The sequence below is a fragment of the Schistocerca nitens genome, chromosome 1, assembly GCF_023898315.1.
Source record: "Schistocerca nitens isolate TAMUIC-IGC-003100 chromosome 1, iqSchNite1.1, whole genome shotgun sequence".
Lineage (NCBI taxonomy): Eukaryota > Metazoa > Arthropoda > Insecta > Orthoptera > Acrididae > Schistocerca > Schistocerca nitens.
In genome coordinates this window covers 930942517-931085758 of record NC_064614.1, presented here as the reverse complement: position 1 = coordinate 931085758, position 143242 = coordinate 930942517, and the positions used below count along the sequence as shown (strand labels likewise).

At 40.6% G+C, this 143242-nt stretch overlaps 2 protein-coding genes across 5 annotated transcripts; one reads left to right on the top strand and one right to left on the bottom strand.

Moving 5' to 3' along the window:
- Positions 1-32480: 32480 nt before the first annotated feature.
- LOC126193523 (protein PTCD3 homolog, mitochondrial) lies at positions 32481-73301 on the bottom strand. The gene is made up of 12 exons (XM_049932694.1): positions 73096-73301; positions 72899-73019; positions 56925-57122; positions 50158-50287; positions 36372-36513; positions 36039-36270; positions 35001-35202; positions 34691-34910; positions 34425-34533; positions 33017-33249; positions 32743-32929; positions 32481-32660 (listed from the first exon to the last, which is right to left on the bottom strand). Exons 1-12 carry the CDS (start codon positions 73128-73130, stop codon positions 32496-32498), a joined length of 1974 nt encoding a protein of 657 aa, XP_049788651.1. The 5' UTR covers positions 73131-73301; the 3' UTR covers positions 32481-32495.
- A 344-nt stretch (positions 73302-73645) lies between these two features.
- LOC126193477 (uncharacterized) lies at positions 73646-124216 on the top strand. 4 transcript variants are annotated; one of them, XM_049932689.1, is made up of 6 exons: positions 73646-73715; positions 80813-81006; positions 95935-96158; positions 114719-114924; positions 115937-117349; positions 123827-124216. In XM_049932689.1, the coding sequence occupies exons 2-6, from the start codon at positions 80885-80887 to the stop codon at positions 123878-123880; spliced, it is 2019 nt and encodes a 672-aa protein (XP_049788646.1). In that variant the 5' UTR covers positions 73646-73715; positions 80813-80884; the 3' UTR covers positions 123881-124216. The 4 variants fall into 4 exon arrangements, with proteins under 4 accessions (XP_049788646.1, XP_049788649.1, XP_049788647.1 ...); XM_049932692.1 differs by lacking the exon at positions 73646-73715 and adding an exon at positions 73745-73812; XM_049932690.1 differs by lacking the exon at positions 73646-73715 and adding an exon at positions 74858-74994.
- Positions 124217-143242: the final 19026 nt, after the last annotated feature.

The window sequence follows — 143242 nt, the reverse complement described above, 5'->3', positions numbered from 1 at the left end:
GACAGTTTATTGCTGGTCATTCCCACATAGAAAGCTTCACAGTGTAGGCAGGTCAGTTGGTAAATCACGTGGGCGCTTTCACACGTGGCTCTGCCTTTGATCGTGTACACCTTCCGAGTTACAGGACTGGAGTAGGTGGTGGTGGGAGGGTGCATGGGACAGGTTTTACGCCGGGGGCGGTTACAAGGGTAGGAGCCAGAGGGTAGGGAAGGAGGTTTGGGGATTTCATAGGGATGAACCAAGAGGTTACGAAGGTTAGGTGGACGGCAGAAAGACACTCTTGGTGGAGTGGGGAGGATTTCATGAAGGATGGATCTCATTTCAGGGCAGGATTTGAGGTAGTCGTATCCCTGCTGGAGAGCCACATTCAGAGTCTGATCCAGTCCCGGAAAGTATCCTGTCACAAGTGGGGCACTTTTGTGGTTCTTCTGTGGGAGGTTCTGGGTTTGAGGGGATGAGGAAGTGGCTCTGGTTATTTGCTTCTGTACCATGTCGGGAGGGTAGTTGCGGGATGCGAAAGCTGTTTTCAGGTTGTTGGTGTAATGGTTCAGGGATTCCGGACTGGAGCAGATTCGTTTACCACGAAGACCTAGGCTGTAGGGAAGGGACCATTTGATGTGGAATGGGTGGCAGCTGTCATAATGGAGGTACTGTTGCTTGTTGGTGGGTTTGATGTGGACGGACGTGTGAAGCTGGCCAATGGACAGGTGGAGGTCAACATCAAGGAAAGTGGCATGGGATTTGGAGTAGGACCAGGTGAATCTGATGGAACCAAAGGAGTTGAGGTTGGAGAGGAAATTCTGGAGTTCTTCTTCACTGTGAGTCCAGATCATGAAGATGTCATCAATAAATCTGTACCAAACTTTGGGTTTGCAGGCCTGGATAACCAAGAAGGGTTCCTCTAAGCGACCCATGAATAGGTTGGCGTACGAGGGGGCCATCCTGGTACCCATGGCTGTTCCCTTTAATTGTTGGTATGTCTGGCCTTCAAAAGTGAAGAAGTTGTGGGTCAGGATGAAGCTGGCTAAGGTAATGAGGAAAGAGGTTTTAGGTAGGGTGGCAGGTGATCGGCGTGAAAGGAAGTGCTCCATTGCAGCGAGGCCCTGGACGTGCGGAATATTTGTGTGTAAGGAAGTGGCATCAATGGTTACAAGGATGGTTTCCAGGGGTAACAGATTGGGTAAGGATTCCAGGCGTTTGAGAAAGTGGTTGGTGTCTTTGATGAAGGAGATGGGAGACTGCATGTAATGGGTTGAAGGTGTTGATCTACGTAGGCAGAGATACGTTCTGTGGGGGCTTGGTAACCAGCTACAATGGGGCGGCCGGGATGATTGGGTTTGTGAATTTTAGGAAGAAGGTAGGGGTGCGGGGTATCGGTGGGGTCAGGAGGTTGATGGATTCAGGTGAAAGGTTTTGTAGGGGGCCTAAGGTTCTGAGGATTCCATGAAGCTCCGCCTGGACATCAGTAATGGGATTACCACAACACCAGTCCTTTTAATACATTTACACGTAGTTTTTTCGAAATTTTCCCGAATATCTCCACCCTTTAAAGTGTTTTGGCGGCAACACAACCACCTAACCTTTATGCACATCGTTGTCTACCAACCCAAGTTCACCACAGGATCAACATAGCCCAGCTTTAACCAACACTTTTTCGTCTTTTTTCACACCAGATCTCCATTTGCTTTCTAGTTCACATTTATCTCTCCCCATATATTTTTATTTTCATTTTCATTTCAGCCTCATGTTACACTTACCACCTTCTAATACCATGTCGCCCTCACAACACCCTCACAACGACCCCATTAAGTTTTATTTACATTCCCTCCGCAAACATGCCTTCGCCCTAGCCAGATTATGCTCCGATATTTTATTTTCCCAGGCTTGTCTGACATTTGGCATTACCCCCAAAGGCCTCACACTTAAAGTTCCCATCTCTGGCTGCAACCCTTCTTTCCATCAGTCCCTATACCAGTTCCAAACTGAATAATCCATTGCCCTCACCCACCTAATCCTTCACCTACACATCAACTCAGCCAACGAACACACCCGTCAAATCCTATCCTTAACAAAAGTCCTCAATCTTTCCTCTCCCACATCCACACCGGCTGTTCAGAGCATCCTCCTACAGGCCAACCGCAAATTAGAAAAGCATGCCACCCTCCACGTCAAAAAACTATCCAATCTCCTGGTTTCCCACCTCCGGAAAGGCAACTCACTCACCCTTCACAACCTTTCCAGCAAACCTCAACATCCTCTCATTGCACACAAACCCAGTCTCTCCCATCTACTCAACTTCCCACTTCCAGCTCCACTCCCTCCAAAACCTCAAAATTCCAATCAACACAATCTGGAACCACAACACCCTAATTCAGTAGTTAACCTTTCCTCCAAACCTCTCTCCCAATCCAAATCCTCTGTCCTATCCAAAGGCCTCACCTTCAGCCCCACTCCCAGATTCAACCAAACAGCCCTCGTCAAAGATTTACTGTCCTACACTCGTACTCCCTGCTGGAAATATCACTTTGCCACGAAGAAAAATGATCCTAATCCTACTCCTAATGATCCAACTCCCCAAGACACTATTCAAATTGAACCCTGCCTGGAACAGTTCCGTCCTCCTTCACAGTGGGACCCACCTCCTCTTCCTCAAAATCACCCTCTCCAAACCTTCCAGGAATTTCTGACTTCCAGCCTTGCCTCTCAATCCTTCTTAAAGAACCTTAATCCTACTCCCAACATCTCCACTGCTGAAGCCCAAGCTATCTGTGATCTGAAGGCTGACCGATCCATTGTCATTCTTCTGGCGGACAAGGGTTCCACGACTGTGGTACTTTATCGTCGGGAGTATGTGGCTGAGGGACTGCGTCAGCTTTCAAACAACACCACATACAAAGTTTGCCAAGGTAATCCCATTCCTGATGTCCAGGCGGAGCTTCAAGGAATCCTCAGAACCTTAGGCCCCCTACAAAACCTTTCACCTGATTCCATCAACCTCCTGACCCTACCGACACCCCGCACCCCTACCTTCCACCTTCTTCCTAAAATTCACAAACCCAATCATCCCGGCCGCCCCATTGTAGCTGGTTACCAAGCCCCCACAGAACGTATCTCTGCCTATGTACATCAACACCTTCAACCCATTACATGCAGTCTCCCATCCTTCATCAAAGACACCAACCACTTTCTCGAACACCTGGAATCCTTACCCAATCTGTTACCCCTGGAAACCATCCTTGTAACCATTGATGCCACTTCCTTACACACAAATATTCCGCACGTCCAGGGCCTCGCTGCAATGGAGCACTTCCTTTCACGCCGATCACCTGCCACCCTACCTAAAACCTCTTTCCTCATTACCTTAGCCAGCTTCATCCTGACCCACAACTTCTTCACTTTTGAAGGCCAGACATACCAACAATTAAAGGGAACAGCCATGGGTACCAGGATGGCCCCCTCGTACGCCAACCTATTCATGGGTCGCTTAGAGGAACCCTTCTTGGTTATCCAGGCCTGCAAACCCAAAGTTTGGTACAGATTTATTGATGACATCTTCATGATCTGGACTCACAGTGAAGAACAACTCCAGAATTTCCTCTCCAACCTCAACTCCTTTGGTTCCATCAGATTCACCTGGTTGTACTCCAAATCCTATGCCACTTTCCTTGACGTTGACCTCCATCTGTCCAATGGCCAGCTTCACACGTCCATCCACATCAAACCCACCAACAAGCAACAGTACCTCCATTATGACAGCTGCCACCCATTCCACATCAAACAGTCCCTTCCCTACAGCCTAGGTCTTCGTGGCAAACGAATCTGCTCCAGTCCGGAATCCCTGAACCATTACACCAACAACCTGAAAACAGCCTTCACAACCCGCAACTACCCTCCCGACCTGGTACAGAAGCAAATAACCAGAGCCACTTCCTCATCCCCTCAAACCCAGAACCTCCCACAGAAGAACCACAAAAGTGCCCCACTTGTGACAGGATACTTTCCGGGACTGGATCAGACTCTGAATGTGGCTCTCCAGCAGGGATACGACTTCCTCAAATGCTGCCCTGAAATGACATCCATCCTTCATGAAATCCTCCCCACTCCACCAAGAGTGTCTTTCTGCCGTCTACCTAACCTTCGTAACCTCTTGGTTCATCCCTATGAAATCCCCAAACCTCCTTCCCTACCCTCTGGCTCCTACCCTTGTAACCGCCCCCGGCGTAAAACCTGTCCCATGCACCCTCCCACCACCACCTACTCCAGTCCTGTAACTCGGAAGGTGTACACGATCAAAGGCAGAGCCACGTGTGAAAGCACCCACGTGATTTACCAACTGACCTGCCTACACTGTGAAGCTTTCTATGTGGGAATGACCAACAATAAACTGTCCATTCGCATGAATGGACACAGGCAGACAGTGTTTGTTGGTAATGAGGATCACCCTGTGGCTAAACATGCCTTGGTGCACGGCCAGCACATCTTTGGCACAGTGTTACACCGTCCAGGTTATCTGGATACTTCCCACTAACACCAACCCGTCAGAACTCCGGAGATGGGAACTTGCCCTTCAGTATATCCTCTCCTCTCGTTATCCGCCAGGCCTCAACCTCCGCTAATTTCAAGTTGCCGCCGCTCATACCTCACCTGCCTTTCAATAAAATCTTTGCCTCTGTACTTCCGCCTCGACTGACATCTCTGCCCAAACTCTTTGCCTTTACAAATGTCTGCTTGTGTCTGTGTATGTGCAGATGGATATGTGTGTGTGTGTGTGTGCGCGCGCGCGCGCGCGCGCGAGTGTATACCTGTCCTTTTTTCCCCCTAAGGTAAGTCTTTCCGCTCCCGGGATTGGAATGACTCCTTACCCTCTCCCTTAAAACCCACATCCTTTCGTCTTTCCCTCTCCTTCCTTCTTTCCTGATAAAGCAACCGTTGGTTGCGAAAGCTTGAATTTTGTGTGTATGTTTGTGTTTCTTTGTGTGTCTATCGACCTGCCAGCACTTTCGTTTGGTAAGTCACATCATCTTTGTTTTTAGATATAAAATGATTGAAACCTACAAATAACATGCCCATTAGTAAAGAAACAACATATTTTAAATGAAGACTTAAAAGTATGGTTGCAAATCTGGCATTTTTAAGTCTGTGTTTACTTGTGCAACTGTTCAAAAAAGTTGAAAGCAGCAGCCAAGTTGCTGAAAGACTACCACCCTGTCCAAGTACTAAATGTGGAATGGTATGAAAAAAGATGTCGAATATCAAATTAAGGAAGGACGAAGTTACTCAGAACAAAATGAAGATTCTGCTTAAAATTAGGGCAACCCAGAACACATTTGAGTGACAACATTGATATGAGGCACTGAGAGCACAAGCGGACTAACCCACACTTTTTGTGAATTTGAGGTATTGACATGTTGTGATAACAGTATACGAGTATTATGCAATGCATGTTGATCTGTTTGTTTATCTGAAGGTTTGTCTAATGTAGCAACGTAAACATTGCTGTTGCACTCAACCGCCGATAGATACCGTTGAGAGCAGGAGTGGACTATGCGTCATAGTCCATTTGTGCTCTATGCTCTCCGTCCACTGCCATTGCGCGTGACGCTGGCGAACGAAAGACTTGTGTATTTAGTGTGGAACAACGTATTGGACCAGTGACCACGTGGACGTGTATTTCAGTTGATCAGCATGGCAGCCCCTGCGAAAAGCGTGGAGGAGCAATTGGAAGGTTAGTTTTTATTGTGTTCCATTCCTTTTTTGCGGATAACATTGTCGATTGTACACTAACGCGTTCATATGCAAACACGTCTAGATGTACCGTATCTCGAATGGTGACTTTGTTCAGAAAATGCAGGTTGTTTTCCATACGAAAACAGAATGACATACAAACAATACTTTATGTATTGCTATTTTGTGTAATCAAGTAACGATCACTTGTAATGTTATGTGTACAACAATGTTTTACCGCCCGCCGAGTTGTGTTGAGCAATTGCTTCGCCTGTGGATACCAATGCACACGTTGACCATTACTGTAGTGTAGTTAATATTACATTGAGGGATGGATATTGTTATTACAGAGATGTTTGCGTCCGATGGGGAAGTGCCGGGAGACGCGAGAGCGAGCACGGCTGCAGCAACAACTGTTCCAGAGGACGTGCCAGAGACGAACGACGATGCCGTGGTACGGAGCCGAGGAAAGAAGCGCCTTAGAAACGAAGATAAATGGCTTCGTAACGTTAGGAAAGAACGGAGAGCTCTAGGTCAAGAGTATGTAAACCGTAAGGGTAACCTTGTACCTCGAAAGGAATTGCGGAAAATCAGCGAGTGTACGTGCCGGTATGAGTGCCACAAACACATCAACGAAGAACAGCAGGAACAAGTGTTCAATGAGTTTTATAATTTAGGCAGCCACGATCTGCAGTCGGCTTTCCTGTTTACCATGATTAAAGTCGTTGATAAAGCACGGTCTTACGTAGGTCAGCAACATTCACGTAGGGAGAAGACGAGATTGTATTACTTGCTCAATTCAAATGGGTCTGAAACGAGGGTGTGCAAAAGATTCTTTCAGAATACTTTAGCCGTATCTGCTGGAAGAATCGATAGGGTACTCAAGAATAAAGGGGAAAAAGCCACCCCTCCTCGTGATGGTAGAGGTAAAGGTGAACCTGGTAATAAAACGCCTCGCCACAAAGTTGATGTAGTAAAACGTTTCATAGAAAAATTCCCGGCGTACGAAAGCCATTATGCGTATCATAAAAATAACGGTAGAAAGTATTTAGGACCAGATTTAAATTTATCAGTCATGTATTCACTGTACTGTGCAGAGGAGCAAATGCCCGTTTCTCATTTTATTTTCCGCAAAATTTTTTACGAAAACTTCAATTTGTCATTTCATCCACCAGTGTCCGACTCTTGTCGAACATGTGATGCTTTGCAGGTAAAAATAACAGCTGCCGATAATGATAAGGAGAGGACGGAGTTAATTGCAGAACGTGAATTCCATCAACAAAAAGCTGCGTATGCACGGGCAGGTTTACATAGTGATACATTGCTTAGCAAATCAGATGGTAACGTTACAGTGATAACATTTGATTTGATGAAAACTTTGCCTACACCGATCATCTCAACTGGAGTTTGCTATTACAAACGTCAGTTGTGGACATATTGCTTTGGCATCCACAATATGCACAATGATGATGTATACATGTTTCTGTGGCATGAATCCATTGCGTCGAGAGGGCCACAAGAAATTGGTTCTTGTTTGCTGTACTTCATACGCAATTTTGTCAGGACTGAAAAACTAATTATGTACTCTGATCAGTGCGGAGGCCAGAATAGAAACATAAAGGTTGCTGTACTGTGCCAATACATTGTCAACAGCTCAGAGTTCTCTGTGAAGGAAATAGACCATAAATTTTTAGTTAGCGGACACTCGTACCTGCCCTGTGATCAGGATTTTGGCTTAGTTCAGAAACGAAAAAAGTATTTTCCTAATATTTACCGTCCTAAACACTGTAATGATGTGGTAGTGAGTGCCAGAAAAAGGAATCCATTCAAGGTAATTAATATGAATGCGGAATGTTTCTTTTCAACAAAACAACTCGAAAGAAACATCACGAATCGAAAAATGTCTTCTGGCAATTGTAAAGTACAATGGTTGAACATACAGTGGCTGCGGTATGAAGCAACCAACAGATTCAAAATATTGTATAAATACTCGAACCAAAACCAAGAGCCATTTCAGGAAATTGATGTGGCCAAACGAACATCCACATGCATCAGCAATCTCGAACTGCTTTATCCTAATGGAAATGTAATTACAGAGGCAAAAAAGAAGGATCTGCTAAGTTTGCTTCCGTATGTACCTCCACTTCATCATGATTTCTACAAAACTTTACAAACGTCATCAAATGCTGTAGAAACATTGCCTGTGGATGATTTTGAAATGTAACACAATGCGTAACATTACAGAAACCAATGTAAAATGTTACATGTAATGTGTACAATGTATACTAGTAATGAATACTATTGTCACATGCATCAGCGTACTAACGGACCTGTCATTGAGAATGTTCAACTACTTGGAGCGAAAATGGACTAAGCCACAACAAAACTGCTAATATTCTACTATATAGTACTTTTGTAATTTATCTATGTCAAAATATTGTTCAATAAAACCACAGTTACATCATATGCATGTTACAAGGCTGCAATGTATCACAAACATACATTATTTTGTGGGCCCGTATTATGAGACCTGTTTCCTCCATATTGACTTCTCCGGGGTTAGTCCGCTTGTGCTCTCAGTGCCTCATATAGCGGGTACTTTGAACTAGATGGGTTGAGACAGTAAATATGCAAAGACAAAAAAAATAATAGAACCTCACTGTGAAGGAATTTTCCAAATGGAACAGAAATCAGAAGATATGATGTACATGTAGAGATAAACAAATGATTAAAATTTCAGAAAAATTGAATAATTTATTCAAGAGAAAGATTTTCACAAATGGAGCAAGTCAATAATGCATTGGTTCACCTCTGGCCTTTATGGAAGCAGTTATTTGACTTGGCACTGAATGCTAAATTCTATCCAATATGAGTGTTAAATCATCAAAATCCCGAGCTGGTTTAAGAGTCATGCCCATAACGATCCAAACGTAACTCAGTTGGGGAAAGATCTGGTGACCTCGCTGGGTTAGGCAGGCAGTAGAAACTCTCACCAGAGGAGGAGGAGAGGGGGGGGGGGGCGCAGGTATCTTGCTGAAATGTAAGCCCCAGATGGTCTGCCACAATGGGCAACAAAACAGAGTGCAAAATGTCGTCGGCATACTGCTGTGCTGTTATGGTGCCGTGCATGATAACCAAAGGGGCCCTGCTGTGAAATGAAATGGCACCCCATGCCATCACACGTGGCTGCTGGGCCATACGGCCATCAGACACCCCACCGTTGTCTGGGATGTCTCCAGACACATGTTTGCTGATCATCAGGGCTCAGTTTGAAGCAGGACTCATTACTGAAGATAGTTCAACTCCAGTCAGTGGGATTCCAGATCAAATGTGCCTGACACCACTGCAAATGGGCTTGGTGGGCAGAGGTCAATGATAATTAGTGCAGGGTGTGCTTGAGCTCAGCCCCCCCCCCCCCCCCCCACACTTCTGTAAGATTCCTATTAATGGTCCTTGTGGTCACTTAAGCACCAGTTGCATGTCAAATCTATGATAAAGATGAATCTGGGTCTCCGAGTGCCTCTCTGATGATCGCTCAGTCCTTACGTTCTGTGGTCTCTCTAGGTAAACTGCTTCAATCTTGACACTAAGTTCAGCCATGGTTCACCCATTCCTGCCAGCATCATCGAATATAGCATCACTCCTAGTCAAATGTTGAGCGATATGCTGATTACTCCAAACAGCTTCTTTGAGCCCAACTACACGTCCTCTCTCAAATGCTGACATCTGCGTAAACTGTCCATGCAGCTGTCTGCAATATATAGTTACTGTCCAACTGAGTATACGGAATTAAGACACTTGCATAAAGTTTTGGCCACAGCATTTATCAGTGAAAGACACACAAGCAAGCATGCCTCATGCACACGTGACTGCTAACTCCAGCATCTCGGGCCGGCCTGAAATGCCCAAGATGCTGGCCTTGATGGTCATGTGTGCATGAGGTATGTGTGAATGGTCTGGGTTTCTCTTTTCCTGATGACAGCCGTGGCCAGAAGCTTTATGCAAGTTTCTTTTAATTGTTCCTGTCTGCAACGTAATGTTGTCTTCTTTATGGTAAGTAGCAACTTGTCTTTTCCTACACTGTTGATATTCCTACCTGGAGTTTCCATTGTATGAGTACACTGAATGAAATTCACAAAGAATTTATGCCTTGGTATCGACATGTCCCCTATTTACTACCCTTTCCAGCAGCATGGTGAAATTGCACTGCAGCATCACACATTCATCCACTGTCTGCCAATGGTTATAATTTAAACAATGGAAACTCCAGGTAGGAATATCCTGGCCTTAAGCTACGATAACTACTGTTGCCACACCCTTCACCCAGCAGTTTTCACACCCCTCTGTCCTATTATCTCCTACCCATTCTCATCTTCCACCCTGTTTATTTGCCACCCTCTGCTAACAGATCCGCTACACTTATGCCCCATTTCATCATAACTGTGCAATATTTAAGCTGTGTATTTCTCGAGTGACCTTGGAAGAATGTTACAAACTCATCTGAAGAACAATTCCTGTACATCCAGTCACATTAGGTAGTCTAGTATCGTAGACAAAACTGTATACACTCTAAGACATTCTCCCCCCCCCCCCCCCACCAGTTCATGTCTATCCCTTCCCCTTCCCTGCCTCCTCCAGACTGTTGCATTTTGGCCAGAGCTGCTGGAGTTGACGGTCATGTGTTCGTGAGGTGTATGTATGAATGGTGTCTCTCTCGCTTTTACTGATGAAGACTGTGGCCGAAAGCTTTATGTAAGTGTCTTTTAATTATACCTGTCTGCAACTCATTGTCTTCTTTACATTAAAGTTTATAATTTTGCATTATCTGTCAATACCTGTATGAATATCAATTTGTGACTAATTTGCATAACTCCTATATGGTGCACTTTTTTTTTAGGGGGGGGGGGGAGAATGTCTTAGAGTGTGTACAGTTTTGTCTACGATACTAGACTACCTAATGTGACTGGATGTACAGGAATTGTTCTTCAGAAGAGTTTGTAACATTCTTCCAAGGTCACTCGAGAAATACACAGCTTAAATATTGCACAGTTATGATGAAATGGGGCATAAGTGTAGCTGGGTGACAGAGAGTGAATGTTGGACTACAGATTGAAAAACCTGGGATTCAGTCCTCTGTCAGACCTAGCATTTCTTCTGTCACTTGCTGCTTCTTTCAACTCTGGTAATGGTTTATTAATATGAAAAATGCCTCCGTGGTTTGTAGTCTACCTTTAACTAATTAAGTCAATGCAAAGGTCAAGCAAGCACATACCACCTCCAATAGGTCCAGTGCTTCGTAAAGCATTGTGGTGTTCAAACCAACCTTCCAATTCATGACAGTTACATCTTTTTTCTATGCGTCAGATGCACCAGTATGTGTGAGAATGGAACACACGTAAGACAGAATGATACAGAAAGGCAAAAAACCTAAGGAGTTATGTTTTTTCATTTTTTGTAAAAATTATTGACAAGGTAGGTCTTCAGAGTTGGATAGCCAATGGTGCAGTCATTATACAGTAGTATGAATTAAATGACCAGTGATAGTAATTTGTGTAAAGAAACATAAGTACATCACCCGTCCATTCTAAAAAGAACAAAATAGTTCTTTTAATTTCAGATGCCACTGTTATACATCATCAGTGGTATTGTCCCAATATTCAGAGTAGAGTAGCTAGAAAGGTTTCATTTTTCACTTGGATTGTGTAACAGTATGAGCAAACTCGGAATCTACTATATAAACTGAAGTATTGCCAGCTGTTCCAGAGATTCTGCATAAATTTGAACATTCCAAGGTTCTTGCAAGATGAGTAGTTGACTTAAAGGAAGACTGCATAAAATGAAGATGTGTGTAAACTGAAGGCAAAGATAGAGGGAGCACAAAGTCAGTTTCTTAGGCATTGGAAGGACCAAATACTATTGTTAAATGAAATGAGTCGGCAAGTAGCAGACTATGAAGACAGAACAAATAGATAGATACTAGCACAAGTAAAGCTGTGAAGTTGAGTCATACCTAGGTAGCTCAGTCAGTAATAGAGTTGTTAGTAAATGTTAAACATTCAGGTTTGAATCCTTGCCAAGAAAACATTTTTAATTTATCTAGAAATTCGGGAAATTCCAGTCAGGATGAGAGGTAACTAAGAACAGAAACTCTGATTGCCATAAATTAGGTGACTAATGCAGCTAGCCAGTGTAATTTAGCATGTTGATTGCTTTGCCAACAGCCTGACACTGTCTGTCCGCCGCAAAGTGCCGGGTGTGGTCTGGCGGTGAAACATCCATCACTTTGCGTGTGGCAGTCAGTATTTTAACATGCTGCACCATTAATACGATCTATTAATTTTGGCAAATGTAAAAAAAAAGGGGGTTGTCACCAGCACCAGAAAACATGAGGCATAACATGATGATGTATTTTGGTGAACGTAAATGCTCAAAGGAGTTCTGAAACTATTCTTGATCAATCCAGATCACAGAGTGAAATATTTAGAGATGCTTAAGAATGTTATCAAAGACAGAAGATTGCTGTTAGCCCTTACAGCAGACAGTGGATATTACTTACTCTGAAACGTAAGTTAGTTTGTTTGTGTTCCCAGAAATTTGTTAGGTTGTGTGTTCATAAAATCTAACTGGAGTATTACTATTGGACATATACTTGAAAAGGAGTTATTGCTGATAAAAAAAATCGATCCATCTATCCATCCATCGTATTCCATAGATTTCAAAACTTGTGAAATAGATTGCTAGACAAGCAAGTCTACATGATAACTATTCTGGTGTACATCACAGTTCAATTGAAACTGATTTTTGTTATCAGTAACAAAAAGCTTTAAGGAATAAATATATAGGGAAGTGAGTACAAGAATTGAAAGATCCTTAAAAAGCTTTTGCAAGATGTACAGCTGTCAACTTCACCCAATATTCTTACTGCCTGCTTCTGCTGAATAAGCACATTATTTACTTTACATGCACTGCCCCTGAAGATAAAGATAATTCTCTGAGACAAAACACAGTGAAAATATGCAAAATAAGCCAAGACTCTTTTTCTTCAGGTCAACACAATACAAAAAATGGTTCTAAAACAAGCTGAACTGAACAACTTTAGTATATTTGTGTATTGAATCCCTTTAATCTGTTATCCAACTGTAACCCTAGGAATTTAACACACACTATGTTTCATTCAGTGTGTGACCATTAACATCTACTTCTGGTGCCAACACATCATTATTGCTTGTTTTATTTGCATCATACAATTCTTTATGAGATTAAGATTAATAACAAAAGAGCTGGCTGTGAATTACTTGTAGAGTGTCTTGGCTATCATCTGTTCTGTGTCTACTAAGTAAAGTTTGGATTCTGATCAGTATGCTTGTGTCAGCAAATGTTACAGGTTTTGAATCATCTTTTAAAGTCAGTGGAAAATCATTTGTATAGGTTAAGCAGTGTTGTGAGACCTTGAACGTGACATTTCCCCATTTTGATGTTACTTCCATGCCTGTGACACCGTCTGTTAGTGAGATGCTCGATTGAGTTTCAATCCAGGGAGTTAGGTTGCCAGGAGCGTTCAGTAAATTCAAGCCACGTCTGTACACATTTGCATTGTCGTGGTGGAAGATGCCATTGTTGGAAAGAAAAACAAATTGCATGTGGGCTTGAACATGGTCCCCGAGGCTATACACATGGTTGTATTTATCCGTTGAGCCTTCTAGATTGATGAGATCACCTACAGAATGCCACAGAAACATTCCCCAGACCATAATGCTCTTTCCTCCAGCCTGGACCCTTCCAATAATTGTTACAGTTTTTGCTTTCAGTAGTTTCATGCCATACATGCTAATGGTCATCTGTCATCTGAAAAGGCCACCTGTCACCAGTCTGTGGATGTCCAGTTGCACTTTTAGTGGGCAAATTCCAGCCTTTGTCACCAGCTAACAGCAGTCAGAATGGGTGCATGAATCAGGTGTCTGCTGTGGAGGCCCGTATGTAGCAACATGTGGGCAGGCAGTTGCTCAACAGTTGCACATCTATTCACCCGTACACATCTCTGCAGCTGTCATTCGCCCCATCATCTATGGCCCATGGGGCACCACTTTTGCTGTAGCACCAATTTTGTATAGTGCCATTTTGCCATGCATGGTATACTTTAACCACGGTGGCACCCAAACAGTTTACAAACATAGCCATTTAGGAAATACTTCCAGCCTTGGCCTGAAAGTAAATGATCATGCCCTTTTGGACATCAGATAAATTGTTCTGTTTCTGCATTATGACGACGACAACACTGTTTTTGGCGTGCCCTCGACGAGCTTTATATGCCCTCCACTGCTAGTGCTGACATCTTTGAGTGGTTATTGCATCTTGACATCGAACAAAGGTGGTGGTCAAATTAATATGACTAGACAATGTACAATAACTGCTTAAAACAGAACAATATTCCAAAAATATAAACAAGAAAAGAGTCTTCAGTCCTCACAGCTGTTGACCTATCTCATTATCATGCCATCTCCATAAGACATTTGAAAAGACATTTGAACGGATGCTGTTCAACAGTCTGTCACCAAAGATTGACAGCTTACATATACCTGAACAGCCCAGTTTCAGCCCCAAAGAAACTGCACAGCTGAGGTAACTCATCTAATGCGGCATACAGAGGACAGGTCTGAAAGTGGGAAGATCTGTGGAGAAGCATTTATTGGTCTTTCATCTGTTTTCACCATATAATGCTGCACAGGATCTATGCTCTGACCCAGAACAATGGTCTGATTAGAATAATTACCACCGTCCTGCACAAGCAAACATTCTGCATTGAGTTGCAAGCAAGACACAGCCAATAGAGGAACCAAACAAATGATCTACCCCCAAGGAAGTGTATTGTTACTGGTGCTCTTCAGCATTTACATAAATGATCAGCCAAGACATGATCCATCTAAAACTTTCATATACACTGATGACCTCGCTTTGACCATATAGACAGGTGATTTTGAAGAAGCAGAACAGGTCTTGACATGACCTGTAGGAATGTTTTCTGATTACTATAACAAGAACAAACTGAACTCAAGTCTGCACTTTCCCCCTCTGAAACATAAAGGCAGGAAGAAAACTGAAAGTGATTTGGGGAGGCATCAAGCTGGGCATTGTTTTACAACCAGATACCTTGGATTTACCTTAGAGTCTTAGACAGTTCACTCAGTTACAGGCAGCACTGCCTTAACACCAACCAAAGTGTCCACTCAACTCTTACTCATCTGGAAATTTGTCGGTAGTAATTGTGGTGCCTGACCCCTGGTGGTCTGTACATGTGTTTGGCACTCTGTTTCTCGGACGTTGAATATGCCTGCCTAGTGCGGTACAAATCTGCCCACACAAAATAAGTAGGCACAGCTGTTAATAAAACTGCAAGGCTGATTACTGAATGTCTGAAACCAGCTCTTGGTGATAATATGCACTGCATGGCAGGCATTTCTCATCCAGAACTACACCAGGAAGTAGCTGCAAATGCTGAAACAAAGAAAGTCAAAGAAAATGAGTTATACCCACTGAATGGAAGTACTCCATCAAGATCTAGGTTAAAGTCTAGGAAGAGCTTTTTACAGTCAATGTCTGCACTAAATTATCAGCTGAGAAAGCCAGATCAAACATGTGGGCAGCCAAAATAAGTCACCTCCAAGCAGGGGTAAAGCCAGCAGAATGTTTACCAGCCAAGCATCTCAGACTGGACTACATGGAGGTCACAAATGGGTGTTGGCAAATCTAAGGACAACTTAATGAAACAGGGATAATTGCAAGGGCCAACACTGTGTGAATGTGGAGAAGTACAGGCAACAGAACATCTGTGCCAGTGGGTATATTGCCCTGATTCTTGCAACAAAGAGTTGTTCAGGGCACAAGAAAATGCTGTTTCATTTCCATTTTATATATGCATAAATTCCTTTGATTTCCTTACCTAAATCGTAAGTTTATAGAATCCAGTTGTATGCTCCTGACTCAAGTAAGTACATAAATTCCAAGTCTGCCACTCTCCACCAGATGGCAGTGGTATATTTGGCTGGTTTTTATTCTTACATTGTTGTATAGCTTTTTTTTATATTGAGATATCTCTTGTTTCTAGGTGTTCTTGCATCAAACATTAGGCCCTTTGCCCAATTTGTCTGTTTTACCATATTTAAGAAGCAACTATAATGATCGTAAATTTTCATTCAGAATGTCCTTTCCAAGACAATTTTTGGACTTTATATCTGTACATCTAGAAAGGAATATTTGTACCTTAAGAACAACATCTTGGAATCATCCATAAGTATTATAAATTAAGGCCCCCACCCAGTTTTTCTGTCTATGTGAAGGCTAATCTCAGTAATTACTGCAGGGATTTTGATGCAGTTTCAGTAATAGATTGCTTCATAGTAACTTTTCTGGGCCAGGAGATAAGAGTAAGGCCAGATGACTGCACTGTGAGGCCAGTGCAAACTACTGCTACTGGGAGGCCTGCATGAGCTATCACTGGCTTCCTAAGTGACCTGCAATGCAGGTTATATCAGATATTAAGCTGATAAGACTAGACTTTTTAGTACAGAATTAATGTTTAAGGGGTGTGAAGGGAAATGTAGGAAAAAAGTCACAGAAAATGTAGTTTGCCAGGTGGCAAGGGGCTGTAGCTCTCTCCAAACTAAAACTGCAGTCGGACAGACCAGGTAGCTTGTAGCTCCCATTATTCCCATGAGATATCATACAAACATTAATTAAATATGAGATGGTTAACTTACATGCCTCTTGAGAACTTTGTCGGCATTCACTGCTTAGATTGTTTAAGTTACATGAAAGTAGTGATTTTCAGTTACCTATGTAGGTCTCTGAATTTCAGTCTCTATGCAGAAGCCTGTAAAAAAAACATCTGCTATGCCAAACAAGTTCTCCAGCAATTTAACTGATTAAAGGATGCTCATCATGACAAGGTGGTGTACATGTTGTGATCTGGGTGCGGGTGTGGAGGTGCAGTTGTGCTTACTTTCAAAAAACTGACTAAATATGGTGGACTGTTGAGATTGGTGAATATATTATAAGTTGGTTGTGAACAGGAAGGCATCCGAGTGCAAAGGTAGCAGTATCTAGTCAAGATCATGGGAAAAATGTCTGAAAGTCTTGACTTCACATATTGTGCTGAAAGCAGATTCTGAGTTCATACATCATATGGAATGTCCACAGGACGAATAGTGTTTACCCATTTGCTACAAAATACTGTGAACTAATGCTTGTCAATAGTATATGGCCTATCATACATGAAATAACTCTGTACAAACCACACACGGTTGGCTTCACCACCTTCTTCAGTCTACATTTTTGTGTATCCATGGTAAACTGTCCAAATAAGATAATACAACCATTGATTAGACACTGAATGCATTTTGGACTGTTACAAACAGAATAACTGATCCACCTGCGACCATCACAACTGGTGATCTGCCTCCACACTAATTATTTCAAGCACACAAAATAAATTGACATTAAAATGTAAGGAGTCTGTGAAATGAAACATGAAGTAGTCATCTTCGTTAAGGGGGCACTATCATTGAGAGCACCAAGGAGTGAATAATATCCATCAGTTTGGGAAGAAACAGGCTAATGCCCAGTGAATCAATGCATAGTGCATCAGTTTATTCAGCTAATACACAACAGTTTACTTCAAATCTGAGGAATTCCACTTGTATAAAAAAGTTCCATCTAAATGAAACTCACTGTATTGCTTTGGAGGGCTCAATAACTCAAAGAAAGATTTTAACTGCTACTGGTTTCAAACGTGGCCACTGTATATTGGTCAGAGAGAGAGAGAGAGAGAGAGAGAGAGAGAGAGAGACAGACAATGTGCAGTAATTATCAGTAAGCCACACCAAAAATTATCTGCCCATAAATGTGCGCAGGCATAGTTGCGTTCTAAAACATTAGATAAAAGTTAATCTCGTAGTTTTGGTGTGTGGCTTGGTAATTTACCTTTTTTCCCCAATGATGTACAACAATGCCAGTGTGGCTGCAGCGGCTATTCTCTCTTCGTAAATAACTTCGTCTCCAAATGTGTCCATTTAAAAATGCAAGTTTTCATCACATCGGAAGAAGGAAATTAGGACGTAACTTGGTAGTAGAATGAAAACTTGTAACTTACATTAGAACTTTTACTTAACAAAATACTGAGACCCAATTAGATGCATCATTCTTACACCAACTCAGAAGAACAACTGACACCAAGATCGGTGAAGAGAGACAAATATGTTTCATAAAATAATTGCTATTTTTGTTTTTCAATTTTCTGTCAGTGTAGATATAATCACGCATACCTACGATATCTTTGCCGTATGGAGATGGTGCGAATATATATTTATATGTATAGGCCACTTAAAGACCTACGCAACTGGTGTACTTCCTACATCTTCTTTCGTTTAGTAGTTAGATTCTTATCTGTTCTTATAAATGTGTGTGGTCCCAGACTTTTCCAAATGTGTGGGTTGTCTTTCAGCATCGCTGCTTCTCCAGTACTAAACAGTAATTATTTTTGATGGTCAAACAATTATTTGGTTAGCCATTCCCACCGAAAGTGCAAGGGGTCATGTTTACACAGGAAATTTGGCTTGAATGCATAGCCTGTCACCCCTTTAGAATGCTAGTATGCTGGACGTGAAGCCAAGGAGGAGACATAGAACACTGACCAGCTCAGCAGCAGGTAGTCGTCAGACACAATGGGAACAATCAAAAGATTGGCGGACTTATGGTGGCTAATATTGCACGTACATACCAGAATAGTAGTGTTCATACTATTTGCCATTCAGATCTCCCCGTAGCCTATAGCTACATATGTAGTCTATGTGGAAAGTGCGATGGGATCTTAGCTGATGAACAGTAAAATTAATCATCACTGAAGTCCAGTTTTCTGGGAAAAAAAGAAGAAAAGCAACTGGGAACAAATGTAAAACCTACTTTAATTGACAAGGCAAGTCATCTCAATGGTCACAAGGAAGGCCACACTACTACTAATAGGATAATGACATGTAGAGTTTATTATAGACAGAAAAGATATAGTTGGTGACTCCATTGTGGCTGAATTAGAAGAAATGGTGCAGGGCAGTGGATCACAATTAGGATTAAGTCAGACGTAGATCACTTTGTGGAGGAGGAGGATATTAGTGTTTAACGTCCCGTCGACAACGAGGTCATTAGAGACGGAGCGCAAGCTCGGGTGAGGGAAGGACGGGGAAGGAAATCGGCCGTGCCCTTTCAGAGGAACCATCCCGGCATTTGCCTGAAGCGATTTAGGGAAATCACGGAAAACCTAAATCAGGGTGGCCGGAGACGGGATTGAACCGTCGTCCTCCCGAATGCGAGTCCAGTGTGCTAACCACTGCGCCACCTCGCTCGGTGATCACTTTGTGAAATGACTCAGTACAATGGTGTGAAAAAAGTCATAGGATACCTCCTAACATTATGTTGAACTTCATTTTGCACAGAATAGTGCAGTAACTCGACGTGGCAGAGACTTAACAAGTCACTGGAAGACCCCTGCAGAAGTACTGAGTCATGCTGCCTCTACAGCCGTCCACGATTGCGAAAGTGTGCAAGATTTTGTGCGTGAACTTACATCCCATAAATGTTTTATGAGATTCATCTCAGGCAAACTGTGTGACCAAATCATTTGCTCATACTGTTCAGAATGTTCTATAAACCAATCGCGAACAACTGTGGCCAGATGACTTGGCACACTGTCATCCATAAAATTTCTGTCATTGTTTGGGAAAATGAAGTCCATGAATGGCTGCACATGGACTCCAAGTAGCCCAACATAACCATTTCTGATCAATGATCAGTTCAGTTGAACCAGAGGACCCAGCCCATTTCATGTAAACAGAGCCCACAACATTATTGAGCCACCACTAGCTTGTACACTGCCTCGTTAACAACTTGGGTCCATGCCTTCATGGGGTCCGTGCCACAGAGTCCTCCCATCAGTTCTTATGAACTGAGATTGGGACTTGTCTGACCAGGTCATGGTTTTCGAGTCATCTAGGGTCCAACTGATATGGTAATGAGCACAGGAGAGGTGCTGCCATAGCCAGTTAACCCCAAATTTTGCTACACTGTCTTAACAGCTATGTTTGTCGTACATCCCGCATTGATTTCTTTGGTTATTTCACGCAGTGTTGTTTGTGTGTTAACACTGACAGCTCTACACAAACGCTGCTGCTCTTGATCATCGAGTGAAGGCCATCGGCCTGTCTGTGGTGAGAGCAATACTTGAAATTTGGTATTCTTGACAACACTCGTAACATTGTGGATCTCTGGATACTGAATTCATAATTATTTCCAAAATGGAATGTTCCATGCATCTAGCTCCAACTACCATTCCCTGTTCAAAGTCTGTTAATTCCGGTCATGCAGCCATAATCATGTCGGAAATCTTTTCACAGGAATCACCTGAGTGCAAATGACAGCTCCACCAATGCACTGCCCTTTTATACCTTGTGTGTGTGTTACTGCCGCCACGTGTAGATCACTATCCCACAATGTCGAGAGGTGGAAAGGTAAAGAATGGGATTTAAAAAAAAAAAATAAAATAAAAAAATCTATAAACAAGATTAATTCAAATTTCTGGGAATAGCTCCTGTTTGTAACTGCTTATAGTATGACTAATAGATCCTACATTTAAATTGGGTGGGGTGGGGGTTCTTTATTATGCAATTTAAAGATCTGCTTCCTCAATCTGGGAGTAATTAGGAAAAAGGTAAATTCTTTAGTCATTCAACTTGAAAGTGATGCTGCCCAGAGTAGAAGCTGCGCTTAGAGGATTTAAAGAATTATGGTGGTCTTGGTCACAATTTACATCAAAATGTTGATCTGAAGTGGGGTAGTAGAAATTATGATTGGAGTTACTGAACTCTTCTTGTTATAGAAGAAAGGGGGGTTGTTAGTCAATTCTGCTTAATTAAAGTAGGTTACCTCTCAATAATTATTAGATTCAAGGCAAGTTACAGACAATCCAGTAACTCTTAATTATAATAGAACTAGAGGAAGAAATCCGATGTATGGTGTTTGGAATAATAAAAATGTCTGATGCCTAGAGGAACTTACAGAAAAATGGGAAATGGTTTATGACAATGCCCATGTCATATGCTGAGTAACAATTGGTCTAATGGGTTCAGGAACTTGTTAACTTGGATATTTACGCTTTAAGTACGTACCTGATTATTTGTTACATAAAAAAAAGAGCAAAATGAAAAAAAGGTGCCTTCTGGTTACATGTGGAGTCTTCTGAGGAGAAAAATCAACAGTTTTGGATTTTGAATGGCTGTTGCTGTGGTGACCTTTTGTAGTTCACAGACGGCTTGTGATTTGCTGACGTCATCATTACATCATGCTCCCACAGGTTGTCACAATGTTACATTGGTGGCACCACTGCTCCCATAGGGGCAAAAACAATCCAACAAATTTCTCTGTATCTTCTCATTATCGAGAGCTTGCTTGCCCACACCACTAATGTAATATCCACTATTCCTTGTTCTCAGAGATCTAGGGTCCTGGGAAGATGAGAATCTTCCCAGTACCCTAGCTGTTTTCCTATATGTAGCACTGCAAAACGAAGAGCATCATGAGATTCTTCAGTATTTTTGGTTGTCATTTCTTGACATGCTACATTTGTTTCTGACAAGAACCATTTGCATTCCAAGATTAAACATGGAATGGTTGTGGGGCACAAGATATAAAGCTATAAGGAAAATTGATGAATCAGCTAACCTGGTGCTTAGAATTCATATACTAAACAAAATAATTGATACGGAAAGAGACTAACTCTTAATGATGAAAAAACTATTAGTAAAAGTCTTAGGGGCACCACACTTCAGCTTCATAGTTCTAATGGCAGAATTATGCCACCTTCCTTTAGCTAAGGAATCTAGGTCTTACACACAGTTTTTATTCAAAGGGTTAAGTTAATAGCACTAAGCTTTACATTTTCAGTTAGTTACATCTATTGTTTTTAATAGCTCTTCATCAAATCCTCTGGGAAGAATCATTGGATAAGCTCACAAGAAAGGGATGGAGTGGAGTGGGAAAGTTATTCACATGGCTCAACAAAAATGAATATAATTAGGAAATTAGATTATCTGGATTGTACATGAATCTTCATGCAAAGTAAGCTAGTATATAGTCTGTTCACAAGGTAGACTTGTTTGATTTTGAGATAAAATGAATCTGCAAAAATCAAAATTCATATCCTCTCTACAGAGACTGCAGCTTGGGTGAGAAGAATGCAGAAGGTCAAATATGTTTTTTGAAAGAGGATGTGTAAGAAAAGACCTACAGACTTATTAAGCAAAAATTACATACAAAACTCAGCTAATTTATATTATTAAATGATGTGGCCTCTCCAAGTATTGAGCTTCTTCCACGAGTAACGGACATGGGCAACATTCAGCTAGCTGACTCCAGTGATGTTTTGCAGGTCTTCATCCCATTAGTCTAGTGATCTTCTTATGGTCTGTCTCTATCTCTTGGACTCCATTCCAGCACTGCCCTTACCCATTAGCCATAATTTCTTCTGGCAACATGGCCATCCCATTGCCATTTCATAGGGGCTGTTTTTCCATATGTCCTTGGCATACATAATTGACCTGATGTCTTGTTCTTTTACTGTTGTTGTTGTAAATTCCAACATAGACCTTTCCACAACTCTGTGCAGTTTTTAAGTTTCTATCTTGTATATTCATGAAGTGTCTAAGTCTCACAGCCACGAGTCAAAAAGAGGGAACAGACGTTGGGCTAGAACTATTTTTTTAAGTTTCCCCTGAAGATGGTTGAATATCTTCCAAATGATTGTTGGTCTAGCTTAATGAGTTGAAAGATTTGCTATCTTATGTTACATAACCTGTTTACAAGCTGGCCAGAGTGACAGTGTCCATTAGTGTGTATTTGAGTTGTTTGTTTCCTACCATATTACATTTGTTTGACATAACTTTTGTTTTGGAAGGGTTTATGTCCAGCCCCACTGTCTGACATTCAGAGGTAAGACCCAGTACCAACAACTATAGTTCTTGAAAATCATTTGCCATTAGTATGAGGTTATTTCAACTCTCAGGTTGTTAAATCTCTTTCCATTGATCCTAAATCCTTTTAATTTACAGTTTTGACACTGCCATTTCCACGATGGCAGAAAACGGTTTGGGAGATGTGGGACCACCTCGTTTCACTGCTGTGTGAACTGGAAACTCTGAAGTTGTTTCCCTGACACTAATAAAACCTGTAGATGATTCCTGTATATGTTACAGGATTTTAATATAGGCCTCCTCCACCCCTTGTTCAGCTAAGGCATTCACAACAACAGGATAGTTAATTGAATAAAAGAGCTTTTCAAACTATAAAAAGGCTATACACAGAGGCATCCAGTATTCATTTGCTCTGCCTATTACTTCTCAGAGAACACACATGTGCTCTAGCATATTGAAGCTGCTGCAGAATCGAGCCTGCTCAGTAAATTGAGCTGCATCAAGGATGGGAGTGATATAATTTAACAATATTCTTGTTAACATGTTGTGCACAATGCAACTTAAGCTTATGGGGTGACAGTTTTTCATGTTGTGAATGCTTCATTTCTTGTGGAGCAGAATTATCATTGCTTTGTTCTAAGAGGGAGGGTTCAATGCACAATACACAGATGAAGTAAGTGCTCATAAGTTTACTCACAAGCAAACTTCATAATATCAGCAGACAACTCCACATAACGAGGAGCGTACCCTCTTTCAAGGTATCAATAGCATATTTGATTTTCAAAGGAAGTAAGCCAGGAACTTGGATACATTATGGACTTTGATACATTGGAGACATGAGGTAATGTCATAATTAGCTTTTGTTTTGCATGTAGGTGAATGTAAAAACTACTGATGAAATTTAAACTTTCCTCTTTGTCAATAACTTCACGATTGTCTCCACCTACTGCAATAATCTGTTTCTGGCCAATCACGAGCATAAATTAAGCTTGTTTTGTTTTCTAAACTGGATCTGAGAATGATCTCATTATTTTCCTTCCTCAAGGTTTTGCGTGGTTCAGAACACTATCATGTCATCATAACACTATTTAACTTAATTTATAGTTTTATCACCAAATTTTTAAAGTTATCTTCATTCTTACTTGAACTACCAATTTCCTGTGCGGTTAAAACAACTGCTTTTGCAATATCTTCTGCCAATAAATCTTTAAATTTAGGCCTGAGAATTTGCCGGAAGCTTCCTTTGTTTTCCTTAACTTCTACAAGATTAATAATACTTCTCTTCAGTTTCATAAATTTGTACATTCATTCCCTTGCATTTATCTCAACACACTACTAGTCAATGGTCAGAGCCAGTGCCGAAGTTGTTTAAAACAGAGGCATATTTAAGAATGTAAGGATTTGACGGTATAAAGTCTATCACACTTTTAATATTGAAGTTGGGCTTCTCTTTGTCCAACACACACACACACACACACACACACACACACACACACACACACACACACGTTTCTCTCATCAGCTGCATAATTACCAACTACCGTTTCAAATATGTAATGCACCATGGCTAATTGATAAGATATTGCATTCTAAAGAAGTGGTTTTTGTAGACCAAGTTACTGGGAAGTATATGTAATATGCAAAACTCGACAGAAATATTCTCTCTTCCACTGAAGAAACAGCTTATGATGAGAGCCACAAGCATAAGTGAGACCATTCTTTTTATTACACAGATTAAAAGACACTTTGTTCTGTTTAATAATACAATTTACTTTTTCTTGGGATTATTATCTACTGAGGAAAACTATGCACATCACAAGAGGAGAATTTATAACCAATAGAACTGCACACTGTAGAATCGTCTGCCGTCTCTCTCATAATAAATCTGTTTCATAAATATCATGTAAACACTGCTGTTCTTATAAAGAAATGTACTGTGACACTGACAGTCTTGACGGGATGAATACCAGTTGTAGATTGTTATATGGAAGAATGAGAGTTGTTTTAGTTAACAGTTTGTAATTTGTGTTTGTACTTTGTAAACAGATACCCAATAAATACAGTGAAAAATTGACGCACTGCCTGTTATCAGATATAATTAGCAAAACAAATTGGAAAGGAAAATTTGGACAACTGTCAGTTTCTCAAAGACAGTGCTACGACAAAAAATTGGAATAAAGGGCCTACGACCACACAATATTTTTGTGTTGGGGCAGTAGCACTTTGTTTCATACACAGTAATGGAATTTCATTTAATTTGTTTCCATATACTTCGTCAAAGAAGTGAATTGCTCCTGTGTATTTTACTTTGTAGGCTAGTGTTTAATAACTTCTTCTAAGTTTCTTGTGTAAATTTTATCTTCCTAGTGTAGTACAAAGTAGAGGCAGCTTAGCAGCAGAACTTAAGGCAACATCCAGCAACTTCTTGGGTTAGTGTCAGATTACTTACAATATAGACAAAAACTGATTAAATATGTCTAAGGACTGTGCATGTTGTGTACAGATGCAGGGGGAATTGGCCACTGTCGGCTGCTGCCTTGGGCTGTGGTGGAGTTGAGGCGCCTGAGAGCCTACAGCTCTACTAGAGTTCCTGATGCTGCTGCACTTTCAGATTCACACGTTCTGGCCGGTCAACATTTAGCTGACAGTGATTGGTGAACAGTGGCGAGGGTCACGAATCTCTGGGTGGAAGACAAAAGTGCTACTGGCTAACGTTGATGATATTTACTGTGTACTACGAGGTGCGGCTAGAAAAAAACCGGACTGATGCTGGAAAAAACAATTATTTACAATTTCATGTTATCTCCTTCAATGTACTCTCCTCCTCGGTCTCTACACCGCTCCATACGAATTTTCCACTGTTCATAGCAATGCTGCAGATCATTTTCGGTAAGTCCATACATTACTTCCGTCGCTTTTTCTTTTACTGCTTCAACAGTCTCAAATCTAGTTCCTTTCAAAGCTGACTTGACTTTAGGGAAAAGAAAAAAGTCACAGGGGGCCAAATCAGGTGAGTAGGGTGGATGATCTAAGATGGGAATGTTGTTTTGCCAAAAACGTCTTCACTGACAACGCACTGTGAGCTGGGGCATTGTCTTGGTGAAGGATCCATGACTTTTTTCTCCACAAATCGTTCCGTTTTCTCCGTACTCGCTCACATAGGGTAGCCAGGACGCTAATGTAGTAATGCTGATTCACTGTTTGTCCCTCTGGTACCCAATCAATGTGCACAATCCCTTTGATGTCAAAAAAAAAAACAATCATCATTACCTTGAATTTCGATTTTGACATTCGTGCTTTTTTTTGTCGTGGAGAACCAGGAGTTTTCCAATGCATCGATTGGCGTTTAGTTTCAGGATCGTAAGTAAAAAACCACGATTCATCGCAAGTAATAACATTTTGTAAGAAGGTGGGATCACTTTCAATGTTTTCCAGGATGTCAGAACAAATCATTCTTCGGCGTTCCTTCTGTTCAATTGTGAGACACTTTGGAACCATTTTTGAACACACTTTGTTCATGTTGAAACTTTCATGAAGAATCTGCCTAACACTTTCCTTGTCAACTCCTGTTAACTCAGACACTGCTCTGATTGTTAAACGGCGATCTTGTCGAACAAGTTTACCGATTTTTTCAATGTTTGCATCAGTTTTTGCTGACAATGGTCTGCCAGTGCGAGTGTCATCACTGGTGTCTTTGCGGCCATCTTTAAATCGTTTAAACCACTCAAACACTTGTGTTCACGATAAACAATCATCGCCGTACACTTGTTGTAACATTACAAACGTTTCACTTGCAGATTTTCCTAGTTTGAAACAAAATTTGATGTTAACATACTGTTCTTTCTGTACACTCAACATTTTCCGACGCACAGACAAAACGTCAACTACTTAAAACAGACGCCACGGGCAGACTGAGTGCAGGAGGCAGATGAAACTCGAGCAGTAGGCGGAGCGAGAGTCACGTGACAGGCCACGCGACTTTCAGCCTTATTGCATTCGTTTTATTGTTTCACCAGTACTAGTCCGGTTTTTTTCTAACCACACCTCGTATTTTATTTAATATTTGTTGTATTAAGAAAGAGGATTTTATTTTAATTTGTATTGTATAATGTGTCATATGAACTAAGGTAGGATGCCTGAACACTGCTTTCATCCACAATCTCTGAAATATTTGTGAAGCATGTATGGTTTAAAGCTGCAATCAAGATATTGATAAAAAATATTGAATATTATTCCAGTTGAGCGAAAGCAAATTTTCACTAAACGCATTGTGACATGATACAGAACACAATTTTATTTCACAATCAAAGCTTGAAAAACAAATCATTTCCCTTTCAGAAAAAGGATTATGAAGCCATGATGGATAATTTCCGATTACTCTAAAATAAATGATCCTCTTCTATATGAGACATTTTTAATGATGTTAAGAAAAAGTAATGAAAATTCTCAAGAAGAATATTTGTCTAAAAAATGCTGAGACTGATTTAATTCCCAGCTTATAAGCAATGTCTGCAGTGGCAGCTCGAACTAACAACTGTAAATAACACATGTGCATTCGACCAGTTGTGCAATTGTGAGCAGGCAATGTTAAGTAGCTAACATGCAGCAGCTGTGCATCAAAGTTGTTGAGTTACAAATCACAGCAGAACACCATATCTAAATCAAGACATTCTCCACATTATTTTGAAGAAAAGAAAAGTGTGTGCAAAGTCTGTCCCACACACTGTGACTCCTGAGCAAAAACAATGACGGACATTCATCTGCAGTGACTTGATAGAAATGCAAAATGGGGACAAATCTTTTCTGGAAAAATCATGGGTGACAAGACTTGATGTTATCGATATGAACCAATTACAAAACAACAAAGTGCAGAAATTCACACAAAGGGTCAATGCTTTCATGGCATAACCAACATACAGACTTGTAGAGCACCTGAAGCATTAGAATCACAATCTCCAACTTCCCTCTATTTTTTTTTAATCCAGTCTCAAATTTTTTTGGACTGATGGCTTAAGTGGTTATATGTCACCTAAATGACTTTTAATCATGGTAGTAAACTTATAATTCTTTCATACAAAAGGACAGATTGCTAATCACAATATAGCAGAGACGTCGAGTCACAGAGAGGCACGAGAAAAAAGACTGCTTGACAAGTGAGCTTTTCGGCCAAAAGGCCTTTGTCTAAAGCAGACAAAACACACACACACACACACACACACACACACACACACACACACACACACACACTTGCACATAAGAGGAACGGGAGGGATAGCAGGGGAGAACTGTGCAGTTGCTCACAGTCTGACCTCAGAGACCAGAGACAGTGGTCTCGCGCATGTGTGTGTGTGTGTGTGTGTGTGTGTGTGTGTGTGTGTGTGTGTAACAGGGGGGGGGGGGGGCCAGGGCACGTTTTGTCTACTTTAGGCAAAGGCCTTTTGGGCAAAAGCTAACTCGTTTAGCAGTCTTTTTTATTGTGCCTGTCTGCAACTCAACATCTCTCTCATATGGTTACTAGCAATCTATCCTTTTCATTATACTGTCATTATTCCAGCCTGGATTTTCTGTTGAAACTAATATAAAATATATGATGTACTGTGTGTAAAAATTTGTCACCATTAAGGGCCATGTCCACTGCTTTTCTCCAGAGGAAGGAGGTGTCACAACATGCAGGCAATGCAGTGTATGGAAACAACAGTGGTAGCCAGAATTTCTAAATGCGTGGATGGCAAGTCAGGTGAGGAGCCATGATAGTCTGGGCGGAACAGCTAGTAAATCACTGACACAGTGCACCAGAGCAAGCCATGGTCAGGACAAGCAGCCACACACAGTGGATACATTCAGACAGAAATCTAGTTTCTGCAAATGTCGTGGAAGAAATTACCTATAAGAAAGGAAGGAAGAATAGTGTTTTACACCCCATCGATGATGGAGTACTTAAAGACAGAGCACAGGCTCAGATAGAACAGGGATGATGAAGGAAACTGGCTGAGTCCTGTGCAAAGGAATCATCCTCACAGCTGCCATAACCATATAAAACTCAAATTGGCCTGCCCCTGTAACGATCTGAGCCCCATTCCTCCCAAATTCAAATTCATTGTAATAAGGATACAAACCTTTGCTGTCAACTTTATAAAACAGACAGGTTAGCTGTTGTCTTGGATCCTATACGTCATCAGCTTTAAAAGTTGGTACTGGTCAATTTGTAACTTCCAGTCTCCACAGCGGTGGCAGCGTACTGTGTGTGACTAACGCCTGATTATAACAGACAGCAAGTGGTAGAGGGTGTCTGTGAACCAGGAAGGAGCCTCTGAAAATGACCATGGAATGTGCAACACCTTAAGCATCCTCTAGTGATGTCATAAACTATTATTAATTTTCAATCTTACATGTTCTTTTAATAAAAGTTCCAGTCATTAATGAAAGTTCCAGGTGAGCTCTTCAACAACATGTCATTTGTGATCAAATGACTCAGTTGAAGTCTCCAGTGGTGATGAATATTATCTGAAGAGTAAATATATAGGAATGCTGATGTCACTTATTAGTGTGTAATAAAGGCAGATGGAGGACTGAAAAGAAGTGTAGCATTCAAAGAAAATAATCATCACATAAGAAAAAAGTAGTAAGTGGATAGTATTATGTTAAGTGGAAAAAATATTGGGAAGCATTGATCCCTTGCACTGTCTTAATCACTGTACTCAGTGGGTACATGCAGTGAGAGCATATTACCTGTGAAGCTTTCGATGGTTATTCGTCAGTCAAGATACAATCTGCAGCAAGGCGCGCACTTCATTTTTGCACTAAATTTGCTGTTCAGTGCTTACCTATGTGCAGGTCCTCCTCATAAATTTGACCTACTACCGCCTTGCAGCATTCACACAGTCAAACATTGAATCTCTACAGCTGTCCCTAGTTTACCTGAATTAAATTTGTTGTAGTGAGTTAACTAATTCTAAAAATATCTGGCTTGCCATTAATATCATGTATGCCTACGCAGATGCAACACCCTTTCCTACTTTCTTGCTTTCACCCCTTTCTCTCCTATTATTTACTATCCAGCCCATTGCTTTCTGCCGACATAGAATACATTTCCTCTGTTTCTCTCTCTCTCTCCCCCTCCCTCCTGAGCTATTACACATGTCTATCCATACACAGTAATGAATTACGAGTGAACAATTGCATTTTGTAACTTTTTAAAATAATGATTTTGTTTTTTACATGGGAGATCTAAACGAAAATTATCATATCTACCCAATTATAAGATGAAAAAATATATCTAAAAACAAAGATGATGTGACTTACCAAATGAAAGTGCTGGCAGGTCGACAGACACACAAACAAACACAAACATACACACAAAATTCAAGCTTTCGCAACAAACTGTTGCCTCACCAGGAAAGAGGGAAGGAGAGGGAAAGACGAAAGGATGTGGGTTTTAAGGGAGAGGGTAAGGAGTCATTCCAGTCCCGGGAGCGGAAAGACTTACCTTAGGGGGAAAAAAGGACGGGTATACACTCGCACACACACAAGCTAGCTTGTGTCTGTATATGTGTGGATGGATATGTGTGTGTGTGTGCGAGTGTATACCCGTCCTTTTTTCCCCCTAAGGTAAGTCTTTCCGCTCCCGGGATTGGAATGACTCCTTACCCTCTCCCTTAAAACCCACATCCTTTCGTCTTTCCCTCTTTCCTGATGAGGCAACAGTTTGTTGCGAAAGCTTGAATTTTGTGTGTATGTTTGTGTTTGTTTGTGTGTCTGTCGACCTGCCAGCACTTTCATTTGGTAAGTCACATCATCTTTGTTTTTAGATATATTTTTCCTACGTGGAATGTTTCCCTCTATTATAACCAATTATAAGATGATATATCTAAAAACAAAGATGATGTGACTTACTAAACGAAAGCGCTGGCATGTCGATAGACACACAAACATACACACAAAATTCAAGCTTTCACAACCAACGGTTGCTTCGTCAGGAAAGAGGGAAGGAGAGGGAAAGACGAAAGGATGTGAGTTTTAAGGGAGAGGGTAAGGAGTCATTCCAATCCTGGGAGCGGAAAGAACCTGATATGAGACAACTCCCCCCCCCCCCCCCCTTTTTTAAGACTCCTCGAGAAACCCTCATTTTCAACATATTGTGACTAATCAAAATTACAAACTGTTTATTGATAAATTAAAAGAGTTAACAATATACCTATTTGAAACGTATGTCTTATATCAACTGTCAATAGTCTGATACCACAAGGAAGAACAAAATAAAACATCCTTTTGTTGCTTACTATTAAGCCAGTCATCACTACTTTTAATCATCATCACTAGTATCACTATCATCATCATCTGTAAATTGCATGTTGCCAATAGGATGAGTTTCACCAAGCCAATGGGAAGTGGGAAAAAAGGCAGTGTATTTCTATATAAGAGCAGCATTGAAATTTGCAGTCTTGGCTGACACATATATTTGGCTGTTTCTTCAAAATATGTAATGATCTCTGAGGTTGTGGTTAGGACAGGAACTAATAGTACAGGTTAAACTGCTGCAAGTGAAATGGGCATTAATAAAATTTATAATTGTGGTTGTCACAGATATCTGACTGTTTCTTCTGAATATGTTGCAATGTCTGTGGTTGTGTTGATGGTGGGACCTGAGGACACAGCTGTTTTCTCCAAATGCATGGGGATTTCACTTCTATATTGACGTGAAAATGTGGCAATATTCCTTCACCTCCTGCATCCAAACAAGTCATCTGCCCACTGCTCTCTCACTGGCTGTGTAGAATCAGCATTGACGCATCCCCTTTCATTCCCATCATACATCACAGCGAGCGTTGACAACATTGCTGCACAAAAGACATAAGTATGCCACTGGCCATGATCTAGAGTTACAGTATTCTGCTGAAATGTGTACTATTGTCGAGTATTTGTTCCATTTTGAAGTAAATTCAGTTCTGACTATGAATGGATTCAAGCAAATAGCCATTTAACTGTGGCAGACATTTGTAAAAAGCCAAAGTACAGAGTACACTTTACCATGATTGGCAAAACGATGACACGTGTTGTCCACTCACCGCTCAACTCCTCAGATTAGTTCTAGTCCTTGGCAAAGCTGGAGTCACTATTCCCTCTCCCACACTTCCAAATTCTTCAAAGTAAATCTGCACATGACCTCAACTGCCAAAGCTTCATCTGCAAATGTATGATGCCGCCCCCCCCCCCCTCGTATTGCATTGTTAGACAGACAGACACTGACCTCAGCAACAATAGTTTAAGCTGCTAATGTAACAAGGTGCTGTATTTTTGGTTAATGAATTTGGGGAAAAACTTCGTCTTTTAATCTGGTAAATAGTATTCATTGTAAAGAACTCACTGGTTTCTACATTATTATGAGTGTGTGAGTGTGTGTGTGTGTGTGTGTGTGTGTGTGTGTGTGTGTGTGTGTGAGAGAGAGAGAGAGAGAGAGAGAGAGAGAGAGAGAGAGCAAATTCTCTTGGTAATGTTAAAAGAGACAACAGTAATTGAATGTTTCTGTTTGCAAGTGAAGAAGCAACAAATATAGGGCAAGAGGTATTTCATATTTATACTTTTCTGTCATTTCCCATTTGGCAGACCAGCATTAAAAAAACTGAAAACAAGTATTGATGACAAATGTATCAGCATCAAATCAGTCTGCAGTCTCTGAGTCTGGCACTACATGTGAGGAACATTCAACATGTTTAAAATCACAGTAATATTCTATATCAGCATATACAATTATTTTAAAAATTATCATTTATTTTCTGATAAATCAGGTAGGATTTTTGCCATTCCCCTGTTTAAGACAGTGGCTAATCTTTCAAGTGTTGTTCTATCCAACTGCAGTTTTTCTTTCAATTTAGCACCCATATTTTCAGCTTCTGAATAACCAGCATCAGCACAGTAGCGGATGCAGACCTGAAAAACCATAACATATAAGTCGACTTTTATGAACTTACAAAGCATCAGAAATGGGATAATGTTTAAAGAAGTTACTCACAACTGCTTTTTCACTATTGTTGACTGCAATGCAAGTATCCAGAAGTTGGTTTAAAACTGTAACCCCTGGCAAGCCAACAATTTTGTGATGTTCCTTGTCAAGCTTGTCCAATACTGCAAATGCCTTTTCAATCTCTTGGCCATTCAGCAACAGAATAATGATGTTTCCAAGATTTTGCCCAGTCCAACTGTTTAGAAGTACACAACATACATGCCTTTAGACAAGTACATTAAAATACTTTCAACCTAAGTATTTCATAAAATCTGTATGTTACCTGAGTGCAGATTTAACATCAACTTTTTCTTGAAATTTGTTAAAAATTTCCCAAGCTACATCAGCAAACTGTAGAGCAGTTGGTGAATCCACTGGTGGTAAATTTCTGGCCATTGACTCTAAAAGATTGGATATCAATTTTTCCCTATCAGTGTGATCAAAAGTGACCATATCTGACCACACTCTTGGAAGATGATCAACCTGGCCACTTAAGTCAATGGCTTTAATCACCTCCTGTACATACATAAAAAAGGAAAACACATTTAGATAATATTTAAAAAACTTACAAAATACAAGAAGGATAACTTCTTTTAAATTAACTTATTTAAAGAACGATAACTTGGTGCCCCTGCTTCCAGTTTACCAAAGTGCATAATGCAACTACCTAGCAATCAGTTACTTGCAATTTTGGAAAGAACCTTCATCTTATACATTCAGATCTTCATTACCTAAAATACAGCTCAGGTTGCCAGCTCATATGGGTAGAATTACTACATGTTATCTTAATGGCCCAAAAGAGTTGTGATCAACCAGTTAGTGTCACTAATTGCAGCTTCATGCCCTCATCTTCGCACAAAAACAGAAACTGTGTCACAATAGTGAAATTGTACAATGCAATAGAATGACACTTTATTTCATATCTGCCAATCTCTTGAATCTTCAAGCTCAGTCATGAATGCCCTCCTAACCACTAGATTCACTGCCCCATTCATTTGCTTTTTTGGCTGAGAAGAGGCTCCTAGTTATTGCTTGGAGATTGAAATTTTATACAGTGCAAGTTTTATTTCACTTCTGAAAATATTATTTTTGTACCAGAAAATTATTCCTTAGAACTAAAGACAAGCAACAACTACCCACTATTGCAGTATGAATAAGCTTATTGTTAGTCACAATGTGCCAGTCAGATCCAAATATGGCACAACTATGAGACAGAAAATGTATAGTAAAACAACCTTTAAAAAATTTACAAGACACAGAAACAATATAAAATACATGTAGTGACTGTGATACCATACTAATTATTTTTTGTTGCCAAGATTTTTACAACTGAGATTCAAGATACCTGGGAATAATTAAAAGCACGTGTCTACTCAATCAGACCCAGCATTTTTTTAAAATTCTGGACACTATGATCTCAGTGTGTTTACAACCATAAAATACCAAATGGGTTATTATTATTATTATTATTATCATCATATTTCGTACTTCACGCTTTTCAATAACTGTTATTCAGAAGAAACCACCTGTTCAATAGCAGTAGTTGTGGATAGCTATAGATATAAATATTTGCCTAAATATGCTCTATTAATCATTTTCAAAATAGTAGATTAAAGAACCAGATCTAACACTGTTATTTAGCAAAATACACTGGCTTGAATCTTGACATAAAACAACAAAGATTAATTTACCTCCATAACACTTGGTTCTGGAATGTATATATGTGGAATTAGTTTATTGTAATATTCCATAAGGACATCTAGAGGCTCACTTACGCACAGGAGAGCAAAAAAATGCCGACTGGAAGAAAATAAGAACACACTGTAAGACAATACAGCATAAAATCTGAAGACTTACAAAAGACTTATTTCTTAACATATTATAAGGTAGATGAATTATTATATTAGTTATTCATTGTACACCTGACCATTGGTAATATTTTAATAATGGTACTTACTAGTAGATTGACTCTTTATATGAGTCTCCAATCAGATCATAATTATTTCCTTTGTGCAGAAATTTATCCAACCTGTATGCCAGTTCTTTATCCTGAAGATGATTTCTGCAAACATCCATTGCAGTAACAAAGAAAAATGTGTCTTTGGGATGTGTAACTTTATATTCTTTATTTTCTATGTAGTTCATTATGTCTAAAAGAATGGAGCTCACAGGACCTCCTGAAAAGTTTGAAAAGAGACAATTCAATGAGTTACATAACACTTCAGAGTGAAATCAATGTACATATATATAAATATATGTACACTTACTTTCCTTGCAGAATATCATAAGTAAATAATAATAAGATGCTAAACTTGGTTCAATGTTTATCCTTCTGAACTCTGATAGTATTTGCAGAGCATATGTCTTACTGAGTTTCTGGGAACTCATACTACTAATAACCTCCAGAACGGCATTTAATGTACCAACATTTGGCACAACTTCCTGCTTTGACATTGCCGTCAGCAACTCCTGAAAATTAATGGTGAATTAATGTCTGAATGAAATAAACGTTTTTGTCTTTACTATGAAACTATGTATTCTAGACAAAATTTAGAAACCTACACAAACCTAGCAGAAAATTCCTACTTATTAAATAATAACAAACAAGTACTAAATTTTCCTGCTTAATTTTCAATATTGTGAAGCTAAATTCGTTTACTTTTTGAAACGCATTTCTTACAAAACACGAAGAAAATGATTACAACTATGCACGTACATTTACTTGCTTCTGTCTGCAATAGTTCAATAGTTACAATAACTACATAGCTACAGCAGCCAATGCTACATTTGATTAAATCTTGGGGGGGGGGGGGGGGGGGGAAGAAACATTAGAAAGACGCAATAATGTCATAACCCATAACTTAAAAATACTATTAAAGATTTTACACATTATTTTGATGTAAAGTCACTGAAAGCCATTTTTATTCCATTTACTGCAATCATCCTAACAGAAGCACAGGTCAGGTGTATTATTACGTATGCTAAGTGCAGATTATGCAAACATATTTGGTGCACTACAAACTCACTGCCATTGGTTTCTTTATTTAACTTGACAAAAGACACTATTGTTTTTCATGTACATAATTAATTGAACAGTGCAGATTAATTCAACTACCTGTTGCTGCCACTAGTGACAATTATGATTCTTGAGCACTAGCATACATGCACCATAAACATGTACTTAAGCCTATGGAGCAAAATCTATCAAAAGATGAACCTATTAAAAAGCTGGTACAGCGCTCAGCAGCCCACATACACTATCACTAAACAAATATGAGATGTTAACATGGATTTCAGAAACTTACTTCAATCAGCTTCCATCGCAATTCATTACTTTCTCGAAGAAAATTAGATACGCGGATGAGAGAATTATATGCTTCAACTGTAAGTGGCATGCCTTTCTGAAGCATTTCTTGATACAATTGCCAAGCCCTCTCTACCTGATAAAATCGGGTCATTCCCTGGATAAGAGCACAGTATGCAGAGGCATCTGGCGATTTCAAAGAGGTGAAGATTTTTTCAGCAAGACCATTATCTCTGAAATGAAAAAATATTGTGATACAATGATTATGTTTATTTATACAATGTATGAACAATTTTGTTATCTTTTAACTTGAATTGTGCTTCAGTATTCTTACTTCCAAGTTTTTCTTAATCTTGCGTAACCTCGGGGACCTTGTCGAAACCAGTGTTCCTCAATCAGATCTTCTGCGTGAGCTTCTTCACAATTAAAAAAGCAGATTAACTCCAGAAAAGCTTGTTTTATATTGGCAGGAACATCTAGAACAAAAAATAATAAAACAGTCAAATGAAATATTACCTTGAAGGTGGCTGTGAAGTCAGAGCCAGATAAAATCTGCTCGAGATATACTCAGCTGTTTTAGATTTCTCATTATTTTCTGAACAGGTTTGTAGCTATCTTTCTGTGTTACACTTGGTGCAGTACATAATTGATTGTTTACCTGGAGCTGCACTATACTTAACTGTGACATTTTGAACGAGCTTCAAATGGCTGATATAGAACTTGTGTTTGCATTACGAGGAATTTCTTTATAGACTATTCATAATATTAACAAGAAGTAGAAACTAGTCTCCATTCAGTACTTTAAGAGTGTAACGAGACATCCTCCTCTAGCATTAATATCCTCAACAGTAGTTGTCGATACAAGTATTATTTTTCAAATTTTGAACACATCAATATTATCTCAGTTGCTTTTCTGAAAACTTTCATATAATTTTATACACAGTGCGTTATACTTCTGGCTAAACTTTATTAAAAGAAATTATTTTATACAATATTTTAGTTTCAATGTTGTAATCGTTAAGTACTAGTTCTGAATGTACAGATATAATTATTTTTTTAAGGCAGACTTAAAACTTCTATTATTAATTACACAATCCTGTACTGTTTACTGTGTTTATTTCTGGATTCATTTATGAAGTAATAATTGAAATTAATAATGTAACAGAAACAAGTAGGAATTCGTTTGTTAAGAAAAATTGTAAACCCTTTGGAATATTGTTATTTCCACAGAGTGTGGGAGTTGTAAGCATGCCTCTGATGTGACTGGACGTATTTTTGTGTGACCAATGTAATTTCAACTTTGTTAATGTGAGAAATCAAAAGGCTGTATGATATACTAAAATGTGAGAAAATATATTTGTGTAAAAACAAAAATTCTGCAACAACAATCTTCAAATTTATTAGTTCAATCCAACCATGAGACCCTAAAATGTGAGATTTTTGTATAATAGCTTCAAAACTCAGACCCCTACCCAAGAAGAACTGGAGCCATCTCAACATGAAAAGCTCAGTAAACTAGAAAGTTTATTGTAAACTTTGCTCCTCTCAAATCTTCATAAAAGACACTGTGTAATGTGGACTGTAGATGGAAGTAGGAAAGAGGGGGTAGATTACAAAAGTAAACACTACAAATGGCTGCAGGGTTCTCTTGAATGGTAACAGTGAGATGGTGTGGATGGAATATCTCTCAGCTTGCATGGGAAGACTAAATATGAGTTTAATAACTACTCGTATGCCTATGCACGAGGCAGGAATAAAGTTAACAAAACAGCAATGTGGGAAGTGTCTAACATTTCTGATTCAGCGGGATGAAATACAAAAACTTTTTGATAAGGCATAGCTGAAAGATGTGAGATCATGCTCTAGGGATGAAAAGTCACTTTCCATATGCCTGACCTGAAGATGAGCTCAAAAAGGTTAAAAAACTAGTACATAAAAATATAGTAGTATTTCACTAGCAATTGGTCACAGCTATCTGTACTTGTATTTAATGATAATCAATGTACAAAATTTGATTGGAATTATAGTGAGACAAGCAACAGATCAGATAACAAGGAGGAGGTAAGACAAAGTTTTCATGGGGCCAAGCTTAGTACCTTTCCCTCATACACCGAAGTAATTATTATGTTTTGCATGGAATAACATGAAGTTCATGGACTCCTCAAAATCAGTGATACATGGTCCCCAAAGGACATTGTCTCTGAAAATGGAAATAGGTCGGACAGGAAATGTGACATTCAGCAGGTGTATCCACCAGATGTTTTTGACACTGCAGAATTACATGCAATTTTTTTATACGAAACAAACCATTTAACAGACGCAAGAATATACTGAATGTTGCAAAGTTAATATGTAAATAGCTAAATAAACACACCCATTAATTCCTTTTGTTAAATTTTATTTAAATACAGACATGAGATTTGCACTAATGATCAATCAGTGAGAGAAGCATTTTAGAGAAGTGGCCTGCAAAGCTCGACTCATAATGACATGTAATGACTAATGAAGTAATTGTACATGTGGATGAAATTTTAATAGCTAGCTAAAAGTGTTACACACAGTGAGTTAGTACACATGGTTCTAAATGCTCTGGAAAAGGATGGTATGAATTATCTAAGCTTGAGTTTTTAGAAAGAGCACTACAATTTTTGATTCATATAGTCAGTGAAAGGTGGATACTACCTAACATGGGGAAATTAAAAACAAGAAAGATTTTACTCTTCCTACTAATGGGAAACAGACAAAAGCAATGCTGGTGTAGTTTGTACATGGTAAAAAAAATTTATTTTAGTTATTTAGTGCTACATGTTTTGGAAAATTATTGAAAATAAATGAATTGTGGGCATGGTCTAAGGAGTGTGAAGATGCTTTCAAAAGATTAAAGAAGGAAGTGTCCAACAGTAAGGTTTGATGTTGCCCAAATTTTGACTTACCACTTTGTATGCCAGCTAGTGCCTGTAAGTATGGCTCAGCAACTGAAATTGTAATTAATGTGGAAGTTGATCACACGTCTATAGCTTTGGCAAGTAGGTCCTTATCCACACATTAAAACAATTACAGTCTTTCAGAATTAGAAGCTTTAACCATGGTATGACAGTTTCAGAAGTTTGAGTATTACTTGTTGGGCTACAAAACCATAGTTTAAACAAGTAATAAAGCCTTTTTAAAGGATGGCACGACAAGTATAAATGAGGAAGTAAAAACTATTAATATGTGCCCGTGTAACATCTGTTTCTAATTGCAATAGAAGTATGGGTACAGGATGATTTAATTTTTTAGTAATGAGTTTTGACCTGAAGTAAGGAATGATCTACATATTCATAAAATTTTACTCTATCATAAAATATGTAGGTTGGAACTTAGTGGCAACACTGCTATGGAGGCATTATGCAATGGAATCTACTATTGTCACTGATAGCACACGTTGTTGACATACCTACCTTACCTCCGAGCAAATGGACTCACCCGTCCCATGTCACCAGCATGCGCACAATCAAGGGAAACACAGTCACTTGTGAGCGAACGGTCTAACGTAACGGCGTCACTATGTTCTCGAAACAGGAACAACGGAGTTGGATGAAGATTGAATGTGCCAGAGGTCGTACAGAATGACAGTGTCATCAAGGTCTTCAAGAGGCATGTGGGGAATCAGCATTGTTGTACAGAACAGTGGCATGTTGGGTAAAAGCCTTCAATGAAGGTCACCAAACTATGGCAGACATGCATCGGGCAGGTCATCCTAGTGTCTCTGAAGAAGAAGTGCATGCTGTTGCCGCGTTAGTGGACAGTGATCGATGCCATACGATTCGTGAGCTTGTCCACGAAACTGGATTAGTGCATACGACTGTGCTTCACATCCTGAAGGAACGCCTGGGCATGCGAAAAATTGAATCACGAAGGGTTCCACATTACTTGAAGGAAATGCAGAAATGGATGCATTATGACGCTGCTCAGACACACTTGGAGCGCTATGAGCATGAAGGAGAGGCTTTCTTACGCCATATCGTAACACTGGATGAGACATGGGCCACATTGTACAAGCCAAAACCGAAACACCAATCCAACGAATGGCGTCATTATGGGTTGCTGCGAAAGTCGAAAGTATGTCAGAGCCCCAGTATAGTGAAAGTTACGGTGATTCTCGTGTATGACTGAGATGATGTTATCCTAACGCATTACATTCCTCCACAGCAGACAGTCAATGCACAGTATTACTGTTCGTTTTTGGAGCATCACCTGCGACCAGCTTTGCGAAAGAAGTGGCGACACTTTCTGTGCAACCCACTCATCATTTTGCATGACAATGCTCGGGCGCATACAGCGCAAGTTGTGGCTAATCTGTTCAGTCGATTGGACTGGGAAGTACTGTACCATCCACCATACTCCCCGGACTTAAGCCCTTGTGACTTTGATTTGATTCTGAAGATGAAGAAACCACTTCCTGGCATTCGCTTCAGAACTGTTCCACAGGGGGAATACATGGGGCGCATTTCAGTGAACAGAGATGGAGATTCTGACAGAGGGAAGTGAGATGCATTCCAATCAGCAATCCCACCAATGGGTGGTGATCAGGAGGGAGATGTCCCGCACTTGCAAAGAAGACAGAGTACACGGGATGGTAAGGGAATCTGCCAATTGCGATTGTGTAAGAAACCAGGAGTTGGCTTTGTAGAGCGGGAATCTCCGTTTCTGTGAGGGGACTGGCAACAGGACTAGTATGAAAGGCACCAATAGCCAGACGCACCCTGCAATGGTGAACAGGATCAAGTATTTTCAGAATGGAAGGAGCTGCTTAGCCATAAACCTGACTTCCATAATCTAGTCTGGACAAAACAAGAGCACAGTAAAGATGGAGAAGAGTAGCATGGTCTGCACCCCCAGATGTATGGGCCAGGAGGAGGAGCGCACTAGATTTCCGCAAGCATGTAGTCCTCAGGGTGGGCGAATATAGGGCAGCCACGTCAGCTTTTCATTTTAAAAAAAGCCAAAGAAATGGGACTGTGCTGCAACATCTAGGAGCTGGTCACCTAAATAAAGTTCTGGATCAGGGTGTTCTATGAATTGATGACAAAAATGCAAAACTTGCGTTTTGGAGGGAGAAAATTGGAAGCCACAGGAGATAGCCCATGCAGAGGTCCGTCAGATGGTGCCTTGGAGCCGGCACTCAGCAGACGCTACCGACTGGGAGCTGCACCAGATGCAAAAATCGTAACCTGAGGGCCAACAGAGGTTATAAGCCCATTGATGGCTATGAGGAAGAGTGTGACACTTAATACAAAACCCTGTGAGATACCGTTCTCCTGAATCTGTGGTGTGAAGTGCCAACTGAACCTGGAAAAGCTGGTCGGATAAAAATTCGGAAATAAAAATCTGAAGGTGACCACGAACTCCCCAGTCATGGAAGGTAACTAAAATGCGACGACACCAAGCCATGTCAAAAGCCTTATGTAGGTCAAAGAAGACTGACAATGTGCCGAAAGTTAGTAAAAGCATGACAGATTGCAGTTTCCAATCTGAGTAAATGGTGAGTCGGAGATCGTCCTACCCAGAAGCCACACTGATAAAGACCTGAGATTCGAGTACCCAACATAATAGGAAACTGACCATTCTCTAAGCAGTTTACAAGGTACATTCATCAGGCTAATTTGGCGGTAGCTGTTGAGAGACGTTGGGTTCTTCCCAGGCTTAAGGACGGGGATAACTACACTGTCTCAGCATTGTGAGGGGAAGGGACCCGTGAGCCAAATGTGGAAGGGAAGAGTTGTGTAAACCAACACAGTAGGTGACTGCCAATAAAATGTTGGGTCTATTACATTTATTACTGTCAGTTGCTACTCACTGTGTTATGCCTATAGTGCTACAGGTATTGTACGGTTCTTCTTTCATGAAATACATGAGTACATAGCGTACAAACTGCCAGTGACTGCCATAATTTTCTTCCTCTTATCATCCATACTTTCTAATATGTAAACTACTTTCCAAGAGCCAAAATGTACTGCAATAAATAAAATGTCTATAAAATGCTGCACTGTACAATTTTTTTGCTGTGAGACAGTTGCAATTCCTGAAATCCATTGTCAGTGGTCTCTGGCCTGCCAAGGAGCACCGCTGTCCTGAGTCCATGGATAAACCACAAAAATCTGCTGCATTACGCCACACACAAACAGACCTGGCATGCAGGCAGATCGGTGAGACTAGATCCAATGGGCAGGGCCTACACAGTAGTGGGAAATGATGGGTTTTAGATTGGCAGGCTTGATCCTTTAGAGATACCCATAGAAATGGCCTGTGGTTTTTGCCCATCATGGAAGCCCACTTAGGCCACGGTGATCAATCCATGCAACAGATGACTTGCGTGAATACTCTACAAAACAGTACTAATGAGGATAGGTAGCAACTCACCTTAAAGATGATCACTGACCTGCAGACAGGCACATAGAAAAGACAATTACATTCTCACAACTAAATTATTGGCCACAGCCTCTGTCAGAAAATGAGAGCGCACGCACATTCACACAATCATTCAGACACAACTCTTGCACACGACAGCTGTCTCCGACCACTGCGTCAACAGTCTCTAAGAATCAGATCCAAACAAACAATTTCTCACACCTCCCTGCTTATCATCGACAGCTACCAGGCTAGCAGCAAGAAGTGGAGGCAGCACTGACTGCAAGCTGAGGGGAATTGTAGAAAGAGAAGAAGCAGTAAGAATGAGGGAGTAGATAAGTGGCTCACGTACTCAGCTGCACCCAGCCAGTGACGATGCACGACTTCTCAGTAAACAAATCATTCCCTCTAATGAGACAAAAACGAGATTTTTCCAGTGTTTTTTGTTTTTTCAAATTTCCCTGATACTCCCCTGACACATTTGAAATTGCCCGATTTCCTGAACTTGCGGCAATCCTGGCATCAATTGTGGAAGAGAGTATTTCGAAGGAGACCACGCATAATAAGCAAAAGATAAACATAGAAAAATTTTGCGGACAAAGTCCCGGAAGTTTCTGAACAGACCTTGTAAATATGGTGGCCCTCAAAGTTTAGCACCTGCCTCATACCTGTTATTTGACCTACATAACTGTTTTACTATATGCTGGAAGACTATTTAAAAATGGCGATTTTTATTGATGATACTAGTATAATGACAAAGGGACCAAACACATTCAGACAGACATAGCCAGGAGAATAGTGCAACATGCTTATAACTGATTCAACGCAAACACCTTAACCCCTGTCTAACTCACATTACGCAACTACAAACAAATGAAAATGACTTGCAGCTATAAGTAGCAGAGAGAAATTAACACACACTACATGTGTGAAATTACAAGACACTCAGATGGATAAAAAAAACTGAGATAGCACCACCATATGACAAACTTAATCAAAATTCTTAGCTCTGTCAGTTTTTACTTACATATCCCTCTCATTCTGTACACCTGCAAACAGAATTGCAGGCATTCTTTTACTCAATATTGTTCTGTGACCTAAACTTTAAAGCAATGCAGAACGTAAGAAAGTACTTATTCAACAGAAGTGTGCTGTAAGAATACTATTTGCAGAACCCTCTTCAGAGACCTAGTGATTATTACACTCAAATGCTAACACATATACTGCCTAACAGTATTTGCGGTAAATAGTAACAGAGAATTCAGGATGTACGCTGAAATTCACAACAACAATCTTAGAAGTAAAAACTATCTCCATGTTGTCTATGCGTCAGTGTATTGAGATCAGAAAGGAATCTTGTGTTCTGGGGCAACTGTCTGTAACTGGTTGCCATCAAAATATATGTTAGCAGATAGTGTAGGCCAGAGGTTCCCAAACTGGGGGGCGCGTGATGATGCTGCAAGGGGGGCGCGGGTGGAGTTAGTGGTATACACCTAATATTTCTTTTTAATATCGATATTTTAATAAAAATGAATGTGCAGGTATTAATGATAGATTATGGTGCTAAATGCAATCGTTTGGTGTCCCACTTCCCGCAATCCTATCTCAATAACCTATCCTAGAACACACAGCATTTGAAGATCACGTTTAGAATGTCACATTTAGAATGTCACACACAGAAACTCTCAAAATTACGAAGGCGATATGCGTTAAATCTAATATATCAGATTTGTAAACAACTTACTTCTGACAGTTGGAAAACAGAAAAGTCAGGTATTAACTATTCCGTACATTTGTACACATGAACTGAACGTAATCATGTTATAACTTTTAGCCGTAGTAGGCTATGTTCATCAGAGTAATAATCACTTATACCGCGTAACCGCAAAAATGCCGTTTTATTACCCTGTCAACCCGCGGATCCCCGTGTGATATGCGAGCTCATCCTTCACATTGATTTATTTGTTTGTTTCTGGCCATATGTGTGTGGAAATAATATTTTTATAATAAATACGTCACATTATAAGAGAACTTGTTATTTTCCTCGTAACTATCCTTACATGTAGGTAATACTGTAAAATTATAAAAAACTATTACAAAGAAACAATATAAAATAAACATAGTGAATCTGATTTAAATATAAATACTGCGTGTGATCCTTATGGATTCTGATGTTACGTGTGGTATGTTATTTCAAATAATAATAGTATTTCTTCTGGATGAAGACACAGCGAAAGTTTATCCTAGATATGGCAAGCGAAGAGTAGTCCTAAAATCGTATACGGGTGAAGAAATGGTGTGCAGCAAGGGAATGTAATCAAGGTAAGGAAGTTGTTTTATTCATATTTTTTAAAGTTCTGCGTAGTCTGTACGATTATTGCGTAAAACTAATTTTTTATTTTTTGTCTGGTTCTGGGAACTGGGCCTTTGTCGCCGTTCGGTAACTGTCGTCGTTAACATAAATGCCAACCTATGCGCACTGACAATGGGGAGCGCTATAGGCGTACAAATCAGTGATGTTCGTTAACAGCATGACTGAGTGACTATTTTTGATAATGAGTGAAAGTAATAAGCTGCACTCAACTTAAAATAATAGCCCGCATCCACTAATCTGCAAAGGTCGCAAATATTTTTCCTTGTTTACCAAGGACCTTCTTTACTTTCGGAGTGGCTTATAATCACAAGACTAGACTGATGACGTAATAACTGCGACTCGATACATTAAAAGCCCACCATGTTACATGACGTCACTATCACAAATTTTTCAACAGTTTCTTGATAATTAATAAAAATCTCTATATATATTTTTTTTTGGGGGGGGGGGGGGCACGGAAGTTTTCTTTTCGGCAGAAGGGGGGCGTGACAAACAAAAGTTTGGGAACCTCTGGTGTAGGCTAATCCATTCAGTTGATTTCTACCTCCTGGAGGAAAGTGTTCATGTGGTGGCCACAGTGTCCTCGCGCATTATTGTCTTGAGAGATGAACCCATCAATGAAACTTTGACTGTAGGGCAATACCACACAGCTCTTAAAATACTCTCAACAGTGATAAGAAGTGTCCTACATCTGTATATGATGCTAGCCCAAAACACTGACTCATCTCCGTGTATACTTGAGACATGTACTGGCACCTGGCCTCTGCACATTCTTAAAAGACAATTATCGGGCATCAGACAAATCCTCCACTCATTGGTGAAAGGAATCCAATGTCATTGATACAGGTTCCACTTTTTTTGCTCAACAGTTTTTTCCCTGCTGTTTGTAATGTGTGCTTAGAGACCACACTGATCATGTGGAGATGACATACTGTCTGGATTGATACAGAACTCCGGGTTGCCTCTCGAAAGCAGCAGTGTGGCACTTGTTGCATTTTTCTCAGATCCCAACAAGCCGTTAGCTGGTACTATACTGCGACAAGATCGGACTTCAGTGTTCTGCCTTTCACTATAGCTGCTGGTAATCCTTCCTGTCATAAACTGCCACTGTGTGCACAATCTACACTTGAAATGGCCCTTCAAAGCAGGTTTGGGGATTGAACAGTGTGCTCAAGCTGCGTAATCATCCTCAAACTTGGAGACTAAGTATGTCTTATCGAATTGCACACAGAATGGATGTTTACTTCTACCTCCATTAGACAGTTTGCTGTGTGTCGTGATTTTCTGTGATCAAAATAGTATTGAGAAATAGGTTTCTGAACAAAAAATAAAACTATGCATATCATGAATGTGGTGTGAAATTATTTTTTGAGCAGTTTATATTTAGAAGCAATATATTTAGAGTACATCTACATGGGTACCCTGCGCATCACACTTAAGTGCATGGCACAGGATTCATCATATCACCTTTACAATAATTCTCTATTATTCTACTCTAGAACAGTGCACAGAAAAAATGAACATCTATACCCTTATGTATAAGCTCTGATTTCCCTTATTTTATCATTATGATTGTTTCTCTGTATGTAGGTTGGCACTAATAAAATATTTTCGCATTCGGAGGAGAAAGTTGGTCACTGAAATTTTGCGAGAAGATTCCACCACAACGAAAAACACATTTGTTTTAATGGTGTCCATCCCAAATCCTGTATCATGTCCATGACACTCTCTCCCCTATTTTGCGATAATACAAAATGTGCTGCTCTTCTTTGAACTTTCTCAATGTAATACATTAATCCCATCTGGTAAGGATCCCAGATCGTGGAGCAGTACTCCAAAAGAGGACGGACAAGCGTAGGGAAGGCAGTCTCTTTAGTAGATCAATTATATTTTCTAAGTATTCTGCCAATAAAATGCAGTCTTTGGTTTGTCTTCCCCACAACATTTTCGGTGTGTTCTTTCCACTTTCAATTATTCGTAATTGTAATTACTAGGCATTTCGTTGAATTTACGACCTTTAAATTAGACTGATTTATCATGTAACTGAAGTTTAGCATATTCCTTTTAGCACTCATGTGAATGACCTCACACTTTTCATTATTTTGGGTCAATTGCTAATTTTCACACCATACAGATATTTTTTCTAAATCTGTTTTGCAATTTGTTTTGACCTTCTGATGACTTTACTATACGATGAACGACAGCATTACCAGCAAACAACAATGGCTGCTCCGATTGTCTCCTAAATCATTTATATAGATAAGGAACAGCAGAGAGCCTATAACACTACCTTGGAAAACACCAGAAATAACTTGTTTCACACTATAACTTTCCATCAATTACCACAAACTCTGACATCTGTGACAGGAAATCACAAATATAGTCACATAACTAAGATGATATTCCATAAGCACGCAATCTGACTACAAGGCACTTGTGTGGTACTGAGTCAAAAAGCTTTCTGGAAACCCAGAAATACGGAATCAATTTGAAATTCCTTGTCAATAGCACTCAACACTTCGTGTGATTAAAGAGCTAGATGTGTTCCACAAGAAAGATGTTTTCTAAATTTGTGTTGACAGTGTGTCAATAGACCATTTGCTTCAAGATAATTCATAATGTTCAAATACAATATATGTTCCAAAATCCTGCTTCATATCAATGTTAATAATATGGGCCTGTAATTTAGTGGGTTACTCCTACTGCCTTTCTTGAGTATTGGTGTGACCTGTACAACTTTCCAGTCTTTGGGTAAGGATCTTTCGTCAAGTGGGCAGCAGTGGGTGTTAAGTACGGAGCTACTGCATCAGCATACTCTGAAAGGAAACTAATTAGTATACAGTCTGGACCAGAAGACTTGCTTTTATTAGGTGATTTAAGATGCTTCAAAACTCCGAGGATATCTACTTCTAAGTTACTCAGGTTGGCAGCTGCTCTTGGTTCGAGTTCTGGAAATATTTACTTCATCTTCTTCAGTGAAGGAATTTTGAAAGGCTGTGTTTAGTGGCTCTGATTTCACAGCACTGTCATCCATAGTATTTCCATTGCTATCACACAGAGAAGGCATTGACTGTCTTGCCGCTACCATACTTTAAATACGATCGGAATCTCTTTGGATTTTCTGCCAGGTTTCGAGATAAAGTTCATTGTTGAAACTATTATAAGCATCTCACATTAATGTTTGCACTAAATTTTGGGCTTCCGTAAAAGATTGTAAATCTTGGAAATTTTGCATTCATTTGAATTTGGCATGCTTTTTCCATTGTTTCTGCAACAGCGTTCTGACCCATTTTGTGTACCAAGGGGGATCAGCACCATCGTTCATTAATTTATTTCGTATAAATCTCTCAATTGCTGCCGATACTATTTCTTTTAATTCAGTATACATCTGGGCTACACTTACATTGTTAATTTGGAAGGAGTGGAGATTGTCTCTCAGGAAGGCTTCAAGAGAATTTTTATCTGCTTTTTTGAATAGGTATTTTTGGAGGATTTGGGGGTTACAATACTTAATCTTGCAATGACAACCCTGTGTTCACTAATGCCTGTATCTGTTTTGATGCTTGTTATTAGCTCAGGATTATTTATTGCTAATAGATCATGTGTGTTTTCAAAAACGTTTACTATTCACATGGACTCATGAGCTAACTGCTCAAAATAATTTTCAGAGAATGTGTTTAGCACAATTCTGGATGATGTTTTATGCATACCTCCAGGTTTAAACATGTATTTTTGATACCTAACACTTCTTGAGTCACAATGTAGATTCCTAAACAACCTTGAACATTTCAACTGCCATTTCACTGTAACATTTTCTTCTACCCAGCTTTTCCCCCATCTATGATCATTCACATTGCAAATCATTTTGCAGAAATTTAAAATTTGTGGCTTTGACAGTAGGCTACTATGAAAGACTCATTCACATTGTTTTTAAGTAATAAAAAGCACAGGCTCATGTTAGATAGCCCAAGCTGTTCCCATAATGGATCATCTAGTGGGGGATAGTACACTGCTAATTTTCAACAGGGTTTGTTAAGGTATTCACTCCTGTGACTATTGGTAAATAATTCTTTTTGCAGGTGGTGTAAGCATCACAATTAACCCCAGAAGAGACACCCAAACAGATGAAATAATAAATAAAATTTTCACAAAAATTATAGGTCGTTTTTCTGAAAATGGTTGATCACTTAACCTCGAAAAAATAATTCATTCATTTCTGTGCAGCACAGGATATAACATCACCAATAACAACAAAGCAAAGTGTAAAGGAAATATGCAAAATGGAATGTTCAGAATACCCGGTTGTACACACTGATAAGAGCTTCAATTGGAAATCATGTATTACAGGGGTACTTAAAGCATAAGTTCAGCAACATTTCCTCTGAGAGTGACTGCTGGCTTCAATTACCAAACAGTATTTTGCATATGTTTATTCATTAAAGTCAAATGGAATAAAATTGTAAGGTAGTTCCACTCTCAGGCACAAAGTACTTATCACACAGAAATATGATGTAAAGACACTGTCAGATGTATATAATCAAGAATCATGCAAGCTGAACAATTAGTTATACTAAAGCAACACATTATGTTTATTGTATTAGAAGGAACATTCACTGTAGCAAACTATAAAATAACAAGAAGACAATAATGGCTGGTCAGTTTTATCTTTGGGAGATGAATGAGAAGAAGAACCTTTAAGGATGTTCACTGAATTAAGATATCCATTACCGAAGTAAAGAAGCTACTACAGACTGGATTAATAATTGACTACAATTAAAGAACAGAAGGAGAAAAGTATGCACTCGCAAAAATATTTGACCATGTGCCTTGTGAATTACACACACCAACAGACAATGATGAAAACAAAAAGTTTTTTTGCTTTATAACTCCCCCTTATCTAATGAATTTTTGGAGAGAATTTAAAAGTAGATTAAGGAGAACACAGAAGTCAATTATGTGATCAAATTTTTATCCAAATATGTATAATATTTTGAAACCAACTGATTTGTCCTATATCAGAGCAAGTTACCACATGGAACTTGCATACAGCTAAACAAAACTACACATAACACAATCCAGAAAAGTGGATATTGTGACTTTTGAAACATTTACTTCTATGGCATAACAATGCACTGCTCTACAACATTTTTAAACTTTCTCTCATCATATGTCAAAGAGCACAGTCACGTACACAGAGAAACAATCTCTTTACTTACCAATATCACATAAATTCAAAACTAAATCCATTTCTTCCTTAAAATATGCACAAAACAATATTATCCTTGTAGCTGGACCATAAAACTGGGTAAAATATTATTTCCCTATCTATGACACATCTTATGCTCTGCTGCCTCACCTTTCCCTGCATTCTCAAGAAGTTGATAAACTGTTATCGCATCCGAGACACGACAGTCTTCAATAAGTGTCTTTAAGGTATCTGTGTCCACATTACTCTCCTCTGTATACACTTCCAGTGGAAAATAATCCTGAAACAATAGGTGAGAAAATTAAACATGAGGATACACAATTTAAATATTTTTTTCTTCACATAATCAAGAGGAAATATCTTTCCACAGACAACAACACTGCAATTCAGATATATCATCTCAAAATTTACATCACATAAAATGAAAGTAAGTTCCACAACTGAATTAAAAACAATGTGTTTTCAATACAAAAGCATCAGCAATGTAATGCTTGCAGATTTTTTAGAGGGTAAAAATATGAAATAAGGGATTTGAGCCCAAGCCATTAAACTTATTGCAAGGCTGCATCTTAATAATTATATGCTGTAAATTACTTAATAGTGCATACAAACTGTATTCATCGGGGTTATGGGAGTGACATCAGCCTGTAACCATTGACATTCAAATACGCAACCTAATAGTAACTATTAATGTTATTAGTCATTTTCCTTTACATCTCTTTCGTAAGCTGACCTGAGGAACATCTACGATTATAAAATTGTACGAGCACTGATTTGGGTACATTACTACACCCTGATTAAAATTACTTGATAGTTGACACTTCAAGGGCTGGAGCAGGTTTGCTCAAACCAGAGCACTCAACGTCATGCCCGAACTGTTCACCATTGCCAAACTTTCACCACACACACACACACACACACACACACACACACACACACACACACACACACACACACAAAAAGATGCTAATGATATACACGCGTTTCATACACAGCACTAACCAGACGCTACTGGAGCCTTCCGCACTAGACATGATTCAGTGTAACATGTACAGTTATTACAATCACAGAGATTGATTTACATTGGAAACGTTTCACATGACATTACGTGAAGCCAAATTTATGAAGGTTGTAATTCATTATTGACACTGGAATATCTGATTAATAAAAGTAACAGCATTACATATCGTAGTGTTATGGGGTAGTGATTAGCACATTAACTGGTCTTGTTGAAGATTGTAGGTTCGAAACTTGTGGAACACAGTGATTTTTTTATTTTTAAATCTAATGAAAAACTTTCATTACTATTTTTATTCATATGAACTGACTCAAATGTAATTTTTTTCCCCTAATACTTTGATGTGCCATTTTCATTGGCATATTAGCTTCTTTATTTTCCCCTATTTTTTTCCCTAGCATCCTTTTTTATTTGGAACCTGCCAGTATCGTCTATAATCCACAAGTACCAGCCAAGACTGCTCATCAGTTGGTAAAGAGGTAGTTTGTGTAGGTATTGTGAGGATAGTTTCAGGTAACCAATGAATGAAAGCGAGAAATTACAGTTTGCTTTTTAGCAACAAAACTGAAATTTTTCTGTTTTGAATTTGCTTGTAGAGATTAAGTTCAATCATTGTGAACAAAGCAATTGTGATTTTTAGCTCTGCTACAGATTGTTGACTGCCGTTTCCTCAGATACGTTGCATATCACGAGGTTGTGGTTAAATCAGGAGGTGGGTTACAATTAAGGGCTACAAAAAACAAGTTGCCTGCCACAGTTCAGTCATACGGCACTTAAAATCAGCTGTCGACAGAGCATCTCGCATTTCTGTCATATCTCATGGGGGGGTCGCCTCCAATGTTGCTCCGCATTACACATTAAGCATTTGTGAAGTCACCCGCCAAGTTGGTGTGTCAACTATAATTGAGCAGTAGCTGGCAGCCAATGCGGCTGTTGTGACTCGCCGATCATTCAAAGCGCCGCCGCGCAATTACGCGCGTCCTCTATATGCGGCGCTGTCTGCCAGCCATGCAGCAGCTGCGCCACCAAAGCGGCCAGCCGAGCAGCGGCCGCTAGACTGGGACTCAGTGCTCATTCGAATGCTAACGTGTACACATGTCTTGCTTGTCAACTTCCTCTGTGACTTATATGTGTTGTGTCGTTCTGAAATATATTTGTTAAACTTGTGTTATAACAATTGGCGACGAGGATGAAATTTTTCCTTTTCACCGTTGACCCACAGGGTTCCATGGCTACTGTCGAGCAACTAATGCAAAATCTCCTTGAACAGCAAACGCTTCTAACAGCGGCAATTCACGATTTCGTCGCGGCATCAAATGCGGGGCGTTTCTCGTCGTTGGCTGTACCTCCTTTTCCTCCTGACCCGACGAGACGGCGGAAGACTGGTCTGATTATGAAAAACGTCTTCGACAGCACTTCTTGGCATTTCATGTCACGGACGAACAACCATGTAAGTCTCTGTTCCTTTCCTGGATTTCACCTCAAATGTATCGGTTGTTGTCGCAATTGGCTCCTTTGAAAGATCCTGCATCTTTGTCCTTTGCTGGAATGTGCTCACTTCTGTCTGTCTATTTTCGAAAGCAAACGCATGTGGTAGCCTCTCGTGTTGCCTTTTATCGTTGTCAAAAACAGCCACATCAATCCTATCGCGCTTGGGCTGCTGAACTTCAAGGCCTCAGTTGAAAATGTCAATTTGTTACTGACATTCACAAAGAATCCTATGCCGATTCCATGGTACGGGATGCTATTATCCGGCCGGCGCCCGACAAAGAAGTTCGGCAATGTGCCCTTCAGTTGGCGAATCCGACTCTAGATGAAGTTCTCTCCATTGCGCAGTCTTTTGAAATTTCTCGCGCCGCTGGGGCGCAAATAGAGGCGTGGGGTGATGTCGGGGAAATACAACCTCTGTGCACTGTTGATGACGCGTGCGGCGCGTCCCCGCCGGCCGACGTGGCCGCAGTGCGCTCCCACGCGCAGCCTCGGCCTAGCTGTAAACAACCCGCTAAGAAACTGCAGCAAAACCCCCGGTAACTTCCTTCATGTCCGCTGTGTTACGAAACATTCACGCGAGGATTGTCCCCAACGTTGTGCTGTGTGTCACACTTGCAAAAAGAAAGGTCATGTGTCTTCCGTTTGCAAATCCGACCGCATACATGATGTTCATGAACATGACGCTGATTCTGATTCTGTGTTGTCTGTCAATTGCACTTCTTCCCTTTCAGGGAAGTTATTCCTCACTGTCCAAATCCTTGGTCGAGATGTTCGCATGCAAGTGGATACCGGTTCTGCTGCCACTATAATTAATTCTCAGACGTATCTTCAGTTGGGTTCTCCACTCCTGTCACCTGTCACTCGGCAATTACGGACGTACAATAAACAGAAGATTTCTCTCTTGGGACAGTTTAATGCTGAGGTATATTACAAACCCATCGTTCGCACTGTTCCCATATTTGTGGTCGACCAGAGCAACGCAGAAAATCTTTTTGGTTTCGATGCCTCTCGCATTTTTGGGTTCTCCATAGATGACTCTGTCAATATTGTCTCTGATGCTATTCCTTATGCTCAACTGGATTCCTTGTTGACAACATTTTTGTCCCTTTTTTCTCCTGGGTTAGGCCGTGCAAGCGACTTTGAAGCTCATATCACACTCAAACCCACTGTTCGGCCTAAGTTTTTCGGGCTCGGCCCATTCCTGTGGCCCTTCGTGATCGGGTAAAATGGGAGTTGGATTGTCTCACTACTTCAGGGGTCTTGCTTCCTGTCACTTCCAGTGAGTTGTCCTCTCCTGCCGTTGTCGTTGCTAAGCCAAATGGTGATATTCGTCTCTGTGGCGATTTCAAAGCCACTGCAAATGCTCAATGCCTCATCGACACTTACCCGATGCCCCGACCTGAAGAACTGTTCACTAAACTTGCTGGAGGACAGTATTTTTCTAAAATTGACCTGTCAGAAGCTTATCATCAACTTCCTCTCGACACTGCTTCCCGGCAGTTTCTGGTCCTTAACACGCCTTTCGGCCTATATCAATTCCAACGCTTGCCATTCGGGGTTGCTAGTGCCCCTGCTCTCTTTCAGCGATTCTTGGAACAATTATTGCTCCCTGTCCCTGGGTGTATCAATCACATGGACAACATTGTTGTCACTGGCTCCTCCACTGAAGAACATCTTCAAAATCTCCGCACACTTTTTCATGTCTTACAGACTGCCGGTCTTAAGTGTAATCTTCAGAAATCACAATTTTTTCAGGCATCTATCACGTACTTGGGGTTTCAACTCTATCGGGATCGTATTCGTCCGCTCCAGCAAACTGTCGCTGCGATCGATGCCCTTCCTTTCCCTACATCTGTTAAGGAACTGCAGGCCTTCTTGGGGAAAATAGCATACTATCACAAGTTTTTACCGTCTGCGGCTTCAGTGACTCAGCCGTTGCATCGCCTGTTGCATAAAAATGTGCCTTTTCACTGGTCCACGTCATGCGATGCGGCTTTCCAGAAACTGAAGACTATGCTGAAACAGGCCCCGTGCCTGGCTACTTATCGACCTGGCCAACATCTTGTTCTTGCCACAGACGCCTGTCAATACGGGGTCGGTGCAGTCCTTGCGCACCGTTTTTCTGACGGTTTGGAACAACCCATTGCTTATGCCTGCAAAACGCTCACGGATGCCCAACAAAAGTATTCTCAAATTGAAAAAGAAGCTTCAGCCATCATTTATGCTCTTCATAAGCTTGGTGTTTTTCTCTATGGCTCAAAATTTCATGTTGTTACGGATCACAAACCACTTGTTTCCTTGTTTCATCCATCAACGTCACTTCCCGACAAGGCTGCACACCGCCTCCAGCATTGGGCTCTTTACTTGTCTCGTTTCAATTATGAGATCCATTTCCGGCCAACGGCTCAACATGCAAATGCTGATGCTCTGTCTCGCCTTCCCATGGGTCCTGATCAGGCATTCGATAGGGACGAACTTTTGTGTTGCCACCTGGATGTTGCCGAGCAGCGGGTTGTGGACAGGTTCCCCGTAACTGGGAACAGGCTGGCGGCTGCTACAGGTTCTGACCCTACCCTCTCCCGGGTTTTACGCTGTATTCAGAAGGGTTGGCCAGATCGCCCGTCCGCTAAGACTTCTGATCCGTTGCGGAACTACTACGCTTTGCGCTACCGCCTCACGACTAGGGATGGTGTTATCCTCCTCTCCACTGACAATGCTTCGCCGCGTGTTGTGGTACCTGCGTCTTTGCGTGCTTCGGTCTTGCACCTCCTTCACCAAGGGCACTGGCGCGCCGTCATGTGTACTGGCCTGGCATCGACTCTGAAATAGCACACATGGTCGCTGCCTGCGGCCCTTGTGCGTCACAGGCCGCTGGCCCGAAGTCATCTTTGTCACCGTGGCCTTCGCCTGAGAAGCCCTGGGAGCACATCCATGCAGACTTTGCGGGACCCTTTTTAGGTACTTATTGGCTCCTCGTAATTGACGCCTACTCTAACTTTCCTTTCATTGTCCGTTGCACGTCGCCTACCACCGCGGCAACCACAAGTGCTCTCGCCCGCATTTTTTCTTTGCAAGGCCTCCCCTCTACTCTTGTTACTGATAATGGTCCGCAATGTGCCTCTTCCGAATTTGCGGATTTTTGTGCTCGTTACGGCGTTATGCATGTCACGGCCCAGCCGTTCCATCCACAATCAAACGGTGAGGCTGAACGACTGGTCCGCACATTTAAGGCTCAGATGCGGAAACTTCTGACTTCTTATGCTGCTGATGATGCGCTTCTCCAGTTTCTGGCGTCTTACCGTTTCACCTCCATGGGCGACCACAGCCCGGCTGAGCTCTTACATGGCCAACAGCCCCGCACGCTACTTCATCTTCTGCGGCCTCCCACCTCACGGCCGCGGGTGCCTTCCCTTGGCCGGTTCACCGCCGATGACCTCGTCTGGGTACAGGGATATGGCAGGCGGCCAAAATGGAGCCCGGGACGCATCTTAAGACACCGTGGCAGATGCCTGTATGAAATCCAGACGGACACGGGTGTTGCAGTGCGTCATTCGGACCAGCTTCGGCCTCGTGTGGCGGCAACGCCTGTTCCGAATGCTGCTACACCACTTTTGGCCCTACCTGACGCTCGGGATCTTGGCTTCTCTCAATACTCACAACGCAGCCCTCTCACCGTCATCGTGATGCCAACACAAGAAAGGACGCCACCAGGAGATGTGCCCATGCAGGAACTAGATGACCATCCTCTGTCAGAGCAAATCTACTTGCTTCCTCCTCCAACAGACTCCGACACATCGCCCATGTCTCCTGTCATATCAACTGGACTTGCCGCAACGGGCAGATTGGTGCAGGGGGCCCCAGCAGATTCGACCCCTACGTCTCCTGTCATCTCGACCCGTTATCATCGGGGACACTTCTGTCCGTACGGGAAGCCTCCTCCTCGAGACTTTACGGCGAGTCAAACAACGCCTATGGACGTTAGCCATCTCCAGGACACCTCCATCAAGACCAGTGCAAAAATTTCAAAGGGGGGAAAAGTGTTGTGACTCGCCGATCATTCAAAGCGCCGCCGCGCAATTACGTGCGTCCTCTACGTGCGGCGCTGTCTGCCAGCCATGCAGCAGCTGCGCCACCTAAGCGGCCAGCCGAGCAGCGGCCGCTAGACTGGGACTCAGTGCTCATTCGAATGCTAACGTGTACACATGTCTTGCTTGTCAACTTACTCTGTGACTTATATGTGTTGTGTCGTTCTGAAATATTTTTGTTAAACTTGATGTTATAACAGCGGCAACACACTATAGCAGCAAGTGACAGATGTCAACTATCACATAATTTTAATCACACTATAACCACCACATGTTGTGTCACTTGCAGAGAAACAATGATTTACTTAAAACATTGTTGATACCTTTATTGGTGGATCAGCCACTCGATGCTGAAAGAATTCTGGATGTTGAGCCCTAACCCATTTTGCTGCTTTGCGACCAGATTCCTTAGCCAATGCAAATGTTCTTTTCCCAACATTAGACATTGGTATAAAATATGGATCATCGTGATATTTATAATGTGGTGCTGTCACATCTTGCTGTACAGTATTTGCTAAAGCCTGAAAAAAATAGTAATAATTTATATCTGAAAGTCTAACACTCTTGAAATTATTAAATCAAGTACCCATACATAATAAACAGCACACTGGATGATTTAATGCTTTTTACTGTTTTATAATATTTATACAAAAATACCTCTTCATAGAGATGTGTAAATGATTCACAATAGAAGTTTTCATTTTTTATTAAAACAAACATTTTAACTGCAAATTAAATTATATGGAGCTAATGACTTGGTAGGAAAAAGGAACACAATATTATCCTATGTTTGTAAATAATGTCTTTCAATGACTCATATATAGTTCTCTACTGATTCCTATACAAAGAAGAATGTTTAGAGACATGGAAGAAATCAAAAAACACCAACACAGCGAAGCAAAGATATGTAGCAATTATAAAAGTGCTAATTCATTAAGGTTAATGCTGATCTTCAGAAGCTATTAATAATTTGTACGTATGATGAAAAGGCCAGAAACTGTAGTACGAGGGATCTCCAAATGAAACATAAACGCAGTAACATAACAAAAAAGTGTTCTAATTTAACGGTTTTGTTACTTCATTCTGTGACTGCATTCAAATGGTGTGGTATTATTTACTTTGTACCTATTTATTTCTTCATCCAGGCATCATCTAACAACAACACAGGATTTATCACCACAATACAATGAAAATACATAACTCAAAATATATGTACACATAGATTATATAAATATATATAGAACAGATGGTTGGTCATGGGCACGCTGAAGGAACCATGCTGGTATTGGCGTGAAACAATTTATGGAAACTACAGAAAAACTAAATCAAGATGGCGAGCCATCCATCCTCTCGAATTTTAGGTCATTGTCTTAACAACTGCACTGTCTCATTCAGTTGGTCCCTACTGTATAATGTTCTTTGGTCATACCCTATTTGCACCCGATAACTTATTTTATAAAACATAGTTTATCACTACTCACATTGTGAACACTCGCAAATGACTCCTGGATGATGAACATGCAACTATGCCCCTCGCACTCCTTTCATTTGTTCAGAAAATTGACTCTAGGCCTGGAAGCATTGCTTGTACGGAACTCAGCCCTTTTCTTGCACAATATCCTGTAAACCATGGATGAAGGGCAACAGGCAGGTTCCATATTCCTCAATTTCCAGGAATTGTATGACACGGTGCCCCAGTACAGACTGTCAAAGAAGGTAAGAGCATACGGAATAGGTTCCCAGTTACGTGAGTGGTACAGACTTCTTCTTAAGTAATAGAACCTGGTATATAGTCTTCAGCAGTGATTCTTCATCAGACAAGGATATTGTCAGGTGTGCCCCAGGAAGTGTGATAGGACCGTTCTTATTTTCCTTTACACATAAATGATCTAACACACAGGGTGAGCAGCAATCTGTGACTGTTTGCTAATAATGCTGTGGTGTGCAAGAAGCTGTCATCACTGAATAACTGTAGGAGGATACGAGATGACTTAGAGAAAATTTCCAGTTGGTGCAATGAATGGCAGCTTGCTCTAAATAGAGAAAAATGTAAGTTAATGCAGATGAGTGGGAAAAAACAATAGTATGCTGCTTGACACAGTCGCATTGATTAAATATCTAGGTGTAGTATTGCAAATCAATATAAAATCGAACAAGCACATATGGATGGTAACAGGGAAAGTGAATATTCAACTTCAGTTTATTGGGAGAATTTTAAGACAGGAGACTGCATACAGAACACTAGTGCAACCTGTTCTTGAATACTGCTGAAGTGTCTGGGATCACTATCAGGTTGGATTGAAGAAAGACATCAAAACTATTCTCAGGCGGGCTGCCAATTTGTTACCGGTGGTTTCGATCAACATGTGAGTATTGCAGAGATACTTTGGAAACTCAAATGAGAATCCCTGGAGGCGCAATGCCATTCTTTTCGCAAAACACTATTGCGAAAATTTAGTGAACTGAAATTTGAGTTGACTGCATAATGATTCTACTGCCACTAATTTAAACTTCACATAATGACTGTGAAAATACGAGTCGATAAATTAGGACTCATACAGAGGTATACAGACAGTCATTTTTTCTCTCATTCTATTTGTGATTGGAAGATGAAAGAAAATGACTAGTACGAGGAGAGAGAAGATTAGTGTTTTAAGATCCTGTTGACATCAAAGTCATTATAGATGGAGCACAAGGTCAGATTAAGGGAGGATAGGAAAGGAAATCGGCTGTGCTCTTTCAAAGGAACCATCCCAGCATTTGCCTGAAGCAATTTAGGGAAACCTAAATCAGGCTGGCTGGACACAGGTTTGAACCATCATCCTCCCAAATTCAAGTGCAGTGTGCTAAATGGTAAATGACTAGTAGTGGTACAAGGTACCATCTTGCCATGCACCATACAGAGGTTTGCAGAATATATACATAGATGTAGGTACAGAACATGCAACTATCCGCCACCTATATCTTCATATCCTTGCTTCAGTCGATCTGAAAAACTGAGTCAGCAGTTCTCCATGATGAGTAAGATGTTGAGCTCCGGAGAGTGACAAGATATTACTCTTGTGCACTATACATCTTGCCACATGATTTTCTTGTAAATGTAGTACACTGTCGTCATGTATTGTAGTGTGACAGGTGTTGTAGCCATCCACTTTTATTATCTACCATTACTCTTGAGTTTTGTAAGTAATCTTTAATTGTGTAGTATGAATTCCTTATAAAGTATGTTCTATCTGTTTTTTAAATAGGTGCATTTTGGTAATCTTTTTCAAATCTTTGGGTAATTTATTATTTGATTTTATTTCTTGATAGAAAATGCTGTGTTGGGATATTTTTGTTTTTGCTTGGTAAATGTTAAGTCCAAAGTGCCTCTGTTCCACAATTATGTACAGAACTATTAGTGAAATATTTAGTAATGTTTCCCCTGATATGGACAATACATTGCTAGATGTGCTAAACTGGTAACTAATGATACCCAGTTTCTTAAATAGTTCTTTACAATGAGCCTGACTACTACTACTACTACTACTACTACCACCACCACCACCACCACCACAACAACAACAACAACAACAACAACAACAGCAGCAGCAACTACTACTACTACTACCCATACTACTACTACTACTACTACTACTACTACTACTAGTAGTAGTAGTAGTAGTAGTAGTAGTAGTAGTACTATAACAATAACTACTAAAAATAGTAGTAGTAGTAGTAGTAGTAGTAGTAGTAGTAGTAGTAATTACTCTCAAAGCTCTGTAGTTTGAATACTGTATCCAGTTTTTATGCCTTTGACTCCCAACATGCTGATGATATTCTTTTTGCCAGTACCTTATGTGATCATTCATGTTAATTGACAATCAATTGTCACCCCTAAAAACTTTGTTTTTACCACACAATCTATACATTTATCACTTTTGTTTAAAGCAATACAATTGTTTTTTCCTTTTAATGTGGGATTGCATGTTTTTATAGGTTCAGTGTTAATCTATTACATACTGCCCAACTATAAACATCCTTGAGGGTTCTATTTGCTTCCTCTAATAGGAGTTCTGGCGTTTTATCAGTGACTGTGATGTTGCTGTCATTAACTGTAACCAGAATCTGACAAAGATCGGGGTGGGGGTGGGTGGGTGGGTGGGTGGGTGGGTGGGTGGGTGGGTGGGTGGGCGGGTGGGTGGTGGTGGTGGTGGTGGTAGTGGGGGGGGGGAAAGACCCACAGAGGCAGTTGTCACCAGTGGACTGCCAAGTGCAGATGGAAAAAAACAACGAAGAACAGACAATTGGAGACAGCAGAGGCAACAAACAAGTGCAGTAAGTAATCCAAGCAGAGTAATCAAGATAAAGTGAGGTGGAATGACAAGAACAATAATGCAATACGGTTGGTAATATGGGTGTGAGGTGAATATATCACTAAAGGCAGAGCTGTCTATTGGCCAAGATCAAGTTCCATGCCTTGTGGCGGGCTTTCAAAGTCACTGGGCCAGGATTTCAGATCCCCCCCTCCCGAAATGGGTGCGCAGGGACAAAGGTGTTCTGGACAATGGTTTGGCAGGTCAAGTGGAGATACATTTGGTACTCCAGTGCTTAAGCCCACTGGCTAGTGTGACGAATCAGGAATGTCTGGCATCATTCTGGAATGGCTGTGTCCACAGAAACAGCTGCTGGTTTTCTGGAGCACAATTTAGATCTGTGTTCTTGTGGGGCCAGCAATGGTGCAGTTGGGAGGTGTGGATGGAGTTGGTTGGTATGATGGCACTCCAAGCCCTTTGGAGTGTCAACTGTCATAAGGCACCACCCACAAATGGTAAACACTGTAGCCAGCACCCACAAGTCTTTTGCTCCTTAAAAGTGTGCTCACACTGGTGACCCTGTGGAATATAGCCTGGCATGCTAGGTCTGACGTTCCCAGGGCTGTCAGTTCAGGAGATGGAGGAGAGATGGTGGTTGTCTCAAATGGAGTAGCTCTGCTAGGCCACACTCATGGAGGAACATAACTTTCAACATCTGCTACTTAAACAGCCACACCGTATGCTCAGCTTCACCATTGGAAGATGGGTGAAATGGCAGACTACAGAGGGATTTTATGCTGTTGAAGGGACAGAACCGTTCAAAAGTTGTCACCTTGAGTTGAGGCCAATTGTCCAATGCGATATCTAAAGTCTGAATGAGCTGAGTAATAGTGGTGTCTGCTGCGGCGGACACCACGCTGACCACATATGGGTAGTTAGAATAACTGTCATAGCTATGAGCCACACAGAATCTAGGAAGGGGTCTGCAGTGTTCACATGAATGTAGACCCAGGGGCGATGGAAGTGAGCCAGGGAATGAAAGATTGGGGTGATGCAGGCTAATGCTTGGCACCAGCAGAGCAGCTGCACACTATGGCTTCCATATCTTGTTTAGCCCTGGCCAGTAAGCATGTCACCATGCCAAAGCTTTCATCCAGGACATTCCCCAGTGCCTGCGATGGAGGACTTGTAAAACCTGAGGCTACAGGGCAGCCAGGATGACAATATGGTGAGTATCTGCCATAGCATCTGTCAGAAGGATATAATTGACAACTAACAAATGGTGGTAGAGGCAAGCCCAGACACTGAGTTCTGCACTGGCATCATGTGGAAACTATGCAGGCTACCCACGGAGCAAGTTTGCAAGATTAACAATAAGATTGGGTCACAGAGCATGTCTGGGGTGATTTGTGTAGCTGAAATGGAAAATCCATCCAAGCTGTGTGTTTCATGCTAGCGGATACTAGGTCTGCTCCCTGGTTTTCACAGGTTCTATCAGCCCAGTCTCATGGAGGCAATCGAGTCCCTGCTTATTGGCTGTCTGTAATGAGAGTGGAATGGATTGTGCCCAGCAAAACTAGGACACTGTGTTAGGAGTTCACATTTGTTTGTCACTTTTTTGGGCCTGTATTTGAGGGTACAAAATTGTAGGTGCTGAGAAAAAGTGCCCAACACTGTAGCTGCTCTGCTGTCCATACTTGGGAGATTTGAGTGCAGCCTGAACAGCACTATCAGTTGTTTTTGTTCCGTAATTTATGCGAACTTAGCCCTGAAAGGTAAACATAGGACTTTTTAATGGAAAAGTGATTCCTTTTATATCTGTAAGTATTATTTGAAGCGAGTGTCAGTGTCTTTGATGTAGACACAATTGGTTGCTCAGTAGAGTCGTTGCTCCTATGCGCCAGGATTGTTTGAAGGCCATATGAAGAGCATCAGCAGGCAGAACCAGTGGATGCGATGGAGAAAAGGGCACAAAACAGGGTGCCAACTGCAGCACATGCTTCAACTGCATGAAAAGTGCACACACATAGCCATCCACCTGTACTGAATGCCTTTCTTCTGTGACAGGTTGAGAGGACACATGATATGGGCTACTTGTGGGGAAACTTAGAATAATAATTCGCCTTTTCCAAAAAAGCTTGGGGTTGGCAAAGAAGGTCAATAACTGTGACATTGTGGTCAGGGATGAGATCTCCATCTTTGTTGAGCAAGTGCCCAAGGTATTCCACTTGCCCCTGGAAAAGTGGAATTTGTCTAATAAACACTTCAGCCCCCCCCCCCCCCCCTTTCGTGTAATGTGGTAAAAGGGGGTAAGGGTTTCACAAATGGTTCTGACACATAGTGCCCGTGACAATTAAGTCAGTGAGATAGTCAGTGCACACAGATATGAACATGATTAACTATTCCAGGTATCTCTGAAAGATTGCCAGGGCAGAAGACACCACAAGGCAACTGCTTGAATCTGTATATTTCAAAGCGAATGATGATAATTACAATGCTTTGAACTCCTCCAGTGGTATCTGCAAACATACTTCGGCAAGATCTATCTAAGAAAAATATTTTGCTCTGACATGCTTTGTGAGGGTGCCTTCTGGGTATGGTGTATGGTAAGTTTCCACATGTGCCTGGGCAATAATTGTCTATTTAAAGTCACTGCATAGCTGAAGGGAGCCACCAGGTTCCTTGCAAGGGAGCCACCAGGCTCCTTGCCACTACCTCGGACATGACTCAAGCCTCGTTTTCACAGGTTCTATCAGCCCAGTCCCATGGAGACAATCGAGTCCCTGCTTATTGGCTGTCTGTAATGAGAGTGGAATGGATTGTGCCCAGCAAAACTAGGACACTGTGTTAGGAAATAAGCAGATGTGTGTCCGGAAATCTGTGGCACACCCCAGGTTTGAATACAGATGTGAAAGAAGCATGAATGTCATCAAGTTCCTGGAAATGAACTGTGTCACAGATGACATGGAGAAGCCAAACAACGAGAAGGCATCCAGACTGAAAATATTACCAGGCAAGTGACTATTGACAACAAACAGCATTGTTAGATGTGTGATCCTTTTGAAAGCAGTAATGAATGTTTATTGACTGCAGAGGGGAATTGTGCTGTCACTATAAGGACAGCAACACACAGAAAGGCAAGACTAATTCTGGGGAGCCTACACTAACATACATTTGGAGTTCAATAAAGAAATGGCAGCTCCTGTACCCATCTGAAAATGGACGTGTGTTCACAACGGTAAGGTTGATAAACAACAAGGAAGTGAAAGATTCACCCTGGGGGACAACTGCCGCACTTCATACACCATTCCATGACAAAGGTGGGGAACTGGGTCCAGTTGTCCTGACAGATTATAGCAGACATCACAGGGATGCCCCTCTTTTCCACAATGGGTGCAGTGTACCCAGCGATCTGAATAAGAATTTGCAACTGTCAACATATCATCCCACAATGAGTTGTCCAGCTCAAGGGCCAATAGGTGCACTTCTGAATCACAAACCAACTGGATCATTACATCTCAAATTAAAGAGCCTGCATACAAGCTTTTGCTTGCTGGGTTCACACAAGTGAAATCACAACAGCAATTCAGCTGTTTCAAATCAGTCACCCAAGAGTGATGCAGCTGACCAGGTTGCACACAGTATTGATGAAACTCAATTCATAATGCGGCAACATCGAATCATTGAAAATAATAAATCTAAAGCAATGTGCATATCTCCTCAAATGTGAGTGCACGTATTTGATAGGTGGACCAACTTTTTCAGTGAGACAAACAGCTCAAGGAAAGCCCAAGAAAGAAAGAGTGGCCATTGGAGAGCATCATCAGAGATCTAAAAGGCAGTGAAGTACTGCTTCAGCCACTGCAAATAAGTGTCCCACTCCTCTTTGGCATCACTGAAGGGTGGACATGTAGAAGGGTGGCCCTCCACCTGGGAAGTGACTACTACCTGTACTGGGTGAGTACCCTGAATCTTCAGAAGCTGTATTTCTTGATGGACCAACTCAGTTAGCTGCTGGAACTACTGTTTTAACTGCTGTTACAGAAGCAGCTGTTCCTGTTGCATGAGCATTGTGTCCAGGACAAGCTGCTAACCTGTTACCTTGTCGCGAATTATTGTGACTGGAATCTGGCAAAACTAAAGAAAGACTCAAAAAAAAAAACCTGCGGAGGCTGCCCAACCAGCCTGGAGATGTCACCAGCCAATCACCGAGTTTAGACAGAAGACAACAATGAAGAACAGACAATTAAGAGATAGCATGCAAAAAACAAATTCCAATGATTAATCCAAACAGAGTAACCAAGACATAGCGAGGCGAAATAACAAGAATAAAGGTCCGTCACAACCAGCAATACGAGTGTGAGGCAAATACAACAGTGAAGGCAAGTACGCATAAGGCCCACTTCGTAGTGCCACTATGAGCATTAATTGGCCAGTGAGATAGAATGTGGCCTTGCGGCACATTGAGGCAAGCACTGCGGACGGTGATACCAGTGCTCATAGCTTTAATAGTGCTGCCGTTCAGCTAAGCTCAAGCTCCATGCTTTTTGGTGGGCTTTCAAAGTTGCCAGGCCGGGGTACCAGAGTCATCAGCAAAGAGAACGCTTTCTCCAAGTCTTATACTGTTTGAAAACTCATTGATATACATTAAGAACAGAGTTCAACCTAATACACTACCCTGAGGCACACATATGTTTATATGTTTCTTGTCTGACAATTGTTTTACTGAAATTTAACATCAACAGACATGTGAAATATCTATATCTTTTGCACTCCATTTTTCAGGTAAGACTGGAACCACGTTTGCTCTTCCTCTTACACTAAGTGCTTCCAGCTTGTTTAGTATTTTATGGTCAAAAGCCTTGCACAAGTCTAAGATAGTGATTGTACACAATTATCCTTGTGAAGAGTTTCAAGTAACACTTTTGTGAACTCTGTAATGGCTAATATTGTACATACTTCTCCCACTTTGGCAAACAAACTATGTTTTCTCAAGAAACTTGTTCTTCATGTAACTCAATAGCATAACTTCCATGATTGATTCAATTATTTCTGAGAATGCTGACATTAGTGAAACTGGCCTGTGGTTTTCTATGCTCTCTGCATTACCTATCTTTAGTAAGTACACAACTCAGTGTGCTTTAAGTGCTCTAGAAAAAGAACTGCACTACAGACTCATTTATTATGTGTGTCAGTTGGGTTTGTATGTTGTTTATGCATTCCTTCAGGACAATAAACTGGAACCTCACCTATGCCTGCTAACTTCTTATTTCTTAATTTATTTTACTGTGCCCTACGCCAGAAGAGATGAGTAAGTTTTGTGCGATCATAAAGGTAAATCCTATTTAGATTGTAATGAGAGTTAGGTTACTATTGATTACTTACTAAATATGTGTATTATTGCGTGTTTTAAGTCCACTATTTATGTACTATTCCAAAAAATAGAAAAAGCTCACAGAATTGGGTTGTAATCATATTTTTGTTTATGTTTTTGGACAGTAAATGTAGAGAATACTATTTAATTGTTCTTTTTTCTTCCCACCAATTTAAATAGGGTGTATCCCTACATTATTTAATTCATATTTCTACAACAGAGTGTACATTGTAAGTTGTTTGATTACGAAACTCTGCACAAGTGGTTTGTTTACATACAGCTGAATATAGGTTACATTTATGTAAATACGTTTTGTTGTTTATTGGTAATTATACTGACTTATTTATAATAGAGCACTACTTCATCATCAGTGAAATGTGCCTGTCTTGCCACAGAATTGTTAGTTTCAAGGTATGGTGTGATGGATGTAGTTTTTTTTCCAGTGGAGTGACTGTAATGGTGTGGGAAATGCATAGGTAAATGAGGCTCTTCAGCAGTTTTGTATGAGAAATAGTAGAGATAGGAAGATAGTGGAACAGGAGAGGTAAATTGCTGCTCTTCCGAGAAGATGCTTTTGTAGGCTTGCAGTTTTGGGGATTTTAGCAAGCCTGTCTTCAGCTTTATTATTAGCTGACAGTAATGATCAGAGAGGCCAAGCTATTTCACAAATACTTCTCAATACTCACTGTTGATATCTGAAAGTACATGACCTAAAAGCAATGCTGAACTTTTTGATAATCTATTAGAAGTGTATACTACTTGTGCCACAGCAAAAGTGTTCAAAATGTTTATGAAGTTATTACTAATTTCAGCCTAAACAACTGTGTTGATTATTATTATGTTAATTTCGGAAATGAGACCCTTTCTAAACATTAGTTAACCTGTTGAAGAAAGTGCCTGTTACCGCCTAGAGAGCAGTACACACATAGGATGATTAACTTCTTACGGATATCTAGCTTTGTTAGTTCAATAGCTGCCAATTCAAAATGTGTAAGCTCACTAATTGAGGTCAGATCTCTACCTTTAAAATATGTGTGATCTCCGATATAAATGCGTGATCCCTCATCCTTTAAGATGGTTCTACAGTAGCAACTGGCACATCCATATGATGAAAGCACTATATGCTGTATTTCAGAGTCTCTACAGCAGTGCTCTATAATGTAAACCACTTTGCTGTTCAAAGATTGTAATTCAACTTCAATCTGGTGTACTATATTTTTAACAGACTGTTCATTTTAATGAGGAATAGGCAATTATAAGCAAATTTCTGTAGTGTCTATACACTATGGTCTGGTACATACTGTATTAAGTCCTCCTACCCATGACAACAGGTACTTGGCTGTGTGTGGCCTTACACCCAATTGCTATACTCTCACCAATTAATGCCATCAATCTCCCCTTCCTAGTCCTGCTGAGGTGCAGACCATGTCGATTATAGCACCATCTCCCGATATCTCAAATGGCACCAGTGCAGGGTGCATCCAGTCAACAGTCACCCACGCCATCTCCAGCTTTGCACTGACTCATCGTACAGCGCAGCCAGAACAACTCAATGATGGTCACACTGGTGCTAACAGTTAGGGAATCTATCTTGCTTGGGTCAGCACCTACAATGCATGTCCTGTCCCCATTTGAGTCACTCCCTGTCCTGCCGACTATCAATATCTAATCATCTTTCATGGAATACTGACACAAAGATCTTGAACCCACCATCACCTGAATCAGTCCAGCCTCAGCTTGAAAAATGCTGGTGACCTGAAATTCTTCCCCTAACTTCTCCTGTAACTGACAGCTTACACCTCTGCCTCCTAGCAACACTTCCTAGCATTAGTATTATTCCTTCTCATAGGTAGAGTATGCTGTGCATTTGCTATTCCTACAACATCCCCCTCCCTCCTCAACTCTGGTAGTTTGTAACTGTTACTTGTAGACACAAAAGAACTGTCAGACCGCATCCTCCTCCTGCTCGTCTTCCTACCAACTGCCAGTTCCAATCATCCCCTTTATCACTGCCATTCTTTCTCCTCACTAGTTCTCTCCTAGCCTCTTTCTTTCCTGCCCCTCTATTAACTTTTCCCTGTTGCATATTTTCCAGTTCAAAGATAGGGCCACAGTAACTTCTCCAGAGTACTCTCAACAGCATCCCCGTCCAGTGACACCAACTGTAACAGCTCCCACATTGTTTCCCACTACCGACTTTTCTTTGGCAATCCTCACAGTTTCCACTCTTTGGTTAAATAAAATATCTATAGCACAGAACAAAAACCTAAGCATGTGAAACTAAAAGAATATTCTGAGATACTATTGTTGCTGTTGTGGTCACCAGTTCGAAAACTGGTTGATGCAGTTCTTCACACTACTCAGTCCTGCACAAGCCTTTTCATCTCATGATAACTATTGCATCCTACATTTGAAGCTTATTACTATATTTATTCCTTAGCCATGTTTTACAATCCCCTTTTCCACTTCTATGTATTACGAAAGTGAAGATTCCTTCATACCTCAGTATATGTTCTGTCAACCAATACCTTCTTTTAGTCAATCACAAATTTTCTTTTCTCCTCAATTCTGATCGGTATCTCCTCATTAGTTATGTGATCTACCTACCTAATCTTCAACATTCTTCTACAGTATCATACTTCAAAAGCTTATAATCTCTCCTTATCTGAACTGCTTATCATCCATGTTTCACTTCCATACAAGGTTGTACTCCATACAGATACCTACAGAAGACTTCTTAATGTCAAAATTCTTGTTAGATGGTAACAAATTCCCCACTTTCAGAGAAAGTCTGCATTTTATATCCTCTCTACTTTAGCCATCATCAGTTATTTTGCTCCCAAAACACAAAATTCATCTGCTATTTTTAATGTCAAACAATGGAAAATCCAGGATGGAATATAACAATATTGGTTGCCCACTGTATGAACTAAATGACAATAAGAATTGGCTACAGTCCTTCTAAACTATTGTTTGTTTTCATGTCTTCCAAATCTTGTAACTGCAGTGTAGTTTCTGTAAAAGTAGTTGTGAATCTTTCACTCATTGCATTTTATCCATGCTATCTTCAAGAATTTCGAAGTGTATTTCTGTCAACATTTTGAAAAGATTCCTCTAAATCTACAAATGTTTTAAATATATCTTTGCCTATCTCTTACCTACCTTCTAGGGTAAGTCATTGGCTCAGTATTGCCTCATGGATTCCTACAGTTTTCCTGAAACAAAAAAGATCTTCCCCAAGGTCAACCCCTACCTCTTCTATAAATAAGTCATGTCAGTATTTTGCATTCATCATTTGTTAAACAGATTCCATACTTCGGTATAAGTCACACTTGTCAACACCTGCCCACTTTGGAATTGAAATTATTACAGTTTTCTTGAAGTCTGACTGTATTTCACCTGTTTCAAGTATCTTTCACACCAGGTGGACTAATTTTGTCATGGTGGCTCTCTCACGGATCTGAATAATTCTGAGGGAATGTAATACTGATCTTGTTTTGACTTACATGTTTCAATACCCTGCCAGATTCACTATCATACATCTCACCTCATCTTCTTCTTTTTCCTTTTCACTTTCTACAGTATTACATTCAGGTTCATTTCCTTTACATAGCCCTTCTAGATATTCCTTTCACATTTCAGCTATCCCTTCTTCTGCCATCTGAGCTGTCAATATTCATAAAGATGTTTCTCCTTTATCTATAGGTCTCTCCAATTTTCCTACAGGCCGCATCTGACTTACTCAGATCCATGCACGCTTCTATAGCTTTGCATTTCTCCATGAGCCATTACCAATTTGCAATTCTGCACTTTCTGCCAGTCTCATTTTTAGACATCTGTATTTCCTTTTGTCTGCTCCTGCTGCCTGTAACCAATAAATTATGGTCAGGGGCAACATCTGCCCCTGGAAATGTTTAGCAGTTTAAAATCTGGTTTTGTAATCTCTGTTTTACCATTGTGTAATCTATTTGAAACATCCTGGCATCTCCAGGTCTTTCACGTATATAACCTTTCTGATTCTGAAACCAAGTAGTAGTGACAATTAAATTATGCTCTGTGTAAAACTGTACCAGGCAAAATTCATTTTTCCTGGTGAGAACATTCTCGTTAGTGGCTCCTGCCTGAAGATCCACGTGAGGTACTGTTAGTCCTCCAGTATATTTTATCCAAGAAGAAGCCATCATCATTTAACCATTCAGTAGACCACCTTGAGCTCAGGAAAAACAACGGTTGTAGTTTTGCCCTGGTTTCAACCATGTACAGTACCGCCATACCAAGGCCATGTTGGCTAATGTTACAAGACCAGATCAGTCAGTTATCCACACTGTTACCCCTGCTACTACTGGAAAGACTGCTGCATCTTCAAAAATACTCCTACTTTATGATTGCATCTACAGTATGATTATCTACATTGTTGAGGCACACCAGCCACACCATCTCAGAAAAGCCTATGGTTCATGAGGACATATTACGTTTATTCCAATATAAAAAAATGTAACCTCACAACAACATGGTGAGTCTTCTATAAGTGAGAGTCCAGTAATGGGGGAGACAGGTATTCAAATGAAACATTAGACCAAGACACACCTAACAGAAACTCAAAACAACATGAGATATTTCCTAAACACAACACAGAGATGTCAAATCTTCACTTGTGTGACAAGATAAAGATACTAGTGCAGACATTAAAAACGAAAGGTACATGTAAAATATACATGGATGGAACAGTTCATTATGGTGTTGAGATCAGGATGGAACAAAAGTCAAACCTAAATAATGGCTACACGAAATTCAGTTGTACAGGTAAACATTCAACACAACAACGGCTTAAAAATAATAAATATGCATTCAAAACTTGCAACAGATAAAAATGGAACAAAAATATGATCAAAACTTGATGTTCTAATGAGCACTAAAATCACACTTGTCACTTGGTGGCTTCTTTCAATAAAACAGAAGAGAGAAAATATTTTACAGATTTAAAATGAAATATGTCACAATTCATGAATAAACATGTAAATGAAATCTGGAGCTACACTTAACTGTAAGCCATCAAAAGAAAGATTACCTTTTGAAAAGCCTGAGCATCCAGACCAGAACCCCCAACAATACAAATATCAGATCACTTAGAAAACAGCATTATTTTTAAGGTGTGAAAGTTAGAAGAACTTTTAGAGATAATTCACCCATGTTCAACAAATATTTGAGAAACTGAAACAATTCCAAAGGACTAGAAATATGGACTGAAACATTCACTGCATCAGGAAGCTGCAATAATGCAGTCCCACATCCCACTACTACTACTTTTTCTGGTCCCATACAAAATTATTTCTGAAGTTGTTCTACATGGTTTGTAGCAACAGACTGATCACTTGATTGGTGACCACCTATAACAATTCAAGAAGAGTGAATTGTGTACCATATACATATGGATCCTGAAGATGATATTAACAACCTGCTGACGTATCAGTGCAGCTGTCACCTTGGTGGACATTAAAAAGGCTTAACACACTGTCATTGGGCAGCTGGGTTTGACACACTAGAAGAGTTCATAGGCTAATGGACAGACTCTTAATGATATAAAATCAAAATTCCGTGATGAAATCTCGGAGCCTTTTGAGATAAATACATGTATGTATCTGTCAGCAGTACACATACATCACATTTAACCAGCTACCATACCTATTACAAGGATGACTTGTATATGAAACATTCGGTACAGGTCATCTGCTTTCATCACTGACATAGGAAACATGTGACAAACGCCATAAACAACATGGTGACTATGATGTGATGTTACTGATGGTTTTTTTTTCAACCATGGCAAGCTATAGATCAGTCTTTCACCACAACCAGGATCTTTTTGGTATCGCATTTGTTAGCTTTCCAACTCATGACCAAATGTCACCTTCCAACTTATCCTAGACCTCGGGCAAAACTACAGATCAGTCTATCACCGCAACCAGTTTCTTTTAGTATTACATTCGTTGGTATCGCCAATTTGCAACCAGACTGTCCAACCTAATGTATACCTCGGGCTAGGCAGTCACACACCCCGTCTTTTTTACCCGCATTCACTGGCTTCACAGCTAACAACAAAAATGTGAATATGTGCATCAGTAAGTGATGCAACAGCAGCCATTATCATTACATCATTAGTAGCACGTATCGAACATTCCTCTTGACCCTAAGGGCCATTCAAAATTTGAAAGACGCTGGGAAGGAACGTAGTAGAGCACAAGAAGGGTCAAAAGGAAACAGAGACAAATCCCAACAGTTACGAAACAATGATACACACACAGCACTACCACACATGATGAACATTTTCGAGGTCAAAAGGAAAGATGTGTCTGTATTAAGTAATTTTTGGATTGAGAGGAGTACGAAGACAACAAAGAAAATCTATCTGGTACACTGATGTGAAAAGACTTGCACAAAACAAGAGGTATAGGTTGAAATCATGTCCACTGTGACTGCGAAATAAACAACTACATGCTGCCGTGAATGTAGAAATTGCATGGGTACATACTAAAAACTAGCTCCGACGAGTTATGAACTTAAAGGTGTAGGGCGTAAAATATAAAATTAGAAATATAAACAATGCCACTGACTTAAGTACGGATTTTACCCTTAAGATGTCTGTTGAGCTACGTGGTACACGTTTGGGGATAGTGAACTCCACAACTTCCTTATTGTAGCATGCGGATGTTGAAAGCTTTGTTTCAAGGGCGCTTCTGTTGGGTATATTCCTGCAAGGAAAAACGGATGAATTCAAGTCTATTTGTAGCGTATACGCATTAGTACATCAGAACTACGGGTTCCAACCTCAAAAATGTATGTGCCTTTCGAAAATTATTCATATTGGAATTTGCTATTGACAGTGTAAATCAGTTCTGGTTCTGTAACATCTCCGGCTGTTACAATCAGAAGATACGAATTGTACTTTGTTACCGGTTTGTCTTTTCCACCTCTTCGCGCGACTTCGCACAACAATTACCCAAAACATAACAGATCGCCAACCTTACAGCACGGAATGCAGATGACGATACCTTACAATACACAGATACATGGGGCACGAGTATTAAACTGGATACGAGTTTAGCCAGCTATGGTAGGAGGCCATCTCATTCTTCGTCTACTTTCACAAAATTAAAATATTAAAACTTAGAACGATCATGTAATAACTATAATATGAGCAGTTTCCCTTCTCTTCAAATGTCGTAATGTAAATAGTTTTCATGCAATAACTGAAAACTTTTTTAAATAAGTGGCATGTTAATTTTATATTTACGCATATAGAGATGTCGCATTTTGTCGTGAGGTAAAATATGTTTACAGTTGAACGGTTTGCTTTCTGACAGGCTTTACTGATGTATTATCTTTCATAGAGCTCTTTGCTTGAATCCAAAGGCTTGTGAGTTGCGATTCTGTGTTTGCCTTTGCCGGTAAGTTACGTTTTGATTGATGTTTGTTTTGAATGTGTTGTAAATTTGGTTCGATGCCGTGGGAGACGCGTATGTGTATGCTTTATAGAGATTAATGGTAAAAATAGAAGTTAATAAGTACGTTGTTTGGAGCGATGATTACATATTTAATTTTCGAAGCTCACTTTAGTAACTGTTGTGTGTTGATGCAAGACAAGTACTTTTATAGAATTCTTATTTTTGTAAGCAGTTGCTGGACCAGATATTGTGCGACTTATAGTTATGATCCTATTGAACTTGTAATGAATATGCTACTTAACATGGATATAAACCGAAACATGCTTGGGAATTGTAGCCTGGGAAAAAGAAATATTTGACTTCCTAGTGAAAGGCAACACTTCATGATAGAGAACAAAGTAGAAGAACAAATTCGCCGCGTTATAAAGATTGCCCAGTTTCGAGGATTGGTTCAAGCTGTAGAATTGTTTCATTATGCATTGCATACGTGGGATGAAAATGATCGGGTTTATGTCGCCGTAAGTAAAAATTATATTTATGATTGATCATGGTTCGAAGCTGTAATGAAATTGAAAATCGTGCCGTTTCTTCCCCTTGGTTTATTTGATATTATGGGATCTATCATTTGTACTAGGCCTATTTGAAGGTGTTTTTGTCGAAGTTAAATGTATAATTTAGCTAATTCTTTGTGATTGGTAGAATATGTTACTTTATTTTCATGTTATTTCATCTGATTAAATGTAAATTCTGCCTGGCTCTTGTTAGTGAGATGATATATTGGGTACACATGCTTCAGATAACATCCAGCTGTCCAGTTTAGATATTCACCAGTTTCCTGTAGCAGACTAAGGTGTGTACTGAGATTGCCCCTTTGAAAACGACGCTGTTGAATTCCTTACCCATGTGGTTCACAGTACAATAATGACAAAACTTAATGTACATCACTAAAGGCCCTTCAGTTAGCCATACATGTGATTTACATTTCCATATATAGCTGTTCCTGTTGGCAGATTGAAGTAGTAGCATTTGTTGAAATGGATGCCTTCCTTTTAGTTTTGTTATTTCACAATTTTATTTTGCCCTGTATGTTTCTGTTGTTTTTGTTTTGTTTTCTGTGTTGCATATGGTTTTCTTTTTCTTTCAATATTTTATTTGTTCATAATGCTGTCTGCACCCTCATTCAGGGCCCTCGGTAAGAGAAGATATGCCTAGTCATGCAAGGAAATTTATTTTGAGCCACCTTGGACCTCTTTTTCAGACACCACTTCCAACCTAATTTTTGGTATGTTCTCCCTCTTTCATATTACTTTTCCACTCGACCACTATTTTCTTTTTCAATTATGTTTGCATACTGTTGATTTGTGGTTCATGGTGTGGGTTCCTGTAGTCATGTCCTAGTTCATGAACCACGGGCAACATATGAGTGGCCAAGTAAGTGGTTCCGACAGTCGGGGTACCAGTTACTTTGGAATAAGGCTGGGCATCTCGGACATATTCTGAGTCGTGGCCACCTTTGTGCTCATACGGCAAAGACTACCAAATCCACCGGTTATCCCTCAACCATTAGGGGTAAAACCCAATGGGACTCGGGGCAAGTAAGGCTAGCAACCTGCTTCCCTGGTACTTTAAATATGATGCTGGCAACAATCAGAGCAAAATGCCTCGGACCTTTGGAGGTGAAGGAGTCCCACCTCTAACTGACAAACCAGGGACTCCTAAGATACGACTTGGCAAACAAATGGTAATGAGATGGGGAGCTATTAATATCAATGGGGGCTACTCTGGGAAGAAGGTAGAGCTGGCAGAGGCTGCAAGTAAGATGGGGCTGGACGTTTTAGCTGTTAGTGACATTCGGGTAAGGGGTGAGAAAGAAGAGGAAGTGGGAGAATACAAGGTCTACCTGTCAGGAGTCAAAGCAGGATTAGCACAATGGGGTGTAGGGCTTTACATCAGGAAAGAAATGGAACCCAGCGTAGTTGCAATAAGGTATGTAAACGAACGACTGATGTGGATAGATTTGACAGTGTCTGGAAAGAAAATTAGGATTGTGTCAGTATATTCGCATTGTGAAGGGACAGATCAAGATAAGATGGATAGTTTTTATGAGGCAGTCAGTGATGTAGTTGTTAGAGTACAGGACAAGGACAGTGTTCTGCTCATGGGTGATTTTAATGCCAGGATTGGAAATCGAACAGAAGGGTATGAAAAGGTTATGGGTAAATTTGGAGAGGATATGGAGGCCAACAGGAACGGGAAACTACTCTTGGATTTCTGTGCCAGTATGGGCTTAGTAATCACAAACTCCTTTTTTAAACATAAGAACATTCACTGGTATACTTGGGAAGGCAGGGGAACCAGATCTGTCATTGACTATACAGGGTGATTCAAAAAGAATACCACAACTTTAGGAATTTAAAACTCTGCAACGACAAAAGGCAGAGCTAAGCACTATCTGTCGGCGAATTAAGGGAGCTATAAAGTTTCATTTAGTTGTACATTTGTTTGCTTGAGGCGCTGTTGACTAGGCGTCAGCGTCAGTTGATGCTAAGATGGCGACCGCTCAACAGAAAGCTTTTTGTATTATTGAGTACGGCAGAAGTGAATCGACGACAGTTGTTCAGCGTGCATTTCGAACGAAGTATGGTGTTAAACCTCCTGATAGGTGGTGTATTAAACGTTGGTATAAACAGTTTACAGAGAATGGGTGTTTGTGCAAAGGGAAAAGTTCTGGACGGCCGAGAACGAGTGATGAAAATGTAGCATGCATCCAGCAAGCATTTGTTCGCAGCCCAGGAAAATCGACTCGCAGAGAGCTGCAAATTCCACAATCAACTGTATGGAGAGTCCTACGAAAAAGGTTAGTTATGAAACCTTATCGTCTGAAATTGGTTCAAGCACTGTCTGCAGCTGATAAGATTAAAAGAATTGATTTCTGTGATTTTATCCTTGCTCAAATGGAAACAGATGAATCTTTCGTTTCAAAGATTGTGTTTAGTGATGAAGCAACTTTCCACACTAACGGGGAAGTCAACCGTCACAATGTCTGTATATGGGGCACTGAGAATCCGCGGGAAACAGCTCAGTATGAACGTGACTCGCCTAAGGTGAACGTTTTCTGTGCCATTTCAGCCAATAACGTTTTTGGTACCTTTTTCTTCAAAGGTGCTACTGTAACTGGACTACAGTATCTGGAGATGTTAGAGAATTGGCTGTTCCCTCAGCTCGAACAAGAAGCACAACAATTCATATTTCAGCAGGATGGAGCGCCACCACATTGGCACTTATCTGTCCGTAACAACCTGAACGTCAACTACCCGAGGCGATGGATCGGCCGCCAGGCAGCTCGTGACAGAGCACTTCATCACTGGCCTCCAAGAAGCCCTGATCTTACCCCCTGCGATTTTTTCTTATGGGGGTATGTTAAGGATATGGTGTTTCGGCCACCTCTCCCAGCCACCATTGATGATTTGAAACGAGAAATAACAGCAGCTATCCAAACTGTTACGCCTGATACGCTACAGAGAGTGTGGAACGAGTTGGAGTATCGGGTTGATATTGCTCATGTGTCTGGAGGGGGCCATATTGAACATCTCTGAACTTGTTTTTGAGTGAAAAAAAAACTTTTTAAATACTCTTTGTAATGATGTATAACAGAAGGTTATATTATGTTTCTTTCATTAAATACACATTTTTAAAGTTGTGGCATTCTTTTTGAATCACCCTGTATAATAACAGATCAGGAATTCAGGAAGGCTGTGAGGGACACTTGTGTATTCAGGGGATTCTTCGATGACACTGATCATTATTTAATCTGCAGTGAAATTGGGATTGTGAGGCCGAAAGTGCAGGAGGTCAGGTCCATATGTAGGAGGATAAGAGTGGAGAAACTTCAGGATAAGGAAATCAGGCACAAGTACATAACAGCGATCTCAGAAAGGTACCAGTTAGTTGAATGTAGTCAATTACAGTCATTGGAAAAGGAATGGACAAGGTGCAGGGACACAGTACTAGAAGTGGCTAAAGAATGTCTTGGAACAGTAGTGTGTAAAAGTAGGATGAAGCAAACAGCTTGGTGGAATGACACAGTTAAGGCAGCCTGTAAAAGGAAAAAGAAGGCGTATCAAAAATGGCTACACACTAGAACTCAGGTAGACAGAGAGAGTTATGTTGAAGAAAGAAACAAAGCCAAACAGATAATTGGAGCATCCAAGAAGAAATCTTGGGAAGACTTTGGAAACAGGTTGGAGACTATGGGTCAAGCTGCTAGAAAACCATTCTGGAGTGTAATAGCAGTCTTTGAAAGGGAGGTAAGAAGGAAATGACAAGTATTTTGGACAGGTCAGGAAAACTGCTGGTGAATCCTGTGGATGCCTTGGGCAGATGGAGGGATTATTTTGAAGAGTTGCTCAATGTAGGTGAAAATGCGATCAGTAATGTTTCAGATTTCAAGGTAGAATGGGATAGGAATGATGATGGAAATAGGATCACATTTGAGGAAGTGGAGAAAATGGTCAATAGATTGCAGTGCAATAAAGCAGCTGTGGTGGATGAAATTAAGTCGGAACTCACATCAAATACAGTGGAATGTCAGGTCTTAAATGGCTACACAGGATAATTGAAATGGCGTGGGAGTCGGGTCAGGTTCCATCAGACTGGACAAAAGCAGTAATCACACCAATCTTTAAACATGGAAATAGAAAAGATTGTAACAACTACAGAGGTATCTCTTTAATCAGCATTGTGGGTAAAATCTTCTCAGGTATTGTTGAAAGGAAAGTGCGAGTATTAGTTGAGGACCAATTGGATGAAAATCAGTGTGGGTTTAGGCCTCTTAGAGGTTGTCAGGACCAGATCTTTAGCTTACGGCAAATAATGGAGAAGTGTTATGAGCGGAACAGGGAATTGTATCTATGCTTTATAGATCTAGAAAAGGCATATGACCGGGTTCCTAGGAGGAAGTTATTGTCTGTTCTACAAGATTATGGAATAGGAGGCAATCTTTTGCAAGCAATTAAAGGTCTTCACATGGATAGTCAGGCAGCAGTTAGAGTTGACAGTAAATTGAGTTCATGGTTCAGAGTAGTTTCAGGGGTAAGACAAGGCTGCAACCTGTCTCCACTGTTGTGCATATTATTTATGGATCATATGTTGAAAACAATAGACTGGCGGGGTGAGATTAAGATATGTGAACACAAAATAAGCAGTCTTGCATATGCGGATGACTTAGTTGTGATGGCAGATTCGATTGAAAGTTTGCAAAGTAATATTTCAGAGCTAGATCAGAAATGTAAGGACTATGGTATGATGATTAGCATCTCCAAAACGAAAGTAATGTCAGGGGGAAAGAAATATAAACGGATTGAGTGCCAAATAGGAGGAACAAAGTTAGAACAGGTGGACGGTTTCAAGTACTTAGGATGCATATTCTCACAGGATGGCAACATAGTGAAAGAACTGAAAGCGAGGTGTAGCAAAGCTAATGCAGTGAGCACTCAGCTACGATCTACTCTCTTCTGCAAGGAGGAAGTCAGTACCAAGACTAAGTTATCTGTACACCGTTCAATCTTTTGACCAATTTTGCTGTTGGGGAGTGAAAGCTGGGTGGATTCAGGTTACCTTATCAACAAGGTTGAGGTTACGGATATGAAAGTAGCTAGGATGATTGCAGGTACTAGTAGATGGGAACAATGGCAGGAGGGTGTCCACAATGAGGAAATCAAAGAAAAACTGGGAATGAACTCTATAGATGTAGCAGTCAGGGCGAACAGGCTTAGATGGTGGGGTCACGTTACACGCATGGGAGAAGCAAGGTTACCCAAGAGACTCATGGGTTCAGCAGTAGAGGGTAGGAGGAGTCGGGGCAGACCAAGGAGAAGGTACCTGGATTCGGTTAAGAATGATTTTGAAGTAATAGGTTTAACATCAGAAGAGGCACCAATGTTAGCGCTGAATAGGGGATCATGGAGGAATTTTAAAAGGGGCTATGCTCCAGACTGAACGCTGAAAGGCATAATCAGTCTTAAATGATGATGATGATATGCTTCTACTTCTCTCTCTCTTCCTTTTATCTTTGACTTGTAATCCTCTCTCTCTTTCTAAATGTCATGTACTTATTCGCTCTGCACCAGGTATCTCATTCATTCTTTCATAGTACTGCTGTCTTTTCCTTTTCTCAGTCATGAGTGAACTCCCTGGTTATGAAGCCTTGCGTTCTCTAACCATTTGCTCCATCCTCCTCTTTTGAAAAAAAAGGTGCTGGTATATAGATTTTTCGTATTGTTATTAAATAGTAACCTTAATGGTGTAGTACTTACTTTTTTTTCTAAAGAAGACTGAGTTATTACATATAATTTTAACTGACTCTATCCCGCCGTATTAATTTCCAATAACTGAAGACACAGGTGACCAGAGAGGAAATTAGCTGATGTAAGATAATTGTTCTAGAGTATAGTTTTTTTATTGTTTTGATTGTAGCTATTTTTGGTTCATGTAATTACATTCTCTTGATTTACTTGCCTTTTTTTTCCTAAGTTGTCATGTTATGTAAAATATTTGGAGGCTTATGAATATTTACCCTGCTTTTCATATCTTTATTCTGTAACTTCCCTTACTGTATATGAGAAGTTTTTTGAGATCAATACAATTTTTTATAATAATTGTAATGATGATAGTAACTTTTAAAAACATAGTAAGAAAAGTTCTGGCAGACTGTAAATACTCTAGGAATAAAGGTGACCACTTACCGAACAGCAGAAGAGATCAGTCGTTGACAGATGCAGGGGGGGGGGGGGGGGGAGATGCTTAATTTCAGACTAAGTCCTTTAGAGTACAAAAATACACATCCCTGTGTGTGTGTGTGTGTGTGTGTGTGTGAGAGAGAGAGAGAGAGAGAGAGAGAGAGAGAGAGAGAGAGAGAACACTAGCTCGATAAAGAGTTTATTCTTGAAGCCAGCAAGTTCTCTTTCTCTTTTGCATGTGCCTGTTTACGACCTAATGCTTCTCTTATTCAGTGAGTGGTGTGTCCTTTACTCCTGAAGTATTTACTTTCTGATAAAAAGTTTTATTGGATATTTCTAAAGTGAAATGAAATTACTTTCCAGGAGCAGCTCACAGGAAACTCGAGATTCAGATGATGACATAAATTTCTATTTCTGGAAGTAAAACTGCTACAGATGGTATTGGGGAAAGTTAGTATGATGGCTGATGATGGATATGAAAAAGTTTGCAAAATTAAATCTTTACTAGCAGAGTGCATGGTACCACCAAGGGAATCACAGTTCTTAAATTTAGATAGGTTAGTATATCATTGACAGGAATTCAATTGTTTGTGCAGCAATTTTTGTTAAAATAGTTTTGTTTGGTGTAATGTGATGGTGATACTGTTGTTTTTTGACTGATGGTGCTATTTTGGAACTTTTGTTGACAGTAGTACAATGTCAATGACTACATGATGTGGGTGATGGCCCCCTCACTAATCGAAAAAGGAAGTTTGCATTCTCAAAAAACATTTTGTATAAGTGTCTTTAGGTCGTGAAGTAATTTTCAATAACATAAGAATCATAAGTCATGATTGGAATGTTGTTATTTTATTGAAACAAGGGGATTATGGAAGTGTCAGTTTCCACCCTTCTGCTTTTACCCGTGACGTCATCAGTATGGTAGAAATGGCTATTCTAAGCGTCTCCAATATGGTGCCAATAATGTCACTACACACACATGGCAACGAACACGAAAATACGTATAAATGAAACAATAACATCTCCCTCATAAAATACAATCAAATTAACGGGACAACCACGGGAAACTGGGGGTTTTAGGCAGGGGACAAGCTAAATATAGCAGAAAAAAAAACACACCACGATCCCAAAACACACAAAATGATGAAAAAAATTACAAAATCTACAGAAATTGGACACTTCCCTTGACCTATATAGGTCAACCGCAGCTGGTGATACCAAAACACCAACGCCTACAGCAAACACTACGAAAATTAGAATCAGTCATTTCCCTTGACCTATATAGGTCCACCATAGCTATTGATACCAAAAAACCAACACCTACAACTACGAAAAACAAAACCAACACACACACACACACACACACACACACACACACACACACACAGGGCACCATCAAACACAACAAAACGACATCTACAAACACAACCAACTCATAAAATCCGCGCCTTAATGATGTCACACACTATAACACCCTTACGCCGTGGGTCAAAGTAGCTGGGTGGAGTCGGATGCTTCCATTGACCTGAAACAAGTTACTGTACATCCGCAGTGTGTGCTAAATGACAAAGATAAGCGTATAGCACAAGTATTGTACGATTGCATGACCTGTGGACTGTTTTCTTAGCGTAGTAAATAGACTAATTACCATACTTCACTTATGTGGGCACAGATCTATTTTATAAATGTCGGTTGGGTTAACAAGAATCGTAGAGAAAAAGGACTGTCTATTGAACATTATTCAGATAGGTACAAGAAAGTGACAGCTGCTTTACAGCAGGATTATGATTTTCCACGAGCACGACATGAACAACAAGCTGCATTATTAACTTGTAATAACTAATGGAGAAAATATCTTAGCAAAATGCTACTCATGTATGGCTTATGTAGCTGTTAAAGATGAAGTGAAGACTGCTTGTAAATTGTGTGGCTTTGTTAATTAGATCGAGAGTTTGAACTGATGGTACTAAATTAGAAATAAATTGCCTTAGAGAAGGTAAATCAAGATTTAAATTTTGTAAAGTAAGTATTCTACAAAACTTTGATGGTACTCTAAATTTTTGACTTCGACACCCCAGCTTAAGTTATAATATTATCCACACCACTTAAGTGCTAATTCTCAATAGAACTTGATATTTCTAGAAAAAGTCAGTTATTAATGTTAAGTTAAATATTTCAGTAGGAACTATAGCCAAATTTTCATAATTCCAGTATTTGCATCACGGTGCATGGAGAGTATAAGTGATAGACTTTTTTGCCAAGAAGTACAGCTTTATGCTGCAGCACCAAAAGGGGACTCACAAGAAAGCTCAGAGTTTCGAGAAGAATGATGGAACAAATTTAAGTGGTTTTTCATTAATTCTGCTAGTTACAAATGTAATGCTTACCTGGTCCAATTTTCTGAAAACAGTTGCTAACTACAGAAAGTTGTACCTCATGGTTAATGAGGAACTATTTAGTAAGAGACTGCAAGGATATTTCAAAAATTTGTAAATCAATTAAAGCAACCAACCTTTAAATACAATTATGCTTTGCCATATAAATAAAAAAAAAAAAACACTTTTGCAACTGAATTTTTTTATGTGCACCAAATTTGTTTCACTAGTTCATTCCAGGTATCTTCAGTGGTGTATTATAGACCTCTGAAGATACCTAGCATGAATAGGTGTAACATGTTCGGTACTCATAAATACTTTCAGTTATAAAAGACAGAATTTTCGTTAAAAACCATAACTGGAGTAGCAGCTGAGAAGATATGACTGCAAATATTAACAGTATTTTAAATGCAAGATAAAAAAAAAGAAATTGAAAAAGATAACAAAATGGAAAGATGAATCCAAGAAAGTGTAAAAATTCAAGAGATAGGGCTGTGAAATAAAAATTTTTACACCTAAGCGAAACAGACATACCTACCTTGGTGTGTGATAGCTGGGATGAAGGTGTGGGTGTTAACAGCTGGTTGTAAACAGTGATGCAAATTCTAACAGTAGGATGGCTCTCAGCAACAGTGAAGGAAGAAGGATTAATATTGGTAACAGTACACAAAGATGGATAAATTGAAAACGTACAGTACCCAGAAATTTGACAGTAAAAATTTCCAACTGTGGAAGTATCAGTCACAAATTATTTTTCATGCTGAAAAAGTGCTCGATATCGTCGAGAGGAAACCGAAGCCAAATGAAGTTGGTGAGAGTCAAACTGCTTGGGACAGCTTAAATGCGAAGGCGATACTCATTCTATCTACTGCGATGGAAATTGACTGATTGCAGTCTGTTATGACATGCACAAGTGCAGCGGAAATGTGGGCCAGACTAAAGAGTATTCATGGACAGCAGTCCACAGTTATGAAATGGCCTTGAAGCAGAAATTTTTTGATTACTGAATGTTGCCAATGGACACAATCACACAACACGTCAGTCAGGTTGAGCCCTTGAGGGGCACAAGCATTACTGTATCTACTCGAATCTAAGCCGCATTTTTTTTCTGGTTTTTGTAATCCAAAAAATCGCCTGCGGCTTAGAATCGAGTGAAAAGTAAGCGGAAGTTCTGAAAAATGTTGGTAGGTGCCGTCACAACTAACTTCTGCCATCGTATATATGTAGCGCTACACAGGCATGCTTTGTAGGCACAAAGATATATACTGGCGCCAAAACCTCTGCGTCAGTAAAAAAAAAAAAAAAAAAAAAAAAATAATAATAATAATAAATAAAAAAAAGGGTGGAAGACGAGCTTTTTTTCTCCGCCCCGAGTTTCGACCACTGCATTTTCATACTTTATCCAACGAAGTAAATACAAATTCCGTATTGTTCATCTTCAAATGCAGCAGCATTTCAATGTACTACGAAAATCGGACTGGCAAGACTGTTTGTGATGATGTTTGTCAATATGGCCAACTCTACATTCTGAATTTTTTCCTACCTGTGAGAAGAGATGGTTGCTAATAGGAACTTTTATGAATTGTGAATCACATGCAGTATTCTCTTCACCATAAGAATAATACGAATATAAACATTTTGCCATGTATTGTCGTGTTTGCTGCTCTCTCATTTAAATCTTGTCTGCCTAATAAACTACGAAACTAGAATGACACAACAGCAAACGCGGAAGAATATACATATCATGTAATGTTTATATTTGTATTATTCTTATGCGTGATAGTGATACAGTCAGAAATGAAGCACGGCAATTGAGTAGATTTTAAAGCTAAGATGACTCTAATTTCTGTGCAGAATGTAATGTACTAAAGAGGCGTCTGCAAAGATTTTCAAAAGGAGAAAAATTTTCGCTAAACTCTCGTTCAGAACATCTTACGCAGTCTATTATTTGGTTCTTGTTGATCATTATCAAAGAAAGCAGCAGTGTAAGTGACAACAAATAGCAGTCTCTTGCCATTGTTTCACTAATGAGACGATTCCTCTGTTTTTGTAAGCGGCGGTAGCATGCACAAAAGCAAGCCATGCCGCGAGCGGCGACAGGCCGTAAACACTCATTATCAGAATGTGACAAACAATGCATGTCACAGTACAGTAATGCATTTTCAGCTTAGAGTGACATAAACACGTATAATAAAGAGAACACCACTTATCAGATCAAAGAAAAATAAGCAATCAATTCAAACCAGATGAAGCACATGAAAAAGGAAGGGTATCCGTGTAAATACGGATGGAGCGCCTCATGCATAGCAATGGCTACCTGGTAAAGCTTAACTGCTAAGCTAACGACTCGAACCAAACTCCTATAGCCGTATCTTCATTCATTTGCCCTAAATTGTGTCTCATATTACAATGGACCAACTTTGTTTCGATTTGGGTGGGGCCTAAAACTTTTCTCTCCCCTTGAATTCGAGTCTCAAATTTCAGGTGCAGCTTAGATTCGGGAAATTTTTTTTTCCTTGATTTCAAGTCTCATTTTGCAGGTGCGGCTTGGATTCGAGTGCGGCTTAGATTCGAGTAAATACGGTAGCTGATATTGGGGAACCTGTTACAGAAGCTGACAAAATGGCTAAAATTTTGGGAAGTCTGCCAGCAAAGTTTACAATTTTTTCAACTGCCTGGGACTCGTGTACTGAAGATCAATAAATGTTCGATAATTTGACTTTAAAGGTTATTGAAAAATGAACAAAAACTTTTACAATGTGGTGAAAACTCAACACCCTTTGCAGCAGCTAATGTGGACAAAATGTGCAAGTTCAGTTCAAATACCAGTAACAACAGTACGTCTAACGTGGTCAGTAGAAAAGACATTGAATGTTATTACTGTCACAAAAAGGGACATTTTCAATCTGAGTGCAGAAAACTTTTAGCAAAACTTAATATGAAAACTGATACGTCTGAGCACCAAGCTTTGAGCGCAGAACATTTGTATGTTTTTGCTGCAGGTCGTGAAAACATTTGGTTAGTTAACAGTGCTAACTGCGTCAAAACGTATGACGTCACACAAAGAGTGGTTCAACACATTTAAGCCAATTTGGTCGGATGACTCATTTGTTCAGATTGGAGACAACTCAATCGTCAAAGCAAAAGGCGTTGGATGAATTGAAGTAGTGTCATTAGTTGAGGGCAAATGGCAGCCTCACGCTTTGAAAAACATATTAGATATTCCTAAGCTAAAGAAAAATTTATTTTCAGTGGCAAGAGTCACAAAAGGAGGAATTAAAGTTATTTTTGATGACAAGAGAGTGGAAGTTCAATGTTCAGGTCTAATTGCAGCTGGAATTAAGAGGGCCAATCAGTGTTTCAAATCTTGTTAAATGTCCAGATGTACTACAGGCAAATCCTGCTTCCCTGAATTCCACCATGATTTGGCATGAGAGACTTGGGCACATTAATTTCAGTGGTCTCAAGGTTAAGGCTGATCAGAAATTAATACTTGGTTTCAACATGAAGAAAGTTGAAAAACTAAATTGTGTACCGTGTCAGTATGGCAAGATGAAAAGAAAATTTTTTAATTCAAATTTGGATTCAAGATTGAAAGTTCCTGGTGAATTTATTCATGTAGATTTGAGTGGACGGATGAGAAAACCATCTCTTGGAGGTGCACAGTAGTACAAAGTTTTCAAGGATGATTGCACTTCATACAGGTTCGTGTGTTTTCTTAAAAGTAAGCACGATATTTTTCCTGTGTTTTTGTAATTTCAGAGACAGATTGAAAGACAAACTGGAAAAAACATCAAAGTTCTGAGAAGTGACAATGAAACCGGATTCATAAATAAGCAATTTGAAGATTATTTCAATCAAAATGGTATAATACATGAGAAAACAAGTCCCTATATACCTCAGCAGAATGGCTGAATTGAACAAGAAAACAGGTCCATATCTGAGCGTGCACACACTATGTTATTAAGTACTGACTTGTCTTACAAATTGTGGGCAGAGGCAGTTTGATGTTAGGACTGCATTCCTGAATGGGGATTTGGAAGAAGAATTTTACATGGAGCAACCAAAAGGTTTTGTTGTAGAAGGCCCAAATAATGTTTGTGATCTGAAGAAGAGTCGATATGGACTCAAAGAATCACCACATTGTTGGAATAAAAAAAATTTTACAGTTTCTGACAATGTTTGGCTTTGTGCAGCTGAATGCAGACAAATGTGTTTTCCATGCGTTACCGGGCACTTTGATGATGGCGGCTTGCTTATTTGTAAAGTCTCCAAAAATACTGGAAAATTTTTTGACAGCACTGGGAACAATGTTTGAAATTACTGTGGGCAATGGAAAATACTTCTGTGGATTGGCAATTGAACACAGCTCTTCTACATAAGAAATCTATATAGGCCAGCAAAGATACATCAATTGTTTACTTCAGAAGCTCAACATGGATGATTCAAAACCAAACACAACTCCTTTTGATGTTGGAACAATGTTGCACAGTGGGCAGTCTCCTGCAAACCAGCATGAGGTAAAGGAGCCGGAAAGCAAACCTTATCGGTAGGCAGTCAGCAGCTTAACGTTTGCAGCAATTGTCTCACGGCAAGACATCATGTTCGCTGTGCACATGGTGAGGAGGTTTTTACATAATCCGGGTCTTGATCATTGGCATGCTTTTAAAAGGATTATGAAGTATCTACAGGGGACCAGGGACCTGACCATAAGGTACAAAGCTGACTACTGGACTGGGGGTCTAGTCAGATGCCGACTTTGTTGGTGGCTGTGACATTTGTCGGTCAACAACAGGCTATGTGAGCTTGTTAGCAGGTGGGCCTATGACATGGTGTTCATTTAGGCAGAAATGTGTCAGCAGATCAACAACGGAGGCCGAATACATAGCAGCTTATGATGCTGCTACTGAAGTTGTTTGGTTGCGTGGTTTTCTCAATGAACTTGGTTTTCAGTTAGACAAACCAACAGCACTCCATGTTGACAATCAAAGTGCTATTTGCCTGATTAAAAAAACACATCATCACAAACACACCAAGCACATTGACATTAAATACCATTATATACATGAACATGTTGAAAATAATGAGATTCAAGTCTATTATATTTATTCTGATAAACAATTGGCAGACTTATTCACAAAACCTTTAACAAGAGACAATTTCATATCAAATAGAAAAGCTCTGTCAATGATCTCAAAACAACCTCAATAAAGCTAGTGTGGGATCGTATTGTGAATGATCAAAGCTTTTCTGTAACAGGTGTAATACTTTCTTTGTATTCATTTTGCTGTATTCGAAATAACATGTATACACCAGTCTGTTATACTTGGTATGCACTATTCAATTTCAAGTTGACATTCGTCTGCAAATTCCGGCAGCCTGTGTATGGAAGTGGTGATTACCGAATGGCTGTACACGCACATGCACACATGCAATTGAAGTGCATGCATACATTAATGCATACCTGTACTATTGTCCAGTCATCCAACTCTTCATCATTGTGTCGCAGCCAAGCGATTCGATGTCCATACATGCCCTGCTGCATGACACGTATTGGTGTAAAAGGAGGTGGCCATGCTTGTGTGTGCAAATGTCTTGGGTAGACCAAAGGCGTCATGCTCTCATCGCCGCCTCCCTCCAGACTATACGGGCACAGTATACATGTGGCCAGAATAAGTCCATATTAATGCTTCCTACATGCTCATAGTTACCGCAGCCTTTGTAATAATTTGTAGTGTAGATTGGTCTCCCCTGTAACACCCTTTTCTGGCAATCTACTGCAAATATATGGAATAGGTAAATAAGGACGTACAAGGAAAGAAGATTCCTGCTGGAACAGCCAGCATAATTCTGCTACTTGATGTTTACTCATTCAGACCGTGGAAGAATTTTCTAGCATAATTCTGCTACTTGATGTTTACTCATTCAGACCGTGGAAGAATTTTCTAGAACAGTTCTCTGATATAATCCTACTATAAGGCTATGATGTACATATGCACCTGAAAATTAAATCTTTCATTCATAATCAGTTCGTTTTGTGAACATGTTTAGCTATGTGTGGTTCAAAAGGGGATACACACAGAAAAACGTGATACTTGTGAACCTCCTGTTAATTATTGCTTTAAAAATTATGGTAATGCTGTAAACTGTGCAATAATATTGCAATAATCAGATGTGCATGATGCGCAATTTGTTTGTGTGTGCAGCCCTTCTATGCAGTGGATAATACAACACCCCCTTATTATCTCACTGACTATCAAAGATGATGCAACACAACCTAAATATGGTAAAATAACAAAGTAGATGTCAAACGTAATATCCAGAAACAAACAGCTAAACAAATGAAACAAAATAGACAACAAACGAATAAAACAAAGACCATGAAAAAGAAAACCTTGATATTGGTTATTCCCGAACTCGACAGAGTGAGATGTTATTGTTTCAATTAAATCCTCCAGGAGCCTGTCTTTTTATGGTTGCACTGTGAAATTGCAAACAACACTATCGCCAAGTATGACAAATGTCATATGGCGAGTGTATTGCGGTATGTAGGGAAACTTAGTATCAGGTCCTTCTATCGACCAGCATACTCACTTCCAAATGTAACTGAAAACTTCAGAGAAAACCTAAGTAGACTAGACATAAGTTCTCGAGTCATACTATCATCATCGGAAGAGACTAATCATTCAACAACCAGTTAAGAAAATTACAATTTGTAAGTGGTGGATGTGTCAAGACGTCCAATGAAACATTACTCAGTGCTCTATCTGAAAACCACCTTGAAAAATTGCTTGGGAGCTCAAGCATGATACAAACATATTGGATGTAGTAGCAACAAATAGAACTGCTCTCTTTTAAAGTGTCCACGTTGAAACTGGTATCAGTGACCATGAGGCATTTGTAGCAACAATGTTTACCAAAGTAAACGGCTAAACAAGTAGAAGGATTTATATCCTCAGCAAACTAGACTAAGGGACAGTAGTATCGTATCCCAGTAAGGAACTTTAGAGGAATGTATAGAAGAACTGTATGGCTCATGTTTATGTATGTATATGTACCTAGTAGAACAGTTCATGATGATAGGAGACCCTCAGTGGTATACAGTCACTGTAATGAAACAGATTATGATGTGATATACGTAAAACAAAGCGTAGGGCTACAAATATAGACATGCTGATTGAAATGCATTTGGTTATCAAGAGACTAATGCGTCAACCCTTCAACGACTACCATAACAGAATATTATTGAATAATCTCACAAAACTGGAAGAAATTCTGGTCATAATGCTGTTAGTGCACCAAAGTCAGTGTCCATAGAATCAAACAAACATCAAAAAAAGTTTTGCATCACGTCGGTTCCGATAGTTCCGGAACCTGAACAGAAAATTGGAATAGAGATCAACATAAACATCATTTCCGCCCTTTTTATTTCTCATGAAAACCACACATTGCACATTGGACCACCATACAGAGAGACCTTCAGAGGTGGTGGTCCACATTGCTGCACACAAGTACCTGTGATACCCAGTAGCATGTCCTCTTGAATTGATGCATGCCTGTATCCATCGTGGCATACTATCCAAAAGTTTATGAAAGCACTGTTGGTCTAGATTGTCCCACTTCTCAATGGAATTGTCGTCCATGAAGATGAATGCATAGCCAATATGCTGCCAGTATGGTTGCACTATCAGTCGAAGAGTGCCATTCATGTATCGTACAGCCGTTACAGCGCCTTCCATGACCACCAGCAGCATACGTCGTCCCCACATAACGCCACCCCGAAACAACAGTTAAACTCCACCTTTCTGGTGGACTGCCCCCTTTTAGCCCCCTTGCGGCAGTCCTTTCATTTACCAGCTGTGCTTCCTTTAATTCTAGGTGACGATGCCTCTATAGCTGACTCAGTGTTACGTTTTATCCGTACAGCTGGGTTTTATCACTCGCTCTAGTGTGGGCGCTCTTGCATGATTTCTCAGGCTACACCCATTCCAGCGACTTAATTGTGACGTGGATACCAAAATAGTGTCTTTTATGGTAACAAGTTGTGTTGGTACCTCTATCAACGCTTTCCAGCTGGAGGTTCTTCGTTTGTCATTGAGTGGTTGACCTTTTACCTGATCCATCAACCACTGTAGTCTGTGTTACTCTAGTCAACTATTTGCTCTGCTCCTTTTAAGTGTCCTCTATTTTATGTTACTGCGGTGTTCATTTTTAGCTCTGTACCCCTTAGTGATCCCTCCCTCTGGATGCAGAGGTTACGCTTTTACTGTATAGGCCTTTTACAAGTATGTCTGTTTGGAACAGGGGAGTGATGACCTCAATGTTTAGCCCCCTTCAAACCCCAAAGCCAACCAACAAAACTCCACCTTGCTACACTCACTGGACAGTGTGTCTTGAGGCATTCAATCTGACTAGGTTGCCTCCAAACACGTCTCCGACAGTTGTCTAGTTGGAGGCATATGCAACACTCATCAGTGAAGAGAACGTGTTGTCAATCCTGAGCGGTCCATTCGGCATGATGTTGGGCCCATCTGTACCATGCTGCATGGTGTCGTGGTTGCGAAGATGGACCTCGCCATGGACTTCGGGAGTGAAGTTACCATCATGCACCCTATTGTGCACAGTTTGAGTCATAACACGACGTCCTGTGGCTGCACAAAAAGCATTATTCAACATGGTGGCATTGCTATCAGGGTTCCTCTGAGCCATAATCCATAGGTAGTGGTCATCCACTGCAGTGGTAGCCCTTGGGCGGCCTGAGCGAGGCATTTCATTGACAGTTCCTGTCTCTCTATATCTCCCCCATGTCCAAACAACATTGCTTTGGTTCACTCTGAGACGCCAGGACACTTTCCTTGTTGAAGAGCCTTTCCTGGTACAAAGTAACAATGTGGACGCTATCGAACCACGATATTGACCATCCAGGCATGGTTGAACTACAGACAACATGAGCCGTGTACCTCCTTCCTGGTGGAATGACTGGAACTGAACGGCTGATAGGTGCTGCTTATGTATGGTTGTTTACATCTTTGGGCGGGTTTAGTGACATCTCGGAACAGTCAAAAGGACTGTGTATTTGATACAATATCCACATCTCTCTTCAGGAATTCTGGGAACCGGGGTGATGGAAAACTTTTTTTGAGGTGTGTGTACAAGACAAAATGAAATTGAGGGTTGCAAAGCAAAAGCAGAAACATTGAACTCAAGTTTTCAAATGTTCCTTTACAAATGAAAATGCAGGGGTATTGTCCCAGTTTTATTCTTGCACCACTAAAAAGATGAGTGATACAGATATTAGTGTCAGTGGTGTTGAGAAACAGCTGAAATTGTTGAACTTGAGCATTGCTCAAGAGCCTCATTTAATCCGTGTGAGATTCTATACTGAATTTATGGTTGAGTTAACCTCTCTGTTAACTCTAATTTACTTTAGAGCCCTTGAATTAAAAAAAAAAGTGCCCACTGGTTGGAAAAGAACAGGTCACACCTGTCTCTACAAGAAAGGGAACAGAACTAATCCAAAAAACTGTCCAGTATCCTTAACGTCTATTTGTTGGAGAGTCTTAAATATATTCTGAGCTCAAACGTAATGAGGTATCTCGAACAAAATAACCATCCCTGTGCCAACCAGCATGGCTTCTGAAAATGTCAGTCATGTGAAAACCAACTCGAATTTTTCTCACGTGACACCCATGGATCAAGGCAGTCTGGTAGATGCAATATTTCTCATTTTCAGCTACGTATATTATTTAAAGTCCAAACTTACAATGTATCAAGTGAAATTTATAAATGGCTTGAGAATATTTTGGCGGAGAGGACAGAGCTTGTTGTTGTGGATGGGAAGTCATTGACATATGAAGTAACTTTGGGGTGCCCAACTTGGGACCATTGCTGTCCACGCTGTAGGTTAATTACCTTTCAGACAGTATTAATATCGGCCTCTGTTTTTTTGCAGATGGTGCAGTTATAGACCATGAAGTACAGTCTGAAAAAAACTGCACAAATCTTCAGTCAGACCTTGGATAAGGTTTCAAAGTGATGCTACAACTGACATCTTGCTTTAAATGTTCAAAAGTGTAAAATTGTGCACTTCACAAAATGAAAACCCATACTACCTATACAGTATCAACGAGTCATATTTGAAAATAACCCACTGGCTTATACAACCAGCCTCAGGTTTAAAGTTCATTATTACATTGCTGGCTATGAGACGGGCCGAGCAGCTGTTGCTTCTTCTTAGTGTTTCTTCTATTCTGTCAATAGATGGAATGACATGTTATATAACATTGGAAAGCTGAGAAATTGAACTATTTAGTGGTGTATAACACACCCCATTTCTTTTGATGTTTTGTGTGTTAAAAGCAATATTTTTCATGGTTTTTCACCAACTGTATACCAAGCAGTGCCATATCATAAAAAGTTTCTCTCAAATGATGAAATCAAGTCTGTTGAATAAAAGTAACAGTGATTTTTTTGAAATTGGTATGTCTGATAGTTCTTATAATGAAGATAGCGAGATAAATGATACTACAGATGACAGTGAGGCGGATGGAACAGGTGGTGAAAGTGACATTGCAGCAACAGTTGTGAATGTTGCTAAAAAAAAAAAAAACAGAAGATAAAAGAATGGAAATGGAGAATAAATTAGAAAAGGCCTCCCAAAATTTCATTTTCTGGTTCTAGTGGCATCAATCCTAGGGTTTAAAGACAACCCCCCAACAACTAACACCCTTAGATGTGTACAGAAAAATGATTCACGTGTCTTTGTGGGAGGATGTAGCAGTAGAAATAAACAGATGTGCAACAGATTGTTATAAAAAAAATCTCTTACTTCAAAACCAAACAGTGCTTGGTTTCCTACTATAACCAATGACATTGAAGCAAATTTTGCTTTATGTATTCTTATGGTACAGGTGAAGAAGCCAACAGTTCAGTCAGACTGGTCCTAGGTTCCTTTATTTTATACATAATGAAAATACTGACCCTGAAAACTGCCTGAACAAGGTGCAACCTGTTATTGACCATCTCAAACAAAATGTCTAAAGTGTTTACTATCCTGAAGAAGATATTGCAATTGACGAAAGCCTCATGAAATTCAGAGATACACTCTCCTACATCCAACAAAAAAAAAAAAAGAAAAAAAAAAGGCATATTTTGTAATAAAGTTCTTCAAAATTTGTGAGTCAAATAGAGGCTACTGTTCAGCATTTAATATTTACAAGAAAAAAACCTGCGCCAAGCAATAAAGAAATCCCAATTTTTAAAGCTGTTGTTATGGACATGATGCAACTGTATTTGGGCAATGGCCATACCGTATATGTTGACAACTGATACACTTACTTGTCTGTAAGGCTCGCCGTAAGGGGCACATATGCCGGAGGAAAAGTTAGATGTACAAGGAGAGACTTTTGAGTTACTTTCATGCAAGCTCATGGCTCTGAAGTGGATGGATGAAAAAGAAGTAAATATTCTTCCCAGTACCATACAGATGTCAGGGTGACAGCAACAGGAGAAAGTGGTACAAAAACTAAAACCCCAGCCCTGAAGCTCCATGCCGTTAAATGACACAGCAGTAAATGCAGTTGACAGACAGGGCCAGCAGGTGTTACCTTTCCCTCTCATGAGAAGATATGCCATAATATATATATATATATATATATATATATATATATATATATATATATATATATATATATATATATATATATCTTGTTTCAATCAGTTTAGAATTCAGCTGGCAGAGGACATAATAGGGCAGGCCACTCTACCAGACTGCAGTGCCCTTGGACTGTCCCAACATGAAATTTTCCCTATTCAACTGTAAGCAGGAAATTGGACACATTTTGCTAGTTTCATCTGCCCAATACCACCAAGAAAACACTGTCCAGAAATTGCGCAGTGTGCAAGGGCAAGGAAGAATTAAAGTGGTACACAGTATTAGTGTGAGAAATGTCTAGTAGTTTTGCACATGCCTGAATGTTTTTAGGTGTACTACACAATAAAAACCTTCTAAAAAACACTATTATCTTCACTCCTCATCACTGCAATAAATAGTTAAGATTGATAAAGAGTTCCTGTCACAAAAGAAAAGTGTATGGAAAAACACTGATTTTTGTAAATTTAAATGGTGAATATAGGGTTGACTTTTGCGAAAAATATTAGTAAGTCAGTGGATTAATCAGCTCATACAAATACATGGCTGTAACACTTCGTAGGGTTATGAACGGGAATGATCACATACACTTCGCTTAGGTAAAGCAGGTGGCAGACTTCAGTTTATTGGTAGCGTACTAGGGAAATGCACTCAGTCTACAGATGAGATTGGTAACAAAGTACTTGTGCGACCTATCCTAGAATATTTCTCAAGTACCTGAGGTATCTATCAGATAGGACTGATGGGGGTTATTGAATATACACACAGAACAGGTCGCAGGTATGTTTGACCTATAGGATAGTATCACAGATATGCTGAATAAATTGAAATGGCAGTCACTTGAAGGCGGATAAAAACTATCCTGAGGATGCATACTCTCAAATTTTCAAGAATCAGCTTAAAATAATGAATCTAGGAATATAACACAACACCTACATATCCTGCAGTTGGGATTGTATGGATGAAATCAGATTAATTACACCAAGCACAGAATTATTTAAACAGTCATTCTCCAAATGCTCCACATGTGAATAGATTTGGAAGAAGCTCTTGTAACTGGTACTTCACAGTGGTTTGCGAAGAACAGCTGGAGATGTAGGTTAGGTAGATAGTGTGAACAGAGAATTTATTGTAGGGCCAAGTCCCACTTGTGTTGTTCAGAGGTACTGGAGCTGGATGGAAGGAAAGAAGTAAATGGCATGAAAAACAAGAGATATATATTCGAAGTACTGTGCATGACTTTTAGATACATACACTTAAGATAAAGTCCTCTTATTTCTTCAGATGGTTTACAAAAAACATGCTTTCTGTTTCCAGTGGTCATCCCATGTTTATTTGATAAACTGCAGATAAAAATATAGAACTAAATCGTCCATATCAAACTTATCATTATAGTGTAAAGCCAGTTTCCATTCATTTTTATGGTATCGAAGTTGTTTAATAAACTTCTGCTGTTTCAGATATATCGAAGAAAACAGTGAGGTATCATTTATTCCTGATCCCCCTAGCTGGTGCAATATAAGCTTTCGTGGCTTTCAGGAAAGAGTGCTCACTTATAGACCACAACATTGGGGAGCTGATCCAAATGCTGTTCTGTGGTTCTCGAAATATGGCTGGCGATGCACTGAAAAATTTGTGATAAAGTGTGATATATGTTCTTCAACAGTTGAATGTTCTTCATTGAGTAAGTATCAAAATAATTCTAGATTTGTGAAGGTATAAGAATAGGGCTAGAAGATTTCTAATACTGCTTATTATGAAATTTTTTATTATTTGACTGTTGTGAGATGACAACTTGTAAAATGTATTAAGAAATATCTTCAAAGATGTTTTGTCAGAATTTGGAAAATGATTTCACAGAACGAACTCTTATATAGAGGGAAAAGTTTTGAATTTGCCGCCATCCTGAGGCAGCACTGATACCTAGCTTGTTAATGAGCACACATGTCCCCCCCCTCCTCCCCCCCATATATATATATATATATATATATATATATATATATATATATATATATATATATATATATAACAGAGGGAAACATTCCACGTGGAAAAAATATATCTAAAAAGAAAGATGATGAGACTTACCAAACAAAAGCGCTGGCAGGTCGATAGACACACAAACAAACACAAATATACACACAAAATTCAAGCTTTCGCAACAAACTGTTGCCTCATCAGGAAAGAGGGAAGGAGAGGGAAAGACGAAAGGATGTGGGTTTTAAGGGAGAGGGTAAGGAGTCATTCCAATCCCGGGAGCGGAAAGACTTACCTTCGGGGGAAAAAAGGACAGGTATACACTCGCACACACACACACACACATGATGTGTGTGTGTGCGCGAGTGTATACCTGTCCTTTTTTCCCCCGAAGGTAAGTCTTTCCGCTCCCGGGATTGGAATGACTCCTTACCCTCTCCCTTAAAACCCACATCCTTTCGTCTTTCCCTCTTTCCTGATGAGGCAACAGTTTGTTGCGAAAGCTTGAATTTTGTGTGTATGTTTGTGTTCGTTTGTGTGTCTGTCGAACTGCCAGCACTTTCATTTGGTAAGTCACATCATCTTTGTATATATATATATATATAAAAAGAAAGATGATGAGACTTACCAAACAAAAGCACTGGCAGGTCGATAGACACACAAACAAACACAAATATACACACAAAATTCAAGCTTTCGCAACAAACTGTTGCCTCATCAGGAAAGAGGGAAGGAGAGGGAAAGACGAAAGGATGTGGGTTTTAAGGGAGAGGGTAAGGAGTCATTCCAATCCCAGGAGCGGAAAGACTTACCGCTCCTGGGATTGGAATGACTCCTTACCCTCTCCCTTAAAACCCACATCCTTTCGTCTTTCCCTCTCCTTCCCTCTTTCCTGATGAGGCAACAGTTTGTTGCGAAAGCTTGAATTTTGTGTGTATATTTGTGTTTGTTTGTGTGTCTATCGACCTGCCAGCGCTTTTGTTTGGTAAGTCTCATCATCTTTCTTTTTATATATATATATATATATATATATATATATATATATATATATGTGTGTGTGTGTGTGTGTGTGTGTGTGTGTGTGTGTGTGTGCGCGAGTGTATACCTGTCCTTTTTTCCCCCTAAGGTAAGTCTTTCCGCTCCCGGGATTGGAATGACTCCTTACCCACTCCCTTAAAACCCACATCCTTTCGTCTTTCCCTCTCCTTCCCTCTTTCCTGATGAGGCAACAGTTTGTTGCGAAAGCTTGAATTCTGTGTGTATGTTTGTGTTTGTTTGTGTGTCTGTCGACCTGCCAGCACTTTCATTTGGTAAGTCACATCATCTTTGTTTTATATATATATATATATATATATATATATATATATATATATATATATATATATATATATATATATGCTTATAATAGAGGGGAAACATTCCACGTAGGAAAAATATATCTAAAAACAAAGATGATGTGACTTACCAAATGAAAGTGCTGGCAGGTCGACAGACACACAAACGAACACAAACATACACACAAAATTCAAGCTTTCTCAACAAACTGTTGCCTCATCAGGAAAGAGGGAAGGAGAGGGAAAGACGAAAGGATGTGGGTTTTAAGGGAGAAGGTAAGGAGTCATTCCAATCCCGGGAGCGGAAAGACTTACCTTAGGGGGGAAAAAAGGACGGGTATACACTCGCGCACACACACACATATCCATCCACATATATACAGACACAAGCAGACATCTCACAAGCAGACATATTTAAAGACCTGCCAGATATATATAAATCTAACAGAGGGAAACATTCCACGTGGAAAAATATATCTAAAAAGAAAGATGATGAGACTTACCAAACAAAAGCGCTGGCAGGTCGATAGACACACAAACAAACACAAATATACACACAAAATTCAAGCTTTCGCAACAAACTGTTGCCTCATCAGGAAAGAGGGAAGGAGAGGGAAAGACGAAAGGATGTGGGTTTTAAGGGAGAGGGTAAGGAGTCATTCCAATCCCGGGAGCGGAAAGACTTACCTTAGGGGGAAAAAAGGACAGGTATACACTCGCACACACACACATATCCATCCACACATACAGACACAAGCAGACATATTTAAAGACAAAGAGTTTGGGCAGAGATGTCAGTCGAGGTGGAAGAGTAGAGGCAAAGATGATGTTGAGAGACAGGTGAGGTATGAGTGGCGGCAACTTGAAATTAGCGGAGATTGAGGCCTGGCGGATAACGAGAAGAGAGGATATACTGAAGGGCAAGTTCCCATCTCCGGAGTTCTGACAGGTTGGTGTTAGTGGGAAGTATCCAGATAACCTGGACGGTGTAACACTGTGCCAAAGATGTGCTGGCCGTGCACCAAGGCATGTTTAGCCACAGGGTGATCCTCATTACCAACAAACACTGTCTGCCTGTGTCCATTCATGCGAATGGACAGTTTATTGCTGGTCATTCCCACATAGAAAGCTTCACAGTGTAGGCAGGTCAGTTGGTAAATCACGTGGGTGCTTTCACACGTGGCTCTGCCTTTGATCGTGTACACCTTCCGGGTTACAGAACTGGAGTAGGTGGTGGTGGGAGGGTGCATGGGACAGGTTTTGCACCGGGGGCGGTTACAAGGATAGCCAGAGGGTAGGGAAGGTGGTTTGGGGATTTCATAGGGATGAACTAACAGGTTACGAAGGTTAGGTGGACGGCGGAAAGACACTCTTGGCAGAGTGGGGAGGATTTCATGAAGGATGGATCTCATTTCAGGGCAGGATTTGAGGAAGTCGTATCCCTGCTGGAGAGCCACATTCAGAGTCTGGTCCAGTCCCGGAAAGTATCCTGTCACAAGTGGGGCACTTTTGTGGTTCTTCTGTGGGGGATTCTGGGTTTGAGGGGATGAGGAAGTGGCTCTGGTTATTTGCTTCTGTACCAGGCCGGGAGGGTAGTTGCGGGATGCGAAAGCTGTTGTCAGGTTGTTGGTGTAATGGTTCAGGGATTCCGGACTGGAGTAGATTCGTTTGCCACGAAGACCTAGGCTGTAGGGAAGGGACCGTTTGATGTGGAATGGGTGGCAGCTGTCATAATGGAGGTACTGTTGCTTGTTGGTGGGTTTGATGTGGACGGACGTGTGAAGTTGGCCATTGGACAGGTGGAGGTCAACGTCAAGGAAAGTGGCATGGGATTTGGAGTAGGACCAGGTGAATCTGACGGAACCAAAGGAGTTGAGGTTGGAGAGGAAATTCTGGAGTTCTTCTCCACTGTGAGTCCAGATCATGAAGATGTCATCAATAAATCTGTACCAAACTTTGGGTTGGCAGACCTGGGTAACCAAGAAGGCTTCCTCTAAGCGACCCATGAATAGGTTGGCGTACGAGGGGGCCGACATTTGGTAAGTCACATCATCTTTGTTTTTAGATATATTTTTCCTACGTGGAATGTTTCCCTCTATTATAACCATATATATATATATATATATATATATATATATATATATATATATATATGTCTGCTTGCGTCTGTATATGTGTGGATGGATATGTGTGTGTGTGTGCGCGCGAGTGTATACCTGTCCTTTTTTCGCCCAAGGTAAGTCTTTCCGCTCCCGGGATTGGAATGACTCCTTACCCTCTCCCTTAAAACCCACATCCTTTCGTCTTTCCCTCTTTCCTGATGAGGCAACAGTTTGTTGCGAAAGCTTGAATTTTGTGTGTATGTTTGTGTTCGTTTGTGTGTCTGTCGAACTGCCAGCACTTTCATTTGGTAAGTCACATCATCTTTGTATATATATATATATAAAAAGAAAGATGATGAGACTTACCAAACAAAAGCACTGGCAGGTCGATAGACACACAAACAAACACAAATATACACACAAAATTCAAGCTTTCGCAACAAACTGTTGCCTCATCAGGAAAGAGGGAAGGAGAGGGAAAGACGAAAGGATGTGGGTTTTAAGGGAGAGGGTAAGGAGTCATTCCAATCCCAGGAGCGGAAAGACTTACCGCTCCTGGGATTGGAATGACTCCTTACCCTCTCCCTTAAAACCCACATCCTTTCGTCTTTCCCTCTCCTTCCCTCTTTCCTGATGAGGCAACAGTTTGTTGCGAAAGCTTGAATTTTGTGTGTATATTTGTGTTTGTTTGTGTGTCTATCGACCTGCCAGTGCTTTTGTTTGGTAAGTCTCATCATCTTTCTTTTTAGATATATTTTTTCCACGTGGAATGTTTCCCTCTGTTATATATATATATATATATATAAAACAAAGATGATGTGACAAGAAGACAATGTGTTTGGTGGGATCAGAAAGGTGTGGTGTATCATGAGCTTCTAAAACCCGGTGAAACTGTGAATACTAAATGCTACAGACAACAAATGATCAGAAACTTCCTGGCAGATTAAAACTGTGTGCCGGACCGAGACTCGAACTCGGGACCTTTGCCTTTCGCGGGCAAGTGTTCTACCAACTGAGCTACCCAAGCACGACTCTCGCCCCGTCCTCACAGCTTTACTTCTGCCAGTATCTCGTCTCCTACCTTCCAAACTTTACATCAGCTCTCCTGCGAACCTAGCAGAACCTTCTTATACCATCTCGAGTAAACTATGCCTCATCAGTAAATAAAATGTATTTGTGTAACTGCCAATTATTATTTAACCAGTTGCACAACTCTAAGTGAAGGACAAGATCTCCCGGATGTAAATGATATACTTTTTGTTTATGGTAAGGATACAGATTATTGTACTTCATTGCACACCATACCTTAGATTGTGAAATGCCTAATGGTTGAGAGCTACATTGTGTATTGGTATGCGGGCTATATGGAACACAGCCATAATATCCTCATCATCGCCTTCACATATCGAGCACTCATACTGATTCTGAATGCTAGGTAGAGAACCTGTCTCCCATAACATAACTCTGCTAATGATTCATGTATTCGAAATCCTCCGAGTGGGATAATGTACACGATATCCATTAACTGCAGCCGTATCATTACCATCACATTTGCCGTAAACAAACACCATGTCGATGTATTCCTCTGTCGTAAATTTGAAAGGCATCCCTTTTCATAAATAATTACAAACTACAACAGTTGGTATGTGGTTTTATTGAAATACACTGTACAATACAGAAAACTTACTCGTTTCAAGGTTAGGAAAGGACTGAAACAACTCACTAACGGTTACCAGCAATGACGTAAACATTTCTACATTCTTAATGGAAAGTAAACAAATTTACTTGTGTAATAATCTTTGCTTCTCTGGATGTTCTGGAAAACTACTGCAGATACACATCTGAGACATGTTTTATTAGATTCACCAGACCAATAACAACAAAATAAATGAAAATCACGCTTTACTTTAACCTCATACAGTTTTGCGATGGCTTCATATTAGCAAAGTTACAAAATTTCAGGCAAAATCTGTTATTAGATGTAACTCCATAACTAAACATTTGCGGATCATATGTTCATATGAACTTTTTTCTTTAGTTTTACTTTCAGAATAACATATTAAAATATTTGCATATCTTTGTGAATCACCCTGTATATACAGGAGCAAAACTTAAAACTTTAATCAGAAGGAAATTTGGTTTGTTTTTATGAAATAAATCAATAAAATTTACTGGTCTTAGTTTTTGTAACTGAAAACCTCTTCAGATCACTGTGTATGTGGGGTATTTAAATAAAAAAAAAATAAATAAAAAAAAACGAAAGGAAGCTCTGTCTCCACTTTTGCTACTGTGAATGGTTGGAAAAAAATAAAAATTATTAAAACTTTAAAAAGTTGTGTACTAACAAATTATAAATATAACATAACATTTAACAAGTATTACCAAATAACACCCAATGGTTTTGTTCCTGGAAATCGCTCAGTCACTCCATCAAAATGAAATTTTTGTGTCTCGTCCCTTTCAGTACTAAGCAGAAAAAGTCCAGTAAGCTGACTCTCTTCCATAGACTATAATAATAATAATAATAATAATAATAATAAAATTTATTCAGTATCACATAATCAATAAAGTCCCTAAAATAATACATCATAAGGACATTGTACATCTGGTAAGAACATTGATGTTTACAATTTATGAACTATAGTTTTGGGTTTAACAATATTTTTCTACATTCTATGTTTGTCAATGTACAAGAGCCGTGTCCAGTCTTTTTGTCATCGTCTGATTGCATGCAAGTTACTTACTGCTATTAGCCTGAAATACTTTTGAAGCAGAACAGTTTTGTTTATTTTTCATGAAGACATAGAACTCATTTAGAGAACAAAAGAGGTGTTCTTTTAAAATTATTTTTCGTTGAGCATTTAATTTGATCAAGACAGAAAGCAACTAATGACATTAGCTGCAAGCGAGCATTGATTTAAATCAATGGGGAAAGCTGAAAATTTGTGCCAGACTGGGATTCAAACCTGGTTCTAGTGCTTTCCACATGTTGCAGTGGTAAGCAGGTGATCCGGATTTGAATCCCACTCGAGAACACATTTTCAATTTTCTCCACTGATTTAGATCAACACACACTGCCAGCTAATGTCATCAATTCCTTTGTGTCTTGATTGATTCATAATGGCTACAGGATTGAAATTGTGTCTTTTCTTTCAGACATGTCCGAAAGTACAGACGCCTCATACATATTTAATTTGGTAGTGAGGATTTTAAAATAAGCATTGGCTTGCTTCAGCCTGGCATGAAGTGCTTTATTTTAATATAATGTTCATTCCTTCATCATTCCTGAATAAATGATGAATGAATGAATATAATGCTGTTCTGTGGTTATTTACATTGTATTTTGACTTTTGTCTAGTAGTATGCTGGTGCAGGTATTTGTTTTTATTTCATTGTTTTCACAAGCTAGCTATATTGCATTTAAAATAATCACATGTATAAAGGTAAGTACATCTAATTTTGGAAACCGTTTACAACCTGGTTCTTTGTTTGGCACCACAAATAGTTGTGACATCTTTTTCTTGTAGTATTGGTGATGTGTTTCTACATCCACACTTTGCAAACCACTATGAAGTGCGCAGCAGAGGGTACTTCTCATTGTACCATCTATTAGGACTTCTTCCTGTTTCACTCACATATGAAGTGCAGGAAGAATGACCATTTAAATGCCTGTGTGCAAGCTCTGAGTGATCTAATCTTCTCCTCATGATCCCTACGAAGTGATACATATGGATTCATCATTCAGGGATGTTTCTTAAAACTGTCAGTAGGGTTTTTTGATAGGTTATCAGTTTTGTTTGTGATGCTTCACCTCATATTTCTACTGCATCTACAAATTGGATGAGAATGATGAGTGGTGTGCAGTTTTCACCACATTTATATGTTTACAATGTTTGATAATCATATTCATGATAAATTGTTTTTAAGATAGCTTACATACAAGGAATCTCAATGCTTGTCCTACTGGAGACTGTCCCTGATTGTGATACACAAGAATTATGTCCAGTTTTCCATTTTTACAATGGAATTTTTTACATTTAGATGGCTTTCGTTGAAATACTGGACTATTTCATTGGTAACACTGTTGCACAATACCACTAGGTTGTCATAGGCTTTGTGTTTGCATGTTTGTTTTAAGCCATGCAAACTTTTTCCCATTGCTGCTATACAATTTTATCAATTAACAGCCAGCTCCTTTGATATCTAGCCTATCAAATAGTACAGCACTGTTAACAAACTCAGATTCTTTTTCAAGATCTAGTAACATACTCCTTGTTCTGTGGCAGTTATTGTGTTGTGTATTGACTCTGCTCCAGCTAAGAAAGCTGATTTATTTTTCATAAAGCTGTTCTGTTTCTCGGATATTAAATTGTGTCAGCTTAGAATGTTGAGGCCAAATATCTCCTTTTTTGTTATTGGAATGCCCTTGTATCAATATTGTAGATTGTTGAAGTGGCCATCAATAGATTTTCCAACAGAAGGAAAGTACCCATTGAAAAGATTTGCAGTCTGTTGTTTGAATTTGATGATACTTCATTTGTGGTTGTTGGTAAGATCAGTAGGTGATTTGCCCTAAAGCTGTTGATAACTTTTCAAATAACTATTCCAATATTATTTGAGTTTCTGAAGAGTGTGGCTGCATAGTTCCTTCTAGATGCTAGTAGTTGATCTTTGTAAATAGTCTTGATAGTTCTTAAATTCTACTGTTGGTTCTGTCATTGTTGCAACCTTTAGCATTCCACATTGGAAAAGTCTTATTTTTTTTCTTTTGCTGTTTTCACTTTGAGGTATACACTTGTATTTTTTTGTCATCATAACTAGCAAAAAGCTTTTTGGCTTACTGTTGAGATTTTTCAGCATTGTTTTTGTGTGTGGTTCCTTTTGTCACATTTCTTAATATGATTTTCCAGCTTCCATAAGTACCTAAGTAGCATGGTGGTTAGAAAAGGCAAGCTACAGAACTTATGCATCTTATGTGTAGTGAAACTTACTGGTTATAATGTAGTCAATGAATAATTCACTGCTGTTGTTGTGTTTAATGGGGCTCAGTCCAGTAATATAGTATTAGCTTTAGTTTTTTCAAGCTGTTAGTAGACAGCATGTCAATCTTTATAATGAAAAATAATTTGTAATACCTTTTAACAAATCGAACGTTGGCACAGAAAGGGGTGAAATACGCAGGTGTAAAACTCTTTTGCAATCTACTCATAGAAATAAAATGTCTGACAGATAGCGGAGATGTTTTCGCATGGAAAGTAAACAGCTTTCTCCTTAACAGCTCCTTCTATACCGTAGAGGACTTCCTAAGTATTGGAAATCAGTCTTTTAAATAAATTCTGTTAATGGCCATGTAGCCTTATAAACATTATTTTTTGTATATAATAGAGGGAAACATTCCACATGGGAAAAACATATCTAAAAACAAAGACTCTGTAACTTACCAAACGAAAGCATTGCTACGTTGATAGAAACAAAAACACACACACACATTTCAAGCTTTCGCAACCCACGGTTGCTTCATCAGGAAAGAGGGAAGGAGAGGGAAAGACAAAAGGATGTGGGTTTTAAGGGAGAGGGTAAGGAGTCATTCCAATCCCGGGAGCGGAAAGACTTACCTTGGGGGGAAAAGGGACAGGTATACACTCGCACACACATACATATCCATCCGCACATAGCAGACACAAGCAGACATATGTAAAGGCAAAGAGTTTGGGTAGAGATGTCAGTCGAGGCGGAAGTACAGAGGCGAAGATGTTATTGAATGACAGGTGAGGCATGAGTGGCGGCAACTTGAAATTAGCGGAGGTTGAGACCTGGTGGGTAACGGGAAGAGAGGATATACTGAAGGGCAAGTTCCCATCTCCGGGGTTCTGATAGGTTGGTGGCACTGGAAAGTATCCAGATTAGAGATGGGCAAAACTGTTCTTTTCAGAGATTGGATCAGAACTGTTCACTCCCTGAAATGAATTAGCTGTTTTTCATGACTCACCACTCATTTACAAAAGAAAATAAATGAAAGGCACATTGCCCTTTAAACTTGGTTTATTCCAGTACTATACCTGTATTTTGATCTTATTTGATCCTATTTTGAAGTAACATAGATAATGAGTAAGAATTTTGTATTGTTTATTGAAATTTCCACGATATGACAAAGTTTTTGATTATTGATTTATTTTGCACTAGCGTGGTTTTTTGGGTGATCGGAAAATGTTGTAGCTTGAGATTTACATTAACAATATATCTGGCTATAATGTATTAAAATTTCATTAACCTCATACAAATACATCGCAAGCCATATATTTTTCCTTTCGAAGACGCCTAAAATCGCAAAATCCGTACCAGAATAAGAAAAAAAAATATAAATTTGACTGTAAAACGAAAGTGCTGCATATAGCCTTACGCAGAATAAAACAAGGAAAATATTGGTGTATCACATTTTGCGATACGTTTATCGGTTCGCTCGTAATTAAAGCGTAAATTCGAGTGTCCATAATAAAAATCCTATAGTAAGAGTAGTCATCAGGAACCTAATCTAATCAGTTTAAACAAATAAAAATAAAATAAAAACAATTGATGTATACATAACATAATAATGTAATATACATAGCGGTATTACTACGAAGAACAATATCCAGTGGGGACAAACTCCGATGCAGAGGCGCTGAGTCGAGCAGGTCGAGCCGCGAGCTGTATTACTGCGTGAGCTAAGAGCGCAGAGACCAGAGTGACACCAGAGTCGCTTTGCTCGACGCTCTGGCTAGAGTCGAGACGGTGGGGTGAGCGTTGAGCGGGCGAGTTCCGAGGGTGGGGGGAGCTCACCCGCTCCGAGACAAATCGTCCGCTCCCTTGCGAGCAGGTTTTTGCAAGTAGTTCCTATGTTATCCGCTAGATGGCTCTCTGTCCTGTTGCTGGCATCAACTGCCCAGAGGGCAGGACGTGCGACTGAAACGATCGCCGACAGAGTGCGATGCGAAGTTAAGCTGCGCCAGACACTGCACAGTGCACACGGCAGACGACGCACAGAGACGGCCCGGCATATGTGAAACACAAAATCCAATGGGGCACTGCACAATGCAGGCAGCCAAGGTAGAAGCAGGGCAGAGGCCGGCGCTGGCTGTGTTGTGTGGCGTGCACTGTGCTCTGACCAGCAGAGGCGCTGCTGATATGCTCCGTCTCTCTCTCTCTCTCTCTCTCTCTCTCTCTCTCTCTCTGCCTGGGAAACGTTTGGAGCTACCGTTCTTTTTTTCTGAATCACTGATTGTTCACTCCTTTGAAAGATTGAACTCTATGAATTAGTTCAAGAGCGGATCCCCCATCTCTAATCCAGATAACCCCGACAGTGTAACACTGTGCCAAGATATGCTGGCCGTGCACCAAGGCATGTTTAGCCATAGGGTGGTCCTCATTACCAACAAATACTGTCTGCTTGTGTCCGTTCATGCGAATGGACAGTTTGTTGCCGGTCATTCCCGCATAGAAAGCTTCACAGTGTAGGCAGGTCAGTTGGTAAATCACGTGGGTGCTGTCACACATGGCTCTGCCTTTGATCATGTACACCTTCCGGGTCACAGTACTGGAGTAGGTGGTGGTGGGAGGGTGCATGGGACAGATTTTACACTGGGGGCGGTTACAAGGGTAGGAGCCAGAGGGTAGGGAAGGGGGTTTGGGGATTTCATAGGGATGAACCAAGAGGTTACGAAGGTTAGGTGGACGGCGGAAAGACACTCTTGGTGGAGTGGGGAGGATTTCGTGAAGGATGGATCTCATTTCAGGGCAGGATTTGAGGAAGTCGTATCCCTGCTGGAGAGCAGGGGTTTGGGGGGATGAGGAAGTGGCTCTGGTTATTTGCTTCTGTACCAATTCGGGAGGCTAGTTGCGGGATGCGAAAGCTGTTTTCAGGTTGTTGGTGTAATGGTTCAGGGATTCAGGACTGGAGCAGATTCGTTTGCCACGAAGACCTAGGCTGTAGGGAAGGGACCGTTTGATATAGAATGGGTGGCAGCTGTCATGGAGGTACTGTTGCTTGTTGGTGGGTTTGATGTGGCAGATGTGTGAAGCTGGCCATTCGACAGATGGAGGTCAACGTCGAGGAAAGTGGCATAGGATTTGGAGTAGGACCAGGTGAATCTGATGGAACCAAAGGAGTTGAGGATGGAGAGGAAATTCTGGAGTTCTTCTTCACTTTGAGTCCAGATCATGAAGATGTCATCAATAAATCTGTACCAAACTTTGGGTTGGCAGGCCTAGGTAACCAAGAAGGGTTCGTCTAAGCAACCCATAAATAGGTTGGCGTACGAGGGGGCCATCCTGGTACCCATGGCTGTTCCCTTTAATTGTTGGTATGTCTGGCCTTTGAAAGTGAAGAAGTTGTGAGTTAGGATGAAGCTGGCTAAGGTAATGAGGAAAGAGGTTTTAGGTAGGATGGCAGGTGATCGGCGTGAAAGGAAGTGCTCCATCGCAGCGAGGCCCTGGACGTGCGGGATATTTGTGTATAAGGAAGGGGCATCAATGGTTACAAGGATGGTTTCCGGGGGTAGCAGATTGGGTAAGGATTCCAGGCGTTCGAGAAAGTGGTTGGTTTCTTTGAAGAAGGATTGGAGACTGCATGTAATGGGTTGAAGGTGTTTATCTACATAGGCAGAGATACGTTCTATGGGGGCTTGGTAACCAGCTACAATGGGGCGGACGGGATGATTGGGTTTGTGAATTGTAGGAAGTAGGTAGAAGGTAGGGGTGCGGGGTGTCGGTGGGGTCAGGGGTTGATGGAGTCAGGTGAAAGGTTTTGTAGGGGGCCTAAGGTTCTGAGGATTCCTTGAAGCTCCGCCTGGACATCAGGAATGGGATTACCTCAGCAAATTTTGTATGTAGTGTTGTCTGAAAGCTGACGCAGTCCCTCAGCCACATACTCCCGCCGATCAAGTACCACGGTCATGGAACCCTTGTCCGCCGGAAGAATGACGATGGATCGGTCAGCCTTCAGATCACAGATGATAGCCTGGGCTTCAGCTGTGGTGATGTTGGGAATAGGATTAAGGTGTTTCAAGAAGGATTGAGAGGGAAGGCTGGAACTGATAAATTCCTGGAAGGTTTGGAGAGGGTGATTTTGAGGAAGAGGGGGTGGGTCCCGCTGCGACTGAGGACGGAACTGTTCCAGGCAGGGTTCAATTTGGATAGTGTCTTGGGGAGTTGGATCGTTAGGAGTAGGATCAGGGCTATTTTTCTTCGTGGAAAAGTGATATTTTAAATCTTTGACGAGGGCTGTTTGGTTGAATCTGGGAGTAGGGCTGAAGGTGAGGCCTTTGGATAGGACAGAGGTTTCGGAATGGGAGAGAGGTTTGGAGGAAAGGTTAACTACTGAATTAGGGTGTTGTGGTTCCAGATTGTGTTGATTGGAATTTTGAGGTTTTGGAGGGAGTGGAGCTGGAAGTGGGAAGTTGAGTAGATGGGAGAGACTGGGTTTGTGTGCAATGAGAGGAGGTTGAGGTTTGCTGGAAAGGTTGTGGAGGGTGAGTGAGTTGCCTTTCTGGAGGTGGGAAACCAGGAGATTGGATAGTTTTTTGAGGTGGAGGGTGGCATGCTGTTCTAATTTGCGGTTGGCCTGTAGGAGGATGCTCTGAACAGCCAGTGTGGATGTGGGAGAGGAAAGATTGAGGACTTTTATTAAGGATAGGAGTTGACGGGCGTGTTCATTGGCTGAGTTGATGTGTAGGTGAAGGATTAGGTGGGTGAGGGCAATGGATTGTTCAGTTAGGAACTGGTATAGGGACTGATGGAAAGACGGGTTACAGTCAGAGATGGGAACCGCGCGATCGGCGACGAGGGGCGACCGGAGGCGTCAGTGCCATAGAGACATAGGACAAAGAGGAGTCCCGGCGGTGCTAGCCTCCATCAGCAGGGCCACGTCGATGTCATGAGGGCGGAACCTGCTGAGACACATCGATTGCCGCCACTTGCAGCCACACCATAAGACGCTCATTAGCTGCCTGCGCAATTTCAAAGGAGTGTGCAGCGCGGAGAACCTCTTCCAAGGAGGGGTTATAGAGTTTCAACACCTCTGGATTAGGAGCCAGCTGAACCACGACATCCCAGATCAGGGAGTCTGCATAAGAAGCCTTACACTGCCGATTTGTGCACGTAAAATAGCATCGACAGCTGAGACCCTGTAAGTCCGTGACCCAGGAACGATGTGATTGACCATGCTGTTTATGGTACTGGTGAAACTCCAGCCGAGAGGTGACCACATTGTAGCTTTGGGAATAATAGTTTATTAGCAAAAGGCATATCTCCTGGAAAGAGAGAGCCACAGGATCGGACAACAGTGCTAACTTGCGGAGAGGAAAGAATGTGTCTGGGGAAGCCAGGACAAAAACAATAACCGCTGCAAGGAGTCATTTGTGACTTGAAAAGCTGTGAAATGTTGTTTCAGCCGATGTAAGTATGTTTCCCAGTCTTCTTTAGCGTCTTTAAATGGTGGAACGACGGTGGACGTGAGAAGCATCGGACACCTGAGGACTCGGTAGCTGTTGTGGAAATGCGTCCGGACATCAACTTTGTCCTTTAGCAACTGCAGCGACTGTTGTAAGATGTCTAACTGGAGCTACTGCATGAGCTGCTGCTGTTGCTCCATAAGACAGACCAACTTCACCTCATGCTAACAACTACCACCGTTTACCTCGTTGCCAAAATGTTGTAACCACGACCAGAACGGATCGCGGGGTTGCCGAGAATGAAGCACGGCGGGACCAAACGGGAGCGGCCCGTGAACAAACAAAACGAAATGGGGAAGGTGTGGACATGGAAAGACGACGGATGACAACGACCAAGCCAGACCTACGAACAACACGCATATAGCAAACGGGGTCACCAAGTGAAACCTCACGAATCACACAACGTCCATGGAAACAAAGTAATTTAAAAACACTCTCTGTAGGCAAGTTGTCAATAGACTAATACGAATATCAGACTGCCTGCTAAGCGATAGGCAGGTGCTTAAATACATGATAGAGTACATCACTATTGGCTGCTGGGACCACATGCTCCACCGTGGCATCCTCACATACATGGGCTAGGAGTGTGCGCAATGCCACGGCTTATGGCGCAACGGCTGGAGAGATCTCTAGTGGTAATCGAGGTCCATGCTGTTTGGTGGCGAATTCGAAACCCGCGGCACTCGGTAACAGACCTCCCCCCCCTGCCCTCTCTACCCCCCTGCCCTCTCTACCCCCTGCCCTCTCTACCTCCCCTGCCCTCTCTACCCCCTGCCCTCTCTACCCCCTCTGCCCTCTCTACCCCCTGCCCTCTCTACCCCCTGCCCTCTCTACCCCCTGCCCTCTCTACCCCCCGCCCTCACTACCCCCCCGCCCTACCTACCCCTCCGCCCTCTCTACCGCCCCCCCGCCCTCTCTACCCCCCCCCCCGCCCCTCTATACCCCCCGCCCTCTATACCCCCCGCCCTCTATACTCCCGCCCTCTCTACCCCCGCCCTCTCTACCCCCCGCCCTCTCTCCCCCCCCCCCCCCCGCACTCTACCGCCCCCCCCCCGCCCTCTACCCCCCTTGTCTATCTCTCCCTCTACACTCCCCCCCCCCGCCCTCTCTACCCCCCCTTGTCTATCTCTACCTCCCCCCTTCTCTCTCTCTCCCTCTACCTCCCCCCCTTCTCTCTCTCTCTCTCTCTCTCTCTCTCTCTCTCTCTCTCTCCTCTCCCCCCTTATTTCTCTCTCTCTCCCCCCCTTGTCTCTCTCTCTCTCTCTCTCTCTCTCTCCCCCCCCTTGTCTCTCTCTCTCTCTCTCTCTCTCTCTCCCCCACTTGTCTCTCTCTCTCTCTCTCTCTCCCCCCCCCTTGTCTCTCTCTCTCTCTCTCTCTCTCTCTCTCTCTCTCTCTCTCTCTCTCCCCCTTGTCTCTCTCCCCCTTGTCTCTCTCTCTCTCCCCCCTTGTCTCTCTCCCCCTTGTCTCTCTCTCTCTCCCCCCTTGTCTCTCTCTCCCCCCCCCCTTCTCTCTCTCTCTCTCTCTCTCTCTCTCTCTCTCTCTCTCTCTCTCTCCCCACCCCCTTCTTTCTCTCTCCCCCCTTCTTTCTCTCTCACCCCCTTCTTTCTCTCTCTCCCCGTTCTCTCTCTCTCTCTCTCTCTCTCTCTCTCTCTCTCCCCTTCTCTCTCTCTCTCTCTCTCTCTCTCTCTCTCCCCTTCTCTCTCTCTCTCTCTCTCTCTCTCTCTCTCTCTCTCCTCTCCCCCCCTTCTCTCTCTCCCCCCCTTCTCTCTCTCCCCTCTCTCTCTCTCCCCCCCATTCTCTCCCTCTCTCTCTCTCCCCCCCATTCTCTCCCTCTCTCTCTCTCCCCCCCCATTCTCTCCCTCTCTCTCTCTCTCTCTCTCTCTCTCTCTCTCTCTCCCCCCTTCTCTCTCTCTCTCCCTCTCTCCCCCACCCCTTCTCTCTCTCTCCCTCTCTCCCCCACCCCTTCTCTCTCTCTCTCTCTCTCTCTCTCTCTCTCCCCCCCCCCTTCTCTCTCTCTCTCTCTCTCTCTCTCTCTCTCTCTCTCTCCCCCTCCCTCACCCCTTCTCTCTCTCTCTCTCTCTCTCTCTCTCTCTCTCTCTGTGTGTGTGTGTGTGTGTGTGTGTGTGTGTGTGTGTGTGTGTGTGTGTGTGTGTGTGTGTGTCCCTTCCCACCTCTCTCTCTCTCTCTCTCTCTCTCTCTCTCTCTTGTCTCTCTTTCCTCCCCCCTTGTCTCTCCCCCCTCTCTTTCCTCCCGCCCCCTATCTTAAAGAGTGTTACATATTTAGAAATACTTTGATGGATGAAGGTTTATCATCAAGCAGATATGATTTCAGTGTTTTTTTTTTTTAAGTTAATTTTACTATCATTAAGATACTTAACATTATTGGGCAGATGGTCAAACATTTGGATCTACATTATGTCACTAATTTCTTTGTGCCACAGTAAGACACTGATGGACATTGTAAGTCCTGTCTCCTAGTATTATATTTAGAAATGTTGCTATTGTTTACAAATTTTCTTTATAGGGGATAAAATGTAATATTACACTAATGTCAGTATGGCAGCTCTTTAAAGAGTTGTCTACTAGAGAATGTTGTGTAAGTACGTCATATTGTTTGTATTACATGCTTCTGTGCAGCAAACATCTCCCACCTCAACTAAGAGCTGTGCCAAAAAGCCATAAAACAGTAGTTAATGAAAATAAGAAAACTATTCCAATCTCGTAAGTCCTTTATTTTTTTGTTTACAAAGGCTACAGAGTTTAGGCATTTAAGATGTTCTACAATGTGACTTTCATATCATGTTCTTTTGAGAATACAAATACCTAAAGAATAAAATATAGGCCCTCAACTAGATTCTGAGATATGAATAATTGACATTGCTGTACTGTTGGAAATAATTCATCCCTTAAAAAGAGAGAATATTAAAGAAACAGGGAGCGAAAGATGAAAGTGAGCAGTATGAACACCAATTCAAATTTACCATCACACCACTTCACATCAAAACAATCCACAGTGCTTTTCAAATGGTGGCACTCGTGCTGGCTGTCAGTGGGCCATCACGTCACATCGCTGTTTCTCAGGTAGAAAGTTTCCACGGTGTCATAGTCTGCTAACAATGGAAGTGAATTTATTTTCCCTGCATTCACTTATGTTATAGTAGTGGATTTCATGCTTTACTATCTTCTTAATTATTATTTTATTATTTTGCTTTGTTTTCGTGACAAACTGCAAATGTTCCATGACAGCTTGGATGTTTTTCCATTGGGTGTTCTTCCATAAGCATTGTCAGATATTTGATGGTAAACAATTATTAGGTTTCACAATAACAGAACAGAGCTGAAGCCTGCACTACGTATAAAGAAAACATATGTTGATGAAGCATTTTTTAATAAATAACATTTTTGAGTGAAAAAATCAATGCTAATGAAGGAGAAAAATATAATTTGTGACTATTAGTTATGCGAGGAAACAAAATTGTGGGTAAGGTAAAGAAGATCTGTTTGTTTCCATATAAATATTGTTTTCTATGTTTATGTGTATATATTTTCGCTAGCAAATAAATGTTGATGTCTTGAAATGTTGTTTAATTTCTCACTACTTTACCACACATTATGAAGTTTGTTTTGTGGAGTAATAAAATTTATCATTGCTAGTCCCTCAATTCTAATACTATATTCTGACTTTTTGTATCACAGACAGTATCTCATAACCTCACTTTCACCATTTGGTACTGGTTTTAAGTGAATTGATAGGACATGACATCCAGTGCGAATACAGCCTGATGTGACATGATGCTTAATTTGATGTCTGTGGTGAATTGGCAAAAGAGTAGAAGAAAAAGATATGGTTGAAACAATTAGTGGACCACATAATCCAATAATATTGAAAGAGTTATTTATTGTATTGTTTGCCGGCCGCGGTGGTCTCGCGGTTCTAGGCGCGCAGTCCGGAACTGTGCGACTGCTACGGTCGCAGGTTCGAATCCTGCCTCGGGCATGGATGTGTGTGATGTCCTTGGGTTAGTTAGGTTTAAGTAGTTCTAAGTTCTAGGGGACTGATAACCACAGCAGTTGAGTCCCATAGTGCTCAGAGCCTATTGTATTGTTTCTGAGTCTGTAGTATAATGAAAATGAAATAACTATGGAGTCGGGGGGGGGGGGAGGAGTTAATGAGGAACGACTGCTTAACTTGTAAAGAATATCACTATGTGAAAACAAAAAACTGAGTTGAAATTCTGATGTTTGTAATTAATGTAAATACTTTATTTTCTTATCATTAAGGCATTGTCCAATAACTTGTCATAAAAGTTTGTAGTTAACTGTCTGTTATTTGTTTCTTTGCAGTCCAGAAACCAGACTTGTGGGGCGATATTGCTCATAAAGCACATGATAATTTGTGCTATTGGTCATTTTGTCCCTGTCCGGATAGATTTATACAGATCATAACTCATCCAAAAATTTTGTGCAAAAATATATGCCACAGCTGGCAAAAAATTATTATGTATGAAAGTGAGTTACCAAAGATACAACAAGTTGTGTTAGATAAAATGGTAATTATTTGGCACTTGTGTATAAATTTTATAATAATTGCATGCCTTTATAGATAAGAAATGTGAATATTTTGTGTGTTGAACATAAGAATGACTAAGATAAATGCATTGGATTTTTCCCATTTCTGCCCTCGTATGTGCCATATGGACTGTAAACCAGAGACTCCAAGGACACTATGCAGATTCTTTGTAACTGATCGGAACAGCATTAGCATCAGTGTTTTATGACAAAAACTATACTGAATTTCTCAAAATATTTTAAGTAAATTATGGTGTTTAGTCCATACTGTTCCAGTCAGGGTGAACTCTTTTTTTGTCTTGTAGTTAATATTTGACCTACAATGAAAATTGCAATTGAATGTTCACAATAACACCTCACTACATATGTTTCCTCTCAAGTTATGAGGTTCTCCCTCAATATACATAAATTATGAATTCCCCGTAGTTAATTTGTGTAATGAAATCGTCAAACTAGGGATCCATTGTCTGATACAGCCAGGAAATGTCATTTTGTCATATGCTGCTTTCATCTTTTATCATATTTTTTCTCCATTGCCAAACTATCTGTTTCTTCAATTTCTATTGTGAAACATTTTCACTGTAAATCTTCATGGAAATTAAAACCATGTTATGGTCAAATCTAAACAAACAGCTTTCATTAGCTGCCACTGAACGATGGTAAAAAGAAAATCTTGTGCCAAATTTGTTGTCTGTGAAAACAGATTTTAATAATCAGCTCAAATTAGAATGGGAATAGCAATGTGTAGTTTAATCTTTTACCTTGTTTTCTAAAATTTTAGTATTTACTTTCGTAAATTAAGTAAAGGATCATTTGAATGGGAATAGCAATGTGTAGTTTAATCTTTTACCTTGTTTTCTAAAATTTTAGTATTTACTTTCGTAAATTAAGTAAAGGATCATTTGGATAATTTTTTAAGTTACTTTTTTTCCATTTTTTATGTAAAACACGTTATACAAGGCAGAGCTAATTCATTTACATATTTTATTCTAGGGCCTGAGCAGAGATGTTCTGGAGCATTTGTTTAAAATCATTGAATCAAATTGTTCTGAAGAAGGAATAAGTGCACTGGTTTTAGTGATCTGTGGTTGGCTGAAGAGCTCAGAAGATAACACTCTAGAATGTGCATATTGTGAGAGGCATTTAGCCCTGCGTCACTTTTTTAGCATTGCGGACAGCAGTAAAATTAATGACTCTGTACCTGTTCAAGATGATGGTCGCCCAGGGGATGAAGCAACAAAAATGGACATCTCAGAAACAAATGCAGGCAAGAGCTTGTCATCAGAAACTAATCGAGATAATTCAATCGCTGACAATGGATGTAAAATTTTGAGTGTTCATACATTACAGCCAGTGAAACGAATCAGAAGGGGTCAGCCTGCAGTTCATACACGCATCGCACTTCATCGGGCACGTGCTCTATCTTGTGTGACTACACAGAAATTCCCCTCTTTTTGTAATATACTTCTTTTGCGGTATGGTGTTAAATTACCCAAACAGAGAGGATCCCGTAAAAATAAAAAATACTTGGGGGGGAAATATTCAGGAAGTGACATAATTGTGGAAGATGAGATAACAACTGATGGAAATGAATCAGCCTGTGAGAAACCTACTCAAGAATTATATTACATTGACAAAGCTGATGGGGAAGACTCTGGTCCTCCGAATGGAAAAAATGGTATTAAAAGAAAATTTCCTGATGATGAAGACACTGAAAATATTGAAATATGTCAAATTGACAAACAGCAGAAAGTTGCTGCTGATGTTTCTAAAATTGAGGATAATAATTCTAGTATGCAAAAAGTGGATATCGATACAGTGTCTAATGTGCAATGTAGTACTGAAGAGTCTGTAAAACCAGAATCAGATTCAGAGACGATTACAAGAAATTTGACCTCAGAAAATGCTGACATAAGTAGAAATATGACTGAAATTAATCTGCCAGTCAGTGAACAGCTTGTAAGTCCCCATGAAGTTGAGGGAAAAGAAGCCTCATCTTCTTCAAATAGCGTGCAGGATACCCTTGGCAATAAATCTGATGATGTGCCTCCTGCCGAGGAAGAATACAGAGGAGATAACAATTTTGAGAAAAAACAGAATGAAATTGCAGAAATAGCTGCCATTTCTGCCTCTGAGGAAATTGGTCCAAATGTTGGAAAACGGCAGCTCATTTGTGATGATGACCAACAAACAGAGGGACCAAACAAGAGATTGAAAATTAGTTCAGAGAATAGTCCACTGAGGAAGAAAAATCTCAATCCTGTTGTTGAACATAGATTTTGGTGTATATGGAGGATCAAAACAGTTGACAGGCTTCTGGGATCCCCCAAGGAAGGCTGGAGACAAATCCTGGATCTGTTGAAGTTTGGTGTTTCACCACAAAATACTGAAGCTGAAGAGGAAGCTGTAAGTCTTTTCCTGTTTTTATGTGTAACGTGTAGTTTATTTGAAAACACATTTTAATAGTCATGCACACTAAAACAGGCACTTAGGGTAGTACTAGTTATCTGACTGGTCAACATTTTGATCTCCAGCATACACGAGACAAAGGATGAAGACATGCAGTTTATAGTTTATTGTAACTAGTGTGTGAGTTCCTGTTTTAATTTCTAAACCACACATGAAATGAGGACTTGTGATACTGTCGTAGTGATCTCTATTGGAAGCTTCCTTTCATTTTCATTATGATCCATAATAACATGTGCACAGCACTACAGTGCACAGTACACAGATATAGCTCGAAATACTCCACTCACTGAAGACAAGGGACTGTGTCACATTATTTCAGTATGTCATGCGTACATCAATGTTCATGTTTGATTTAATGAGTAGACCACTATTAGACATATAAAATATTGCAAAAGGTGGCATATATGATGCTATTAAATTGCTTTAACCCAATATGCTGTAACTTCTGTAAATGACAGTTTCAAAACACATTTTGTGCAAACATTTAATAATTGCATATGCAGTTCAGCATAATCCAAGTGCATGATTATTGTGTGTAAATTCCATTCTTCAGAGTCATTATTATTCAGTGCCATGAGCACATTGCTTATCAGAAAGAGAATGGTATTCCTTGAAAGATTGGCTGCATAAGAAGAGACACACACATTTGCCCTTCAAATGTTATATCTAAGAGAAGATTTTTGCAAACTTTTACTTTTGCATGCTGTGTCACCACCAAGTAACATAGCTTGACGAAAGTTGGGAGACCATATGAAGAAAGAGTGTTACAGTATAGTGCAGAAGGTAACTGAAATAAATGTGCAATGAAACAATCAGAAAATACACTTTTATTCAAAGACAGTAATTACACTTAAGTCACCAAGATTTATGATTTCCCAAGGAGATAACAAAAAGTGAGACACAGTTCGTAATAGGGGTGTGATCGCCATGGACAATAATGCAGATTGTACAACATGATGGCCACACGGTTGGTAAGGAGTTCTTGTTGTAAAGCATTCCATTCCTCCTCCAGCATAGTCGGCAACTACTGTGTGATCATTGGTGTCTGTGGATCTGCTGCAGCATCCCACATGTGCTTGATGGCATTTAAGTTGGGAGGGGGGTTCCAATCAGTCCATTCTGCAAATGTCCTCTCATTCCGAGAGCTCTTTCACCTGCGCACCTTGATGTTGTCGCGCATTGTCATTCATAGTCAGGGCCAAATGCACCCCTGAACAGACGTGCAAGGGGAAAGAGTACAATGTCACAATAACTTTTACTGGCAATTGTGCCATGTTCAAAGATTTAAAGGTCAGTTAACACATGCAACATTTTGCCTCCTCACATCATCACAACTTTACCACCAAAATAACCATGTTCAACATCTGGACCACTAAAACGATTGTGTTCAAGAATGTTCCTGGTTGTGTTATATGTTCCCACCTCTCACTGTATGAGAGTATGTATGTAGTGCACTAAGGAACATCATCAGATGTAATTGGTTTGGTGATTTAGTTTTTAAAGTGTGGACATGGATAATGTTGCCCTGGCATATTGACCTCCTAATCTGCGAACATCATGGTACACTCGTCAGACAACATTATTGTGACACTGTACTCTTTCCCCATGTGTGTCTTTTCAGGGGAGCATTCAGCTCTGATTTCATTTTTATCAATGACTATATGTGACCACATCAAATTGTGCAGGTGGAGGAGCTCTTGGAATAAGAGGACATTTGTTGATTGGATTGGCCCGACTGTCCCCCCAAATTTAAATCCGAGTGAGCATGTATGAGCTGCGTTGAGGAGATGTACAGCAACAGATCCATCTGAACCAACAACCATCCTGTAGTTAGCAACCATGCTAATGGAGGTTCAGAACATTCTACAACAATAATTCCTTAACAAACCATGTGGTCAGCGTGGGAGTGTAATGAAGCGAATGCATTATTGTCTATAGTCACCACACGTCTTATTAAGAACAGTATCTCACTTTTTGTAATTTCCATGGGATGTCATAAATCTCCATGACTTGAGTGTAATTATTGTCTTTAAATAAAAGTGTCATTTCTGTTTCTCTCATTGCATTTTTCTTTCAGTGACCTTCCGCCCTATACTGTAGCACTTCTTTCTACGTATGGTCTCCCGAGTTTCACCGAGCTATGTTACGTGGCAGCAACACATCATGTGAAAGTTACTTTCGTCCTTAAGTTTTGTTCTCTATGTATTTACTGCCTTTGTTTGCACATCATTACTGACTTCCTTGTTCGATTTCTTAGAGCTGTGACAAAGTATGAAATGAGTAATAGGGACTGTGGGGGCTTTGTATTAATTTTATTCTTTGATGTATGGGATTTAGAGTATTACTTCGACTTTTTACTCCCAAAAAAATGAACAGCTCCTGTTTCAAATAACAGTGTACTTGAGTAATTCATTAAGACTTCAAATTACTAACTTAATTATCCAGATCAAGAGGGATGGTGCCACAGTAAAAGACTGAATTCGTATTCAGGAAGATGGTGGTTCAAATCCACATTTGACCATCCAGATTAAGGTGTTCCGTGATTTTCCTAAATTGCTTACGACAAGTGTTGGAATGGTTCCTTTGAAAGGATGTTATCCCATATTCCCCCAATGTGAGGTTTTGTGTCTTTTTCAACTTCTTTCACTTTTAGAGTGATATTCAAAACAGCATGTTCAGCTTGATTCGTAAAATTTTGACTTGAAGCATTAACACACTCAGAAAGTATTAGTAGTTTTGAAGTTAAATAAATGTTGGTTATGTCTGAGCTTACTACTGACATGTTCTTTACTTCCACAAACTCTGGTACTTCTCATTCCATTTACAAACCAGCTGAGTCTCTGTTCAGTATTTCCCTTCAACAAGCAATACATTAGACTCAGTTTTTGTTCCAAAGACCCAAACATGAAATGATATAACATAAACATAAAGCATTTTAATATTACACTCACTTCCCTGATCATTTGTCAGGAGATTGAGAGAGTATGTGAATACATACAGTAAACTGGAACTGCTAATATTTACATAATTAATACCCTGTCAGAATGAAACATAATTATGCGCTTTAATAAATTTATCATACACAAAATACCTCCTAATCTTGACTGTTGAACCAAGTGCTCTCAAAACTGAAATTTAACAGACATTTCTATTTAAGCTGGTCTAACAGTCCCTGTTAAGATATTCATTTCTGGAGTATCAAAAAGACTTTCAAACTATCAAAAACTTTTTTAAACTCTGTTTCAACTGTGTTTATCTGAAACCAAATATTTAATGGTTGCTGTCAATTTATTGAAAATGTGTGTTCCTGTATATTGAACCGAGGTAAGTGATTTTAGGACTTTATGTACGAGGGGTGGAACTTTAATTGTGGCAACTATTTATTTACAGCTAATGCAAAATAGATATGTGTTTCAAAGTTTTACTGACCTTCAAAGTAGTCACCAGTAATTTTTCGTGTGCAAGGTAATCTGAATGACTGGGGCTGAGTCGTCATATGAACAGCGCTCACAATATTACAGAATTGTCTCCAGCCTGAACTTCCAATCTCCGCATGCTGCAGGTTAAATGCCTCATTGTGCTGTCAGCACCCTCGACACCTTGAATCATTTGAAAAGAGGCAAAAGTGTGACTGTCAGCCTTACTACATGCCTCCAGTCAAATACTGTCCAGTATTTTTGTTGTTTGGTCCATTGTAGATGTGCAGCTATATATGCCACTGTGAATGATGGCCTTTTGTAAGGCACCCAACTTCAAATCCAGTGCATGCAATTTTTTTCACAATGTTAGCTCAGAAATTGGTTTAGCTTGGCCTATGCCCACTAACAGCAGCAGTTCTGTCTTGTTTGAACGTGATTGCCATTTGCAAGATGGGACACTTTCTGTGGTCTCTGTCAGTTAGGATCATTCTACAACCACTGTGTTACATGGTTGCGAGTGGTATATCATTCCTTGTAGACAAGTTGGTCCAATTGGTCAAATTGGGCTGCTACATTTACAATGTGGGCATGGTTATCTCCTACCACAAAAACACCTTTCTGCCATTTGTCACATTTCCAAGTTGACCCATCTTGCTGTGTTAATCCTGTACAACCAACTGGCACATTCACACCATTCATCGCCTATGTTATAATCCAGTGGTGAATGTTTACATGAAAACCTGGTAACCCAGTTCTAAACCATCTACAGGACACCAAAGTAACCAATGTGCTCTTGTATTTGGGATGGGGGGTGGCAGCAATATGTTCCCTGGTTAGGTTATTTCTATTAAAAATGAAATAGAAAAAGAAAAACACATGACACACAGGTGTCAAAGGAAATTATTTCTCTTATTCATCCATCGTTCCCTGTATTATGGTGTCCTCAATGTTTCATTTGTATGAGGCACATTCAGAAAATAAGTGTGCTAGATTTTTATATTTTTTTAGAAAAAGTGTATTTGAAAGACAATTACAGGATATCATTGATACAGTTGTTGACTATTTTTCCCCATAATCGCCATCCCCTTCAGCGCATGTGGTGAGCTGTGGCATAAGGTTCTTTATGCCCTTCTCGAAGAACTCTTCCACCAGCTCCTAACCCCACTTCAGAATCTCTTTCTGCACCTGCACATTGGTTGAAAATTTAATTCCTCTTTTGTGTGCCTTAAGGGAGGCGAAAAGATCTGAAAGTGCCAAGTCAGGGGAATATGGGCAGTGGATCAAAACATCCCAACCAAATGAGTCCTAGAGCACCTTAGTGGCCAAGGCTGTGTGAAGTTGAGAGTTGTGTAACAAGGACACTCCTCTTGTCAGCATTTCACTCCTTTTGAGTTTTTAGGGTGTCTCAATATCATTGTGCACAGATGGTCTCCCATAGAGGCGGAAATTCGACCAAAATGATGCCTTTTCGATTACACAACACTGAGGCCATGACTTTTTTGCCCAAAATTGTGGTTTTTGAATTTTTCCGTGTGAAGAATTGGTGTGATGCAACAGTGACAACTGTCTTTTTTGTCTCAGGCATGTAATTAGCCACCCACGTTTCATCTCCAGTCACAATAGAGCTCAGAAAATCCTCTTCTTCCCACAAGTCGCTCAAGAAACTTTTGACCCGATTTTTCGTGTGCTGCTCTGCCAGCTGTTTTGGGATCCATACTGTGCACAGTTTCCTGCATGCCAGTGTTTCTATGTGAGTCTCATGTAAGAGAGTTCTGAAGAGTTGTGGAAATGTGGAAATTTCGTCCACTTTCAATCCGTGGTCTTCATGAACAGTTTCGGTTCTTGCGCTATCAGTTAAAGTGGAAAGACTTCCACTCCTCTGTTCATCATGAACATTTGTTTGGTCTCAACTAAACTCCCTACACCACTTAAACACATTCATTCTGTTCATAACACCTTCATTGTAGATTGTTTAGATTCATGAAAAAATTTCAATAGGAGTTATTCCTTCGATGAGTAGGAAGTGGATCACAGCACATGGCTCGCATGTCAGGAGATCTCCCTCTACTGTTCAGCATTGCCAACCCTCAAAAAACAGAAAACCATAGCCTGTTCTGGTCACAGTACACTTACCTTCTGAACAGGCCTCGTATTTGTCCTTGTTTACAAACCTATATGTGTCTTAGTTCATACTGATGTAATCCATTTCCTTCATATGTCACTCTGAACATTTCATGAGTGTTATGTATTATTCCCTTTCTTGCGTATTCCTGAACGTAATCTGTTTCCTTCTTACTGTTCATCTTCATGCTCCACTAAGCAAGGTTATTCAGAGGTTAAGACACTGAATTTACATTTGTAAGGAATTCTGGGGGGGGGGGGGGGGGTACCAAATTCATTTATCTTTATTGTTTCCATATGATTTAAAGCAAATGCTAAGTTCATTCTTTGAAAAAGACTGCAGCCAATTTCTTGCCCCAATATGAGCTGGCACTATATCTAATATCACTACTTGCAAGATGTTAAACAACATTCTTTCTACTGCTCCACACTTACGTTGTGCTGATTCACCTACTGCTTGAAAATTCTCTGTATAGCTTACTTATTTCCTGCCTGTTGTGTTACATACACCAGTATATAAAAATGGCAGCAACATTGCAGGTATTGAAAAAGTGTGACAGGAGTTCTTAATTTATGCATTCCAACAAGAAAATCCTATGAAATAACTGTCTTTGTACATGGTGAATTTGTGTTTAACCAACCCCCATAAAATATTATCACCTGTGTGGTACTTTTGTTTAGCTGCACAAAATAAGGCATGTTCTTGTGCTGTCATTGAATAATTGTTTTAATTAGATCCAATCAGGTAGTGTACAGTAAACTTGTTTATTTTGAAAAACATATATATTTTTATTTTCAGATGTTCTGAAACAAGAAAAAAATTTAATTCTTTATATGACTTTATTTTTAAACTTCTCAATTTGTGTATTTTCAGGGTGACATGTTTGAAGAAGTGAAGAAAATACACTACATGATGAGTGGTTGGTGAGAGTACACAAAATGCAAACTTTGGATAGTTATGAAAACCATTCCAACAATCATTGTGGATGGATCATATGGATGAATGTTTTGTATATGTGAAAATACAACTGAAAAGCAATAGACAGTACTCTATAAGTGATTAGATGTGACTTTTCCTACCAGATTATCCTGATGTTGCCATCCGGAAACAAACTGTGGGGTACAGTAATAGATCTCAAAATACTGACCAGTGCTGTCAGCTACAAAATTGATTTTTCTGGTAGTTTATGTAAAAATGTGTTGTATGTCATTTGTGTAGTAATATATCATTTTTATGTCATAAATCATTAAAAATGCTTATTTATTATAGTAGTTCTGAATTATCACTCATCTCCTTTGTTGTTTCACTGCAAACATATGAGTCTTAACATATGGAGGCCTGTCTTCAGAAACTAATTTTCAACATTCCTGCCAGATGATCAACTAACTTCAGAGAAGCTCCATCACATTTTGTACAAATATTAATTTCAAGAGTAGTTGTGTAATCAGACTTCCCATATAGTTAAATTGATAAGCTATTACTTTTTATTAAGGCTCCATGAAGTCTGGAATAAGAATAAAGTGAAACTCTTTGTAAACCTTGAGTTCATTTTGATTTATGTGCTTATCAGAACTTTTAACTCTTAGCTAAATTAACATACTGTGTATCTGCAGACAATTATGTTGTATTTACTTTGGGTATTGAGGGTGTCATTGTATCTGTAGTATCTGCACAGGTGTGACAATGCCACTTGAGCACGGATAATTCACAGACTGACGGTGGCTCAAATATAGCCGGAGAATAGAACCCCGTGAGAGGGAAACAAACATGTCACGTGAGTCAATCTACAGGAAGCAGAGAGACTGACCCACCTAGAAATGAACACATGAATGACTCAGTGCTTGGCTGGCATAGATGGCTACCAGTTAAGTACTGGTCACAACACAGTACAGGAAGCTAAGCTAGGTCATGGTGGTCAGACTCAGTAAGCACAAGTAAACAACTCTGCCAGTGGGTCTGCCATCCTACATGTTGCGTCTGCCCTCTATGGCAGGTTTCCACACTATTCCACTGTGCTACCCATGCAATTTACCTGCCTCCATCACGATGTGAACTAGAGCAATACTAAATCCCTGCCCCCTGAAAAGCCCACATGGGGCCAACAATGACGAGGCTTGGTCTGCAACCTCTGGCAAACAGCTGTGGATGCCCCTGGAAACCTAACAGTGGACCAACCACCAAAGGAGCCAACAATGATAGCTCTGCTGGAATGACACGGAGGCTGTGGCAACATGAGGTCCACCGCCTGCAGTGGTGGTGGCGATGCCACATACATCGGCAAGGGGGAGAGGAGGAGGAGAGGGTCGATACCAACATCTACCACAAACAACTGCTGACCTTTGTGGCCCACCATGACACCAGGCAGCCACCCATACTACTGGCAGAAAGAATAGTCCCAAATGGCAGCTAGTCCAGGATATGTAATTGAGTGCAGCAAATCCAGGAGACCCTACACTGACACCTATGCATACGTTCCATCGGACTGCAACTGTTGATCAGCATTGCTTGGTATGTAGCCAGATTGATCAACAATGCATCATTTTTGGAAGCCGCAGAGACAGATTGCTTCATTTTGGTCTTAAATTTACACAGAGAGTGCTCCACATCTGAGTTAGAATCCGGGTGAAACAGAGCAATAGTCAGATGCTGGAAACCACTTCTAAAGGCTTTGGGCGACAATTTAAGTGCGAAGCAAACATACGAACTTCCACTTCTTTTACAAGATGACTTACTTGACATACTAGGGTGACTTTCCTTGCTGGTTAGCCGGCTGCTGCAAACTCTCATTCACTTTCTTCTCCGAAGTATGCTGCTAGGTACAGGAATTGCTTAGGACTCTCTCTCTACTTATAAAAATAAGTAGACTTACAAAGTTTCATTTGCTTCAACTAACGACATATATTTGAACTTCAGGCATATTACACATCTCACTCTTCATGTAAATATGTACTGCTTCATAAGCCTCTCGTGTATTTAGACGTTAGAAACAAACTAATTTACATGTAAGAGGAGGTTGGCTTGAACACCGTGTCCAGTCTCAACATTAACCATAATACACGTCTTCCCTTCAACAAGGCTAAGACAAAAGTTTTTCTCAGAGTACCTTCTCAACTGTTCTCGTTATTATAACAATGGTCACTGACACAATTAGCACAGAATAACATAGGAACTCCACGGTTCTTCCGTACACTTTCACTAAAAACTTCCTTGGATCGTCCGACAAGTACTTGTCGTTGCCGTTCAGCCGCTGCAGCTACATTCTTGCGACTAAATTTCAAATCTGCACACACAAACGTGTGACGCGCAGTAGGTAGGATTCTATTGTCCCACACTCTCATCATCGAGCGAGGTGGTGCAGTGGTTAGCACACTGCACTCGCATTCGGGAGGACGACGGTTCAATCCCGTCTCCAGCCATCCTGATTTAGGTTTTCCGTGATTTCCCTAAATCGTTTCAGGCAAATGCCGGGATGGTTCCTTTGAAAGGGCACGGCCGATTTCCTTCCCAATCCTTCCCTAACCTGAGCTTGCGCTCCGTCTCTAATGACCTCGTCGACGGGACGTTAAACACTAACCACCACCACTCCCACACTCTCATCTAAAATATAGTGTGTTTGGGACGGTAGGAGGCTGAGTGGTTCTAGAATTTACAGAATTTCTCGAAACACTACACACAAAAGTCTTCACACTCCCGTGACACAAATTTCCAACTGTTATTGCATACCAGATCAACCCCTCCATGGCAAAAATAACTGGTGATTTGCAAACTGTGGCATTCAACATTGTGGAGGACAGCTCGATCGTGTGCGGAAAATTAGAAAATGCACCGACCACATACAACCACGTGCTGCCTAAAAATGGGCCAGTGAAATCAGTGGCATCATCTCCTGATGGTGCTCCAGGACCAGCCAAGGAGAGACATGATGCAGCCTGCTTCTGTGCACAAGCCCCACAAGAATGCACCAGATGTTTGATATGACTGATCATGTGCCAGTAGACATGACGTTGCACTAATGCCATCGTATGAGTCATACACCAGAGTGACACATACAGCAACTGGAGTGTGCAGTACGCAGTGCCACGGTATTGACCACACAACAGCATTGTTCTTTCTTGGCAAGCATGAGAACTTCCTGGACCCCGGACAACGTTGCGTTGATCAAGAGTAGGAAAAACACACACCAGAGCTGCACTCTGGCCAACGCAATAGGACTGCTGAAACAATATGATGGAAAAACGGGTAGGGGCCACGGTGGTCGTGACTTCACATGCCGTCAATGGAAAGTCCAACAGGGTTTGCTGGAACGTGAACACAAGGGACCCCCCTGCAGCCATGATAGGGAATCAGCAGTGGTATGCTGGGCAGTGGAATGTTAACAAATGTCATAACGAGTTACTGACAACCTGTGCAGAGTCCTATCCAGCAGCTTGGAACGAAGACCAAGTAAGGAAACCAATGGCTTGAGGTCGGTGATGAGGAGGAATCTCATCCCATACAGGAAGACTTGAAAATTGTTAGATCTGAAAATGATAGCCAGCACTTCCTTTACCACATGTGGATATTTACACTGTGAAGTGGAAACCATCTTTGATGTGTAAGTGATATGCTGTTCGATTCCTTCTGGATTCCGACGGGACAGGATGGCACCAATACCGTACTGGGAAGCGTCACAGGCCAGGGTTACAAGTTTACCCTGCGTACAGGGAGCAGAGCACAAATGCTGCTTGACAGACTGAAAAGCCCATTGACAATCTGCAGATGAATACAGTTAAAAGGCTGTCAGACGTGCGCAGCCTGGGGTTAAGCAGACACATTACAAAATCTTACCCAAAAAATATGAGCTCCGTCAGGTTCTTGGGCACTGGTAGGTTGACAGTGGTCATGATATTAAGACCATCTTTACTTCACAAATGAACTGAGAAATGTACCTTCAGGGAGAAAAAACTGCATTTTTCCAAGTTGCAATGAAGCTCAATCTTCAGGAAGCATTGGAAAACCAACTGAAGGTTTCTTAAATGCTTATAATGAGAAGCGCTCGTGACACAGATGTCATCGCGGTAGCTGGCGCAGCAGGGTCAACAGCTCCAAATACTTTTGATAAATTCCTGTTGCAGATGATATTCCAAAAGGCAAGTGATTAAACTAGGGAAGCCTCATGGGGTTGTGTAGGACCTGAAAAGTCCAAGAAACCACGTCCAGTGCCAACTGCAAGTAAGCATTGCACAAGTTGATGCGGGAAATACGCTGGCCTCCGACAACTTCGACAACTCTGCCTGCCACAGAATGGGATACAAATTTGCGACACATTGTACATTGATCATCTGTTTAAAATCACCACAAATGTGCACGGTGCCATCGGACTTCGGAATCACCAGCAAAGGGTGGCCCACCGACTCAACAAAATAGGAGAAATGACGCCCTGATCCTGCCAATGCTGCAACTTACCCTTTACCTTATCGCACATGGAGAAGGAAATGGGGTGGGAATGACAAAATTTAGGTACTTCCGACGGCTTAAGAGAAACACATGCCTTAAAAATTTTCTGCTCGGCTCGGAGGACTCGTATTTTCAAACGACACGCTGTAGGCCCACAGTAATGAGACCAAATCCTGAAAAGAAGCTGACTGAAAAATGAAATTCTCTTTGTCAATGGTCTGAGTCCAAAGATATTTTGCATGGAGAATTGTCCCCACCACCAACTTCAGCAAAATACAATGGGGAGATGTGCAAGATGTCAGACATAGCCCCAGAGTCCAGTGAAATCATCGGGACAGCCATTGACTGGTTCACGGCCCAATTGGCTGTCACAAACAGCTGCCAAATGACCCATCCACCAGCATAACCCACACTTGGCCTCCACATGTGAGCAAACATGCAACAAGTGACTGGCTTGGCCAATGACTGGAAGGAAAATGACGCCAAGGACCTGAAAAATGCTGCTGGGCAGGAATTACAATGTTGTGAGCAGCGCAAACCCGCCAAGCTTGGCTGTACCACGATGCCATCGTATTGCATTGTCGACAGCATCAAGGTAGGCTAGGTGAGGTCCTTAGTGGTCACACTCCGAGTAAGCAACAGCTTGCACAGCCTACTGCTGCCTATAGGTGGAGAGATCATTATTCAGTTGAGAGAACCATTAACCCTTTAACTGCTCTGGACATGTTAACGCATGGGCCTTTGTACCCGTCTCTTTGTGCTCTGAACGTGTTTATGCACAGTACCAGTCCTTCTATCTGGTACTCTGAACGTGTCTACGCCTAGACATGTTCAGAACATGTCTAGGCATAGACACGTTCAGAGTACCAGGTAGGAGGACTGGCGGCGTGCATTCAAAGCACACAGGTACAGGTACAAAGACGTGCGCGTTAACATGTCAACAGCAGTTTAACCCTTCAATTATGAGACAGAATTGGAAGGAAGTACATACCTTCAGAAGCTGAAGTATTTATTACTACCAGTGGTCACACACAAAAGTAAAAATGTGTGCCCCTTTCAACTCTTCTTTCCTCAGATGAGAGAGTAATATGTTTGGGAAGGTTAAAAGACAGCATACGTAGACCTTAGGATGGGACCACTCCTGTGGTGAGGGCAAGGTTATTGCTTGACATACATAATTGAAAATTAATTAATATCAAAGAGTTATTAGTTTTTGTGTTAATTTCTTTACTTTGAAGGATGTGCACAATGTCAAGGACATGCCGTGTGTGTTCATAGCGTACACACACAACAAAATCTTCAGAAAATAAGGTTGCTGAAATCATTACTTGAGGAAAACTTTATAGATATACGTTGTTCATTGAAGATATTTCCTGAATGTGAAATCTAAATATGGCTCCAGCTATTGGGAGAGGCTTGTAGATGATGCTAGTTACACACAGACACACACACACACATCCTGAAGAAGAAAATCGGTTAAAAATGTAATTAGTGACCTGAAAAGTGTAAGTCAGTCTTGGACTACCAAACCAAGGGTGTGGTCCTAGAATTTTTTATGCCACGTATTGCTGATGCCACTTCTTGCAGTGATTTGCTTATGTGAAAAATGCCAAATTGCACCATGTTTTGGGGTTCGTATTTGGCTGAGGTCCCATAAGACTGGCTTGCTCTGCTGGTTCAAAGGATGAAGAAAGGTATGTGCATTCCACCATTAACCCGTTGACCGCTCTGTACAAGTTAATGTGTGACGCTGCTGTTGCCGCTGCCCATCGGTGCTCTCAATGCATTTCACCGTGTCTCTGATCCTTTCATCAGGTGCTGTAGATATGCATACTTACACCCCCTTGCCACACCTTTGACTCCCTTGTTAACATAGTCAGCTGCTCTGGTCATTATATGCTGTGGACATGTTAACACGCGAGGCACTTAGCAGCCAGGTAGAGCGATCCAGTAGTTGCATTTCTGCCCTGAGTGCTCAGCAACTTTTCATCATTCGGTAGCCGCACAGTTTGAGGTGTCGTGTTACAGATTGCACGGCTCCTCCTGTCGGAGGTTAGAGCCCTCCTCCAGGCATGGGTGTGTGTGTTGTTCTTAGGATCAGTTAGTTTAAGTAGTGTGTAAGTCTGGGGACCGATGACCTCAGCAGTTTGGTCCCTTAGGCATTCCCACACATTTGAACATCATTCGGCCTATGTGCATTTGCTGCTATGATCTTGTTTTTCTGACTCAGAAAATGGCACCCCAGTGTGGTTGTATAGAGAAAGAAACCATGAAGACAGTGACAGGCAATTACACGTAGTACTTGGCATTGCAGGGTAAAAGAAACTGAATCATAATATCAGATGCCTCCAACTAAAAACCGTTTCAATTACGTTTGTAGAGAAATTAGTTGGCTAGCTGATATCGTTACATGTAGCTATAATGCATTCTAGAGGTTGTAACTAAACAAAGAGCTCGATGCAAACTGAAGTAACTAAAACATTTAGTTACTTAGTGATTACATCTTATGGCAGAACAACAATCGGGTTTCGACTGAAGCTGAGCATCCCACTGAGAATAACTTAATATTTAAGTTATGTCCACTAGTACAATATTCTTTTTTTGATAGATGTTTAATGTGAGGGTACAAGATTTCCCAGATATTTTGTGGCCTAACATTTTGAAAAGGAATCATTTCACTGATTGAGGGGGAAATCTTGTTCGTGCTAATTTTGACGTTAAGTGAGCAAACTATTAGTGGAAGATCTGTGCATTTGATCATCTGGAAAAATTGTACAGAGGTTAAAATCTTAATTACTTTGTGGAAACGTTTGGTAAGGAGTGGGTCTTGTTTCAGGGTGTTTTCTTTTTTTTTTCCCCACATGAGCTTTGTGCCATCCCAGGAACTTTGCAGCAATGACTAGCGTCATGACGCTCTGAAGCAGCAAAGAATCTTCCACACAAGCAGTGGTCATGGAATACAAATGACCACAAGATTAATAATGTAAATATTGATATATATTTTTTGCTTTGGAAATTTGGAGTTTTGTTCAAAATGAGATGTACTTAAGTAATTAACTTCGGATCACACTTGTAATCAAAGGCTTAGTGAAAGCCTTTGTAGTACTATAACAAACGGTGCTCTCTCATGGCTTGATAGCAAGCAAGCGACTAAAATTTCCATGATCGAGTATTGTAGACGCACTGAATTTCCTTTTCGCTGCATTTACAACTCTCTTTCACAATAAATGTTATCTCTGACCGATATATTACTTTGGACTTAACTTTCGTTGTACTTATTTGCAGTTATTACTGAGACGTTTGATAGCTAATGATAAATAACCTTTCTTTCTTTCTACCTTTATATCGTGGCATACTCAGCAATTGTTGAAATTGGTGTTCATCAAAACGTTAAGGTGTTATATTATTGTCAAAATTGTCGTACCTGTCAGGATAACACTGTTCCCTACTTCAAATTATCATGACATTCTTATTTGGGTTTTCGGGTTTCTAGGGTATTACATGCTCTTGTTTTATGTTGTTTATGCCTTGTATGATCACGGTAAGGTTTTCCTACACACTGTCCAATTTTGTATTTATGTCCGTTTGCAAATTGATTTTAATATTTTTTATGTCTACACGCAAACTGGTGTTCATACTATCGAGGTTTTGAAGTATAGCGGCAAGTGCGTCATTTTGGTTTCTGTGCTATGTACTTTGATTGTTAACAACTTACTTTGTAAATTGACATTTGGATTTCGTATGATAGGTGACGGTAAAGTCTCGTCAAAAATCATGTTATCTTCGCTTTCCATGTTTTCCTGGGCGAGGAGAATGTTGCTCGGCGAGATACGTGATGTAGTTTCATCTATGGTCATCTCTGAACTACTTAATACTTCTGAATGCGGAAGACATGCCGCTGGTACTTCAGATGTTCTGTTTTGCAATTGTACGCTACCTTGGCTCATTGCGTTTTAGCCATCAAAATTTTGAAAAATAGAAAACTGGAATATAATATTTTTGGAAATTTAAACATACGATTACGTGTCATCAAGCATTAATTGGCTACTTCTATGACGCACGAAATGTTGTGTCACAAAAACTTCAAACTTTTCTGTTGCCAATCATTACGTAAAATTTCTGAAAAAATCATTACAATACATTTAGGAAGGAAAAGGCTGTCTAATTACTACACAGGAGACGCTACCAAACACAGCTAAGCAAGCGGTTGCGTAGCAGTCCTACCTTTGCTGCGATGAAACAAACTGCGTTTTTTCAAAATTTTCCATAAATTCCGGTTTCACTTTTGATTCCCTTCTGAATTGGTTACTTAATCCACAAAAATGTTTGGTTCTGGTTATTTTTCTCCCAGTATGATGTTGCACATGAAAATTTGAAAATAATTAGTATATGCAAAAAAATTTCATACAATGTCATAAATAATTTTGAATAATTTACACGACTGGTTTCATGGCTTTCTCAATGCCATGTCACCAGGTCGCCAGTTGTGCAAATTTATATTAAAAATATATTATAATTAATTAAACAGATTGATATTTTCGTACTTTTATCATTTTGCTTCCTTATAGATTTTTAAGGATTTTTCGCTTTTAACTTATTTCGATTCCTAATGTTCTCTATGCTGTTGAGATTTACTCCATTTGATTATATTCGTCTCCTTCCGCCATAACTATTTCTCATTCTTGACCATGGATACAATAAGGATTTTTAATCAGACTTCCTCTTCTGATGCAGGCAGCTACAGTGACATGACATTGGGATAATGCACGGAAGAAAATAAAGCTTTCATGGTTTTGCACTAAATGAACTCTCTCACTTCATACTTTCATAGGATTATTATTCAGACAACACATTGCATAACAAGAAATACATCTTCTCGCTACGAGAACTAAAGTCAGAGTCTCTAATAATTGTAAAAGAAATTGAAAAAAGTTTCCATCATTTGTCTTTCGCCTTCCGGTGTATCAAAATATCTCTTTTCCGACGCTTACAGTGGTTGCGCTAGTGTTTATTGGTTATAACTTTTATCACAGCATGTCGTGGATTTTCCTTTATGTATATAAACACTGCTTGTAACAGAGCGAGTTGAAAATATCCCATGCCTTTGCTTTATTGATCTCTTTTCATCAACAGTACATTCAAGATACTGATATGAAATAACTAATTTCCTTTTCAGACACTATTTAATTAAACTTCATTATTCACTGTGTAATTTAATTATTGCCAATGACAGTATTGATTTGATTCATATGAAAATACTTTATTTAATGAAATATCTGTAACTGTGTTCAAAATTCAGTACTACTAAAAATTATTTGTTTCTAGATTGTCATTTCTTTTTTAAAAGCCACATTCTCAACAAATATCTTATTTTTTTCTGAAAATGTAATAGTTCAGACACAACTCGAATTCAAAAGTTTCATGTTCTGGAAGTTCAAATCTTAAAATGGAATTCATTCAAAAATCCAGTGACATAAGTTTGTAGCCACGATTTTTCTGTTTCACAATATATGTACTTTTATTAAAACAACTTGTTAGATTGTTAATTATTTAAATTAGAAGATTTCAATTTTTCGAAATTGTGGGCAACTCCATGCACATTAAACTGATTTCTGACGAAATAGTCCCATAAATTTGCGCTTTTCTAATTATGTAACCAGCATTCAAACAAATTTACTTTACTATCTATTGTGTCTCTTACCCCTTTTAATTTTGCTGTGTTTTATGTCAATATCTAAAATGGAATAGTTTAGTAGTTTATAAATTTGTAATTTTCTGTAATAAGTTCGTCTATAGATGGACTGCATGCACAAAGCCTTAGTTAATTCGCATCATAAAGTGAAATGTGAACATAAGCCACAGTGCTACAGATGCCAAGCCGAGGGGCATGTGGCCAAATACTGCCGCAACTCACCGCGGTGCGTGAAGTGCGCTGGCGCGCACGACACCCGCGCCTGTGACAGACGAAGAGAAGCAGCGCCGACCTGTGCTCGCTGCGGCGGGTCACACGTGGCCAACTGGCGTGGCTGCCCGGCTTTCACCGGTGGTGGCTGCGCTGGCGAAAAGGCACAACCTGAGAGACGACGACGAAGGCGCCGCAAGCGCCGCCGTAAGAAGACGGGGCCGGAAGGTGAGAAGACTGCTCCCACTGCCAACAGACGGCCGGAATATCGCTCCAGTGAGAGAGGGGCGGGGGACCGGCTGCCGACGGCGGCTGAGCAGGCGCCGCAAGTACAGGAGATGCGCGCCATGCTGGCGGCCGCGGCGGAGGAGGCGATTACGGCCTTCAAAGCCGCCATGGAAGAGGACAGGGCGGCCTTCAGGGCCACCCTGCAGAGACGGCGGAGGCATGCAACCTGCTGCGGCAGCTGCGCTCACAGATGGCCCAAGACATCCGGGCAGACGCAGCAGGCGGAGAAGAGACGTCTGCCGCCGCTCCCCTGGCGGAGCAGCCGGCGGCAGGACACACCGCGGCGGAAGAAGACGGAACGCGCCGCACCGACACCAAAGCTCATCGGCTCCGAGCAGCTCTGCTCCGACGAGTGGACAACCAGGGCGATAAGGACTCTCAAGAACTTGGGCTATGTCATCCACAACACGAGGAAGACGCAGCCACGGCCCTCATTGAGCCTCTCAGCACGGCCGACAAGCGACGAGTGGTGCCGCTACGCGGTCATCATCTCCAAGCACTTGGCTGCGACGCACGCCCACCAGACACCGATGGACGACCTGGGCCCTAGCCCACGCGATGTCATCACTGACAGCGCGGTAGGGGCTCTCACAACTCGAATTGCAGCGCTCTGTGCTGCAGCATCGTCTAGGACTGATCTCTTATGACGAAACTTGGCATGACACGGTATCCGATTGCATGATACCCGCTTCTAACATAACGTACCCTTGCATGACCTATCGCAGTCAGCAAGACATCCACTACTGCTCTTACTACCCGACCTAACTATCGCAGAGGTTTTTTTCCCTTGGCGCTTGCCTTGGCACTTTTTTCCCTCTGCCCCTAAAAACGCTACCCTTCGTTCGATTTTCGACCCTATCTATCTCCATATGAGCGCGTATTAATGGCTAACCTTAGCCAGACGTATGCAAACATTGCAGTACCCACATCCTGCGACATCTCACTTTTGTGAAAACTAACCCTTTATGCAGAGATGGCAGTAGACCTTTTGAGTTGGCCATCATGTCGGTGTGGGCGTGGAGGGGCTCCACCTCTTTATGAAAAAATCTAAAGTGGGATTCACACTCGCGATTAACGTGACTCCGCATCTTGAGGCTTTTTGTGGTGGTACCATGAGCTACTAGTGGCACAGCTTTCAATATGGCGTCAACTGAAATCATATGGGTGTTGTAGTGCATGTTATGACAATACAACAGTGACAAGATTTAAATAAAGGAAGATGAAACCCAAATGCTGGATCCAAAAATAGATTAAGCACAGTATTAAATCAGGGCTCAGAAACCCATTTATAAAAGAAATAACACTCGGAGACGAAAATGCTGCCTGCTGTGGCAAACTAACCAACAGCTGCCTCTCTTACAAGATTTTAGAATATATTGATACACTAATTTTTAGTATAAAAGCTTTCACATCACACTCAGGGGCTATTTCCCGCATATAATACACAATTTATACAGTGCTTGGTGTCTCAAACTGTGAAGTTTGTATGACTCTTCTTTTGGGTACATATTAAGTTTATTTGTTTATTCATTCAAAACTCTCTTAAGATTGTGTGATACATCTTTGTTCTGCAAATATTGCACGCACACACACACACACACACACACACACACACACACACACACACACACACACACACTGTTAAAGAAAATCGAACATACACTGTTGTAGTTGCAGTTCCATAAGCTGTGAAAGTGTACTTATGGACCACTGTTTCCGTTTTTTCAATAATAAAATGAAAATGTACTTAAATCAAATGTTGGACAGCATGATAGCTGTGAAACTACGCTCCTATTTCGAAATAGAGCCATCGGGGAGCAGTGGTGGAAGAAAGGTGGCGCAACAAAATACAACCAAGTTGAAGTTTTTATGGCATGACAAAAGTTGTGTCTCTTAAGTCACGCCATTAAAAGCTGGGAGTTCATACATGCAACTGCAGTATGCCACTAGCTATAGTGACAGTTTTGTTGATATGTGAACTCAACTTAAGTCAGTCAGCATCTGAGAGTGAAAAAATAAACATCATGCAGCTAGCAGACTTAGGCAGTCCACTTCCACTAGTTAAGAAGATGGACTGTGTATATTTCATATTTAAAGCATACAGTTAATGTGTCAGTCCAGTGGAGCTTGACATGTACACTTGTTTTGTTGATTATTGCTATTTGTAAAAGGACTGAAAATTCTTTGCATTGTTGTGACTTGTGCCAAGATATACAAGGCTTGGACAAAAACACGGAAACACTGTGAGAAATCCAGATCTTAGCCGAGTGTATCTGACCACAGATGACATCCGTGCAACGTCCTCAATGCGTTCCAAGTGTCAGCTGTGGTCCGAATAGTGTTCTGTGTAGTTGTGGGTGCATTATGTCACAGCTAAATGGATTCGAACATTGACAAATTGTTGTTGTTCATATTGTTAGTGTTTCTGTATCCAAGATATATTACGTATTTGGTGTTTTATGAGACAACGTATCAAAGATTTATGTCGCTTACAGGGAAAGCAGAAAAACGTCACCTGTTAAATTACAACACAGAGGAAAGTCTGTGTTGAGTGATCATGACAGGTGGTCATTGAAGAGGATTGTGATCAAAACTAATGGGACAATAGCTGCAAAAGTCACTGTAGAGCAACATGAAGGGAGGACCATAAGTAGGGAATTGCAAGGCGAGTTGGAACTCCAAAAACACTCATCAATGATGGTTTTGTCCATGAGGGAAACGTGGTGCTGCAGTCAGAAAACCTGGACCGTGGACCAATCGAAGAAAGTAATTTGCTCAGATGAGCCTTGTTTCATGCTGTGTCCAACTTCTGACTGAGATTGTGTCTGAAGAGTGAAACATGGTGGGGCGCTGGTGATGATTTGGGCAGCCATATTGTAGTATTGCATGGGCACTGTGGTTACTCTTCACCGTTGCATTACTGCCAACTATTATGTGATCGTTTTGGCTCATACCATGGTACAAGGTTTGCTCCCCAATGGGGATGCCGTGTTCCGAGAAGACAGGGCCCCTCTTCACACAGCTCGTATAGTCCAGAACTGATTTTATGAGCATGCGGGAGATTTGTCACATCTCTGGCCACCACAGTCATCAGATCTCAATATTATTGATCCTTTGTGGTCTTCTTTGGAGAGAAGGGTGTGTGATTGAAAGCCTTCTACTTACGTTTCGAAACTGGACTTCAATAATAAAATGGGAAGGTACTGTTAATCAGAACTCAGGGAGAAGTTGTGATCTAAATGAGAACAGATTTATTCATCCTTAACATCACAAGACAACAAAAATGACTAAAGAAACATAACAAACATTTTTATTTGACAAACGTCTTCCTAACATGGGGTCTATGGTGGACAAAGTGATCAGTTGGGGATCGACACACGACACTAACCGGAACACTAATCGCTTTATCTGACTACATACTCGTGAATCCGGGTTATGGCACAAAAACTATGCCACCATCAAGCATCTATATTCTACCATTCCAAAAAGAAAAATGTGGTTCGAAAGAACAGGGTTCTGAGAAACATCTATTGGAGCCTAAGCCGTAGCAGCGAATACTTTACCCTCTTGCTGGTAGGGGCTTCACACTACTTTGCGTTCGGCGACTGAAGTCATGGACGGCGGCAACCTGTTATTAATGATGCGCGTCCGCAAAATGCAAGTACGCGCTCTCGCGTTCGGTTAATTTGGAATGCAGATACTTTCCTATGAGCCTCTGAAACCCGGATGGATTCCAGTGTGCAGGTGGATCCGTTTGCTGGTCTGCCAAACCAAATTGATGACTATGGGTGACGGAATATTTCAAATGCTTAGATGGCTGACTCAAGACAAATAAGTACACCCACGCATCATTCGTTGTGTGCATGATGCTAGAAGCAGTACCTCTGACGGTTCCAAAGGTGACTGGCACAGACTCTAAATGACACACTAGCAAAGGACACAAGTCTCACCATTTAGGTAGGAACCTCCAGTTCTTTACTAGTAAAGCGCCAGTACAAGAGTGATCTCTTCACTTTCTGCCCGTTTTCCTTCTCAACTCGGTAGCAAAAGCCCATTTCGTTCTTAGACTTCCCCCACTTTAGCACAAGCCAATCACGAGCTGGAGCGCGGCATTCGAAGCTCAGACAGCGCCCTTTGCTCTGCATACACCGATTTGACCAATCAGAGACTTTAAAGTTAATTGTGAGAAAAGGAAGAAAAGATTCAGCTTCATGGCCTCTTTCCCATGCTGTGACTTTTGCTAACAACATGACGTAGATGGAACCACAGCCCTCCATAAAAAGCTTGTTTCCTCTTCTGTTGCATCCATTTCGAAGTTTCCAAACGACAGCCACAAACTCGCCACAAGCCTCGTGCTTTCACAAATATGTTTTGTAACAGAGTCTGGGCGCCAGTGACTCGTCCCACGGAAATTCGTAGATCGCACACAGATGTTCTGTCGGCTTCCTGCCTAACAAGGCCCCATCCTCTGCTTTATTGCCGGTCTACAATGCGCTGGCCATTGCAGCGGCGACTTCTCGGCGCTAGTCATTCTACCTGTACATGGATGCTGGCCGACTGGCGCCGACCAACGTGTCTGCACAATGAGACCACGCAATTCGCCGTCCGGAAATGTTTCCAACCAGGTTCCGCAGAAATAACTCACTTCCCTCGGCCCACCGTCGCCGTGCGCTTTCAATGCAGTCGTTTAAATCGGCACCTTATTCCTTTGAACGCAGGTAAAGCTTCCATTATTCCTTCCCAAGAGCACGCAAGCAAGAGCATTAACTACTGCCGACCATTTCATTATGATGTATGAAGTCAAATCGAAATAAAGATCATATTCCCTATGAACATGATGTGGCATGACACCGACTCAGAAGTGAGAGTGCCCTGCAATCTCTCATGATCACTGCCTCTCTCCATTATTGTTACATGAACTTGCCACTATTTTGAAGAATGAGTGGTACAAGATTCCCTTGAAAACTGTAACGGAACAGTATTGATCCATTCTAAGATAACTGCAAGCAGTTTTGAATGCCAACAAATTTCCTACACCATATTAGGCAAGGTATATATTGTGTTTTTGGTGTTTCCATGTTGTAGTTAGTACCGGCAGATGTCCTACAGTTTATCAAGCTGATCATCTAAATGAGCTGTGTGTTAACAAACTTGAAGAGAAATGAAATCCAAATTCTACATGAGACAGATCAATATCAGTCAAAGAGATTATAGGCAAGTCCACCATCACACCAATTCTTACCAGTACTTTCTTTGTTTTTGCGTTTATCTTGGTGCATATCCTTGTGTGAGGTGGCTTCCACGTATAATTTCATCGCCACCAGAAGTGCCACATCACGTGACTACGTTTAAATCTCGTGTTAGCATACGGCGTATAGTTTAGCTCGGTGCATTAAAGTTTGCATATATAATTCCTGCAGTAGCGTTTGTTGAAGCAAAGTTTCTAGTAAGAAGTAACTGTTGATATATCCATTTTCAGTAGAGAAATTTATTTACATTTTAAGAGTTTGTAGATCTTGTGTTCTCAGGCTATAGTGACAAATCTATAGAGCAGATTTTAATATTTGTTTACTGTCGTCGCTATATCTTGTGTTTTTTTTCATTATCATTACTGTCACTGTTGGATAGTTAGCTTTTCTGTTGGGGTCTCATTGTACTTTCTCAGATACTCTTGACTGCTTTGATTGTATTTTTTGACATCTTATTCAGTTTCTTTACACAGCATGATATGGCTAGGGATTGTGTTTGTTGTGGGTGGACACAAGGAGAATTGGCTGCTGGATCTGCTTGTGCTACGATTGACAGGCTTCTGGCTACTGCTTAAAACTGCAGCGACATCGGGTCGCCGGTGACGAGACATGCGATACCTTTCGTGTTCTTAGACTCTCCTGGTGACCTGATTGTCGGAGCTTCTGTCCATACTTAACATCAGATTGGTGAGTGGTGGATGGGAATGGGCTGCACAGCTGACTCCTTACGCTTCACCAACAAGCACGTCCAGTGTCGATAATAATTCTGAGCCAGTATGGGATGCCTCTCCTGTTTGGGCAGTGGCCGTTTTTCTTGTCAAGTCTGGACAAGTGCAGAGGGTGGGTATGGGAGTCATTGAGAGCTCCAACGTTAAGTGGGTAATAGAGTCCTGGGAAATAGCACATAGGGCAGGAAAAATGCCAGGAGGTCTCTCTGTGACACGCAGAAGGCCCTGTCGGCCACTATCAAGCACACTGGAAGCAAATAGTGGCATATATCATATCGAATGACGCCTGCTGCTTTGATTATGAGGCCATCCTCAGCTCCTATCAGCGGACGACCCGCTGGAGGGAACTAGCGATGCATTTAGGGTTCAGGTTAAGCTGACTATTTGTAGCATGGCACCAAGTGTCAGGCACAGTCCTCGGGTTTGGAGCAGGGAGGAAGGTCTAAACCAGAGGCTCAGACGACTATGCGGAGGTATCGGATGCGAATTTCTCGACCTCTGCTATCGGGTGCAGAATTTTAGGGTTCCCCTTAATAGGTCACACATGTACTACATGCAGGAAGCAGCTGCTAGGGCAGCGGAGTATGTGTGGCGCGTACATGGGAGCTTTCAGCTTAGAGAAACTCTCCCCTAGGGATCAGATAATCGAATTTACAACAGCCACAATGTTCTCAGATAATGCTCGTTCTCACAGATCGCATATAGAAACTACAGGAGCATCCAAGGACAGGTCTCAGAATTACCATTGATTCTTCAACGTTATAATGCCCACGTATTATTAGGAACAGAAAATTTGTTGAAACCATAAATGAATAGCAACAGAAATCTAAGTTCAGGTTCGAATATTTATTGTAATGATAGATTAGTGATTAATAACTTGATAAAATCTAGTCAGACTTCACGAATTCCGAATGTGAATTAATCAGGTTGAAGTTAAGTGGCTGAGGTTGGTCAAAAATGATAATTCAGTGTTTTTGTAGAACACCTGGGTTGAACTGTAGTGATAAAGCGCTTCAGACAGTAATAATTGGAGAACCAACTCGTGAAGGTCTAAGAGCCCCTAGCAACAAACAGACGTGAACTTGTTGACTCAGTTAATGTAAACGAAGGTATCAGTGACCATAAGGCTTTGATAGCAACTATGACTATAGGCTTTAGAACGTATGTTAAAGATAGTAAGATATTTTTGCTTAGCAAGTGACAGAATACAAACTGCAGATTCAAATGGCTCTAAGCACTATAGGACTTAACATCTGAGGTCATCAGTCCCCTAGACTTAGAACTACTTAAACCTAACTAACCTATAGACATCACACACATCCATGCCCAAGGCAGGCTTCAAACCTGCGACCGTAGCAGCAGCGCGGTTCCGGACTGAAGCACCTAGAACTGCTCGGCCACAGCGGCCGGCAACTGCAGATTATCTGAGCATTCAGCGTCAAATATTCAGTGATGAGGCTGAAGAAGTGGAGCACAAATGCAAAAAATTCAAAAGGATCGTTCGATATACCTTAGACAATTATGTTCCGAACAAGATTCTAATGGTTGGGAAAACCCCCGTGATTTAATGGATATGTGAAAAAAACTGTTACAAAAGTAAAAGAGCTTCATCATAGATTCGAGGACAGTCAAAACCCACCTGACAACAAAAGCTGATCGAAAGGAAAATGAGTGTGAGAGAGCAATGAGAGAAGCGTTCACTGACTCTGAAAGTAAAATTTTGTCAACCGACGTGAGTAAAAATACAAAAGAGGTTTTCGTCTTATGTAAAGTCAGTAGGTGGTTCAAAATCCTCTATTAATTCACTCCGTGACCACAATGGTACCGAAACGGAGGATAACATAGAGTAAACGAAAATACTGAATTCGGTCTTCCAAAATTGTTTCACGACAGAGGATCTTAACACGATTCTTCCTTTCAGTCGTCGTATTCTACCGTGTCTTCCTTCGCCGTCGGCGTTGTCGTGGTTACCGTGAGACACCGTTATACCAAGAGGAAAGGCGCGTCGATCTTAGAGCATGAGATATGATGACCTTAAGCCACTGACAACACACAACGGTCACGGTAGCACCTGATTCCAGAATAGCTGCAGCACTTAAGATCTACGAACTATCCCCTGTTGACCAGGTCCCCAAAACTTAACTCGTAACGAGATCCCTTCAAAGCAAATTGTCATAACGATCGTCTATAAAGGCTTCGTACAACGAGAAGAAATGTTACAGTTTATGGAATAATAACAGGTACTACCAAACTGTCTTGTCTCTTCTGCTTTATTTAACATAACTTTGTTCACAGTTTCATTTCACATTCACCACTCATTCACCGAAACCCTTTGATGAACAGTTTTGGTTACTTGACACCAACAGTCAATGATAATGATACAGCTTTTCTCGTTTTTTGTAAATTGAAGCCCGTTCTCCGTGATATAATAAAAAAAAAAAAAACGGTCTCAATAACGCGTCCCTCGTGAGATGCGAATATACTTATTCCGGAATTTACCGCCCTGTAGGTGTACTCAATTTAATGACCACACTTCACTGTCCGCTATTTTACGTAACTGAATGTCCATTTTTTAGTCTGATTATACACTGTAGCTATTTAAAATTCGCCCCTATATTTTCCACAACGCACAATTAGCACATCGTTACTTGTTTTCTTTTTTTTCTTCTAAGAGTAAACGGGAAAA

What these genes read in the sequence shown, in the direction of transcription:
- LOC126193523 (XM_049932694.1), bottom strand. Translation starts at nt 73,130, where the DNA reads ATGAATAATTTTCGAAAGGCACATACATTTTTGAG. An exon ending in GCTCAACAGACATCTTAAGG is followed by an intron (nt 57,123 to 72,898) that starts GTAAAATCCGTA and finishes TATTTTTTTCAG; the next exon opens with GCTTTAGCAAATACTGTACA. An exon ending in TGCGATGGAAGCTGATTGAA is followed by an intron (nt 35,203 to 36,038) that starts GTAAGTTTCTGA and finishes ATTAATTTTCAG; the next exon opens with GAGTTGCTGACGGCAATGTC.
- LOC126193477 (XM_049932689.1), top strand. Translation starts at nt 80,885, where the DNA reads ATGGTATTGGGGAAAGTTAGTATGATGGCTGATGATGGATATGAAAAA. An exon ending in CAGTTCTTAAATTTAGATAG is followed by an intron (nt 81,007 to 95,934) that starts GTTAGTATATCA and finishes CTGCTGTTTCAG; the next exon opens with ATATATCGAAGAAAACAGTG. An exon ending in CTGAAGCTGAAGAGGAAGCT is followed by an intron (nt 117,350 to 123,826) that starts GTAAGTCTTTTC and finishes GTGTATTTTCAG; the next exon opens with GGTGACATGTTTGAAGAAGT.